Source organism: Cyclopterus lumpus, chromosome 11 (genome assembly GCF_009769545.1).
Source record: "Cyclopterus lumpus isolate fCycLum1 chromosome 11, fCycLum1.pri, whole genome shotgun sequence".
Lineage (NCBI taxonomy): Eukaryota > Metazoa > Chordata > Actinopteri > Perciformes > Cyclopteridae > Cyclopterus > Cyclopterus lumpus.
In genome coordinates, this window is record NC_046976.1 from 11627256 (window position 1) to 11753821 (window position 126566).

The 126566-nt window shown below is 40.9% G+C and overlaps 9 protein-coding genes across 14 annotated transcripts; 4 read left to right on the forward strand and 5 right to left on the reverse strand.

Moving 5' to 3' along the window:
* Positions 1 to 3967: 3967 nt before the first annotated feature.
* On the reverse strand, positions 3968 to 11125 carry sla1a (Src like adaptor 1a). 3 transcript variants are annotated; one of them, XM_034545436.1, is made up of 9 exons: positions 11018 to 11120; positions 9019 to 9203; positions 8483 to 8570; positions 8135 to 8234; positions 7894 to 7980; positions 7531 to 7634; positions 6995 to 7126; positions 5654 to 5783; positions 3968 to 5107 (listed from the first exon to the last, which is right to left on the reverse strand). In XM_034545436.1, exons 3-9 carry the CDS (start codon positions 8544 to 8546, stop codon positions 4906 to 4908), a joined length of 819 nt encoding a protein of 272 aa, XP_034401327.1. In that variant the 5' UTR covers positions 8547 to 8570; positions 9019 to 9203; positions 11018 to 11120; the 3' UTR covers positions 3968 to 4905. The 3 variants fall into 3 exon arrangements, with proteins under 3 accessions (XP_034401327.1, XP_034401329.1, XP_034401328.1); XM_034545438.1 differs by lacking the exon at positions 6995 to 7126 and having other exon boundaries at positions 11018 to 11125; XM_034545437.1 differs by lacking the exons at positions 9019 to 9203; positions 11018 to 11120 and having other exon boundaries at positions 8483 to 9006.
* Positions 11126 to 24893: 13768 nt separating this feature from the next.
* ccn4a (cellular communication network factor 4a) lies at positions 24894 to 30750 on the forward strand. Its single transcript, XM_034544620.1, has 5 exons — positions 24894 to 25128; positions 27118 to 27406; positions 28094 to 28348; positions 29395 to 29588; positions 29699 to 30750. The coding sequence occupies exons 1-5, from the start codon at positions 25081 to 25083 to the stop codon at positions 29996 to 29998; spliced, it is 1086 nt and encodes a 361-aa protein (XP_034400511.1). The 5' UTR covers positions 24894 to 25080; the 3' UTR covers positions 29999 to 30750.
* Positions 30751 to 30858: 108 nt separating this feature from the next.
* ndrg1a (N-myc downstream regulated 1a) lies at positions 30859 to 43614 on the reverse strand. The gene is made up of 16 exons (XM_034544619.1): positions 43450 to 43614; positions 39608 to 39682; positions 38614 to 38649; positions 36319 to 36424; positions 35879 to 35999; positions 35424 to 35486; positions 35267 to 35327; positions 34625 to 34711; positions 34449 to 34505; positions 34249 to 34352; positions 34054 to 34110; positions 33913 to 33964; positions 33440 to 33487; positions 32939 to 32974; positions 32524 to 32575; positions 30859 to 32032 (listed from the first exon to the last, which is right to left on the reverse strand). The coding sequence occupies exons 2-16, from the start codon at positions 39662 to 39664 to the stop codon at positions 31773 to 31775; spliced, it is 1197 nt and encodes a 398-aa protein (XP_034400510.1). The 5' UTR covers positions 39665 to 39682; positions 43450 to 43614; the 3' UTR covers positions 30859 to 31772.
* Positions 43615 to 53720: 10106 nt separating this feature from the next.
* On the reverse strand, positions 53721 to 54822 carry si:rp71-45k5.2 (uncharacterized protein LOC560783 homolog). Its single transcript, XM_034545463.1, has 3 exons — positions 54667 to 54822; positions 54457 to 54552; positions 53721 to 54356 (listed from the first exon to the last, which is right to left on the reverse strand). Exons 1-3 carry the CDS (start codon positions 54820 to 54822, stop codon positions 53721 to 53723), a joined length of 888 nt encoding a protein of 295 aa, XP_034401354.1.
* A 3113-nt stretch (positions 54823 to 57935) lies between these two features.
* On the forward strand, positions 57936 to 59038 carry LOC117739168 (forkhead box protein Q1-like). Its single transcript, XM_034545464.1, has 3 exons — positions 57936 to 58091; positions 58206 to 58301; positions 58403 to 59038. Exons 1-3 carry the CDS (start codon positions 57936 to 57938, stop codon positions 59036 to 59038), a joined length of 888 nt encoding a protein of 295 aa, XP_034401355.1.
* Positions 59039 to 61391: 2353 nt separating this feature from the next.
* On the reverse strand, positions 61392 to 69401 carry LOC117738892 (catenin beta-1-like). 3 transcript variants are annotated; one of them, XM_034545041.1, is made up of 17 exons: positions 69253 to 69401; positions 68249 to 68298; positions 67499 to 67708; positions 67126 to 67376; positions 66736 to 66974; positions 65623 to 65824; positions 65359 to 65503; positions 65146 to 65249; positions 64686 to 64820; positions 64355 to 64558; positions 64061 to 64219; positions 63847 to 63966; positions 63461 to 63611; positions 63247 to 63368; positions 62999 to 63059; positions 62439 to 62633; positions 61392 to 62330 (listed from the first exon to the last, which is right to left on the reverse strand). In XM_034545041.1, the coding sequence occupies exons 2-16, from the start codon at positions 68259 to 68261 to the stop codon at positions 62443 to 62445; spliced, it is 2307 nt and encodes a 768-aa protein (XP_034400932.1). In that variant the 5' UTR covers positions 68262 to 68298; positions 69253 to 69401; the 3' UTR covers positions 61392 to 62330; positions 62439 to 62442. The 3 variants fall into 3 exon arrangements, with proteins under 3 accessions (XP_034400932.1, XP_034400933.1, XP_034400934.1); XM_034545042.1 differs by having other exon boundaries at positions 69244 to 69401; XM_034545043.1 differs by lacking the exon at positions 69253 to 69401 and adding an exon at positions 68454 to 68663.
* Positions 69402 to 71384: 1983 nt separating this feature from the next.
* On the reverse strand, positions 71385 to 79358 carry dync1li1 (dynein, cytoplasmic 1, light intermediate chain 1). Of its 2 annotated transcripts, XM_034545903.1 has the most exons (14): positions 79153 to 79282; positions 78857 to 78930; positions 77335 to 77451; positions 76982 to 77212; positions 76548 to 76702; positions 76254 to 76347; positions 75645 to 75780; positions 75231 to 75342; positions 74929 to 74988; positions 74784 to 74828; positions 74604 to 74691; positions 74399 to 74521; positions 74181 to 74198; positions 71385 to 72751 (listed from the first exon to the last, which is right to left on the reverse strand). In XM_034545903.1, exons 1-14 carry the CDS (start codon positions 79254 to 79256, stop codon positions 72633 to 72635), a joined length of 1476 nt encoding a protein of 491 aa, XP_034401794.1. In that variant the 5' UTR covers positions 79257 to 79282; the 3' UTR covers positions 71385 to 72632. The 2 variants fall into 2 exon arrangements, with proteins under 2 accessions (XP_034401794.1, XP_034401795.1); XM_034545904.1 differs by lacking the exon at positions 74181 to 74198 and having other exon boundaries at positions 79153 to 79358.
* A 5359-nt stretch (positions 79359 to 84717) lies between these two features.
* cpne4b (copine IVb) lies at positions 84718 to 99269 on the forward strand. The gene is made up of 15 exons (XM_034545072.1): positions 84718 to 84891; positions 87276 to 87455; positions 89801 to 89872; positions 90091 to 90165; positions 90776 to 90859; positions 90954 to 91043; positions 92721 to 92819; positions 93229 to 93315; positions 93657 to 93716; positions 93813 to 93946; positions 94114 to 94168; positions 94385 to 94436; positions 94960 to 95093; positions 95483 to 95719; positions 99138 to 99269. The coding sequence occupies exons 1-15, from the start codon at positions 84721 to 84723 to the stop codon at positions 99267 to 99269; spliced, it is 1662 nt and encodes a 553-aa protein (XP_034400963.1). The 5' UTR covers positions 84718 to 84720.
* A 2203-nt stretch (positions 99270 to 101472) lies between these two features.
* Positions 101473 to 108281, forward strand: mrpl3 (mitochondrial ribosomal protein L3). Its single transcript, XM_034545964.1, has 10 exons — positions 101473 to 101700; positions 102697 to 102878; positions 102973 to 103064; positions 103996 to 104094; positions 105646 to 105745; positions 105875 to 105935; positions 106141 to 106252; positions 106391 to 106468; positions 106571 to 106648; positions 108025 to 108281. The coding sequence occupies exons 1-10, from the start codon at positions 101627 to 101629 to the stop codon at positions 108172 to 108174; spliced, it is 1026 nt and encodes a 341-aa protein (XP_034401855.1). The 5' UTR covers positions 101473 to 101626; the 3' UTR covers positions 108175 to 108281.
* Positions 108282 to 126566: the final 18285 nt, after the last annotated feature.

A 126566-nucleotide genomic window follows, 5' to 3' on the forward strand; every position in this document is an offset into this window, starting at 1 on the left:
TAAGAGTCACTGGTTTAACAGATCTGGTTCCATCAATCACATCCATTTCTTTATCCGTGCTGAAATGAAATGCTTTGGATTCATTCCTGATTTGTTCATAGCTGTCATCCTGCTTGGCATTCTCCAGAGACAAATGGGGTTCAACAGGAGCTGAGAGCAATGGAAAGAACATGCACACTGTAAGATGCCAAATCTACATGAACACACAAGGAATAATGTACAAGTATTAAGAGGTTTTCAGCTTTTTTATTGCATGATTTCTGCAGTAAAATTTAACAGGATGTTTTTACGAGACACTGAAAAGGTATATGCATATATAATAAGTCACCAACTGGGTTTATTTGGGTTTACCAACCATTTCTAATTAGAAAGTGCCTACACAGTGCTAGTGTTAATTATTTGTAAGAAGCCACGTGGCAAACATATTGACAATATCCTCATGGAAAGTCCACTTTTCTCCAAGAGGAATTCGCCACGTCTTGTTTCCACTTGTAGCGTAGCAGCAGGCAGGATGCTCCGAGCTTTGACACAGCTGGCAGTTGAATGACAGCGGAGCCATGTTGTCCCTTATATCTAAATATTTACCCTTCAACTGCTTCCGATAAAAACTAATGTATGCCTCCGCTCTGCCTGACTGAAGCTTTCCAGATCTAAATGGGTGTTTTCTTAAAAAATGTTCTTTCAGTTTTTTCCATTTAAATAGGTTTCAAAGCATTTCATTGAGCTGTTACAATTATCCTGTATTGTCAAAATATGTCATGGTCACTCTATAAAACCGCAAGCTAATGGTCACAAACCTGTAACATGTCAATGAAAGCACACAGAAACACAGCACTGTATAGCCTACCCATGTTATTAGTTTGTAGCTATTTGTCACTCAAATATTCCTGGCCTAATCTTTTGTTTATGTTACCGGAACATTAAAAACAGGAGTTCATGAGCTCAATGAACGTCACCGCCTCATTCCACAGTATCTTGCACAAGAAACGGTTTGAGGAATGATAGCATGCACTCTCCATTTCTTGGCAAAGAGGTGGACGTTTGGAGCTTTTTTTGTTGTTTATTTTCCCCTGGCTCTCTGCACAGACATGGTTGTGTGTCCTGGCTGAGGCTCTTGGTTCAACATTAGAGCACATGTTCTCATGTGCGGTTTCTGAAGCAAACACTCAATGTTGTTGACAGCGCTCTTTGGGGGATGCTATTTCACAGGTTTGGTGAAAGTCTGAAGTTAAGGTGTGGATGTTCTCACTGACTTCCACTATTATTTCTCAGAAAAAATTGTCATAATTATCTTTAAATCTGCAGCTGCCATATTTGTGTCCATCTTGGGGCTGTGGTGCTAGACAGGAATCTAGACTGATTTCTATTCTGAACCTGCAGGAAGTGGTAAGAGATAAAGTTTGTTTTGCACCTAAATTAAGCTGAAAGCAACACCAGCGTATAGAGTGAGGTTTTCTGACAGGAAACACTCAAACTATATATATATATATATATATATATATATGATTGCTATAAACAGAATAAAAGAGAAAAACGACTCCTGTTTTATATAACTGCTGGTCCGAAACCCCTGCTAGATGAAGATATCTCCACTTTAGCACATGGTTGTATGTGATGAGGGCAAAGGGAGGAGGGGGAACAGCAGTTTTAATTAACAACAAGGGGAAGTACAGAATGAGTTTTTGATTGACAAAGCAAACATTTATCTGGATAGTTTTTGGCTGCCGCGATTATACAGTGCAGAAGTGGTGAAGTCAGAGGCTTGTACAGCTAGGGCCTCGGGATAGAAGCTAGGGTGTGAAAAGATTAGAAGAGCCTGATTAACAGAAAACAGATTGTCAAAGAACAATATCCCTCCATCTCTTAATTTCCTTCACTTATCCCGTTCTTCTCTCCGTGCCTTGATCCGGTTCCTAGAGACAGAGACGTAGACGGGCCTTAACTCTTCTTCCTCTTCTTGTTTCTGTTCAGAAAAAAAAAATCCAGGGCCAAAGGGCATTGTTCAAGTGTTTTCATTGGCGCTTACATCCAACATCAAACAAAATGCACATAGAGAACAAGGGACTCGACTTGGAATCCCCTTTGTCTCGTCATAAAGTTGTCTTGAACCCAGGGTTTTCTCGTAAGACAGCATGCACTGTGCGGGGGTCTGGTCTTGTTAAGTTTGAGCTGTAATTCTTCCACTCTTTATCTCACTGAGTGCCTTTCTTTTCACCAGATGTGTGATGATGGAGTATTGTCTTTCTAATTTGCATTGGTATTACAGTAAATGCTTACATGATTTCAGGGAAGAGAATGTTTTTGTTGAATGTTTCCTGATGAACAGATCGGTCAAAGGGAGTTTATTTTGAATACACAAGTGACCTTTTTGAAGATAACATATTTCCCACAACTTTGCTTTCATTCTGATTCAAAGATGAACTCTCAAACTGTCAATGAATTACATCAACAGCAAATTCAGGCAACAAGTCTGGTTCCACATGGTCTGGACTCTGGAGAGGCCGCCTGGTGTGAGGAGTGAGTAATGCTGAATGGACAACAGTCTCTGCATGATGCAGCAGTAGGCTACCAGATGTGTGTGTGTCTGCATCACTGGTTGTTCCACTCAACACACACACACACACACACACACACACACACACATTGCTTGACTTCTCTCCCAATCTGTTACAGGTATTTTACGAGACTCTAAAACCAGGAAACACGTATTAAATTATCCTGCTTTGTAACTGAGATGAAAGTGCTGACCTCGTCTTAACTAGTCACACACAGTTGGCAAATGAAGAAAAATAGGATTGCAGAGTTGCCAACTTTGGGAATTTACATCAACTTCCTGAAACTAAGACAACATCTACCTTTTTTTGTGAATTGTAATGGACAAGTGAACAGAGCAGCCATGTTACACACCCACTGGTGGTAACTGGTGTTGATGAAAATGTCAACGGCTGTCTAAACCAGTTCCTCCTAACATATTGTAAAGTGATGCAAGTGAGATTCTTCCATCTTAGACTATATGACTAGTCTCGAAGGCCTGAAGAAAGAAGTTTGAGTCGTGGAACATAAATGTATTTACAGTTTTTCTCGAAACACAAAACCTGGTTCCTGTAGCACAAACACCCAAACCTTTTCGTCATTCCCAGAAGCACACACACATTTCCCATAACCAAAAACACAATTCACCTGTGTCCACATATGCTCTCAATATAATTAACTCAAGTTATCATAACATAAACTCAGAGACCACACCCTTCTCAAGGTGAAAACACTCAGCCTGAAAATTGTTAACACACCAATCAGAATTGGGGGTCAATAAATAGAGCTTAGAGACATGCTCATGTCCTTTGGAACAATGGATCCCAACCATGCAGAGGTTGAGAGACAAGAGAGAGGGAGAGGGAGATGGAGAGGGAGATGGAGAGGGAGAGGGAGAGGGAGAGGGAGAGGGAGAGGGAGAGGGAGAGGAAGAGGAAGAGGAAGAGGCAGAGGACAGCAATTAATTAAGACAAGTAATTTCTGAAAAAATACTATGGCCTGCCCCTGACCTGAGACAAGATCATGCTGATATTGATGCCGATGCTGATGAACCTGTATATGTGCTCAATCTGGAAGTGCTGTGAATAAACCCTATTTGACATTTTGGTGGCAGTGTGTTGAATTAATCCCTCCTGTGTGTAACAAACACTAATGTAGTCTGTGTTTTGACAGCTTGTGTGTATTGTCTGAGGGTAAAGACTGATTGGGACCCAGAAGTTAGATGTTTGGACTGTTGGGTGTGAGTTTTTAAAATTGTGTGTGAAGATTTGAAAAAATTGTGAGTTGTTCCAGGAATTGTGTCTTAGCAATCGAGAAAAACTGTAACATTTCCTCACTGACTAACTGACTCTGCTATGTTTCTGCTGATATTCTATGACTTTTTATCATGCTATGTCTGACTCAGATGCACCAGTAAGGAGCAGACAACTATAGATAACACCAAATGTTGCTTACTTTATTCAGGCCCAAGTTTATGTTAACACATAGTCGGCTCTTTGGGGTTAGTGGTTAAAAATGTTTCGGTCAAGCTCTTAGAAACAGAAGAGGAAGTTGTTTTCTGGCACAAATAAGTATTCTGCAGTGGTGATGAATGTGTGTTTGCATTCCTTTATCAAAGAGTTGCTGTTCTCTTTGAAAATAGCAGATGTTAGTTCATTTGGTGAAAATGTCAAATAGTGAGAATAGACATAGCTGGACAGAAGAAGTTCAACAAACGAACAAAAGTTTGTCTTGTTTCCATAAAACAGTTTTTTACACTTTGGAACAATTTGTGAATCCCTCAGTAAAGTTAATCTTTTTCAAAATGATTATTTATTATGCTTCTTCGACACCAAATCTTTTAGGCTGAAATATTTCCCTCTGGAGTTGTTGGAGACCAAAACATTGCTAATGCTGCTTCGTATCTATACTGCATTTATAAATACTGTTTGCTAACACGTTTTACACGTCAACTTGACCATGTATAAAAATGCATGATTAAGTTGGTGTCACAACCATTTGACCATATCACATTTATTAACAACAAAGGAAAAAAGTTTGAAAGCCACTAATCCACATACACAATAATAATAATACCCAACACTATCCATAGCATTCAGGTTTCCTTGTCATCATAATTCATATGCAGAATACACATCAATTGCCCCATCGTTCAGTTCAACTCCATAAAGATCCGTCTTATTGACTGAGTCAAAGTGTAGGTGGTCATGCAATGTGTATATATCTTTAAAGTAGTTCAGTGCTCACATTAGAAACTGTCTGCAATGTTTAAATGTTGTTTCACAGCCGACATTAGAAAGGCGGTGGATTTGAGAGCAGGATGCCCTGTGCTGCCTTCCACTTGAAGGCCTTCCAGTCTCTTGTGCTCTCTCTCTAGAAGTCCTCTTCATAGTCAATATTTCCGAGGCCATTTTCAGGGAGAGCATAAACAGATTTACTCTTTTTCTTCCTGCTTTCTGCTCTTGTCTGCTCAGAGTTCTGATTCCCAGAAAAGGACAAGTAGGCGGCGATACTGTTTCTGACTCCGTAGCTCACCATGTTGTCACTGCGGCTGTCTGTGCTGACCAGCTGTCTCCTGTTAAGAGAGGAGATTAACAAATACATGACAACATAGCATCTTAATGTTTAAATGTTCTTGTTCACTTGTGAAAAAACTATGAAAATAATGTGTATCGTCTCCTGGGTTTCCAAATCCATCCACCACAGAAGAGACTGCTTGAATATCTGTATTCAATATCTAGTATATATCAAGTATATCAATTGAAAGAACATTTTGATCATTGCTTAATTGTTTCAGACATCTTTCAAGAGAAAATGCCAAACATAGCTGGTTCCGCTTTTCTTTTTCTTTATTGTTGGTTAGACAAAAAAAGCCATGAAAAAAAGTCATGTTGGACTCTAGGAAATTGTAATGGTACATTGTCACAGTTATCCTTCATTTAATACGCAAAACAATTAATTGATTATTATTGAATTAATTATTTGAGAATGTAATCAGCAGATAACTCAATATAGCATCTGATCTTTGCTCTTTGGACTCACCACCTGACAGAATAATGTCATGCTGACAGATGTTGACAGATTAAAGCTGGTGCATATCATCCCAAAGCTTCTAATGTACCTGTCTATCTTCTTCCAGTCAAAGTTGCGTCGCATGACTACAGGTGGAGCTCCAGGGGATGCAGCTGGTGGCGGGGTCATTCCTGACAGACACGGGGAGGTTAATGCACAACACAGGCCATCTGCAAAGTCTGAAAAAGGCAAAGATAGAGGAAGTAAAATACTGCTCACAAGCTTACAAACAAACAGAACATATGTTGCATCATTTGCCTTCACTACCTTCACACTCTACTGCCCAGGTAAAAACACAAACCAAACATCCACATTGGCCAAGAATAGCTTCACTATTACAACAAATAACAATAACAATGTTCTCTAATCATGCAACAGTAGTCATTATAAAGCATTCATATGTGTATTGTTAAGTTCAACTGAAATTCTGAGCTTCCCGCGCTTTGAAAGATGTCCTGAGACCAGTAATTTAAAATATAAAGTATTTAATAAAAGAATAAGGATCATAAGCATATATTTCTGTCCCAGCCGGGCGCGCTCACGTGTCATTGGGTCCACAGGCTATAATAATGATTTATATGAATAAAAATCAGTTAAAATAGTTAACTGTCTACCGCCTTCACGTGAGAGGACAAATGCCACGCCTTACAGAGTTTCGAAATGTTAAGTACAATCCATACACTGAGCATAAAGCTTCTCTATTGGTTAGTATCAGGTATGCATGGTTATACCTCAACTACACAGCATGCTATTTGCCTATCAGTACAAAGAGGCGGACTTCTCTAAGCAATAAACCACAATGCTACTTCCCTTATCTCTTCCCTTTCGGCCCTAAACAGTAAGATGGGCTCCTTCAAAATAAATGCCTCTCTTCCAGTCTCTTAGGGAGACCACTACTTTGACTACGCCTCCTTGGATCAACACATTCCATTCATACCTGAGTCATCTTTATAGTTATGATAACCATAAAACATAAAACAATCAGCATACAGTTACAATAATACTTATTCAGTGATTACACCTTTACAGTAACATACTTATACAGTGACAGTGACTTTTCTCCCATGTTTCTCAAACACATTCCTTCAGAATATTCTTCATAATATCCCTTATTGATTATCATATCTTTCTTATGTATTAATTTAAAACATGGACTTTCCTATTTACATGTGCAAGTATATATAAAAAAAACATTACAACTCTACAGTATCTCATTTCCTGTTTTGTTACCAAAAATCTCCTGTCAGAGCAGGAAATATATCAAATGTCGTTAATAAGAAAGAGTGCTAAATTAAGAACATGATAAATTTGTCAGTGCTCAAGTGCATGCTATTGACTCTTTGTGTCACTCTGTTTAGTTATGTATCTATATGTTAGTGCATCCACCCACCACAGTAGTGGTTGATCATATCTTCAAGGCACTGGAAAGTGAGGCGAGGGGAGATGTAGTACCAGCTGTTTTCCAGTCTGAAGATACGATAGTGCTTTACGATCCTGTGCTTCACTGAGAGCGAATACAGACCTGAGGGTATGACACAAACCATGCACTTAACAACAATATTTCAATCATGACCAAGCTAGTTTGTTTTAGAAAACAAACACAAAATGGTATCAGGTCAATGCAATTTTGCCAGAACCGGGGTTTGAACAAGTGGTGATGACGTGCATCAAAGATCCCGTGGCAGAAATTAGATACATGGGCCTTGAACAATGTGGTTTCCCCAGGTCTGAAATTCTGTACATTTTTGCCATCGTGATAATATCTAAACTGTATTAAATTACGGCAAAAATATTTAAACATTTTCAATTCCAAATCCTCAATTCCCCTTAGAATGTATGTATACAGGTGAAAATTACAGTGAATACCATTTTCTTGACTCGTGAAACCATAGCAACAGGCCTGATTGCGGACTCAGCTGTACCCACCTCTCTCCCTGGCACTCTCCCGCACCAGGAAGGAGCCCACTCTGTTCCCAGGGAGACACAGCAGCTCTTCGGCCTTCTGCCTCTCGACCCCCTCAAACAGCCAACTGACCAAACAAAAACAATTTAAGTTAAAGAGCACATCACATGCACATTTTACACCTTAGCAGTAAAAGGTCATTATTATTAATGACAAAGCCTTAAAATCTACACGCACAACCATCTTGAGTTACTAACATTTGCCGCGAGATCTTAGATTATTATATTGGGAAAAAAATTATTTGGTATTTTGCTATTCAATTCAATCTATTCAAAGAGATCAACGAGGCTGATTTTAGAGAATACTGTCAGTATAATTGTACTTACCCATGGTATACTTTTGCCACATGGCTGTTTGGTATGTAGTTCTCCTTTTGTGTTTGTACAGAGCGTACTCTCCACCAGTAAGCCTCCCTAACCACCATGAAAAGCAAAGAGGAATTAAACAACTGACCTTTTTGTGTGAACACTTCTCTATTCTGCACACTCAGAGCCTCAAGTTACAAATTAGACTTCTTTCCCTTATAGTTGTTTGAGATCTTCCGTGAATGTAAAAACATGATCGTACTGAGCGATGAGTCTGAGCTTCTCCCCCATCCTGTAGATGGGCTCGCTGATTTCAGGCAACGGGTAGTCCTGAAGCACCACCACCATGTCATCCTCTGAAACTGCCAAGCACAATAATTATAACGTACAGACATCATGATTTGATGAAGTCCGAAGATGTCTAAGACCAAACTTCCAAATGGATCACCAATTCATTTCTTTGTAGTTTTTGTTTGAAATTCTTTTTTTAATTAAGACCATGATATCTCACCACTGTTCTCAACATTGCTGAGATATTATATTATATTTCACTATGCACTTTGCAAAATACTATTATGTTAGTTGAATAAGAAACTTCGGGAGATCTTACCTTTTATAGAGCTGTCTGTGTTGACTTTGCCCGTGGAACTCACGCCTCGCATGATATTCCCCATCCTCCGGACGGATCAGACTCCAGCCTGAATTCAGGGCCCAGAGACAGGTGCACTATGAATGTTATAACCATTGTCCAATCTTTATCTTTTATACCACTAAACTTCTCTTTGCTGCTGCACCACCAAGTTGTTAACAAGCTGACCATTTACCAATCTCAATTGACCCACTGTTTGCAAAATGGGGAACTGACTAAATCGGCTATTAATCAATTTTCCATTGCAAGACCGAGCTCTGTGTACCGTCAACTCAGTGACTAATGATACGGAATTCATATATTGCGAAAATACTCCTATCAAGTTGCAAAGCGCAATTCACATTTCATAATTTACACTATGATGCATTTCAACCCATCCTTAAACACTCTTACGTTACATGTGTTCAGTTGGCCGATATGGAAAAATAACATCAATACAGAAACTGTGAGCTCACGCGTAGCAGAAGCCGTTGACGTGAGGAAAGGTAGACACCTACCCGTGGAACCTATTGCTGGCCTGCTGTGGTGGCATCAAGTGTGCTGAGAGAGATGATGGTCCAAACAAGGCATTGTGGCAGCAGTGGAGTCCGGTACTGGAGGAGTACCATGTTCCTAAGAGTTAACAGCAGTGACCTGTCACGGAGTGTGGTGACAGCGTTGCATCTGACTGCAAACTCACTTCCTGTATTGAAATGAGGAAGAGGACCAGCAAAAGTGTTGTTGAGACACACACAACAGATCATGAAACACATAACAGCCCCCTCATGGCGTTTAGAGTAACTGAAAGCAATACGGTAGGCTAATGTTTTTTTTATTTTTTATTAATCTACTAAATGATATGTAAAAATGCTCGTTCAACTTTATTTTATTATTGCCCAATAAGCTGTTGTTTGCAGATCATTTCTGCTCTTATGGAGAGCACAGCAATATTTGAAAATATATTAGAGCTGTCATGATTAATCAGTCCGTTGATTGAGAGAAAAGTACTGATTAATGATTTGAGTTATTTATATCATACCAAGCATTACCTTGTTCCAACTTGTCTGATGTAATGCTTTTAATTGTAAATTAAATATTGTTGGGTTTCGAACTGTCGGTCGGACAGAACACAATATCGTCAATGTCTGAAGACGTCACCTTGGGTTTAAGATTATCTTCTAAAATCAAACAGGTAAAGGAAAACATTGTTGAAATATTTTCTTTGTTGACAGAGTTAGATGAGAAGATTGATACTACTTTCATGTTTCTACATTAAATATTAGGCTCCAGTCAGTAGATGGTTAGTTTATCTTAAAAGTAAAACTTTGGACAGCGAACTCTATCCAACAGTAACCAAGTCGAACACAGCCCCTCTAAAAACCTACTAATTAACACAAAAAACATGCTTCTTTGGATTTACGGTGGATTATGTGTAAGACTATCTTTGCTGGGACCAGTTGTTTGGTAACCAGCAGAGACCACAGGAAGTTACTGGCTCCTGAAAGATAGTGACTTCTTAATGGTGTTTTATTAATAACATAGTTCGGGAATGAAGGTCACGCCCCGAACTCAGCCAATCATCCGAGCCCAACGTCAAACCCGTTCATTCCCTCTTCGACTCAGCTCCGACATCCCTCCCTCCCAACCCCGTTCTTGTCTTCCCATTTCTCTCCCTTTCTCTCCTACAGGACTACAGGAACACCGGGGGACTCTGCACCACCAGAGCCTCAGAAGAGATGGCCCCCACCCACGTGTCTCCACCCCCGCCGTTCCCTCTTACCACCGGACGCCAGCAGTCGCCCATCAGCAGTCGCCCATCGCACCCCTCCAACCCTCTCTTCAAGACCTCCTTTACCCTTCTCGTTCCGGCTGATAATCATCCCTTGATCCCTCCATTCATTTATCTTGCAATAAACCAACTGTAAACTCGCATCGCTATTGGCGTGGTCTTTGTTAGTGAACTGGGAGTTACAACTTAAGTTACTGTTTTACCGTACTTGTCTCCATGCGTTGTGCTAGGCTAATGGTAGCTTCATATTTACAGTACAAACAAAGTGTCATCAGTTTTCTCTTCTAATTCCCAAAATGGCTAACTATTCCTACTATACTCAGTTAATCAAAACGATAATAAGCCGATACATCTGGAATAAAAACAAGTATTATTTGTAGCAACAAAGTGAATTAAAATAAGGATATGTGGATACATGGTTGTGTATTTAAACCATTTGTGTCATTAAAACTGAATTTCTCTTTCTTAAAGGCCAAAAGAAACAAATCAATAATTATATTTATTGTGACATGTTTTAGATACTGTTATTTTTAGTCAGCGAACTAGCTTTTTTGGCCAGAGGAAGTCAGCTTTTACCAGCATGTATGTGACATGCTGCCACTGGTTATCTAGAAATGTGTCCTGCCAAAGGTCAGGGATAGCATATAGTAGTAATTTCATTGTATGAGAAAGTATACGCCATAAATTCTTCTTAGTGATAGCTATGAATACACATGTGTTGGTCTTACCTTCAGCTGTTGTGTTTGGTGTCTGAAAAATATCCCAGAATAATAATGCTGAAGTTCAAATTCGGGAACCTTAAAACATTCAGTTTCAGATGTATGACCTTCTAAGACGAAGAGTGCATCACAGTCTGTATGACATGCACATCTTTAAATGTTCATGTTCTGTGTGTCAAGAGTCTGTGGTATTCGCATGATGTAATATAAATGTAGATTTTTGACACACTGCTGCAGATTTCACAAAAATGTTCACTGGAGATTTTCTTTGCGGTTACACATTTCTCAGGATAAAAAAAGTTCCTTTCCACGTTCACTCATGCTGAATGACCTGCCCTTTCACTCCTGCGTGGCCTATTATCTCATATATCATATTCATTAAGTTAAAAAAATGTAGATCACAGTATTCCACCTCATATCACTGGTTACATAAGAATGTTCCTGCCACACAATTCTCAGGAAAACTTAGGTCATTTATTTTCCATATTAAAACCTGGATCAGTCTGCTCCAGACCATGAGGCCTATATCTCCTGTTACCTTTCCTTTCTGTATGCAAGACAGTGATGGAATAAAATAAAAACTGAGACAGAACAAGCGATCAGTCTCATTATTAAAGTAAACTTATAAACTTATCTTTGGGGATGTAAAGGTAGATAAATAGGGCTATAAATATACACTATTTTCAAATTAGTGTCAGTGTGGAGTTTTTAAAGTGAGACACTGAGCTGTCAGTTCCTTTTGTTGGCTTCCTGCTGTGTGTGTGTTTGTGTGTGTGTGTGTGAGAGAGAGAGAGAGAGAGAGAGAGAGCGCTGCAGAGTCAGTTCTGAGAGATAAATATTCCTCAGTGGAAAAACACAAGAAGTATCCATCTAATCATTTCTAAACTGAACTGCAGCACTTTTTCAATACAGGCTGTACCAAAGAGTTTTTCTCTTAAGCAGCTGCTGTAGCTTGCTGGGTGGTGGCTAGTGTCAGATGCCAGGACACTTGACTGTTGTGGCTGCAAGGGAGGAAGGAAGTCTTCCTCGTCGATGAAAATAAATACAAGGTCAATGTGTAGCTTGTGTGTGGTGATGTGGTGTAAAGAGCGCACAGAAAAGAATTTGCCACATTTCCTGTTGCAAGTTTTATTCATTTTTAGAATGTTTGTTTTTGTAATTATTGGTGCATATGTTCAAGAAAATATCTCCATCTTCTTTTGTAATCTTTTGCGAACCCTTGGTTCAGCCACATTACAAAACAAGTGAAAAACAAAACATACCGTCTCACCCAACTTTGTCTTTTATTTATTGCACATATAATTCACAATTGCACTACACAAAGAGAAGAATAGGTATCATGGGGAAGTGAAGCAAAGTTCAGAATCAATAGACATCTCAATAAGAAATAACTCTTTTACGTACTTAGGTAAAAGAGTAAGAAAAACTAAAGTTGTATTGAAGTTACATGTCATGGTTAAATGAAAAAAAATAACAAGGACTCCAATAGTAAAAAATGTGAAAAAGTACAAATATAACAAAAAAAGATGAATACATTTTAAAATATGCAGTATTTAGGCATACAAGGCTATTACTTCACTCTGGATCCTTTTCCTCCTTAACTACACATATTTTATTTGCAGTTCTCTCATTCAGCTCCTGGCTCAAGACACTGCCAGAGCCAGGAGCATGTGTTTCTTTAACTGAGTCACTGGCAGACACATGAAACTAAACCAGCTCACGCTGACCTGCAGCTCAATGGACTCTTTGTTACACGGGGATAAGAAACGTATTACCCGATTAGTTAAGGTAATTGATTGAGACTCCCTCCCATTTAAATGACCTGTATTAATAATGTTTGCATATAATTGGATTAGACAGGTGTTTATTTGGCAAATTACATGAATAGAGTATTATATCTATAGCATAGAAACTAGAGATTAAATCATAAGTAGGAATTAAGCTGCTACACAATTCAAATATAATTTTTTTAGAGATCCATGATCCTTCTGGAGTGAATACAAAAATACACTTGGAACAAATGTTTCTGTTCATGAAATGTTCATAAAAACTGTGCAGCAGGTGTTTGCAGATGTTCCGCTGGCAGTAAAGCTGTCAGAGACTTTCCTCATGTGGATAATTGTGAAAGAGGGCTGCATGATTGATGTCCTGGTGCCCGTTTATAACACATGTTGGGGAAAGTCTGATCTCCAACTCTGAAGATGATGATTTGTAAGCACTTTTTCTCGGCAATACAGTCTGTCTCTGCCTCTTGTAAAGACAGATGCTCTCCGCCTGTGGCTCACGATGGCCACAGTTGCCATTGGCTGATTTGTGGGAGACTGGATGTGTTTGAACATTTCAAGGAGAAGTGACTTCTACGCCCTCTGTCTAAAATTACAAAATTACTGACTGTAAAGAATTCCCCTCATCATTTTTTTCTTCTAGAAGTCTAAACCAAGGCGTGTTCATATGCCTTTAAGGCTGTTTGGCTGGGAGTGGAAGCAAGAGAGGTGAGTGTTGTTATAGTGAATCTTTCAACAGTTCCTTTTTTTCTAAAAACAATACACATTCCACATGCTCGGACATCGATAGTTAGTCCTTATGAGGTTGTTGTCTCACTGTAATGATAGTATACCCCACTGGACTCCAAACCACAGGATTGACAGGAACTATATGTGTGATGCTATATGTGAACATGTATGCATCTGCTGCTTTTTTAGCCACAGACTTAGAGACAAAATGACATACATAGACCCCCAAATAGTCCTCCACCAGTGAGCCTGTAATCATTAATGTGATGTGGTCACTGCATGTGGGTCATGCAGGCATCTGAAGCATCTTATCCACCAAACCATCTGCACCAGTAATCAGCCGTCCCTGCTTCTCACATCCATTAATGCATTCCTCCCAGCTTTCAAACATATTTCTCGAAAATAATCCTCAGGTGAATTGTGTCAGCGGCATTATGTCTGTTTGCTTATTTAGAGATTTAAAATGACTATAATACCATAACATCTTATCCAAGAGCACATGCACTTCAGCGGAATAATTTTGGTGATTTTTGGATAATTGGATGAAATTGCATTAAGAAATCGGAGCCTGCACTTGCAAACCACATCATTATAGCAGACTTTGTGAGGGAAGAGAGCACAGGGCGGTAAAGTTGTCCTCGGTTTGGTCTTTTTTGGCAGGAAAGCAAGATTAAAGTTTGTCAATCAACAATAACTTTTAGACCTGAAAACTTTTCCAGACCTGCAACATTCATTCCAGTCTGCTGTGATAATGAGACCTGACCTAATGTCTTTTTTTCTACTGTGTATTGGAAAATATTACTCACAATTACATCACTGACATTACTGTGAACCACGACCACCATTAAAAGAACCCAAGACTGGACTATGTGATGGCACTTATCTAAGTAGAGGTCCTTAGGAGAACTGTGGCTGGACCATCATGGCAAACAAACATGTGAAGCCAGTATTCCTTCTCATTCATATACTGGTCTGAAATCAAACAATCAAACCCATTTGTGTTCCTATTTATGGTCAGCCTTTTTTCAGCAATAGTAACATATGTTATGAACTATTGATTTTCATTGTTTGTGGCGGAGATTGTCATTTCAAAACTAGATTTAAATTGGGGATACAGCATGTAATCCACTGTAACTGTTTTTAATGTTCACTCTAACAAAGCCATATCAGTTTGCAAACCCAGCAGTTGCTGCTTCACATTAAAAGCATTCAACTAGCAAAACAGATGTGGCTTTTATTGTGACGCAGTCACAGGAAACCGTATTTGTCACCTCAGTTAGCACTAAAGCTAATATTGCTAGTAATAAAACAATATGAATTTGTTTGGCTGCACTGCAAACAGATACACCAGCTGCTCTTCTCAATTGCTCATGGCAATGGTTGCTTCAGTAATAAACGGCACTTTCTGCCACTACAGTAACTTTGTCTGCTGCGAAATCAACCAGGAATGAAATTATTACAACTTTAATGTATTACAACAGTAAGGGCATACAGCAAACACAGATATGTGTAAAAATACAAGGTGAACATGAATTTACAATATGCATTTTCTGAAAAGGGCTTAAATGGCTACTCCCGAGATTTAGATGTGTGCTTCCATAAGTTGTGGGATTGCAAGTAACACATTTAAAGAAGAATGGACAATATTGATACAGTAGATGCCGAAATATCATTCAGCATTGAGTATGGGCTCCAGCTCAAAAAACACAGCAGATACTGCATTTCCCATAAAGCAACTCAATAGCATATTTTGATAGACTCTCTGTACTTGATGACTTTGTCAGAAGAAAGCTATCCCAGAGCCAGAGGAGACATTATACAACTGTTTTCACTGGCTGAGTAGTACTCCACATGATGAGTAAACTGACTTTGATGTGTCAAATCTCTGGAGAGCCCCTTCAAGGAGGTTACAGTAGGTTACTCCAGGACAGATTTGACATCATGCATCCATTAGTGGAGGAGGTGCAGACTTGCACTAATTGTGCCATTAAACTAACAAGTCTCTTTGCAGTGAAATCCCCAAAGGTGTGCTCTTCAAAGAGGGAAAGTGTTCCCTAATGTCAGAGCATCGTTCAAGCTCTGTTATCATGGACTTCGTGTGGGCCACCTGTGTATTCTGGAAGCTCCGCCCTCCACATGCACGCTTAAACGCATACACATCAAGGATAATGCCAGCCTTCCCATACCGGGCAGGGTAACTATCGGTTACCTTGCCAGCCAGCCCTGCCAAGCCCATAATGAGAGTCTGCATCAGTGTACGCAGTCGATCTCTCTTCAGCAATCCAGATGGGAGTTTACCGTTTATCGCTGTGTCATCATCTATTACCCAGTCATTATATGCAAGCAAGCTATTTTCATGATGTATGTTTTCACTGTGCACCTGTGAAAGTGCATTCGTCCCCATATAGGCACACTGTTGTTTTTAAGATCCAAGAAAAGCCCTAGAGCCAGATCTTAAAAAGACCTTAATGCTGTTATGGTCTTTGGTGTAGCCGTTTGCTCTCTGAAAACATGTAATGTTAAGGAGTGACATTACGTATAACTGGTGGAATGTAATAATTCACAGTCCTGAACAGATAATGCCATGTAGAGTCAGGTTACCTGTTATATTATCAGTTAGTTGACTTGAGAAAATATTATTTTACTCATTGATCTCAGTACAAGTAAAGATGTGAAACCAAAATGAATTCACTAGCTAGGCCCTGACTAGCTGATGCTGATGTATCACTTAAATCCAAGCAACTGTTGCATAATAAAGGAAACATATTTTTCCACTGGTTGGCTCCTGCTGGCACTCCAGGCAGCTCTTTGGCTTTATTACTTTCTGGGAAACAACCCACAACTGAACTGTGAAAATGAATTGCCAGCTGAAGTGTAACCATGATTGTCTAAGGTTGTTGGTTAGAATAATATAGATCCTGTCATGGATGCAGGCGTTCTGTAGAGGAAAGCTCAATGCCACATGTTGTGTTTGATGTGAGACAGAAAAGGTTGAAATAGAGGCCGTGACCTCGGCCTTGCAACTGGCCAAAAGGTCTTTTATATGTAATATAAATGTCCCATTTTAGAGTTTGAAAGCATATTTCCTGTTTTCTTTCCTGTGACGTAACTTTCGAAATATTAATAACAAAGTCAACCTCTTACAAATTAAAAGTTGAATTCATGAGCAATGCAACCCATCCTTGTTCAAGTTTACACCCAAGGGTTTAACTTAGGACTTACCTGGTCTGGCAGGATCAGTCATGGTGGCTAATGTTAGCAAGCTTCAGATTAGCACTTTCTGCTATCCGGTTATTATAGTCTCTTGTGACCAAAGTAGCCAAAACTTTAACTACCCTTTGAGTTGACCTCGTAGTTGGTGTCTGAATATCTGAATATCAAATAATCATCCTTCATAACATAGATACATTTTCTTTTATGCAACTGTAATAAAAACATATTCGTCCAAAATGTGAAATATTCTGTATGGCTCATAATGCAGATTTATTGTGCTGGAAAAAATGGTTTTAAGTTAAAAAGAGGAGTGGCCTTGTGAAATTGCAAAGATGTTATTCTCTGCATGACGTTTGACTTTCAATGCTGAAGCAAACACTTCCCAAAACTTAAAGTGACCAAAAACTGGATAGTTGTACATTCAATCTATTCTCCTAAAACTGAAGTGCAACAAATTTTACAACGTATTCTTTATATTATTAGTAGTAGTAGTAGTCATAGTAGTTTCATTATTATTATTATTTTTAGTATTTAACGAATGATGATACCAATATTCCATTTCTGTACTCCTGTGAGGGAGCTTCCCGGTGTTCATTCCACACTTAGTTAACCGCCTCCGAATATGTGCGACTTGATTCCTGTCATTTCCCTCGTTCCTGACATTCCTGTCTGATGTTTTTAACTTTTAAATTCACCTTGCCATCCGTGTTCAAGCTATCAAGCCTTCCTTCATCAAAGTCAAGGATAGGGTGATTCACTCAAGTACTTCATTTAGTCTCCAAGATGATATACGTATATCAAAAACGTATTCAAACTTTGATTGCATGCATTACCTGTCAGCAGCCACACGCTTTGAGGAGAATCTGATCCCAACAATATACTGACTTTGTGTCAGTATTGAGACATATTCCATGTTCGAGTGCAGACGCTACCAAAGGGCCTTCCACTGTGTGCAGGCTGTTTTTCATCCCACTGCGTAATTGGCCTTCATTCACTCCCATTTCCAACATCACAAAGCAGGAAAGGTTAAAGGATCGAGAATGGAGCGATCTGGAATGATTGCTGGCGGCTTTGTAGTCTTCTTATTTATACAATTCTATGAAGATGAAGCAAGGCATAAAAGGACGCCCAGTTTATACAGTCTCATTTTCAACTGGTCCCTGCAGATTTGGAGTTGTGATTGCATAAACCAGACAGATTTTTAAAATGCTTCTTCTTTTTGCTTTTGCTGTAGCAGGTTCTCCAGGGATGTGCAGAACTCTAAATCTCGTTTATGGCTTGACTTCACTTTGATACAATCCGTTCAGCCACGATGGCTCCAAGATTTCCCTTAACCTTTTGAATTTCTCAACAGATGGAGCAGATAAAGCATCCTAGACTCTCACACGGATTATATATATATATATATATATATATATATATATATATATATATATATATATATATATATATATATATATATATCCTCCGTCCTCTCCGCCTGTCTGCATGTCTCAGCTGCGTTGGGGCCGAATCGTTTTGGCCCAGAAGAGACGGGTCTAAGAAGCAGTTTAGCCTGTTACTGATTAAAGATATAAATGAGTGATATACAATTTAGCCAATCAGCGTCCTTAAATAGATTCAGCTTTGGGCCAAAGTCGTCTGGCCCAAAAGCTGCGCATTCTCGTCAGGCGCTATTTTGAGGACATGAACGACCAGCGCGAGCACGAGCACTTCCAAGAAGACCCGACCTGCTAAAATCTCTCCTCCAAGACCCGTTTGAGAGAAGAACTTGGGGGGAGAAACTACAGGTAGAACAGCTGCGCACAGTTCAACCTCACAAGAAGACAACAGACTGGCTGAAAGGGAAGCAGCAACACCAGCAACACCAGGACACACATAGATAACTCAATCAGGCAGCCATATTGGGCAAAGTGAACGTCGCTACCAGCTGGACGACGGACACAGGATTGAGGTGAAGAAACACAAGGTGAATAAAAACAGGCACACTTTAACCCTAGCAAGGTTCATAGGGGCATCTTAATATATAAACATGTTGGCCCTCTATTGGCCAGCCGCCACTGATATATATTACTTTAATCATCCCCTGGGGTAAATTTCTTGTTGCCGATGTAAGTGATCTGGCATTAAAGCCTAAGAATGCCTCAAAGTCATTTAGACCTGTCAGTCATTTGGATATGCACAGGATCCAGAGGGATGGTAATAAACAGCTGCTAAACAAGCCTCAGCCAAGACCTGATCTCTTTGCTGTGTCCACATCTGCATATCAGATAGCACCGTGTGCTTATTCTTGACTGCAAATGGAAGCTTTTCAAAATCACACATCCTGAGACAAGGCCTTTAGAGATAGCAGGTCAGACAAAGCGTTCCTCCAGTGGGCTGGGCTCTTGCTATCAAAAAATGCCACGACCTCAACAAATCAGCCATTTATAACCAAGACATATTCGAAAACAGTCATATGATTGTGTTTTTAAAAAAGTCAGTGTCCACACAAAGTTTAAAGGAACTGTGTTTGGTTTGAATTACAGCCAAAGCTATACTGAGCTGAAACGTACACGCCTCACTGGGCTGCATATTGTTAACCCACACACAGACACACTAAAAGACAGCTGTGGTTTAAATTCTTCATCTTTAGAGCAGTTGAGATCCCGCAGCATCCCAAGTCCCTCGCTTTGTCTACATGTGACCTCTCGCCTGCCAAAGCTAAACAAAGCAGCACAAAAGCTTGATGCAGGCCCAGCCTGTTAGAGGCTGAACAAGAAGCTCCACTATAGCTGACACTTACATTGTGAGTTGTGAATAAACCTTTGCAGAAGTGTGTATTCAAGGCACATTATGTTCATATCTACACATAGATGCAGTCCCTTCTGAAATTATCACACACACACACACACACACACACACACACACACACACACACACACTGTATTACTGTATAACGCTTGTGGCTGGCACTGTACCAACATGTGCAATACATTCACATGAGGCATGCCTGAGCCTGGACTTAAATCAAAGACAAGGCTGATGTGAGGTGAGGAATTTCAGCTCAAGTTACCTGGACGACACAGATGTTGATGTTTTGATATCATGAAAACCGGCGCACCACTGCCATATGCTATAAACTCCATCCTGTTGGCAAAACATGTATCTAGCGTGTATGAGTGCTCTGTCAGCTGGTGTTAGTTTCTGAATTCTTCGCAAAACAAACGGCCAAAGTTTCATAGCAAATTCTACTGCAGTGACGATGTGTGGACAAATGTGCCTAAAACTGTAAACCACGCCAAACCGGCCAGAACTACAACAATAAAGATTGCAACCTTGAACTTCCTATTTCCTTATCGTCAGATGAGCACTATCCTGATTGATCTGTTATTGGCTAGGTGTGTATAGCTGCAGATATTATATATTAAAGCAGGTCTTTGAAAGGAAAAGGAAATGTCAGACAAAAATGTTTCATCAAAGAAGTTAATCCAGCATCGTTGCCAGTTGAAATTTGCAGCGAGGAGGGAATAATGATAGACGCCTATTAAAAAGAACCAACAGCATTGAAAGAAACAAAATTAAAAGTGTTTTTTGGCAAGGTCGTGACTTACTAAATGTTTGCAGGACGTGCCAGGATTTTCCACTTAACAAAAAACACAGGAATGAGTGGAAACTTGTTTTTTATACAAATATCTTTGTTCTAGACCTGTTAGTTATTAAAGTTGGATAATCATCTACAGTCAGGCAATATGGACTAATACATAAATTATTAATATGTATTTTCACCCAACCTTACTCTTATAAAAGCTGCTGAGTGCCTTTCATGTCAACGGTTTGAATAACTGACTGAGTGGCATAACGTTAAGCTTATCTTTGTTTGAACTGTACCTTTTTTCCTGTGCCAACAATGTAATGGGTATATATATATATATATATCTTTAATTAATACAGTATTAGATGGTAAACTGTGGTAACAAATAGCTACAGCAAGCTGCATGAGGAATTGCTCGCTATTAGACCGCTTTAAGTTCATGTAGGTTTCTCATATCTGTGAAGCCCAGCAGATGTTTTGCTCCGTCCGTGAGTCTCAGACCACAGCTATATAAAGACAGTATAATTACTGGACTGGTCTGAGCACAGCCTGCCATGCCCTTTCTCTGTGACACACACACACACACACACACAGAAACAAACAAGCCACTCATATAGTTTAAGCACGTAGACCATATGGCTCACAAAGTTCAATCAAGTTTGAACATTTGGGAAGGACGCAACTACGCTTGCTTGCTGAGAGTCAGAGAAGAAGGTTGCAATGCTCATGTGTGTACTGTAAATATATCTGAATGTGCTGTTGGGACACGTCGAGTTAACAAAAGGCCCTCTTTTGCCACCCAAGCCACTCTCTTCTAAATGTCAGCAAGAATATAAATTACTGTATTTCCCGTATTTTTGTTTGAGTTATTCTTGCTAATTTGTGAAATATTAAAATTATTTCAACGCGTTGCACTTAATTAACTTTCAAACTTCCATTTAATTGTAAATATAGTCAGTATGTTTTTGCAGCAAGACTGATTGTTCTAATCTTGAACTATTTCAAGCTAAGAAAACTTGCTCTGCTGTTTTAAGAAGTGAACAATCTAATTCATGGCAGCTAGCTGCAGAGGAAAACGGAAATCTGAGAGTTTTCCCACACTAGTGGTGTGCTGTGAAGGAACTTTTTTTTATGTGTCACCTCAGCCGTTTTTGGTCGCCTCAAGGTGTTGTAAATTCATTCTCCCATTCTAAGGAGGATTACCGACCACACTTGACTTTGAAGCTCGAAAGATTTCCAAAACAAGTTTTGACTTCAAGGCTTCTCTGTGAGTTGAGGGGATTTTAATGAGGGGATTTTGACTCCAGTCATAGATGATCGGCTCCCATAATCAGGCCATCCATCACACGTTTGTGCCTATAGTGCTTTACTGGCTCCTTTACCCTCACAGATCTACTGCACAGAGCTCAAGGGGGTTCATTCTGCCTCACGTACAGGAATGTGATGCATCCAAAGGGTCTCGCGGTGCACAGGCCAACAAAAGGTGATCCCATTTGATCATGGAGATTGCATGTTTCTACCCCGACAGTTTATGCAAATCAAGTGGAGACTTGGAGACTTTGAGCTCACCATTGATAAGAAGGAATGAGTGACTAAAACATGTCTATAGTGTTTCCACCTCTCCAACCAATAAATGCAGGGCTATACCTGAAGGCCTGAAGACATAGAGTGCTGCAGGGATGAGTCCTAATACCCGGAAATGAGTTAGCATTTTTGCACGTCCGGTTCCCTCATCTTAAAGTCAATGAGCCTCTTGAATGTGTTTCGGTTCGATGATTTAAATTATGTCTGTGGTTTACACAAGCTTAAGAGATCTACGTTTTGTTCTACAATATAAAATACGTCAGTCAACCACTCTCATATAGGCTCCACTAAATATGAAGCTTCAAGCAGCCTGTTAGCTTAGCTTAGCATAAAAACTGGTTCCTGGGGAAAGCAACTAGCCTGGCTCTGATTGATGCAAACAAAATCCTTCAAGTAAATGAATATGCCTACGAGCGCCTCTAAGTGTTTTATAATTAACACATTAACCAAAATGTCAACATACCAATATGCAATAACTCTTTTTGGGAGGGAGCTACATGGTTGCCTGACAACCTCAGTGATGACAAGACTTCAGGAAATAGTTTGGTTATGGCTTAAACAAACCAGATATACCATGTAAGTTACAGTACTGAATTCAGTTTCATGACCTTTCAACTGTGTGCCAGGCTAGCTATTTCCCCTTTACAGTCGTTATGCTAAGATAAACTAATCTAATCTCCTACCTGGTTTAGCTTTATATTATGCATACAGAGAGTGGTATAAATCTTTTCATTTTATTTTTGGTAAAAAAGCAGATGAAAGTTTTTCCCAAAATGTCCAACTATTGCTGTAAGACAATAAATGAGCTCTTTGTTTCTGCTCTCACTCCCTGTTAAGCCCTTCCCTTAAACAACCTTGACCTTTAAACTTTGACTAAATCATTAAAGACTCGGAATTCAAGTCAGCTGACAAACTGAGCCCTATATCCACTTCATGTGAGAACAAAGCAGTCGTCGCCTCAGCCCTGGATTTCATTACGACATATTTTTGCCAAATGTACCACAACAGAGACGTGAATAACAGAGACAAGTTGGCCCGGCTTTGATTGACGTCACCTTAATGATGCATAAAGGTCCACGTGAAGCCCTGCAGTTAACCCCTACTACCACTATGGTATCAGACAAATGGAGGACAGATGTTGACGTGAGTGTGAATAATACCACCTGCGGTTTGAAACTTTTCTTTCCTGTATTGTTTCAGTGGAGGATGACAATTTCCTGTAGTGTGTGAGAGACCCAGTTTTATCGGATTAGACTGAGAAATGTAGTTATGCACACAGTCTTTTGATTTTGAATGAAGATTTGTTTTTAGTCTCCATTAATTAATGACAGAACTGCTCCACTTTTCAAGTTTTCTTTCTATTTCTGGTTTAAACTTGATTTGTTAGTTGGTTATCTATTTGACCAAGTGTTGCTAGTTTTTCAAGGAAAGAGCAATCACATATAGGGTTAATGTATTCCTAAGACAACACAGAGTAGACTAAAATGTGAACTTCTACATTTAGTTCCAGAAAGTTCAGTTTGCATGAATTTGAAATTATCCAAAAACATTTCAATACTGTAGGGATAATAATAGTCATTTTAAAAAACAAATGTTACTAAAGAAACTAAATAATCAAACATAGAGAATGGTACTAAATCTTAGATGGAATACGTTACATGGGATATTAAACCAGTGAACTGAACTGGCGGATGGAAATGGACTGAAGTGGGAGAAAGATAGCGAGCAATAGAAAGTGACAGAGATGGAAAAGTACAGATGGAGAGAAATTGAGCGTGAGAGAGAGAGTGCACCAGAGACAGAGAGAGTGGGTACATTGTGCTGTGTCGTCGGATCAGGTCGTCTCGGTGAGAGCAGAGAGAGAAGCGCTGCTCAGATCAGCTCAGAGGCTGACAGCTCCCTGACAGGGGTTTAGAAGACTGCCTGTAAATAATAGGGGTTCAGACCTGGGGCACCTTGCTCTTTGACAAAGTGCTCATTTCTCATCTATCACTCTCTCTCTCTGTGTGTGTTTCCAACGATGCCTATCATTCTCACAGAGTTTAGATCATTTTCAGTGATATTTGCGTCAGCAGACCACTGACACGAGACGTTCAGCACTACTGGGTCAAAAGACATTTTCCACATGTTTTAACAGCAGGGTAAAGTGGAATTCTAATGGCAATCATCCGCGTCATCTCCAAGAGAAACATTGACATTTCCAGGGAAAGGAACGGAAAGCAAAGAAGCAGGACTTTGAGATAGATGACATCATTGATTCAAACTGGACATCTGCAGAGCAGACGCAGACCCAGCCTTAAAATAGGTAATGTTGGTAGGAAGTAGGCCACCTGCGGGGTATATTTATCTGCTTTGTATAAATAATATGTGTGCAGTGCACATTATTCATGATAGCGACAGCTGAGTGGCCCTCATACAGATCAGCTCAGATGAGATGAGATGCTAATGAAACGTCAGTGACACTTTGGGGCTTGAGCTGAGTGAAAAAGTTCCAAATAGTCAATATGTAGATTGCAATCCAGGGCAATACATACAATAAAGTACACAAATAGTATCATCTTTGGCTCAGATTTTACAGTTATACGCATTGGGGGGTATCTAAATGTATACAACATGTGCAAGACAATCAAGCCCTCTGTGACAATGTGAGCTAAATAATGTTGACAGTGTACACATTGCACTTATTCTGGTTTCTCTTGAAACATTCCCACGCCCATTTAAAGACTTGTTGTGGAGGGAAGCTGGAATTAGGCACTATAAAGTTTTTTTTAATATTTGTTCTACGAATGAGAACTATGGATTTTGTCATCCACCATTTAGCTTAATCTCACGGCCAGCATGGGAAGAATACATTAAAGCAATGCATAACTCTTTTAGCTGACATGTGACATGTGTAACACGTGGGGACCTCTGCCAAGCCCCGAGTGTCTTCGGGTTTCCAGACACGCCCTTACTTTAACCACCGGGGCTGCCAGTGCCGAGGAGGAGGATCGGGGGAAAGTGGAGCGGAGGGAAGGAGAAGAAGGAGTGTGCGGGGCTCGTCCTCTCAGACCTTACGTCAGACAGAGGAGCACGCAGCTGACAGCGACGGGACGAGGAGGATGTAGCTCACCTGTGGAGAGCGGCGTGTCGTGCGGTTATCACGGGACTTATTCAAGAGTCAATGCATTTGCAGTTCCTCACCAGTGATGAGTTGGCTCCTGGTGTGGATTCTAACTGCAGCCGGGATTCAACAGGTGGGATGGAGGATAGATTGTTTTTTTAAACATTTTTTTTAATGAGAAATCTGCATACTCAGCTCACATGTAGGATGCAGAGGTTAACATTATTCTGAAAATGTGCATCTCTATAATGTCCATTTATAGCCTAGTGTCAGTGTTGCGATTTAGGTTACACCATAATAAGCTTTAAACTAAGTATAATTACATATGGTGTGTTTCACAGTAAGTTGTATTGACTGTTGAGTTTAATTGTAAAGATCTTGCACTAAAGAACATGACATACTTGTTGAATCCATATAGGGACTTGTGTGGTATTATACTCAGTGGCGAGTTTATGTTAACCACGTCGTTCGAGATAACAAATTAATGTGACATCGACAAAAAAGTGTTGGTTGTACAGTAAGGTTGATTGAATGGTCTGACTAAAATTAACCCATCATTCACGTCGTTTTGTCACTTCATCTCGGAGTTAAACTTGAGATGATGCTAGTGGCCGCACTGCCACCTCGTGGTTATATAGGAAACTGTTTTTTGTGGCTTCATTAACGGCTTTATTAATGTTTTCCACAGTCCCCTATTATCTATATGTATCAGTCAGTGGCTCAGCCTTTACATACTGGATGCTGGTAAAATAAATGCCGTTTTCTCTGTTTTAACAGCTTTAAAGCTATTTTTAAGATGTTTTAATTATGTTTGAAAAACGTGGCCATGCTAATACATTATTTCAAATGGGATATTATTTGTTATCCTTTTAGCTGACAATGAAATGTAATGTAATAGCCTAATAATGCATTTTATTTCACATTTATCTTTCCACTATTGTTTAAAGTATGAACTGTTTAAAGCCATGTTTCCTTATTTAAATGTCACAAGCCTTTGTGGGGGGATTTTATGAAAACAATAACCCAGTGACGGTTTGTCTATTTCCCCCTGGCCTTTTTGGAAAAAAGTGTCCTTTTTCAAATGTTTTCCCACTTCCACGAGGAAGGGTTTCCTGATGCCTGCATGGTGCAGAGGTCAATGGTAATCTGGTCTGACTGGAGGAAAAATATCAAACCAGCAGAGGAAGAAGGGTCATCAGTTCTTTGCCCTTTTCAGAAAAGACCATTTACTGGCTATCACCAAAATATGATTATTGTAGGAAAACATTCAAAGAGATGATGGTATTAAAAGGTTGTGTTACAAATATTTAAATCTGAATATTTTGAGATCATCCAATTATTTGAGCGTCTTTCTCTGCTCGGGTTTTATGAAATATCTGTTACTCCACCCTTTCCCCGACAGAAAACACATTCTGAATTAAACAAAAGACAGACGTCTTCTGCTGTGACTCGTGCATCCACGTCCAATACGTCCAGTTGCTAGGATGTTTAATGTGGCTCATGTGGCCTGCTTCACTGAGAACATCTGCTTTTAAGAACCGCAGAGCTGTTTACTGTAAGAGTCAGCTTGTAAGAGCTTGTAAGAGTCAACAATGGGGGGGGGGGGGATTAAGTTTCATTGGCAGGATTTTGTAACAGCTTAGCACAGTTGCAGATATTACATATGATTATGAAACACTTCCAGAGTGTTAAATACAAACACGACTTTTCATCTTTTATGAGATTATCTCCACTGTGATTTTAATTCATATGTATCGGCTAAATGTATTTATTGCACAGCATGATGTTAGCCGGCCGCTGAGTGTTTCCCCCGTGTAGGCCGTGAACCCAAAGTGTTTGTTCGGGCAAGATATTCAGGATTAAGAATATTAAGAATATTGCCTTGCCACATGAACTTAAATATCTTTCTTGTAATAAAAGATGGCATTTTGATTTTTAACTTTGTGTGACCAAAGATAATACTGTATTTGAGGGTTCACTCATGACGGTACAGAGATTAATTGATTGCATAATGAGAAGCCAATGGTCATACTGTGCACAAGAACATGATTTTTTAGTGAAATTGACTTTGATTGAAAAGAAAGTCTTTTTAGGCTTAATTTGCCCACTTTGCTCTCTCCAGGCCTACTCCCAGAATTCCACTGCCATGCCACCTGCGACAGCCGTCACATCCCCAGCTGCGGACGTGTATAATCGCACACAGTACTGCAAGTGGCCCTGCGATTGCCCCAAAGTCACCCCCCCCTGTCCGCCGGGCGTGAGCCTCCTCACGGATGGCTGTGACTGCTGCAAGACCTGCGCCAGCCAGGTGGGCGAGGTGTGCAACGAGGCAGACACATGCGACTACCACAAAGGACTGTACTGTGACTACAGCTCGGACAAGCCTAGGTACGAAAAAGGAGTGTGTGCATGTAAGTGTCACTCACCAAAACCGACAAAACAAACAACAGATCTTACACAGCTGGTTCTAGTTTATTTTCTGATGTATTTTAGGTTCACTGTCCACACCGCAGCACATATTGCAAGTAACAAGATTGTAGACTTTTTGCGTAGAGCAGCTATTTGCTGCCATATCAACGCTGGTTGTCCTAGCAACCACACAGATGTCACTTAACCAGAATACTGATGTGGTTTAAGGTTGTCTGCTCGGCACCACAGGCTGCAGCATACAAGCCAGTTGTTCACCTCCTCTGGTTTTGGTTTTCAGTTTCAGTAGTTCATCGTTGCATGAGGCATTTCGACAGCCTATATTTATGTGCAGAGCTATGTTTGCTGCTGACAGTGGGATATCCTTCTGAATTTAATCACTGAAAATAACAACAGTTGCATATCCACACATGTGAAGTGGTTTAAATTACAAACCACATATAGAAGGGACTTGTTGACATCATAAGGCTGCTTTCAATATGTTTTAGGGATGTTTACACATGGGAAACACAATGACATGGAATGAATTTGACATTTTAACATTTAATTATTTACAGCATTGCTATTGTGTGATATTGTAAAGTCATTTATCTTAAGTCACACATAAATAACCATTTGGACCAAGGCTATGACATTAATATATGTGTCTGCTTGTCATTTCTCTCTGCCAGATATGGTGGGAACAGGCTGCGAACATGATGGCGTGATCTACCGTAACGGGCAGAGCTTCAAGCCCAGCTGTAAATACCAGTGTGTGTGTGTGAACGGCGCCATCGGCTGTGTGCCGCTGTGCGCAGAGTCCCAGCCTCCGCGGGTCTGGTGCCAAACCCCACGCCGGGTCAAAGTCAGGGGACAATGCTGTGAACAGTGGATCTGTGATGAGCCCAAAAGAGGGCGCAAGACTGCGCCACGACACGCAGTAGAGGGTAGGACGCCTCGGACATATATACACGCAAGGGAGGTAGAACTCTGTTACTTGGTGAAGTTGGGCTTTAACTTGCAAACTCCTTTTTTTTAAAATTCACAATAGCTCTGCCCCTAATTTCCTTCCAGCCCACTGAAATGCATCACAGCTCACAGTTGAGTCTGAAAACATTAAGGCAATCTAAATCAAAGGGAATGCTTCAAGTATAGCACAACAACAAGGTAATGCTAGTGGGGAATAAACTAGTGGGTTATATTGTTTTATAATTAGGTTATGTAAACTAATTCATAGATTCAGCAGGCTTTTTAAAGGACTCGGATCTGGAGGATATCATTGTACATGCAGTTCTCTGAATAAATTCATGTACAGTTGAATGAATTGTACAGGTAAAAAAGTTATATATAGCTTCAACGCTTTGGATAGTTCTGATAATATATTTTTTATTTACATTTTGTAGAAGAAATAATGAATATTGCTTTTCATGGATGGATACGATTGGATTGGATTCATAGCAGCAGCTGTGCTTGAAATTGTCCGTTCAAACATCTGTTGTTATGCGAGTAGCGTTTGTAGTCCAGGAGGATCATGAGGTTTGGGTGTGTGTGTGCAGGGACAGACCAATCCTTTCCTGTGGAAGCCCTCACCCAGTTTTTGGATCATGTCAAGTTTAGTGTCTCATTATTGCAGCACTGCTGCGGAGGATCATTGTGAAAGAAGATATCTTTGTGTTGCATAATTATATAGATCAGATCCAGATTACGTGGCAATTTAGATTAACAACAGAGACAAAAGAAGGATTCTATAGTTCTCAAATATAGAAACTATCTGGCCCTCAAATCAGTACATTTCTCAAAACCTTTTAGACCGTGTTCAGGACATTTTGACTTTTCTTTGTTGTCAGTTTAAACATTTATGTTGATATCTTTATCCTTCAACATTATTTTATTCATTAGTTCGTCATCTAAATAGAACTAAGATGTATCAGTGTGTGTGAAAAGTGAAAAAGTAGAGCAGTTTGTAGACATGATCTATTTACCTCACTTCCAGCTTCCCCAGCTGAGACCAGGAGCTGGCATAAGAACTGCATTACCCAGACTACCTCATGGAGCCCCTGCTCAAGGAGCTGTGGTCGCGGCCTGTCCCTGAGGATCTCCAACGCCAACGAGGAGTGTGAGCTGGTCAAAGAGTCTCGCCTGTGCACCCTGCGGCCCTGTGAGGTCAACATCACCAAACACATCAAGGTGATTCCATTTAATATCTTAAGCAGTCAAACGATGATGTACGTGATAAAAAAAATTGATGTTAAAAAGGTTCCCAGACTTTACACCTTTATACCACCTTCCTCCATCAGCCGGGAAAGAAGTGTCTGAACATCTACAGGGAAGAACTGCCTTCAAACCTCACCATCTCTGGCTGCACCAGCAGGAAGCAGTACAGGCCCAAATACTGCGGCGTCTGCACAGACGAGCGCTGCTGCATCCCCTACAAGTCTAAAACCATTGAGGTGGAGTTTGAGTGTCCTAACGGGACAGGGTTCACCTGGAAGATGCTGTGGGTCCAGGCCTGCTTCTGCAACCTCAGCTGCAAAAACCCCAACGACATCTTTGCCGAGCTGGAGAGTTACTATGGTCACCCAGAAGTCATGAACTAACAGGTGGCAATCTCACTCTCTGCCTGTGGGAGGATCTTGCCTTACTCCTGGCCTCTTTTTTTTACTCAATGATTTATATTTGTGATGCATATGAATATGTACAAGGGATTTTCTTAGTCTTTTTTTCCTATTGGAAGAATCTGTATATGTGTCTATATATAAATATATATGTGTCTCCTGATTGGATTCATAAAGCATGATGTGCTTTTGAAGAATATTTGAAGCACTGCTTTGCAAATGAAAAAAATATTCAGCCAGTGAGTGTGTGAAATAGTGAGGGCTTAATTTATTTATGCAGCTTTTTGCATATGAAATAACATGTCATGTTCTTGATGTGCTTTCAAGAACAGTCAACATCACAAGTCAACTTAGATAATAAGGCTTTACTATTTTACTAAAATGTACTTTATAAGAAATGTTAAAAAGACAGAAATTAACTGAGGTGCCAAGAAAAAGAAAAAAATATTTTAAGACCGCATGTCCAAATATTAAAATAATGACAGAATCAGGGAATATCAGTTACACGTTTTTTATTGTCTTTTTTTTTTAATAAATACAAACGTTTATGTCTCTTTAATGCTTTTCTAGAGCATTAGACGGTTGTATGTCACTTCTTTACAAAGCTGTGTATGTGTTCTACAAAGCTAAATGTTGCTGTAGTGCAAGTAAAATACAAGAGAATATGATGTTGGGTAAGTTCTATGGCTATCCGCATGTTAAAATGTGAACCTATCCACAACCACATAGGAGCATCATGTCTAAAAAAAGAGCATTTCCATGGCACATCTTTGTTCCATTGTGCTTGATTGCATAGAAATCATCATAAAAAGAGAAAAAAGACATTAATGTCTGAAGCCATGATCCATTAATAAAGCATACAATGTAAAAGATTTTTTAATTTTGATTCATGACAAAGCATACAGCCGCATTGGAATGTACTAAAAGTGATCGCGTTATTCCTGTAAAGAGGGAACAAATGTATAGTTGTTTAAAAAAAAAGAAGATCTTTGTGAAAAAAACGTAAGGGTAATAGATATTGGCATGGTGAAACTATATATTTTTGCTGTATGAACATGATTTACTTAAAGTCTGTCTTAATTTTCAAAGTTACATAGCAATTTGTGAGAAAAACTGCCAATTTTTATTAATCAAAGTGCCTCTCTCTACATCTACAAATCTGCTCCCAAGTACAAACGACAACACTTCAAAACATGGACAAAAAAGAATACATGATTAAACAATTACAATGAAAACATAATACAGTCATTTACAGTCAGGTAGTTTTGAGAAAGCCATGTCAATGTGGTAAAAATGGGATGCAGGAATGCAGAAATAGAAATTAAAACATGTTTTAATATGCATGACAGATTATGAGAGATACATGTACAAGCTGGTGTACTCTTCGCCACAGCTTTCTCCGACATTCTCTGCTTCGGTGTCCCAAGATGCTGCGGTACCTCTAAGTACACACACACCTCGATCTGCTCCGATATGTGAGAGTCCCTCAGAATTACAAAACAGTCATACAGTTGACCCTGACCTCCCATTCAAAAGCATCAGATTTTCAAATTGGGGCATCTCACCTGCACTAAATAGTCTACAGGTGAGTGTCCATTGCGCGTTTTTACAATACCAGGTATGCCATCTTAGTATCCTCCTCCACATTGGTGTGTATGTGCGGAGGAATGTGTGCGTTTGTGTGTCGGTTAGAGGCATCGCAGCACAAGCCAAAGGGACCATTAGAGGAGTGGGTGCCTGGAGGGTGACGGTCCACTTAACAGGACACCTCAGTGGACTTGGGCACAGCTTGGTCCACCTTGCTGTTGGCGGTGCCGTCCATGGAGCCGCCCGTGTGTGAGCGGCCGCGCTGATTCTCGGCCGTTTGGCTGCGGCTGCGGTTGCCCTCGTTGGTGTGTGAGCGAGAGCGGTTTCCCTCACTGGTGTGGGAGCGGGAGCGATTGCCCTCGAAGGAGGTGACGCTGGAGCCGGAGGCGGTGCGGGAGCGGACCAGGCGGGTCATGCTGGCAGAGGGCACTGAGGGGAGAAAAGGAGAATATTAAAATGTTATTTATATGTTTACGTGTCAGTAATGAATATCCAATTGTATAAATATGATTTTACATTAACAACATAACTGTGGCTGTATTTTATACTTCCATGCCATAATTACATTTGACTGATAATATTCAAATGCTTTCAGAAAGTTCAGTTTTGAATGCAACATTTTTACGCGAGCCCTTCTACTTTTAATACCTTTTCCAGTGCTGTTCATTGCACACTCTGCAGTACAACAAACATCTGGAGTCGACCTTAGGTTGAAGTGATAACGTGAGTACATAGGTCATTTATTAACCCAACGCAGGGGTGAAGAGGAGAATGTGGGTGAACTCTGCACACTCATGGTGCCAGTCATTTTAAGTACAATTCTGTAATGTAATTTTGTACACAAGTTGTGAATTATACCTTAACATTCCTGTAAAATACATGTCAATTAAGTAAAACTACTGCATGTATTGAATACTTACTGTATCCCATGCCCTGAATGAAGTACTTGAAAGCTTCTGTCAGTTTAGCAGGCTGTAGAGAGAGAGAAAAAAAAAAAACCAAGTAAGGAGAAAATTGGTCCTCTATTATCACATTAATTATCACACTTGTTTACATAACAATGAAAAAAATTCAATCTCTCATCCAGCAGCTCACTGCTCAGAGTCTGAGATGTGACAGCTGCTATGAGCAGGTGCTGCGCAGGTTGAGGGATTACAACATGACAACTGTAGTTCATTTCAGCCACTTGCTAATGCTCTTAAGTGCAACGTTCTTATGTCATCCAACTGTCCACCTGACCCTTCTGCGGCGATTATCCAGCCCCGCACAGCCTGCTCTACAACATCAACAGTGTCTCGCAAAGCTTTTCTCTGTCACAAACACAGACATACACACCTGGTCAACCTGAGGCATGCCTCCGCAGTCAGACATCTGGAGAGAGGAGGGAAAACACAACAGATTCCATTAGCATGTTGTCCATTCGCACAGCAGTGGACACACGCCATTACAACCCATTACACTCGACATGTCCCATTTGAACACGTCGAACACCTTGTCGCCGCTACTTCCAATCAGTGATCTTCTAGACCCTGAACAGTTAACCCCGATAAATGGTACCCATTGTAGCTCTAACAGCCATTTGGCTTCATCTGTGGATCATAAAAGGTTGCCGTGGGCCAACACAAGTAGGTCAGTTCAGCAAATTGTGTCCACAGAGGCGATATGTCACGCACGTCGCCTCTGAGGACACATTCAGCTTTCCTACCCTGGTTAATATGTCACCAGGTCAATGCTGAGCCACTGGAATACAATCAGCCGATGCATTTCCATCAAGGCTATTAGAATCTGAATGAGAATATGGACAGGAGGAGGAGGAGGAGAAACGGGTCTGCTTACCTTAAGCAGGGTAGTCTTTGTTGGGTCCAGCTTGGTGTTACACTCAACCTGTGGGTATTCAGTAAAGTATCTGATAAGATTGGTAATCAGATTTTGCAGGTTGAATATTATAAGTTGCTATGGAAAAATAATGTGAGATAAAGTGTTTTTTAACTAAGAAATCTGGTTTTAATGCATCACTTATGGCTCATAAATACTAGAAAATATATTGCTGCTAAAAGCAGTAATAGTCACACAAATCTTTTCCCTTAAACAAATCAAACTACTCTGCGTCACTTGATTTCTGTTCCCAACTTTATTGTTGCCCAGGTTGTGTTACACAGTTGTGCTTAAGCATTTAATCTTACATCTTGGGCCTCAACAGATGACTGAAGGGAATGGAAAAACATGTCCAGCACAAGTTTGCTGGGTTAACGATGGTGGGAAATCGAGTCATTATTGGAGCTTTGTTTTTATCGGCTGTGTCAACTCACCACAGCCTCCACAGCAGGAGAGCTGTCACCAACCACCAGCAGTGAATGGCACCTGAATAAGGGAGACACATACATGACAAATCAGCATCGGTGAAATGTAATATTTAATAAAACATTGTGATTTAAATGATGATAACTTACTTGAGGGTTTTGAAGATGCCTCCTGGGATCGGTCTCTCAATTTCCAGATCCCTCCGACTGCAGAGACAGACATATATTATAGAAAATCTTCCCATTTCTGTTAATTCAAAGTTAAGATTCTGCAACCTGATGCACCTAAGGTTGTAATTCACTTAATGTTGTTATAGTCGACAGACTTTGATGCGTTTTATTTACCTTTCATAGGACTTGACAAAGAGATGCAAGTTAAACTGGTTCATGTCATTTGTGACGTGGTGGCGGTATGTTCCGATCAGGTCGTGGTTGTTGTGGATCTCCTCCTGAGGAAACCAAACACACCATCTGTTGAGACCACTGAGACCTAAAGACTTCATCACACTTCCATGTCACACAAAAAAGAAAATGTGAATCTGTACCTTTCCAAAGAGGTGGCTGATGATCATGTCCGGCATGGCATTTGTCCAGCCGCTGATCTGAAATCAGACATGAACATATTTAGCTTTATTGCAGCGTTTTTAATTTGTGTTGGCTTGGTTTTTAGTTAGCTTCTGGCAAGGTTTTCGTCGAAATTTGAGCTATACATGTGTGTTACCTTGTGTGCAGCCCAGTCCATCCATCCCTCAGCACAAGGGTTGATGTTGATGAGCAACAGTCCCTCCACCATGTCCGGGTAGTCCAGCTATAACACGCACACACACCACATGATATTAGTGATTTATTACTGTATCAAACAATGCTGCATTTATATAAATAAATGTGTTTTGGATTAGTTTTAGTTAATTGAGTGGTTTAAGACAGCTCTTGGGTTGTTTTTATTTAAGCTATTTTTCAATGTTAGACTTTTCTGGCTAAATACATTTTAAATAAAATAACACACATATACATATATACATACATACATACATACATACATATATATATATATATATATATATATATATATATTGTCCTATGTTGGACTTAGCATATTTACAGAGAAGGTTGCAGCAAGAAGTTAAAAGTTGTATCTCTGTCAGCCTTGTATCCACAGACTGAGACTTCCAACTGTGCACAATGTTAGTTTTGAGCTGGAACATTCCTGAGGCTTTTATGGCTCAGCAGGCTCAAGCAATAAGCAGCATTATATTGCCAAAATCAGCATAAAGAAAAAACACATTAGCTGGCTCTGTTAATCCTGAAATTATTAAAACTCATAATTATTTAGTGTGATTGAGAGGGGAAGGGGCAAACTTACAGCGAATCTGGTCAGAATGTATGCCCCGGCCCCAATGCCCATTCCTACAACACTCTTCAGCCTGCGATCAAACATACACGGATACTGTTAGAACAGGTTAGAGAAAATCTTAAATTTGAGTGTGAAGAGTGAGTACGAAAACTGCAACTCAATTTACCCAAATTGCTTCAACACCAGTGGGAGGATCTCAGAGAGTTGGTCCATAGAAGGGTACTCATATCTGGGGGGGGGGGGGGGGGGGGGGGGGGGGGGGGGGGGAAACAGCATATTGTTACAAATGAATGGTTAACAATTTCTTAATACCCACTATCTAATCCCTGGTCTATATTGGTCTGTATTGTTGATATCAGCCCGTGATAGCCATCGGTTTCCATATCACGTTCAGCTAAGGTAGCTTTAACATGAAGCAAAGTCCCACCATCAAAACCGAGATTAGACCGAACGAGATAAACACCTGTCACTGCAACACATTTGTCAAATTAGGTCATCTTAAATTCATCTGCAGTGATCTACCTGTTGAGTCAAGGTTCACAGCCTGCTTGACATACATTAGTGTGTGTATGTCTGTGTGTGTCTGTGTGTGTCTGTGGTGTGGGGGGCGGTATGGCTCACCCAGTGGAAAAGGTGTTCGCTCCCTCTTGCTGCCCGGGGGCGTCAACGTGACACACGGCAAAATGCTGCATGATCTCTGACATGTCCTCGTGGTTGAAGAGCGTGCTCCAGCAGGTTTTTTCTGGAAAACAGCCCAAGGAAAAGGGAGGTGGATAAATGATACTTAAGTAGAATGTAGTAACCAGAGAATAAGTGCAAGACTTGTTTTGTATGACGTGCCGATGCTGTGCCTCATCGTCTTACAATATTGCGACACTATCACTAAATTATATCAGTAAGAGTTTAGACACTGTAATGTAATAAACAATAACAATATTAAGTTATGTTGGTGAACCTAATCTGGTCTCACATGGTACAGTAATTCAAAACACACAAGGCTTTAGGCACAACAACAGATGTTGATTGAGTGTAGATTGAGCTGAATGGGTTGCCAGGCTTACGGTTCAGTCCAATATCATGGAAGGTGAGGATGACTGGTCGGTCACCCTTGGGAAGCCCCTTCATTGTACAGTGGATTCTTCCATAAGGAGTCTCCACATCAGTCTCCTACAGACGCAAAAACAGTTAACAAACTTAGCATGAAATGTGACTAAAAACAATTCAACAACGTTCCAAGTAAACATATCAAGAGATTCAGCTTGAAGCTACAAAGATGAGAAAACTTTTGCACCTCAACATTATGTCGAGCCAGGTTGGATATGTCCAACCTGAATACATTTACCACCACCACATTGCACTTAAAATGTGTTAAACACAAATAAATGACCAATTAACGACACAAGAACTTCATGTTTAATGATGCATTTGCTAAATTCAGTATTGCCTCATTTATTTCGAGTCTCCAAACAAACTACAAAATTGCCAAACCATTTAAAAGATTTTACACGTATTGTTCCTAATAAGCAAAATATCAGAAATATAAAAAAGGTTCTATTCAACGCTGACACCTGCATAATCTGCCAATGCACAGGAAACTACTTTCAATAAAGCCTTTCTCTACTTACACGGACTTCAATCTCAGTAACAATCATTTCCACGTCAGAATCCTCCAGAACCATGTTTGCAGAGTAAAGCTCTGCTCGCTACTGAAATGTAGTTGCAGTGGCTCCCTGAGCTATAGATCCAAACGTTATTAAGCCTCTAAAGGATCCAAACGTTATTAAGCCTCTGAAGGATCCAAACGTTGCTAAACCTCTGAAGTTGTTTAGACCTGCTCTGGGAGCTGCGCTTTATACCCCCCCTACTTACCAGTTGGCCTAAGCTCCGGTCTCCCATGACGCCCTGCAGGCTGGTCAAAACAAGCTAACTCGAGATGGAGAGATCCCTAAATTGGATCAACCAATGTCAGACAGAGGGGCATTGGCTACTGTGTTGACATGATGCGTACACATGAGTGTGTGATCAGTGGGGAAACAAGCTGAATGCGTTGGGGAGGGGAAGACATTTGGGAAACCATTTCCAAAATATTGTCTGTTCTGAGGAACTTTTAATTAAAATCCTAAAGTTCAACACAGCAGCAAAGGCTACAAAGAAGTTTAATGAAAGTCATAAACATTTACTAAATATACTCTATTAACAGTCATTGATTGATTTGAAAAGCTTATATAACCTGCAGCATAATAAAAACTGGTTTGAAATCGATCCAATAGATCATCTTGTAGACCTCAAGGTCAGTTCACAATAGGGAAGACTTTATTTAGGATTTTATACATTCAAAATTCATTATTTTAGTGAAAATATAGAAATGCATGCCTGTTTTTATTTATTTTTATATATATATATGTAAAAAAACAGCCATACATTTAGTCCTAGTATTTTCCAAGGACACATATAACCTATTTAGAGGACATAAAAACATCTAAGGATTCACCACGCCTTGCTCCACCCACCCTCCCCTTCTACAGCCAAACACGTGTGCTACACAGGCAAAATAATCCTGCAACACAACATGTGCGTGTAAGTGCATATGCATCTACTGTGACTGTCAGGAGTAAACCCGTAATATTGTCACCTTTAACTAATCCTGCATGCACAATTGTTGAAAAATTGCCCCCCACAGAGATATCATAACACTTGCCCTGGATGCATTAGATCATCTAACCTGTCAGTGTGACACCAAAGTGAGTCAGATGGCTTTTTAGATAAATTAGCTCTTGGCGAAAGATCTCCGGACAACCAGAAGACCCATAACCTCTGCCACTAGGTTTGAGGTAACGGTCTGAGTATTTTTTAAGAATATTTATTTCATACTGAAACTGTACTTTTAAGATCAGCAACTTCCTCTACATCTTCTCTGACTGTGAGGGTCTGAGCGCTGTCCAAGGTGCTGAGAATCCCCCAGACTCAGCAGCACCCATATACCTTTCAAACGGTGTGTCAATGTGCTGGAGAGGCACGAGAAAGGGTTGACGCACTGTAGATCTGTTATCTGTCCAAAGTGTGCCTCATCACTCTCAGTACATGACTGAATTAGCAAAGGCCCAATAAGATTTCAGTCCTGATAAAATCACAGCAGATGAAAGGTCACCGCCGTGATGGATGAACCACTGCAACAACTATGCTGATTAGTCGCAATGTATCAATTTGTATCCACCACTAGATGGTATCAAACAAGCTAAAATAATAAGATATAGAATAAAAATTGGAGTCGACACAAGCTTCAAACATTATAGCTGGATTTACAACGGGTGAGAATGATAAATGCTGGATCTTATTTCTTGTGTCTGCAAACATACCTTGATAACGAGCTGCAGCACAGCCTCTCTCAAGCCCTGCAAGGAAAGAACAGAGTAATGAAAATATAAAACTAATGCAATTACATTGTAACATGCTATAATCTAATATCCTGAGGGCGCCATCCTGTCACTGAATGTATTTTCACATCCATATGACCTCGGTCATTTGAGGCACAGAGTATAATTTCAGCCCCACAACTTTGTCGTGGCGAACAAAGGTCAGCAAACTACAGTCAAAACTTGTAAAACCTTCACAAACACCTTCTTATGATTAAATATTTTTATTAGAGTGAAGTCTAATCTGGAGAAGAAAATAAGAAATGTGATATTTTTGCATTTTTCAGCTATCAGCAAGCTTCATATCTTCACCCTGAGGCTGGCTGTGATTGGATAACTTTCTTTTTTCACTTTTGACAGTGAGATTATGGTTTGAGTACCATCTATTTATCAGTTGTTTAATTAGTGTGATACTAAATAGTATCACTATTTTTGGTGCAGATCCAAATCCAGGTCCTCAAATATGAATTGCTAATTGTGAGATCATTAATGTATTTACTATTTTCCAATGAACTGCTACATTTACTCGAACAAAAAGTCACCGTTTCAAATGCAGATGAAGATTTAACATTTATATTACTGAGTGCTCCGAGTTCTTCCTCGTGTATTCTCCTTCAAAGAAAACCCTTTTCACAAAAATAATGAATCCACAAAATGTTACTTTGGTGGCTCAGATTTCTTTGACACACATTAAAAAGGATGGATATAGTTAGTAATTTAAAATCACATGTGTGTGTTTGTTTGTGAACAGAACCCGTGGTTTAAAATGTGCACAAATGATTACGTGCTACATCTAATTGAACCACAGATGTTCTAATAAACATAAAAGCAACCTTGTCAGGTACAAATCATGCAAAGCTGAGTGAGTACAAAAGCGTTTTTTTTCTGAGAATTATTCTGACACATTATTTTTCTTGGCTTTGTTCAAAATACATACCGGCAGTTCCCTGTCAACCAGGAGGGGTTTGGACTCAACAACCTGGATGTCATCCATTTCAAAGAGCTGCAGAGCCTGCGTGAGAGATCAGAGTAGTTTGTGAGTGACTGGTCCAACCTGTGTTTGAGCCTTAAGATGCTTCAGGTGATAGTGTGTGGGAAAAAGGTTTCGTAAAATATTGGCCTTTCCCAAAGGCGTGTTCTTTTCAATAATACCATGTCAAAATGTTACTCAGACCTCTTTTGAAAAGGGTGTGGCAAAGGTTGCCGGGCTACAGTGGGCTGACTTACAGACAATCATAGGTTGCTTGAACTCTGGGCGTGTTTTACACAAAGCTCATACAACGCTACACTACTATGAACCTGACTGCACTCACGTACACACAGACCCACACAGGTGAACAGACAAAGGAGCGTGCAGAAACTGGCGCTGTGATCTGCACTGACATGCGGACCACATAACGGGACACACCTGTCAACCGCCCACAACAAAGACACGCAAGCAGACACGCCAAGGAACAAGCAGGCAGGATGGTCTAGTAGAGGGGGTGGGGGAGGGGAATACAAGAAAGGTGACTTCTGGATCATCATCACCCTTCTGAACATAAAATGCTGTGCTGTGGCCCAAACCGTCTATGCTTTTTAAAGACTGAAGCAATTCCTCCCTGATAACAGTTTCAAGATTTGGGATATTTCAAAAAAGAAAGAACACAGTGATAAACAAACAGAAATGGACTGAAAAGGGCAGAGAGAAAAAGAAAGAAAGGAAAAGGGGAGTGTGAAGAAAAGCCAGGCGTCCGATTGTGGGTCATGACTCTGTGTTGGAGGAGAGGCAGGCTGAGGCTCTGCATGCAAATCAAATTAGCTGGTTAAAAGGCCTCTTTGTCCACTGGCTCTGGTGGCTCCTGAGAGCCAGGGGCCTGCCCTCTTCTCTTCTTCACTGGCCCACACACACACACACACACACACACACACACACACAACCAGGAAGCAACAGACACCCTTGTTTCCATCAATACATCCATACTCTTTCATCCCTCTGCTGGCTCTCTAGCTCACTCTCAGTATTCTGTCACTCGTTTGTGTTTGTCTTGGTTTCTGCTTGGTTGCAGTTGCTATGTTTGCTCTTTCCAAACTCATTCCATCTGCTTTGTGCTCTCGGTTTTTGTATACAGCCACATTAGACAACTAATCAACATCGACCAACAGGACTACAATCTAGCCGTCGGAGGGAGGCGATCTTTTCGAGGAAGTTTTTCATTACATTTAAAATGTGGAGATGTCTAACAGAACTCGCTCTGGATACACACACATACACATCTCTGACTGGGAGAACAGAGACCGGAGCCAGCCGGATCTCACAATAGCACAGAGGAAGAGGAGTATCAAACAACAGGTTCATTTTGCTGCTGAGGCCTTCAGAAACATGGCTGCCATTGCACTGCAGGCGCTTTGTTGAAGAGGACAAGAGATCTGCCCCCGTTGAGATTCCACAGCCATGTGAGAGAAGTCATATTAATGAAGTTGAAAAATGAAACTCTTCAGGCCATTTCAGATTAGAAAATATGTGTGTGTGTGGGGGAGAGGGCGGGAGGGGTGTAATCAGCACATGCATCAACATGGGGGAATCCTCTAAGCCTATTTTCAAGCCTATTTGCAAACACCATCACCACCTGTTAGAGATCCTGGCTGAGCAGCAGGCAGAGACATCTAGGTTGTGTGTTGTTTACTCCAATTGTTTACCTTGCTGAGCTAATGTCTTACCTGGCCAAGATGAGGGAAGGAAGGCAAGGGTTTTAGTTCAACCCCACAGGATCCTAATCCCAAGCACTCTTCTTGTGTAATAATTGGTCAAATTAAGAGTTATATCATATCAAATGATTGGCATGAAAGAACATTGTTACATTCAAAATATACATATAAATGATGAAGAGTTGTATGTGGTTTCTCAGATCAGTGAGATGCAAACTACCTAGATACAATATATCAAAATTAATTTTAGTTTTTTTGCAGTGCATCTTTTTCTCACAGGGATGTTATGTTGCTGCTGCAGCAGGGGACTCACTCTTTAAACTGGCTTGGTGTCATTGGAACAGTCGCACATTGTCTTCAACCGAGTCAAACCAGTTCTTACATGCATATTCACTATTGAAACTGTGTGTGTGTGTGTGTGTGTGTGTGTGTGTGTGTGTGTGTGTGTGTGTGTGTGTATAGAGTGTTCGGCTGTGGGGAAGAAAACAAACTATTTACTGACACAGCTTTGGTTTGGCAGAAGTGAGACTGTGTTACGCAATCATGAAACAGTGGGAGGATATAGGCCCAGGACGATCCAATGCATAACCCAAAACCAGCTGCATAAGAATACAAACTTTATACCTTTCTGTGGCTGGTAAAATGTCTAGATTTCTATAACAAGATATGGAAATAAACATGAAGTCCCATGGCAGCATGCACTATAATAAAGCCTTTACTTGACGTCATGCTCTTAGCAGCCAATTGATAATCTATTACTCTACAAAGCATTGATTATAACCATAACTCTCAGGATTAGGTTATATATGTTGATTCCTGAAAAGCAGACTTATTAAAAATCCAATGTTTTCACTTGAAAGTGAGATAAAGTGGCTTGAGCTTTAGAGTAAAACAACAACACTGATGCGGGCCTCTACATCACACATTAGTGCTGGTTTTGCCACAGTTAAGCTTTAAGCCAGAACATCCAAGTTACAAAACCACATGAGCGTAAACTCTTTCTCGGCTCGCTTGGGAGAAAAACACATGTACTGATTAGATTTGGACAGAGAGTCTCAATAGTAGGGAGCCTGAATCAAGGCCAGGCCATCCCTCCTCCATATAGTTTTAAACCCACAAGCTTCTGGCTTCCATCTGCAGAAACAATGATTGCTTCCCTAATCTTTGGGAACTCGCTTAATCTGTCAAATCCCTGGTTCTGAAATATCAGCACGGCGGCAGCAGGCCTGCCGGACTAAGCTGTCACAGACCTACATTTTCAGATTGTAAAAGATAGCAACATGGGGGTGTCTCCATTGCTACAGTAAGTCGATGAGTGGGGGTCAGGCTGGTTTGAGGGCAACACCCAGTCACCAGTTCAAGCAGCTGTTTATGGTGAGATGTATCCTCATGCATCCCTAAAAATCAGGTTCATAATCTCTTAGACAGGACATTACAATTATCTGGGAAACATGTTGTTTTGGTTACAACCAATAGAGGAGATGTGTTCTATTTTTAGCAGGCTGCAATTACGTTGCCTTAAATTAATAAACATAATTGTTCAGATTTTGAACTCAGCACTATCCCCTCCCCCTGCCCACACCCTCGTGCATTTGTTTGATCAAGGAAAACTAAGAGGATTTGCAACATTTGACATTAAAGCACTCTGCTTGTGTGTGTGTGTTTGTGTTTCCAGTGTCACTGTGTGAAAAGCATGTTGATCTTTGATCCAAGTTCCTGCACCTGCTCACATTAAGCGTGCTCTGCCTTACTGTACAACTGCATGACACATGTATTTAAAAACATAATATGCCCTCATAAAGTTTTTCCACAGGCAATAACTTGTCTTTTGCACAACAATCTAAATACATTCTGAAATACACATTTTTCTCTGTGAGTTTTCATTTTCGGCCAATTCTGGACAAATGAAAGTGGCACATATGAACTGAAACAGCGTATTATTTGTTTTACTACATTTCAGTGTAGTCCTGCGAAGGACGAACAACGTGCCCATACATGCTGCGAAACGAACACACTGAGAAGTAAACACCCAGTGCCTCAGAAAATAACAAAAACATTCAAATAAAGTCACCATTTGGAGCAGAAACGTACCTCTGGATTCAATGTGTGATTGTCCTGAAATGAACACTCCGAAGATAACAAAAAAAGTCCCCCAAAACTTTGTTTCCCTCTCTCTCTCTTTTCAAACAGCGCAAATTGTTGCAGAGACAGAAGCGTTGCTTTGTTTATAACGTGCGGCGCAAAGCGGATGTATGAGGGAATTTTATAAAGTCTTGGGGGCGTGCAGCCCCGCCCACTTTTCCCCCTGCTCTCTCTATTGGGAAACAGCAGCTGAGGGGTTGATAGCAGCTTGACTCTTTCCAGCGGTTGCATGATGAGGAAGCGACTCATGGGTGAAAATACTCGGAGGCACAAACCCTCACAGTATTACCAAACTGACTTCAATCCTCCTATAAGGGCTCACTTTTTGTTTTCTATTTTTTTAATGATGTTTTTATATCGTAGTTTATGTAGTCATTGTCTCACATGGCTACTGACAAAACAGTTTAACTGGAAGTAAGATGTGTCAAATTCTATTATTCTCACCTCACTGTGTGCGTCTGATGTGACACATTATACTTTCATGGCTATGTGGTAATTAGTTTGGTATAACGGAACTTCTTCTCTCCATGAACTGAGAGGGTGTGGACAGGAATCTTGGCAAGGCTGTTTGTCTCTTTTGTCTCACTGTCGGGCCTTCTGTAAACTATAATTCACCACACTAACTAGGGCTGACTAGAAGTCTTAATGGTATTTCTACCCTCTGGTAATCCACACAGTTTACATTTTTTAGGATGGGTTTGAGCCATTGTGGGCTGTTGTATGAGGCGGAGGGGTTAGGAATGCAGCTCGGTCTGCAACCTTGATTTAAGGCCAAGAGAAGATAAGTCTGTACAAAGGCAAGCCCTTCCCTCTCCTTAGATCAAGCTGCCTTTCCTTGATAGCACACTGCTATTGTCTCATCAAAGTTAGCTTGTACTACAATAGCAATAATCAAAACCTCAATAGAGATGGTTAGCCATTGTGTGTGTTGATGTACAGATGTTAGTTTGAGGGGAAGATGTTATCTTCAACAATCCTCTCTACAAGTGACCGGCTGTGTGAGTGCGTGTGTGTGTGTGTGTGTGTGTGTGTGTGTATAAATGTTGTTCATGATCCCAGATCCATTAGTTTCACTTATGACACTTGTGCTACAGTGCAGTGGAAATTTCCACACCTGCAAGAGACTGACTGTTACACTGTTGATCTGCCAATACGTGCTTGTATTGGCAAAGAGTGCGTGAAAGGTCCTTGTCGAGATACAATAGCCGCACTGTGGGCTTGTAATGTGAGGCCCACGATAGGAACACATCGGACAATAGGCGCGTTTGAGGGGAAACATATAACCACTCCACTAATTTAACACTCAGTCACTTTGTACTTTGCACAACATGGGGATCAATGCTAATGGTTGGAATCAAAAATAGTCTTAGATATCTGGCCATTACTAAAAACACTACAGAGTGACATCTGTGTCTGCGTGAACAAGTTTATGTGTCTGACCCTACAGCTCCCATCCAGCTATCATTGTGAAACAAAGATAGCATTTGGCTGCCAACTGTGATAGATTTAGTGCAGCATATGTGGGTCACAGAGTGTCTCAATACCTGATAAAACCAGTGGACTTTCACCTGGCTGATTGCAGTGTTTGTGGGAGCAGATGGCAGCCTTTAGAAGGCATATTAAATAAAGCCAGAACTCCTCAGGTCCTCCTTAATCCTGGGAAGACCCTTTGTTGACATCATTTTTTAAAGAACAATGCAAATATAGCTAGTAATATTCTTGGTAATATTATGTAAAGATAAATAAATCAATAGATTTGGATGTGTAAGGTCATGCATGTAAAGCCTGTCGTACCATGTAAACAGAATGACAAAAGAATAACTTTTGAACATTGAAGTCTTCAAGTAACATTACAGCAAATGGGATCCTGTATTTTTTGTCGTTAATTTGTCTTGTTCCTCTTTCTGTCCTCTCCTTCTGCTCCTCCCTCTGATACAGTAGGCCCATACTGTACATCCAGAGATAGCACTAGCTGAAACTGTCTCCTGCCAGTCAGTTGAAGTGAGTTGATTCACTAAGGGCATGACCACAATGTTCACTGCAAACAGAGCAGATAACAAAAAACTGACAGATTACGAAGCACTGAAGTTCAAAGCTCATTCATTCCACGGACTACTGCTGAATCCTGCAATCATGTAATAAAATACTATGTCTGACATTTTCCTAACATCTGCTCGCTCCTTACCTTTATTCAATACACACACCCATCACAGAGTCTTTGTGTGGTAGATTAAACCAGTCATGACACCCACAGTGGCGCAACAGGCCTGTAACAGGAACATATGATTCAGAAACACATGACTTGAAATGTCTCTGTAGTAAATAGTTTGTAAGGTGATGGCAACATGTGATCAATGCAGAAAGCTATTCCCGCATTGTGTTTTCAGTAAAAAGCAAGACGAAGGAACCCTCTGTTGACCGCAGTGGTAAATCTTTATATAGAAGTTGAAAAGCTAAACTTTCCAAAGCTACCTGTGCAGTCCAGATAAATCATTAGCTGCAGTTTGTGTGTTCTGGTTAGACAGCCACCACTCTCATGCCTGTCTGCAAAACATGCCAGTTAGCTTAGCTTAGCATCAATACTGTACACATGGGGAAACAGGTAGCATTGCTGTCTCTGAAAGTAACAAAATCCCCCAACCCGCCCATATCAAGCTCATTAATTAACACATCGTACCTCATTTGTTTTCATATGTAAAAACAACAAACTCCTAAGACTTACAATTATCCGCCAGTACTAAACTTCTAATCCAACCTTCAGCAAGAGAGTAAAGAAGCATGTGTCCCAAATGTCAAACTTTTTCTTTCCAAAAGAAAATTATTCAAATAGTATGGGGTCAGATCAGTCTCAATAATTGCAAATGCACACAGAGACTTACAAATGCAAACACAAGATTTACAAATGCGCACAGAACAATTTACAAATATGTTCGATTTACAAATGCACACAGAAGGATTTACAAATAAATTGAGACTCCCCTGCCATGGCTAGATCCGCAAATGCGTTTTTTCAACATAGATCTAGCTGTAGCCAATCACATGTTGCCCTCATTTTCAACCAATCAAATGAGCGCATCTCCCCCTCCCCTCCCCACGGGGCTGTCATTTGTAAGTCTCTCTGTGTGCATTTGTAAATCGAACATATTTGTAAATTGTTCTGTGCGCATTTGTAAATCTTGTGTTTGCATTTGTAAGTCTCTCTGTGTGCATTTGCAATTATTGAGACTGATCTGACCCCATAAAATAGATATACATCACATTTACTATCACGCCTAATTATTCATGCTTAATTTAGCAGGCGTAACTAACACATAATGATTTCTATCAACCACAGCTGGATGTAATGGTATTTTGTGGTTTTCTATTTTAGAAAGAGATCTTTTTACAGCCAGCACTCAAGCCTTTTATGAATTTATACAGCCTGTAATTATTGCACCTTATATCACACGGCTTGCAGACAAACAAACCATGTGGATTTTTATTTGGCTGTAAAGTGATTGCACTGGTAGTGGTGGGGTCAGCTCCTGCACGGTTCTAATGGGATGTTTTCCCAGCCTGGCCTATATTGAATATTGATTATCTTTATAAGGGGGAGTAACTGCTTTGATAAGACTGTCTAGTTTTCTCTTGATGTTGATAAGGTTGTTACTGAGTGACTAACCAGGCTGTGGTTACCGATGTGTAACGGTTGTCATTAAACAGTAATGCCTTACTAACATTGTTTGTTTGGTGTGTGAGCTCCTGGGGGCAAAGGTGAAACTAACCGGACCCCGACAAAATGTGAACGGGCTCATTAGATCTCTCACTAAATATCTACTCTGATCTAAAGCAAATCATATGAACTTGGAAAACATGTAAACCATGATAAAGAAAATAAATCAGACTTGTTGTTTTGAAGACAGTAGTCACATTACCACAGGGACAGTCAGCTGACACATTCTCAAAGCATTGAGACAAACAAGTCTCTAATTATTACTGTATCCTTCAAAAGACATGACCAAACTTCAAAAAGAAAAAAGCAGAGGCACAAGACTAGTGATTAATTAGTGTGTATTAATTTGTGTATTCACACTGTCTAACTGATTATGTTCAATGCAGTCAAGTGACAATCTAATATTTGCCTTGTACTCCAAAATCCAGGAAATCATGAGTATGAAGGGGAATAGACACCATCCTGCTATGCAGTACAAAGGGGATTGTGGTTGCATGAATGACCAGCATCTGACTGAACGCATTCTGTGTTGTATAAGAAAAGAAGATAAACAAAGAGTGAGCTAACCTAATCCTCCCGTGGCCACCGTCACTGTTCATAGCTCTAATATCTTTATCACCAGCAACAATTGTAGACACAGTAAACATGCCAAGGCACAGTACTGAATCAAACAAAGCCAGAGCAGCACTCAGTTGGTGCCAAGTGTAAATACTGTAGCTGTGCACAGGCATTGGTGCTACCTAGGAATCCCTTATAGATGAATGATGAGGTAGAAATTTAATTTGGTTACACTGGCAACAGATTGATTATATTGTTTCATTGTGCCTGTAATGCTAACAACCTTTCATATTGTTTATTTCCCCATGCACGTAGTAATCCAGACTGATCCTGAAATTATTCTTCTGCATTTCCATTTGGCAGGAGCAACACATTCCAGCCGCAGCGGGTTGGCCTGCGCAGATAAAGCACGTTGGACCATTTACTAAAGTGGAAGCTGCACCTAACCAGCCTCTGTTTTGATTCCTGAAGAAAATATGTGAGGTCAGGGTGACAGGATGTTAGCTGGTGGGTCTACGACTGCACCGTTCTAGATTCAAACTTATCTACAGATATAGGAACTCAGCACAAAATCAGATTCATGTTCAACCCACAGCTCGATTCAGTTCCTATCAAGTTGATTGGAACCATTTGAGCCTCAAAGTGAAAGCAAAAATGTGCGTCCGCCTGCACATATTAAAAGGGTGTACTGTGTCCTGTGACACATGAGGGGAAACGGTGACCCCCTGCTGTGTCGCAGGTCAGACTGTGTTTTCACTCGTCATCCAAACAGGAAAATGAGTTGATGAACTGTGGAACAACAGGGTCTATATATAACAGTGAACACAGCTGTTTGAATTGAAGAGGAAGTGGTGAAGGGGAGTTCGATGTAATAGGTATAGGGGAATGTTGTGGATGAGGGGTCATTGATAGAAATATTAATTGTCCAGGTGGTAGGGGTCAAGGAGTCACACAGTGGAAATATGCGGGGATTAGGGACTTGGGGTATAAGAACACCTTATGTGTGCGTGCGTGCGTGCGTGCGTGCGTGCGTGCATGCGTGTGTGCGTGCATGCGTATGTGTGTCTGTGTGTGTCTGTGTGTGTGCATGCGTGCGTGTGTGTGTGTGTGTGTCTGTGTGTGTACGATGTTTTGACTGATCACGTGTACTCAAAGTTACAGATTCTGTCACGGCTAAGGAAGACTTACAGTTGATTAACTCAGTACAGGGTTAACTATGCTGCACTGCTCAAAGGAGTGAATACTGTTGTGTTATTTCAATGATTGACCGTTTGTTTTGGGGAAAAACATGGCCTACTTCACTGTCTGAGTTGTTGTTAATACTTAATAGATATTTAGTTGGTGACACAGATAGCCCAGCTGTTAATGATTCTTTATTGTTCTTATAGTGAGGATAATCAAACAATACACTCTTCAAAAAAACAATTGCTGTTGTAAATCAAAGGTCACTGCCTCGCCACCTGAGGATAAAACATGTCTCAGTGATGTTGATACAAGTTATACAACTTGCTGTTCTTTATTTTAATAAATCTAAGTAAAATCATGTTATATGAAGATAAAAGTCTGAATGGTTTTAAAGTTTCTCCTTGATAAATCCTTCTGTGTCGATAATAAAATGAATTCAACTGAACTTGAAACTCCCTAGCACTTTACAGAGGATGAAGTAAACACCACAAGGGCCTTTTAATTGTGTGTAATGCTGCCTTCAGGGGCTGTTGTAAATACTATTTATATAAAGATAAATTAGGTAGGAAAAAGACAATGGTGGAGTAATCATTCAAATGTTTTACTAAAGAAAAAGTAACAAAACAACACTGTAAAAATACCCCATTATAAGTCAAAGAAAACAATTCAAAGTATATTTATTTAAAGTATTAAAAGTATGACAATTTAAGAAATGAGCCATGGGAGTGTCATACTATAATATATTATATTATCATTGCAGAGCATAATAAAAGATGTACAAAAGTCAAAGCTGACTACTGCTGAATCCAGTACATCAGAAGTATTTACATTTAATAAAAGACTAATATGTGCTGTTACTGACATCTGCTTACTCATCACCTCACATAATCAGAATCAGAATTCATTGATCCCTGGTGGGAAATTGGTATGGGATGTTACCTACCTTATTCAATGCGTTCAACCAGGCATGACAACCACAGTGATGCAATAGGCCTGTAACAGGAATGTGTGATTCAGAAACACATGACATGCCGTGCCGTTAGCTCATGCAGGACAACATTAATGTGGTCTGTTGAACTCAGTGGTATTTTATTTGTTAAGCAAAAGTTTGCAGGCTACTTTAGATCGTTGGAAAAAAAGGACATTTCTGATGTAAAAATGTGATGTGGATGTTTCAGATATATTGGACAATAAAGGGAATAGAGAGATAATAGGAATATAGCCTTTACTGTCACACAATTCAGTTTTAAAACAAATGCATTTCACCCAAGGAAATGTATATTTTTATATTCACGGAATGGACAAAGTAGGTTCGTGCCACATTCAAAATAATACAACAGACACAACAGCGTCAACCCCAAAAGACTTGTATGTTTGAGGTGTCATTTTATGCACGGTCCTTGAACGCCTCACAGGCTGCATGAACCGGCTGTAAAGGCGATACGGTAGTTTAAGGATGACAGCAGCTGCCGTGGGCGGTGCAGGCCGGGACCGGGACGAGGAAGACGAGCGCGACGTGACCGGTTGTTGTTTGTTGTGAACGGATGTCGACTGGTGCTCGTTTATCCTCTGACGTCCGAGTGCTACAACTCAGGACAGCTCCAGAACTTACTCAGGACATTACGGCATGAGTACACAAGTGCAATGAGCTATAGTATATAGTGGCAGCCACCTCCTGTAGGGTATTGCAGTTATACCTGCTTTTACATTGAACATGGTATATGGTATTGGTATTTCTCATGGCCAAGTAGCTAAATATGTTAGAAGTAGCCTTCAATTGTCAGGTACTTCTTAATATATTCTAATTATGTGTTAATTAATTTATACTTGTATACACATTTGAGAGGGAAATATTAATGTATTAAATATATATAATATTACGTATATCCATCCATCCATCCATCCATTTTCAATACCGCTTATCCTCATTAGGGTCGCAGAGGCGCTGGAGCCTATCCCAGCTGACATAGGGCGAAGGCAGGGGACACCCTGGACAGGCCGCCAGTCCATCGAGGGCACATGTAGGGACATACAACCATTCACTCTCACATTCACACCTATGGGACATTTAGAGATCAATTAACCTGCAGCATGTCTTTGGACTGTGGGAGGAAGTCGGAGAGCCCGGAGAGAACCCACGCTGCCACGGGGAGAACATGTAAACTCCACACAGAAGGACCGCTCCGACCGGGAATCGGCCCTCTTGCTGTGAGGCGACAGTGCTAGCCACTACACCACCGTGGAGCCCAATATTACGTGTGTGTGTGTGTGTGTGTGTGTGTGTGTGTGTGTGTGTGTGTGTTTATATATATATATCATATTTTGCTACAATATTACAAAGCATGAGACTGGGAATGGAAGTTTGAGTGCTAATATTAGTGCATTTTTACTCAGTGAAGCAGGTCCCTATGGTGTCTCCTGGTCTACATGTAAACAAGCTGCAGTAGGACTGTCTGGAGATTAGTCTGAAACCTATACACACGCTCATGCACTAGGTCAGTACACAATTACATTTTTGAAAGGAGAGGAGGGGCATATTTTGGTTTAGGGATGAGGGCTAACATCTAACTGCAGTTAAGGTTTAACTTTGGGTTCAGGATTTGGGAGACCAATTTACAAACAGCGTAACATAAAAACAGACGTACATACAGAGACCCTCATACACAGTGTGAGGTTCAAGCAATCTGATACATGCTGGGTGATACTGGCCTGTACAGCAAATACAGAGAGAATCAACTGCACAATGCAGCATTCAGGGGGATTAATGCTTGAACCAGTTTACTCAATCAGTAAACAAAGCAGCAACTGACATTAATCCTTAACAGTGGTGAGACAGACAAGCTCCAGTTTCTCTGATTGTGCTATTAATGGATAACTTCCATTACTTTCTTAACACTTTCTATGTTAATTCTGTGAATTCTTCATTCAAAACAAAGAAGTTTCGGTGCCTGGCTAAGCTCTTTTCACCCTAGGACTTCCCTGGAGGATGAATGGAAATGGGTAAATCACAACAAAATGCCAAAACAGAATAGATTAGAGGAATATAACAAGCAGCGAAGAAAAGGAAAATGTTTTTTTGTCTCCTGTCCCTCAGTGTGTCACTCAGTCAATCACATGCTCAGCCGCTCTGTCTGACTGCCAGACTCGACTCCCTGAGTGTAATCTCTGTTGACCAGTCAGCAGAGTGAGGGGGTGGGGGGGAATAGAAGGCGTGAGGTTGCGTTGTAATCTAGGTCGTCCACCAGTAATTCCACAGGGTGGAATTATGTTGTGGGCACACAATGCTAAATGCTGAGCTCACAAACTCTTCTTCATTGCCCTCTACCCAGCCCAGTTCACATGCTCTGATGTCATCTGCCAGACATTCTTGACCTTGATACGGGCCATCAAATGAATAAGCATTAACATCTAAACTTGACCTCAGATCTTTTGAGTTATTTGCTTCATAACTCAAACACAGAGAAGAGTTAAAGCCTTTTTACCACCAATGCGCGGTGGTGACACAATTCAAAATGGTGGAGAGTTGGCACTGTTTATCAACTAGATTGTGGGGGCTTCAACTTATAGATTCAAATCTATAGATGTTGAGCCTGAGACTACCAAACTTAAGTAAAGCTAATGTTTGATTTATATTCTTGGAATATAAATACTAGTGAACTTGTGTTTTATTTGCTGGACAACATCATTCTTGAATGTTGGCTGACTCTGGGCATTCTTCAGTCTGAGTTTGATTCTTGCGTTTCTGCCTTTAAACATCTCAGGTAACCCCTCTCTTTACATTCTTCCATACCGCTTGCTCCCAATCCTGTTTGTGAAGTTCCAATGTTGACTGAGTGGGTCATAAATGAATACCCGTCTTCATGACTTCCCAGTGACCTGACAGCAAGGCGTGGTGGTGAAGAATGGCCTCATATTCTTTTGTGTTTGAAAATGGGTCAGTAGAGTATATAAAGAGCCACAGTGTGAAGAAATGAATATAGCTTTCTTAATCTACCCCGACTCTGGGCATTTATATCCTGACTAATCTAATATGGCTTAAAATGGGCTTGCCTTCACAAACTTAAAATTAATCATGCAACTTCTAGTGCAGGATTTCTCAATGTGAATTGTAAGAGAAGTTTAGAAAGACTAAGTAGGTTATGGTTCAGACGTGGTACATCCCAGCGCAGATGCACTGCAAATAGAAAAGCAAACAGCTTTCATCCATTACATATTTGTTCACCGTAACCTTGCCACAGTGGTCAGTCAACTCAATATAATGTCAAGGATTAAATCATGACTGCAGCCCTATGCTGCAGCCTCAGAAAACAGGGTTTGAAGTTCAAATGTAACAACTTCACCGATTTGCATGGTTACTTATGACATGCATTAGATATTGTAGTCTCTTAACACCCTAAACATGGCATAGACTTTCAGGTGAGTTTAGAAGGAATACAGAAACAAGGAAACCTAATAATATTCATGCTCAATGAAAGTACCAGGATGCAGTAGAAAAACTTTAATCTTCCGCTTGATACAAGGGTATGGGTGTCTTGACATTATTGTATTTCAAGATAAACTTTTAAATACTATGCTGCCATCCTTTGGTCAGATGCTGATGACAAAATACGGCCACAAATAAAAAACATTTGACACAAAGAGACACAGATGACACCATTTATTGGCCTTGTGTGATTTAAAAGTGTGTCTGATTTCACTAGAGTGTATGGTCCACTCAAAAACATATAACATATAAAAGTGCAATTCAGAAGTAGGAAGAATACTTTTACATACAGAACCGAAGAGCATCATGGGTAAATGTAGGTACAGAGGAAGTGATGTGGGGGCTGATGTAATAAGGAGCAGCACTGGCTCTTGTGTAGACAGGGAATGAGGACTGAGTGCACACGTTCATCCTGCTGATGGGCTGAGCAGCTCCATGAGCAGCGATTCTGTGGGGTGTGCTGCCTCCTGTTGAGCAGATGGGGGAACTTCCATCTGAAGCTTGGAGGAGCAGAGGCTCCTCAGAGTCCCATCTGAAGCTCCTCTTTGTCCCAACTAGTCTGTGTGTGGGCCGAGTCTGCTGCTCCACTCTGACCGGCACACTGGACAGAGGAGAAGCTCTGGAGGGCCGAGCAGAGGGACTGTCTCTCTTCAGGAGGGATTCAATGGAGAAAGGACTGCTGAACTTCACCTCACATCTGATCTGAACCGCTCTGCAGGCCGCTGGTTCAGGAGAGTGGAGAGCCGAGCAGAGCTCCGAGGGTCTGCTCGTGTTCTCCGTTTCCACTTTGGAGGCCAACTCAGGGAAGAGCTGCAGGAGTCCTTTGAAGTGACGACGCACCATCTTTGCTGTGATCTGACTGGGGTCCAGTTTCCAGTAGTTTCTCTTACTGTCCAGGGAATCAGGAACCACTGGAATCTGAAATATACAGAACAAGGTTATAGAGACAGGTTACGTTGTTTAATCAAATGATGAAAAGGTCATTTGAAATATCAAAAGTTTTTGAATGAAAACTTACCTTGACAAAACATTTGTTGGTTGATAAACAAACTCTGATGTTGTTCTCAACAGATTTTCTTTCTTCATAGATTAAAGGTGCCAGTTTGTCCATCAACTAAAAAACATTAGGTGGAAATTAAATTAAAGGTTTTTGAAATGACAATCCATGTTTCATACGATAGCGCTCTTCAACAGTCATTAATTGTAACATGTCTTGACTCTTTCTCACCTGAATAAAAGTGAGCATCTTTCCTGGAGTGTCTTGGAGGACGACAGCGATCTTAGCCAGGTAGGTGGTGCTCTTCCTGAACACACCTCGCTGAGAGCTGCTGGCTGGAACAGGGAGAGGCAGCTGAGCCCCACACTTCTCCGTCCTTTTCTGCATCTTGTTTGTTGGAGAATCAGAGGAGTCAGGTCCCACACAGAGTGATCACAACCTCACTGAGACCACATGTGGACCTGAAGGGGTCAGCTCTGGTTATAAGTCCTTATGGGACAATAAGACATGAGAGGGTGTGCACTGCAGGTTAATGGGAACCTTTTGATAAGTAGGTGAGTCGTTACTGCTGGAGGTGGGTGGAGCCCGTGAACACAAAAACAGTATATTTCTTAACGTTCATCAGCATGTACTTTGTTCAGAATATCAATTGCACACTAAAAAATATAAAAGTTCATATAAGTTTATCATATAATCTATTTAGAAATAAGTAATACATTGCTTTGCAGTTACTGCAAATCGAAAACATTTCATTAGTGTAAAAAGGTATAATTTACTAATATTCAAACCTGCGTCACATCCACGTGCTGATCTGTTTTTGATTCAGTCCATTACAGTGTCACGGTCAGTCAGTGCCAAACTCATCTTGAGGAGGTTGTTGTCCGTCGACTTGTTAAAAACAGGTCTCACTCCCATTCCCTCATTCTATAACGTATATGTATACATTTTTATGTGGTCTTTTATCTATTTTTGGACCTAGTTTTGGACCAATCAGCTTGCTCAATGACATAACCACCCTCCCACTCAAGTAATTTGTGTAACACAATAAAGGTGTGCAAGCTACTGTTAATACATTTTGCCACATTTTGCCATGTACAATAAAGGCATTTTATCTTTGCACAAAACTTAGTGTGCATTGTAAGGAGACAATATTCCACCCTTGCGTTGTTGAGCCCTTCAGAATATGAATTAAGCCCAGTACCCCTGAAGCATCCAAAGAGCACCAGTATATGATTGCAAGAAAGACCCTCTCATACAGGAGGATTTTTGAAGTGGAATTAATGCACTCCAAGAACTTGTCAAGAAAACACTTGTATATCCCAAAATGTTTTTAACAAGCCGGGGGTCCACTGAGTTGTAGAAGCTAACCAATATCTTTATTAGGATTGTGACAACTTAAAACAGACTCATCGCCGACCCACACCCAACGTGTAGGTTTTTAAAAGTTAAGTAGACTGGTTTTGGTCTTTGATTGGATTCTTACACAGTCCAATATTACTATTTTTAATAAATAAAAACACCCCACTAGAATCCTTAAAAGCTTTTAGTTTATCAAGCAACATTTGGTATTACTCTAACGAACACTCATATAGTGGATTAAACTGTGCCCCTTCACAAAGAAGTGCATTGCTCTCACAGACAAAGGCTGTAATAAGTACTGGAATGTAACAGTTTAAATGGCTGATGGTTGTGAGTGGCGTGTGAGTCTTTGGTCACTTTCCAGTAGTTCACACCTCATCTGTGCTTCATTCACATTCAGTTCATCTGTCTGAACAGAGAACTGGAGAATGTTATGAACACACACAGTAAACATGTTTTAAAGTACACAGTGTGAGTTTTCAGGTTTCAGTTTATGTCCATGGCTATCACACACAAAATGGATTTTAAAGTAATTGTTTACTGACCTTATATTAGATATACATTATATTTGCCAACATAAAATTATTATCTGTATTAATTCAAAATCACTGACTTTATTGCTCTGAAAATAATGTGTCACTGGCTAAAGAAAATACAAATGACTAGACAGATACATTACTCTTGAAACTGAATAATCAGAATCGAGCTGTGAAGTGAATAACATCTCTTCAATGTATACAAGGCCTTTTGTGATTTCTGAGGGGAATAGCTGCACATTGGGTCTTCTTTTGGTAGGACCACGCCTCACTCCTGTCATACATCAATAACGCCTTCCTTTCCTCCACACCAGTTTGTTCTTGTCTCCCCTCATATCAACTCACATTGGGTGGCCACATCACCACTCATATGTTTCATATTCAATAATAAATAAATAAATAAATGTGATGGTGTGGCTGTGAATTGCTTTTGTGGTCTGGCTCAGTCACTGTCTATAATCATTCCTAAAGTAGTGGTTACATTTTCATTCAGCTGACAACTTTTCTGAGTAAAACCTGGATCTGGCCTAAAATCTGAACTGGCCCAGGTTCAGCAATGTAATCCAGACCCCAGAGCAGCTTCAATCAAAGACCAGTGGAATCAGCTGGTTTTGTGTTTGGCCAAAAAATAGAAACCTGCCGACTCAGCCTTCCATCAAAGCCATCCTCTAAACTGGTTTGTAAAGCTTTCTGCATGGGTAATGTGTGGATGCATCTGAATGAGGATCACTAATGCAAATGACCTGCGTCATTATGTGGGACAAAGGGCAATACATTTACTTTAAAGCAGTGATGAGGGATGTGCAAATTGCTGGAATCTGATTAGATTGCTCATTGGAATGTCAGTGTCACTCCTGACACTGTGTATTGTGGATTATCAGCCTTTGAAATGCTGAAAAAACACAATTTTATTTTGTCTCTTATAACAATTTAAGACAACATGTGAGATGGAACCGTGTAGTTTCAAGTTTATGTTTATAATAACTGGTGTTTAAAAAGGCCACAGCATCACAGGTACAGAACAACACACACCTGCAGATATAAGCTAGTTGAGTCAATCGGCTAAAGTGTGTTTGTTGCTCCACTGAAACTTCAATGTGAGTACTGCACATGTTACAAAACACATTAGTGAGTTCACCTTTAGGATTATTCAAAAGTAAACTGCCAAAATATCATCTAAAGCTGATAAATTATCAATGTTTTTAGAATTTGTTGATTTTGAGGGGCTTAGATTGTTCCTCACTTTAGGATATGGTCACCTAATAGATGCATGTTTCAAATATTAGTTTGTATGAAATGTTAGACTTCTATTACTTTATAATAAGTTTAGATATATAGTCGGACAAAGAGGCAGATCAGGCTTTCAGAACATCCATATAGACAAATGGACACTTAGTGTGATCACGGGCTCCACCCACCTCCAGCAGTAACGACTCACCTACTTATCAAAAGGTCCCCATTAACCTGCAGTGCACACCCTCTCATGTCTTATTGTCCCATAAGGACTTATAACCAGAGCTGACCCCTTCAGGTCCACATGTGGTCTCAGTGAGGTTGTGATCACTCTGTGTGGGACCTGACTCCTCTGATTCTCCAACAAACAAGATGCAGAAAAGGACGGAGAAGTGTGGGGCTCAGCTGCCTCTCCCTGTTCCAGCCAGCAGCTCTCAGCGAGGTGTGTTCAGGAAGAGCACCACCTACCTGGCTAAGATCGCTGTCGTCCTCCAAGACACTCCAGGAAAGATGCTCACTTTTATTCAGGTGAGAAAGAGTCAAGACATGTTACAATTAATGACTGTTGAAGAGCGCTATCGTATGAAACATGGATTGTCATTTCAAAAACCTTTAATTTAATTTCCACCTAATGTTTTTTAGTTGATGGACAAACTGGCACCTTTAATCTATGAAGAAAGAAAATCTGTTGAGAAACACATCAGAGTTTGTTTATCAACCAACAAATGTTTTGTCAAGGTAAGTTTTCATTCAAAAAACTTTTGATATTTCAAATGACCTTTTCATCATTTGATTAAACAACGTAACCTGTCTCTATAACCTTGTTCTGTATATTTCAGATTCCAGTGGTTCCTGATTCCCTGGACAGTAAGAGAAACTACTGGAAACTGGACCCCAGTCAGATCACAGCAAAGATGGTGCGTCGTCACTTCAAAGGACTCCTGCAGCTCTTCCCTGAGTTGGCCTCCAAAGTGGAAACGGAGAACACGAGCAGACCCTCGGAGCTCTGCTCGGCTCTCCACTCTCCTGAACCAGCGGCCTGCAGAGCGGTTCAGATCAGATGTGAGGTGAAGTTCAGCAGTCCTTTCTCCATTGAATCCCTCCTGAAGAGAGACAGTCCCTCTGCTCGGCCCTCCAGAGCTTCTCCTCTGTCCAGTGTGCCGGTCAGAGTGGAGCAGCAGACTCGGCCCACACACAGACTAGTTGGGACAAAGAGGAGCTTCAGATGGGACTCTGAGGAGCCTCTGCTCCTCCAAGCTTCAGATGGAAGTTCCCCCATCTGCTCAACAGGAGGCTGCACACCCCACAGAATCGCTGCTCATGGAGCTGCTCAGCCCATCAGCAGGATGAATGTGTGCACTCAGTCCTCATTCCCTGTCTACACAAGAGCCAGTGCTGCTCCTTATTACATCAGCCCCCACATCACTTCCTCTGTACCTACATTTACCCATGATGCTCTCTGTTTCTGGCTGTAAAGTGTTTGGTACCTGACATGCCAGCTTTCTGCAGCACTTGCTAAACTTTTTTTAATAATAAAACATAAAACACAATTGAAGGCGTTGGTTGTTTTCAATAAGATGAGTCAATAATAGTCATCAAGAGGATTCGACCTGGTTAACAACACACAGTTTGACTTGTCATATTGGAACACTGGTGTTATTAATAATGTTCCAGTAAGTTGTGACAGCGTGTCAGCATGTAAACTGAATCATTTTTACTATCCATATTATTTTCACCTGCTTTAGCTACTGACCAATAAGTGTCAATCACGACAGTCCTAAAATGCAAATGGCATTTTATTTTGACAGACTTCAGTTTTGAAATGACACGCATCTCTTTTCTTCACCACAACTGGTGACTCCTCACTTTTTTATTTGGAGAATAAAGAAGCAAGAAGAAAATAAGAATGCGCCATCTATCACACACTGTTTTATGTCAAACTTTCATCTGTAAAGTATCTTGTAGCATTCAGATAACTGTCATGGGATAAACACACAAAGTGTAACTAGAGTAGTTCAAATGTAGCTCACGTACAAATACCTCCAGAATGTTTTCAAGCCCAGTACTTGAGTACATGAATCCACACAACATAATGCCATTCATGTTTACTGTGTGTCTGGTCAGCACTGAATAACACAGTGGAGCTCAGATGAGGTGAAAATCACTCAAATGTTGTCATAATCTGTTCACTTAAAAGCAGCATTGTTCTTGTTTAATCACCCACATTCCAGTGTTTTTCACCTTAGTACAGTTGTTGGCTCTGATGGTAATAGCTTTGTGAAGGGACCAACTGGTTTTGCATCTACTAAATATGTATTATGTTACCTTTAAAACAAAAATAAGTTCAAACATTTACACTTTGACCTTCTAATGCTTTGGCCTTCTGAATGTGTACAGCTAGTGTTTTTTGTGTTGTATTAAATATACAAAATGTTCGGTTTTAACTCATTCAACCTTTAAAATTGAGAGCCAAGTTGTTCTAATAACTCACTTTACATACATCACTGCAATAGTTACAAAGGACATGTCTGGACTGGACTGTCTGGATTTTCCATCTAGAATTTCTAATATTTTTGTTGATAGTGACAATTTTCATCTGTGACTGCATTTTATTGTTGTTTTCAGTAAAAAAATATTGTTTGCATGCTACATTGCACAATTACTGATAACACAAAAATCATTTTTTAAATGTTCTATTACAAAAATATTGGGGCAGGGCCACTGGACCACAGGTCATTTCTACTTTTAAAGGCCAATTTAACTATTATAAATAATAATTTCTGTATAAGTTCCACCTCCTTAACTGATATTACAACTATTCAGTTTCATTGCAATACATTCAAACTAATTTTACTTACACGACTAAAGAGAGAAATATAGTTGAAGAAATATTCTTCCCTGTTCCTATTTCATGCTATGTCATCAGACTATCATCACAGGATAAAAGAAACTTCAAGACCTTGGACTTAAGGCTGTCATGAGTTATTGTATTCTGCTGATGTGAAGGTAGGCCCACAATGTATCATTTAAATCTGTAGATATATGAATCAAATACGGCCCGCCACGTCATTTTGGGATCTTCTTCAAATTAAAGTCTATGCTGCTGGACAGTGTGCTGTCTTATAGTTCTTTTTTGTGTTAAACCTTTTTCAGGGCATGGAATAATTATTCTTAAACAACTTGGACATGTCACTGAAACAGACTGTTTTGGTTTAGAGCAAATATACTGAAGAATTAATGGTTTAAATGTGTTTATCGGGCAAAAATTAAATATCACTTCACTGAAAAGAGAGCTCTCCTTCATGCTTTAAGTGATGCTCTAACTTCCACTCTAGCATGAAGTGAACTTCTTGAGTTGCACTCATAAACCCCTTCAAGCCTTTTCTCGGGCATGTCTCACTCTTATACAAACAGTGAAAATATTGACGAAGCCGTGTAGCCATGACTCCTTACCGACTGGAGTAGCAATCTAGATATTTGATTTTCTTCTCCATCACACTCATCTTCACTTGCATTAGAGTGCAAGTTAAATATCAAACATGCAAGCTCATACGATGTCTGGATACATTATGGTAAATGCACATCTGATATTTTACCGTGAATAAATGTGAAAGCTAGAGTATGGGAAAGCGTTGAGCCTGCCCTTTAGATGATAATTTGAAGTGCTTTAAAGTAATTTTCATTGGTTGAATGCATGTCAAGAGTGCGATGCAACTTTCAAGTAATTTAATAAATTTCTCCTTCAAACTTGTAAAAGCGTTAAAACACAGGCCTCTATCACAGTAAACAATCACATGGAAGGACAGAAGACACAGGGCAGAGACCATATGAAATAAAATGCCATTTTATTTTTCAGCCGTGTCATAACCTTGTCTCCAAAATAAGCACATCAGGACTACAACTGGTTCATCAACCTAGCTACCCTTGATAGCACATAAAACTGGGTTTTATTAGACCACCAATGATAGCGTTAAAGACTTTTCTATCAGACATCCAATGATAGCATACAAAATAGTTGTTAACCTACCAGTGATACTGTATATAAAACACTTGTCTCTAGATTTATCCCGAACCCACCCTAAATCCCCCCCCCCCCCCCCCATCTCCCTCTTTAGAACATTTGTGACACATATTTTATGCTTAAACAAGCACATATTAAGAATGCATATTTCTCCATTTTTGAGATTATATTAAAAAAAAACTACACAATGTTACACTTTAAGTCAGAGTACATTTCAACTGATTATTAGTGTTCTACACATTCGGCCATAAACCAAAGGAACATTGTATAATATCACTATAACTTAACACTACATGTAATATACGTTTAAAAAAAGAAATTACAAATGATTAGCATTAAAGAGAAAATGAAGATGGCTAGTGCGAAGGCAAGCTGGGTCAGTACCATAACAGAGAATGAGTAATACAAAAAGAAATAAAAAAATAGAATAAGAAAAATAGAAACAAAAAAATGATAATACAGGCAAGGCTAAAACATGTGTTTCAAACTTTTTAAGATCCACCTCATGTGCACTCATCCATTTAACCTGCTCCATTGTGTGATTCCATCTGATACTTTAATCGCTTCTTTTCCTCCCGCTTCAACCTGCTTTAACATTCCAATGGCAACCATCTTCTATATTTTCTTGTGTGGCACTTTCCAAGACCTCTTATCCCTCTCTTTACCTTTAACCACTCTACAGGCCAATCACAATGCTGCTTCAGACAATACAGGCCAATCACAATGGAGGTTCTATCCGAATACAACTGTAAAAGAGCACAAGACACTGTATTTAATTAGTGCGTTGCCAGTTATAGCAAATATTGCTTTTTCTGTCAACTTGTAAGTTACATTTCTCTGGAATTCTGTCTTACCAATCTACAGGTCTGTGTCAAACCAGGCCAGCTGGTTGCTGTCCATCAGGTCCTGGCTGTGGCCAAGGTCTGGCAATGGATCAGTGTGGTGGCCCAGGTCAGGCAGAGTGTCAGCATGGTAGTCAGCGCCTTCCATCATGGGGTCCAAAAGAGAGTCCTGGCCGTAGGCGGCTGGGTAGGACCGGTAGGGTCCATCTGGAAAGACAAAAAAATTAAATGAAAACGATAAATTGGAAAATGCAGAGTGATGAGTCGTCATTGCTGGGTGGAAGCAAATAATATATCAGAGGCAAGATACAGTAAAATTAAGTTTCATATTCGATGACATACGTAGGATTTTATGAACTTGGGTTGAAAAGAGACTAAAGCCGCTATGCAGAAATACAACCGCGTTGCAACTCACAACATTCAATACAGTTACTACACATTATTCTATAAATATCAAAAGACTCCAAATCTTAAAAGAAAAAAAAAATCGAATTACATAAACCAAAAGGATGATGAAATAAGAGGCGCGAAACCAAGTGGGGATTTCATTAAAAGATAATACAGACACTTACCATCCTGCCTGTAAGCCAGAGGGTCTCCCTGAGTTCCTATATCCAGTCCCAGGTCTCCAGTCTATAAAGTGTCGTGAGTAACGTCAGCATATGTAGGAGCGAGGAGTTCTTACAAAACGTATGCAGTGTTTACTTTACAAATAAATAAATATATATACATATTTTCAGGATAAAGTTTTTTATCTGACCATCACTTGATTATTCCATTGTGTGCGTGTGTGTGTGTATATATTTGTAGACGAGTGTACCTCGTTCCAGGCCATGGGCTCAGTTCTGAACAAAGAGCTGGTCAGCTCAACTGACAGACGTTTCTTGTAGTCCTGGGGCTTGTCCTCGGACATGCGGAACAGGACAGCTGCAGCATAGGTTGCTACAGGAGACAATACAAGCCAAGTACACTTAGTCTACACAAGTACACAGACAAAATGTGTTCACAGCCTGTATTTGTGCACCTGTACTCACCAACGCCCTCGTTACGGGAGTGCAGCAGCTCAGTGAGGGGTGCAGTGGCTCCTTCAGCTTCAATTGCCTCGGCAGCTTCCTTGTCCTGAGCCAGTTCACACAGCACACCTGCTGCCACACGCTGGATGTTCTCCACTGGAGAATACAGCAACTAGAGACAGTGAATAGCAGAGAGAAAGATTAGACGTTTGATAAAAGCCAAAGAGAGTTGTGTACATGCATGTAATGGAAAAAGAGCAAGAGAAAGGGAGAATTAGAGTTACTAATGAACAGATTTGGTATTTCAAAAACGTAACAATTTAGTTGTTAAAAGTTGTAAACAAAAATGTTCATGGCTGTGCAATAGGTTGTGTTTGTCTGTAGTAAAATTGGGGTTAATGTTTAACCTGGACAAAGAGTGGAATGGTGTTGAGCCCTCTGATGACAATTCGGTTGTGGACGTCCCGGGCCAGGATGTGCAGCGCTCCTGTGCAGCCTTCCACTATTTCCTCCATACGCACACCCTCCTGTTTGTGTCGGAGGGGGAAATACGTAAAGACTCTTAATATTAAAATAAAAGAAAGCGTAAAGGGTTGTTGGCTTGCTTGGTTGGTTACACACCACAAACTGCTGCTGGTTGCCTCCCATACTGGTGCGCCGCTGGGTGTCCTGGTGAGCCCTGACGAGCAGTTGGACCAATCGGGGAATGGCTCCCTGCTCCCGCAGAGCACTGTGGTTGGCTGGGCAAAGAGCCAGGTTGCGGATCAGACCAACCGTAGCCTTGATAAGGGGGAAATTAGTCATTTGTTTTAGTTAATTAATTGTCAATCAATGATGTCAGGATATGAAATGTTTATCCAACAGAATGTTCTAGGTAAAATGTGTAGTTGCAGAGTAATTGAGATGGCTATTGACCTTGATTAGTGGCCAGTGGGACGGAGGGTGCAGTAGTTTAACCACCACAGGCAGGCCGTAATGAAGGCGCACAGCATTCTGGGCCATCTCAGCATCCTGGTGGCGGGAGGTCAGGTGACGCAGGGCACAGACGGCTGGCTCTGTGATGTCTTCTCTGTCGCCGGCCCTAAGCACGGTTCGCACCAGAGCCTCAATGCCACCAACCTAGCATGTCATTGGATCAATCAGTGGAACGCATGTTACTACACAAAAATTAGACAGCTGACAGAATACTCAATATACACCACAGAGAGATGCATAGTTATGGCCAACAGTTGTGTATAATACGCACCTGGCAGACCATGAGTTTGTTACTATAGTTGTTGCAGGTCAGGTTGGAGAGGATGCCAGCAGCACATGTCACTACATTGATGTCATCACTGCCTAGCAGCTGAACCAAGGTGCCCAGAAGACCCTCCATTCCCTCCTGGAGAAAGCAGAGGACGGGTTGGATAGACAAAAGGAAACAAATGAGGGGTGAGGAATGAATACATCCTAAATAATTTAGCATTTTGTTTCATCCAATACTTTATATTAAATAGAATTCCAACTATATGCTCCTGTCATTCTGTACAGTACATACATGCTGAATGTACTCCTGTCTGTTTCTCCAAACTAGGGGCATGCCCACCACTACCTACCGTATGGACTATGGATAAGTACCTCAAATAACGTTCAATGAGATCCGAACTATACCTTTAACATGTAGGCCGCCATAAGAAGTTAGCGTTTGTGACTACAGAGTGTTGTACCTGTTTAGTGGCAGCATCTGAAAGGTTCCTTAGAGTCCAGAGACAGTTCTGAACCAGACGCTGGCTTGGGTCTGTCAGATGAAGCCCCAAGGCCTGCATGCCTCCTACACACACACACAAATTCATTACATCAGGAACAGTTCACCATAGTAGCAAAACACAACTAGAAATTGTATTTGTATTTTTCATTGCGTTTTCAATTTCTGTACATACCAGCCTCTACGATTGCAGGTTTGTTGCTTGAACAAACAGAGAGCACCTTGAGCACTCTGCTTGTGGTCCACAGCAGTTTCTCATATGTGAAGGTCCTCATGATGTTGACCAGGGCCTGAGGACCACCACTGGCGAGAATGATCAGCTAAAATAAATGCAGGTTTAGGTTATTATGTGCTACAAACTGCTGCAAGCCAAGTGGAGTCAGCAGATACGTCAGGGGCATCTGAACATGAATAAATAAGTATGTTCATCTTCCAATACCTTGCTTTCCTGGTTTCCATATGCAAGGATCTGCAGGCAGTCAGTAGTGATTGCCAGAAACTTGACATTGGTATTAGCCAAGAGGGCCACCATCTTCTGGAGTCCTCCAGCCAGGCGCACCGCCATCTTTGCCCCTTCCTGATGCAACAACAGATTGTGGAGTGTGGTGATGGCGTAGAATAACACACTGTCCACTGGCGAGCTGCAAAAAAAACATTTAAAAATAAATTAATAATAATAATAAACACACATACACAATTAAGTAACAGTTCTTTATAAAGTACATGTGTTGGTGACAACGGGTTCAATTCATTGCAGTCATCTGTGGGTGCAGAGGCAGCAGTGTTGTCAGGATGAACTCACATTTTACATTAAGTATTGGACTAAAACTAGCTAGAAGTTAAAATGTTTTTCCCAGTGTGTCGTGTCCAGTGGGAATCTATCTGGCAAAACCAGATATGTGTTACTTTGGAGCACTTGAAGAGTACGTCGCAGTCTGCGCTAAAAAATAAATATTCATGGGAACAACATTTTTGTAGTCTTGTAAAATCGAGTTTTTGCCAACCACTGTCAAGCAACTGTTCCATACTCCATTTGAAGTGTGGAAATATGATTCCAGGTGCAAATTCAAACACACACATGTGAAATCCAACAGGTTGTAACTTGCCAGCAAACGTTGTGTTGTGACTATGATCTGGCTTTTCATGGGATTACAAAGAGAAAAGTTAGAAAGGAGGACTTTTTAACATTTACAAAAGAGTATTTTTTGAAATATAGCTAGTAGGTGAGGATTTTGAGCAGGTTATTCTAGAGAGTAGACACTATTTGACAGTCATTTTCTCACATCTAAGCAAAGTCAGTTTAGATTTCACATTATGTCTAGTTTGCTAGTTAGTTGGTTTATGTGAGCTAATACTTAGTGAATTAGACTAATGCTTAGTGAAAGTTATACTTTTAACAGTTTGTCTTTTCCACTTTACTCATGTGTTTAAGACACTTTAAGACAGCTTCTTTGCATTAAGACATTGTTGCTAGTTATAGACCATTTGGATCTGGGGACACTAATACTGCACATATGCTGTGAAGAGCCCCACAATTCCTCCAGTTTCTTACCCCAGCATCTTGACCAGGGCAGGAATGCCTCCAGACTTGAAGATTGCAAGGAGCCCCTCACGATGGTGGGAAAGATTGTGCAAGGTGCCAGCAGAGCAGCGAGCTGTCTCCACATCACCAGTGTTCTGCATGGCACGAACAACGGCCGAAACCATTTGTGGAGAGCGCATAAGGGCATGACGCGATGCCTCCTTCTTTGACAACTGATGCACCATTACAGCAGCTTTATTCACGACAACCTAAGAGAGGTTTTTTTTTGTTAGTGATGCATGTTTTAGAACGGGATTTAAAATACATTGCCAATAACTTAGATGACACCACATGTTACTCAGCAGGCTACATTTCCCCATTTGAGTGTTTTCATGTGATAATTTACTTTAGTACGCATACCTGGTCCTCATCATTAAGCAGTTTGGTAAGCTCAGGGATGGCACGAGTGGCCAGCTCAGCATCATCTTGATAGTTAATGAGGTTGACCACAGCATGCTTCAGCATCTGAGAGGGCTCTGCCAGGCGCTGCACTGCGGTGGGGTGGGCAGCATCCAGCTGAGTAGGTGTAATCTGGATGCCCTCCTCCAAGGTCTCTGGGAACATGGCAGCACGCACACGCTGGGCCCGGGTCATGGCATAGCCCTCCATGTCTGAAAGTAATGAGAGCTTGCGATTAATATCATGACAATCTCAATCAGAGATGTATACAATTTATGCCGTAGAAGCTATCCTGATGTTGCAAATATCATGATATATGCAGTATCTCGTATACCTGTAGGCTCAGGAGTGAAGGGCTGGTTGAACTCCCAGTCATAGAGACCTGGATCATCCTCCTCAGCATCAGGATTTCCCTTGCCACTCAGAGATGGTGCTGTGGTGGTTACTCCAGACTGAATGCCTGAATCCAGGTAGGACTGTTGCTGCCACTGAGTCACTGCAGCCTTGCTGTCTCCCATTGCCATGTCCAACTCCATCAGATCAGCTACACAAAAGCAAACAATGACGTGAAACACAAGGTATGACAATAGGAGCGTACAGGTAATATATACACACACACCTCACTTTTTCTTAGTTTCCTGTTTTATGAAAATACTTTGAGTAATGTTAAAGGTGTTAGTAATCTTGAATTAATGCAACTGGGAGTTGTAATAATTAAAAGGTTAGTTTATGCAATTTCTGTTTCAATAACAGAAAAGAACAAGAAAAGAAAGAGTGTGAGCTCCTCTATGCCTTCAGGTACTAATTGCAAATTGAACAATATAAACATTAAATTCCTCAAATGTGTGTTTGAAGAAGAAACTCAGATGTAACTAAAGACGATATCCATTTCTTGGGATACTGTAACATGTGCTCGCCTAGCTCCCATTTTTCCAACTTCCACCATGCCACAAGATTTATGGTATTTCATAGAATGATGTAGAGACACGCTTACATAAACTCGTATGCACGTGAACAGTAACATATGACGGGCTGTGTTCAAATCAACATGGAAATACTTGATTTGAAAGTTTTTCATACTTACACTGGGTAGCCATTGTTCTTGCCTGCCCTCAGCCCGCACAGCAGATATGTCTGCGTAAAAGGAAACACACAAGTGCACAGGGGAAAATAAGACAACTCGCACTCAATCTTGAGTTGTTTGCTAGAGCCAAATCTAATCGTAATGTTTACGCGTTTCTCCGACGCTGTCTCATAATAAGCCCGCCTGTCTCCTGCACTAACGTCACCTGTAACCGCTGGCTGTGGTTCAGAAGCTTGTTTGTCTTGCTAGCGTAGCAAGGAGGGGAAATGCCGAGCCTCCACCTCCAGCCGAGAGAGCAAAGTGGTGGGTATTTCCAGGCCAGCACGAACACAATTCACCATTCAGCGGCAAAGAACATCAAAGGGATATTTCTCCCCCTCCCCCCACCACGGCCAAGTTCCGACCTCGCAGCTTGGGTTTCCAATGAGAGAAACTACCCCCTCCGCCCCGCAATCACTTCAATGACTCCTCCTCTCGTGGGGTGTCTGAGTAGGAGTCAAGCAAGCTACCTAATCAAAACTACAATCCTATGTAGCTGCACAGGTTACACCACCGACTAAAACACATTTAAAAAAGGGCATATAATCCAAGACCGCTACCGTTTACCTTGAGAGCTCGCTAAGCTAACCCCTCCGCTGTCTAGCTAACTAGCTAACATAAACAAACACAGTTTAGGGCTTCACTCACAAAGCACGAGATAAATTGTTACGACTTGTCACGAGACGCAACCAATAGTCTAAGTCACCATTGCTACAAATCGATTAATTGTACGAATCATGCCTTTAAAGCGAACCCTCCAATTTGTTTTATTCTGGTTTGATTAGCTTAAGCTAGCCAGGACGTATGAAAAGTAGATCCAAGCGCCACCGTACAAAACCTCCTGTGCTGCCAGCCGCACCAGAAAACCCCACCGGAGCCCCCTCCCGAGCCAAAGATGGTTTTCATTCACATTGACGCGTTGTAAATACGTTAAATGAAAGCTGTAGATGACATACTATCTTTACCAGAGTCCAGCGGATCCTCCCTGGTTCCTGTCGGGGATTTTGTGTCCTTTCTCTTGGCTGGAAATGGGAAAAGGGCTGAGGTGAACCACCCGTAGAAGTCCGAACCACACCCGCTGTTGCTCCGCGGAAGATGTTGCTTCCGCCTGTGCGCTCGCACATCAAGATGGCGAGGAGGAAAAAATACAGTATTCTGCCGCACTCGGAAAACTAGAGCGCCATTTTAAATAAAGTTTTTGCATAGAAACTGTTATTTTACAGCTGTTGGCAGATATTGATTTCGTTTAATGTGAGAGGAAGTCTGTGTTTTCAGGCTTTACATTTTTGAATGACGTAAATAAAAGATGTGTGTTTAGGAGAGGGCAAGGAACATTCATTGGAATGGAATGTGATTCATGAGATGCTGTGATATGATAGAGGGAGGTAACGTTAATTAACATGCAGTTAACTCAGACACACACAAATGTCCCCTAACAGGGTTAATTCATATCTATCTTTCAACCATGTTTCTAATACTTTTACTTTATAGTTAAACTAGGACTTATTTTGCAAATGATAAACTGCAGTTATTATATGGAGAGGAAGAATCATACATAGATCACATAATTAAACTATATAGGAAGTTGTAACATATTGAATCTCATTTTCAAAAGGAAACCATAATCTGATCCCATGAAACATGAGGAGCCCATCTTGACCTATTATTATAGCTAGATGAAAAGATCAACGAACAAAAGAGAAAGTGTCACACAGAGTGCAAGTGTCTGAAATGGAGTAGAAAAGGTCAAAGTCCAAAGTGTCATAGGGAAACATATTGGTGATACCGCATGAAATAGAAAAGGAAATGTATGATCATTTATGTTATGCAACAGTCAGTTGGAATAATTTATATTCATATCATTGTTCAAACAGTGACATACATGTGTAGTAGGCTGAAAAAATATTCAGTCACATGCCTGCAAGGGGTATGAATAATATCAGAGTGAGGAAGAGAAATAACACAGACCACATGCTACCAGAGCGAATGGAAATGTGATGTGATGGCATTTATTTCAACGGCTGCATATGGATTTTCATTAGTTTCTGCTTCATTTATTACTAGGAAGGACTACCATCAAACCCTCAGGATGAAACTAAATGAAGCTCATCCACTGTGTCAGAGAGAGAGAGAGAGAGGAGCAAGTCCATTTAATTTACCCAAGAAATAACAAATGCTGCATAGTAAATACAAAAGACAATAGAAAGCACAACTGCATGTCTGCATCCATCAGACAATTAGACAGCCCATCAGGAACATGTCCTGACAATGATAGTAATGCAAACACTTTCTAACACATGTTTTTAATCTATCTGACAAAATGAGATTTGTCTGCTTAGAGCTCATGGAAATACATAGACACATTGAAGTGTGCTGTACATAAACAGCATTCTTAAAAAGATATCAAGAGGAAATATTCTGATAAAAGACACTGGAGGATTGATAACATACTGTATATAATTAATATAAATCAGCCCCCCCATAGAGTGGATAGAGATCAGAATCGCAAAGACAGCAGCAGCCATATAGAGCCAGGAAGAAATAGGTTGAACCACTTACAATGCAACAAGCCTACAATGAAGTCCTTAGTGGTGTGGCCCATACATTTGAGTCATCATTAGTAAGTCCGCCCGCACCAACACTGATTGAAAAACACGTAATGGCATCAAAAATGTAATTGATCAAAATGTCCAAGACTCAAGAAATAACACAAACAACTTTGTATGCAAAACAACTGTATTTTAAAGGTATTTGTTTGTGTCCTCAACGTCTTGTTGTCCATCACCGTTTTGTTTCTATTTGAGGAAGAATACCACTCCAACCAGTAGAGCCTATGACACTATTTGCTTCTTATATTTCAGCCATTCATGTGCGGATGTTTTCTAAATAACTCCTTAAAAACAAGAAAGTGCAGCGTATTGCACAAGGTCACTCCAGCAGGTGGCTGCTTACCAACACGGTCTTAACCACAATTATCGAACTGAAGGAGCATGAACTGTAATCATTTGTCCTTTCTAACACTTCCCCAACACAAAATATAACATTTCCATCAGTGAGGAAAAGAGGAACGACAAAAAAAAAACAAAGAGAAGCCAAGTGGATGAATCCGAATAAATACACCTTTTATTTGACTGATTAACAGATCTGATTATACAAACGCCAACACAGAGCTCTGAAATAACAGGACCAATCAGCGAGACAATGACTGTACATTCTTGGTGTGACCCTCCGTTGTTCTGACTCCCTTGCCCAGCCACCACCCCGCCCACAGTAACTATGGATCTGAATCACTAGTGCTTTTCTGTACAAGTAAAGCTCAGCTACCCACCTACCCTCTACCACCCTCCCTTTGTGCACTGTCTGTTATCTACAGGTTTGAGCAGTATCTACCACGAGGGGACATTTGGCCAATTGTAGAACTGGGTGCCATGATGGACCTGGGTGCCCTCTACAATGCGTTTGACTGTGATCTGTAGTATATATTTTTTTGTGTCATGTTTGGCTTGAGTAGTCTGTCAGATGGAGCTGCTGTAATAATAATAATAATAATAATAATAGTGTATGCACCGTTTCAAGAGCTTGTAGTGTAAGAGCATAGTAATGTTTTTGCCTTTTGGTTGAAATGCAAACAAGCCAGAAATCTCTCGACATACAGGTCTCGGTTGAAGTAACTTCCTTTCCTTTTCTCCATCTCCCTCTCTCTCTCTCTCTCTCTCTTTCACGCACAGTCACACACACGCACAGTCACACACACACACAAATACTGGTAGGTTTGTCCCTTCATCTTAAAAAAACATGACTGTTTGCAATTTTGTTTCAGGCATTTTTTGTTGTTGTTTTCAGTCTCTTCCTCTAGCCAAGTGTGACTTGCCCCAAATACATTAAACACACAATCATCCCTATAGTTAACCAAAGTGCAGTTTCTTCAACATGCACCCTTCAGTAGTTTCTACAGTAAAAACACCAACTGTACCATCACAAAAAAATGGATGGTTAAACTTCCTCTCATTCATTCCTGGAATCAATCTTTTTCAACCCACCTTTCACTTCCTCTCATCGCGACCCCCACAGCCCAGCTAGTCCCCCATACCCATTTACTCTTGTGTAACAGACAGTCTTGTATGTAACAGTGACAAATGCTCTCCCTCAGGAGGAGCGGAAGGGAAGGGGGATTGTACAGAAGTGAGTGAAAGACGATGAGAGAAGAAGTTGTGTGCCCACATCCCTCTTTCTCCCGCATCTCTGTAATGGAGTGGAGGGAGGAAGAACAACGGAGGTGGAAGGTGACTGAGGTGGAGAAGGGTGGGGTGGGGACAAGGAGAGCAGGGGGGAAGTGTGTTGGTCTTCATGTGTCCTGGCCATCAGTGGCAGGGGCGTCGTTGGCATTGGGCAAGTCTGAGTCAGTCTCCCTGCTGGATATGCGGTCCAGCTCTGCCTGTACATCGCTCAGGCCCAGCTTCGAACCTGCATTAAATATGGGTAGATACATACGAATTGGTGCTATATCACAGCATACATTTTAGCAAGGCAACACATGACAAAGTATCAAGTGGTTAAGGCACAATGCAATGAGAACAAAGGCAATTACACATGTTTAAAATAGGACCTGGGTGAAATATTGATTTGGCATTGTTAATTAGGCTATTTTTTCAATCCAATACTAACATTTCAGAAGATTCGACTGGTTTCAGCAATCTCATCTCATTAGAGAAGGAAAGAAGAGCGCCAAATTTGAAAACCTTAAATCATTTCACAGAGAATAACAGCATATTGGGTATACAGTATAGACTATATGGCTAGTATATTGAAGTATCGAGCTATATATTTTTCCCATATCGCCCAGTCTTAGTTAGAATCATGTGCAATGTCTGTGTTATGTTAGTGATGAGAAATGCAATGCAGCGTGCCAAAAAAAATGTAAAGGAGCAGAATGGTGACAGGGTGCTAGGAGGGAAAACATTAGGGGTGCAGTTGTCATTAAATCATCAGTCAATCAAATAAAGTGATCCTGGCATGACTGGAGTGCAGCTCGTATTTTTTTTTTTTTTTTTTTTTACATAGTTCTGGATCTTGCCACTAATGAAATTAATACACAGATTCTTTCACAAATAAGAACTGAAGCACTTGTATTGTCGGTTTTAAAATGTTGCCAGTGATACAACCATTCCTAACAACAAAATACAGGCATGTGGTGCAAAAGTAATTCAAAATGTCAGTTCTCAGAAGTTTCTGACTTTTACATAATCTAGTAATCTTATAATAATAATAATAATAAGTAATAATATAATATAACTTTATAATAGTTAAAAAAGGGAAATGTTAGCGATTTTCAACCTTCCTTGTATCGTTGCAATGTGGCTGGTATGTCCAAATTAATGATATTCAGAGTCATTTTGCAGACTATTGCCAGTGGGTGAGCGGGGATCGGGCGCCGGTAACACAGAGCATCGTTTATTTGCACATACCACCCACATTGCAACGAAACAAAGAAACAAGACAGTTGAAAATATGCAACGTTTGGCTTTAACATCATTTACAGCCCACAGTACATGGGTGATACAGGAAGCTTGAGCCTGGCAATTCTCCTCCTCGGTTGATGGAGAAAGATGGAGGCTCAGGGGAGCGAAAGGGTCAAAGGACATATAGGGATGCTTCTGAGAATGAACAATGGCATACACAAGCAATATTAATTAATGAGGAATATTTCTTTCACACACACCTTAACGTGGCCAACATCCTCTGACTAGTACACACATACACACATTATGAGTGATGTTAACAGTGAGATTGCGCGGCACAGTTAAGAATGAAAAGACAGTCCCACAGAGCTACAGACAAGCATTAAGGTGATGGGTGTTTGATTGGACTCAGACCCTTTTATGATTTTCTTTACCATGTGTTATGTTCATGTCTGGAGCAGAAGATAGAGGAGTAAACAGGGGTAAACAAAAATCAAGGATGGCAGATGGGAGGTGGGAGATGGAAACCAAAAATAAATGGCATTAAAAGGATAATGCAGAATGATAAACGGTTGAATAAATGAGCACTTTTTCTCTCTCCGACAAAACCAGAGCATTTTAGCAGCCTCTACCACCTAGTGTGTATTCTCACCTGACTTGCGTACTGTTCCTGGAGTGTTGTTACCGCCACCTGGCGTCCCAGGCCCCCCTGTACCAGCTTTCTTTGTCAGTAGACTGTTGAAGAAGTTGGCCAACACACCTTCACTTGTCTGACCTGGAGCATTAAAAAAAACTGAGTTTAAAAGCCACACACACAAACACGCACATACTTCATAGGGATGAAATGCCTGACGTACCCGACTGTGGCATTGCGTTTGCTACGTTGGCCGCTGCGGAGCGATTACTCGTCCTGGGTGAGCCGGTGGGTGCTCTACTGGTGGTGTCCTATGAACAACGACAGTTTGTTTCACACATATCGGAGGGAGCTTTCCTTTATCTTATGAACCAAAACTAGAAGAAAAAAAAGCAGCACTCACCACTGGTCGCCCTGCTGTCACAGCGGGCTGTTTGGCGAGCAGCGACTGCAAATGAGAGCACAATATGCACACTCACTCCAATTAGTATTTAATTAGCATATCGGGACCCTCAAATCAGGTTTAATTTGAGTACAGAGTTTCTGACCTGGAGTTTTACCAAAAACACTTGGTCATCTTCTGCCTGAATCTCCTTTTCATGTACAATCTGGTGACAAGCAAGAACATTTTTTGAGTTTTGTTTAATTCCAGTCCTTCCTTTTATCTCTATAACAACTAATAAATTAGATTAGATCAAACTTTCATGGTTCTCGCTTAGCGCCTTGGCTGTGAAAATTATGCAGGAGGTAATGATACATAATATTACAGCGGTAGTCAATCTGTTGCACTGTAAGCTTGGCTTGACTCAGAGGATCTTTCAAAGTTAGCTGTTTTTCGTAGGAGCTGTACCTTTCTGACTGGCGGTTTAACTATTACTTCCTCAAAGCTGTCATCTGCTTTTACTGTCTGGAAGTTCTCATGAAGTATAGCAATCTTCTTCTCATTGTCCCAACCTGATGGACTGAGAGAGCAGAGGAAGGGTTACAAACCAAATACAGGTGGCCCCACAGTCCTAGTATGTGCATGCACACACACACACACACACACACACACACACACACACACACACACACACACACACACACACACACACACACACACACACACACACACACACACACACACACACACACACACACACACACACACACACACACACACACACACACACACACACACACACACACACACACACACACACACACACACACACACGTACAAAAACACACACACACACACGTACAAAAACACACACACACTTACATAAAGACGGCATCTCTTTCCACCACTTGCGTCGGGCAGTTGAAGGCAAAGCCGTAGAGTCGGTGGACCAGATATTTGTACAGGATGTCCAGGTTTTTCATCTCCTTCACTGATGTGTAAACCAGAGATGCCCCGTCTGACACAGCTGTCAAGGATATTTTGAACACCACCAGTTCTAAATTCAGGAGCAAACTCCTGAACAAAGTGAAAAACAAACTATTTCATGCAATACTGGGTAATCTACAGCATGACTTTCATGGAATTCTCTTTGCGACACAGCTAACAATGGTCAAAATACTGCAACACCAATACTGCTGGGAACTTTGCCTTTGTCCAGAGAACAAAACACCTTGTTGTGGAAGTCACTCAGTTGTATCGCCATCCTTCATCTCTGAGCCATTGGACGTTAGGAGAGTTCACGCCAAAATGTGAATGAATGCCTCGCATTTCAGCATCTGACAGGAAAAGTCAGTGGTATTGATCAACAGCCCTATTAAAGGCCCTGCATGGACTGTTCTAAGACCAATAGTTTCATTTTGTGTTCCCGACATTATAAACTTTTGTTTGTGCACTTATTGGCTCACAACAGAAATGTTCAGTGAAGGATACACTGCAGACAGAAACATCTGATGTGAGACTGAATGAGGTCCAGGTGTTCGTCTCTGTAGTCGTGCTCCTTCTCCAATGTGCTGATGGCGTCACACTGGGGTCAGATAAGTAGGTGACATGTGAATGTAGATGCAATGCAAACAAAATACAAGGGCCATTGTATTTGGAAATGATTAAACATTCCCACGGAGGTTTCATTAGTCCCAGAATAATGTCCAGCACAGAGTACAATTAGGATTTTAAGGTAAAAGTAAAATAGGTTTATAAGGCAGCAGTGATTAAGTGAGTGCGTACCTTAGTGCAGACCACCACCACTGGAATTCCAAGGTTGTGTGTGAGTGTGTTGTCTCCTAACGGCAGCAGCACACTCTCCTCCTCATCACTCCTCCTCTGTGGGGTGCCATCCTCTCCACTGCCTGGCTCTGTGTACTCCTGGAACTGCTTTACAACTACACAGAGAAAAACAACATTAACTTACACAATGAAGCAAATACTCAAAGCAGATGTGGTTCATCATTTTAAACATGTGGCATATCCCTCATAACCGGGCCCCTTAAGATGGAATTGAAGGGTAAGTGGTCCAATGAAAAACATATAACAAAGGCTTGATATAGAGGCTCCTTGTGCAGGTGTTTTATTACTGCTCAGAGCATTTCAGTGAGGAAACACTGATATATACTTTGTTTTTAAATGCATCTGTCAGCCCGACTGCTGTCCGCATGACTCACGTCTGTGCTCCAGCTCCCGCAGTGTTTCTGGGGCGACCCGGAGTTTGTCGATGTGTTCCCTAGCAACGGCCGCCCACTTCTGGAGAGAGTCCAGGGCATTCCATGGCCGCGACATGTCAACCGTTATCAGCAGCAACGTGTTGCCGATCGAGTCCACTGGCACAGCTACTCCCTGCAGACCTTTGTGGTAAAGGTCTCCATCTAACACCCAGGCATTACACCTAGTTTGGTCTAAACACACACGCGCACGCACACGCACACACACACAAACAATAAATACATTACTTCAGACGTACTCTGTGGTGGACTTCAGACATTTATTGGTTAATGAGCTGCAAGCAACTGTCGGTTACCATCAATGTCGTCGTCATGGACACTGAAGTAGAGGTATTCCAGGCCACGCCCTTTCATGAACTCTTCAACCCCCTGCAGCTTTGCAACCAAGGCGGTCTTTCCCGAACCCACCTCACCTAAACACAAACACAAAATCAGTTTAAAAAAACAGAATAATCGGTAGGAGACAAACAATGGGTTGTACCCTCATCCATAGCAGCATCCACTACTATGGTGATAATAACATTGTAGTTTAGCACTTTCAGTTTAAAAGTGGGAGCAAGAAACCAAATTTAGTAAAAGCATGTAAAGTGGCATTTGAGCCAGCACACCACACCACTGCTGAAGGTGTACCATTTGTCTGCACAATTATAGGGCTGCAACTAAAGATTATTTTTATTGATGATTAATCTGCACATTACTTAATGAATAATTCATTGTTACACAAATTCCCATCACACTTTCCTAAACCCCAACCAGCAGTGCAGAAACCCAAATATATTCAGTTTACAATCACAAGGGACAAAAAAAAAAAAGACATCAGATCCTATAATTGTTGGCTGTAAAATGACATAAGCGATTAATTAATTAGCAAAATATTTGCAGGTATATTTTCGGTCAATAACTTAATCAACTCATCACTTGAGCACTAATCACGTGTGTAGCATGCATACAATGTAAACAATCCACTTGGCTAAAGCCACACAGCTTCATTATGGAGAGTTTTCTGTTTTCATGAAAGGATCAAACTGCCCTAATTGTATTCTGTGCATACATATTGACAATGGACTGTAGCTGCAGTCAGCTTGTCATCATTGCTAACCTAAACGCTGGCAGCATGACATTGTTATTGTTACTGTGAACGCTGTAAAGGTCAAGGCTGCATCAACTCCTGCACTGTGCCATATCATGTCGACAGGGGGACTCGATGCATCCTGATGTTGACATGGACAGCGAAACAGACAAATGGCTGGAAAGCCATCCGACGGGAATCAAATCGCTGATTAGCCGGAATGGGGAGCAGGCTGCGGATTATCCCGAGCGGATGTGTAGTGTAGGCAGCGTGTGTTTGTGTGTGGAGAGCAGCGGAACACGAGGACCGAGCGAGACGGGATGCGCCCTCTCGTCCTCCGCGGTCACGTGAAAGCCCCGTGGCCGCGTTCAAAAGGCTGATGATGGTTTGTCTGGTCCCCTCAGCATCATCTCCACCTAGCTGCGACTAGCTCTACTGCCTGCTAGAATGACTTGCAGTGCTTCAAAGCGGCCCGATTCTCTCCCTCTTAAGATGATGGGGGAGTGATTATGTGTGTATGTGTGTGTGCGTGTGCAGGCACTGAGATAAACCTGTCTTTCTCTGCTAACCGACACACCTGTCTCTCTGTCTCTCTCTCTCTATCTCTCTCTCTCTCTCTCTCTCTCTGCCAGGCTTGAACACAAAAGCACTATCAGTCCAGAGCAAGCTAGCTTTGCCATGGAGCAGTATTACAGTATTAAGGGTGAGATGAGCATCAAGCTAACCAGGAGACGTTCACAGATACCCACCCATGACCAGGACATTTTTCCCCGACGGTAACTTAGATCTTGAATGGGTTGATACTTCACTCAGGATGGTGGACCTGCAGACACAACAGCCCCGTTACAACACGGCAAAAACACGGCTTCTCCATTGATTAATAAACAACGACTGACAGCTGAGGTGTCCCCAGTTAGTCTGGTGCTGATGCTAGCTAGCCTCGTTGGCGAGCTAGCTGTCAAACCATCCTCGTCCTCGGCACAAAGGAACCTATGCGCCCACAAACCCCACCACGATAACCCGTCTGAAATAACGTGTCGCCCACCATAAGTCCTGTCCGTCATCGTCCTCCGGGTTGGAGTTATCCAGTGTGTTCTTAGATCCAGTTGAGGTGGAGGATAATAATGCACTCCTCCCTGAAGTCGCCATCTTCGCAGGGGCTTGTTGTATCTCGAGCAGAGCGCCCGGATGTAGCCGTCGTGAGCTAACCTCGCCTGGTGCACCGCTCGCCGGGGCCGGGGCGTGGTCCACCCGCACAAAGCTGGGGGTCCTGGCTCCAGACATAACATGATCTCACCCGCAAAGTGACAGGTCTGGACCGGCCATCCACACAAAGTCATATAGAGAGAGTGTACAACTGAGAATATTATTTATTCATCGAAAATAAATCTGTGATAAATAGGCTAAGGGGAAATGTATTCATGTATTAATTAATGCATTTATTATTGGCTAATGTTTGTGTAAATGGGACTGGAAAATACATATTGATGAACCAAACAGTATGCTGGTATAAAGCCCTATACACGCCTATAATTTAACAATTACATTTTGAAGCCCTATAAACGCATATCATATATGTATATATAGATATAGATATGCTTGTCCCGGCCGATTTATCAGATAAATGGGCTTTCAAAGGAGCCGCACAAATCCGTTTCAGACTAAATATCCTCTTAAAATATTTGCCCTTTTAAATCAATGGCTTGATTTGTGAATACTATATGGCAACGGGCCTAATCCTACAGGATTTAGATAAAGCTGTAAGGAATTGGATGCACTTCAAATTGACTATTATGCATAGACTATATTAAAAGTTGAAATTACCAGTGATTTAACATGTTTAGACAATCTAACACAAGGAAAATACGTTATTAAATCCAAAGTATTGCAGCTCTAAAGTAAATCTAAAGTAGCGTAGTTTTGAGAATATCAGAAGTCAGTGCACATATTGAAAGATCAATCAATGTTTATTTGTATATAACCCTTCATAGGTGGGTGATACTCTGATGATACAACTTTAACGTACAAATCTGAACTGCAAAACAATTGAAACCAGTATACATGAAAATACTAATCATAAAACCAACAACATCCATTTAAAAACATAAAAGTATCACTGAGAGAACCGATATTTCCTAATCACAGCAGCAAAAAATGTTCAGACGATTAAAATTCATCTGAACCAATGAATCTGGTGGGCACAGCGTGGACTTTAATAACTACCAAGTGGTCTCAGGTGTGCGGTCATTGCTTATTATAAAACCGCTGAAGCACATCGCAGCCAATCAAAGCTGAGAACCGGAAAATTAGTTTTATACGTGTCAGTTCACTATGACAACCACGAGATGGCGCTGATACACTGTGCTCCGATCCCGCTGGTCCCTGGGTACGGCGCGCTCTCCACGGCCCCGGATGGAGCCAGCGGATTACAAACTCCAGTTAAGTGGCGTACCGTCCTCCTCCTCCTCTTCAGCTTTCCCCCATAGTGAAACCAGCCGCACGGAGTGCATCCTCAACGTGCTCGCCCTGGGGGAATTAGAAAGCAGCTCTTTGGCTGTTAGCGCCAAACCGGCCGAGCTCTGCAGTGTTCGGGACTGAGAAGAACATAAAGACAAATTGTGAAGAGAAGGAGATGGGTCCGGAGGCGGTGAGGCATCCGTGATTGTCAAGTAGGCTAAACGGCAGTGAAGTTCTTCGTCCCTGCTCGGATCTTTTCTCCAGGTCTTTGAGGTGAGTTTTCTCTCTGCAGGAGATATAGGAGCAGGCAGCCCGGATAGTGCATGTCTTACCCTCTGCATGAGATTTGTGGAGGTTTTTCCAAACATTTTGCCCTAGACATTTTTTTTTCTGGATTGTCTTATAAGTGAAAGACACATATTACATCTGACGTATATTGGGCGATATATCATTGTTATTGTTTAACAGCTTGTGAGACTTTGGATTTTTGTTGGCAAATAATTCTGTAGAATAAAATAAACCTTAAACTATCATGTTTACAAGGTATCAGGCAACAACATATTATTCTCATAGAATCCACAGTGACTTGAGAGATTTCTTTCTTTGGGGAAATACATTAAATACCTCGTAGGCTACACTCTTGGAAAGCCTCTGCTTTAATTTGTCTTGGCCGGAGAGCTACAAAACAAGATAAGCCCTATGGGAGAGGAAGATTTGCTTCATTCTCTGTCTATCTTTTCCTCTCGCCTCTCTGCTTCATTCACTCTCACTTCCCTGCCTTTCTCCAATTTCTTCTCTCACTCCATCCCTCTAATCCCCCCTCACAACCCCTGTCTCCCTTACTCTCATTGCTTCTTGTGTCAGCTCTAATAACGTTGCGAGTTCGCAACCCCAGACTGCTTCACTTCATATACGACTCTGTCTTTCCTCACACCCAGCCACCTTTTTCTACGTGCACTCTTTCTGCTGAGCATGTGTGTGTAGACTGTCATTAATATTCCATATATGCTATGCACAATATGCCACATAGTTCTTTAGCTTTTGCTGCCAGTGTTGTGTCTGGATGACGATGTTACTCCCTCTGTCTGATAATTAATATGTGACAGAGCAATTACAGTAATTGAATGTTATAGACCTTCCTTTGGATGAATCATTAATGTCACTTTTGACACAGTCACTCTAAACACATGCACACATGAAGGTGAATGGACACACACATATACACATTTACACAAACGCACACAGGCCAGGGTCATGGCAATCAAGCTCCAAGGCATGATTGATTGTCACAGAGTGGAGAAGCTGACTGAGGATCCTTCGAATGACTTTTAGTCATCTTACACCGCCCAGCAATCAATCATTACTATTCCGGTTTTTGTTTGGTTATTATTTTAATTTGCACACAAATTTCAGAGCACACGAAAACACGTTGTTTCAAATCGTTCAGCCTCTCAATCTGCAATTTGCATGTTTATGCTGGTGATTGTAGCTTTTATCAAAAGTAACACAGTGACAAATTGCAATTGTCTGCAGTCATATCTATTGTCAAACATTTAAAACATGTTATTCAATAAATTTATATATGTGTACAAATCAGGGAAACACACCGACATTGAGTCTGTAAAGCTGTGAAGACTTAATCCTTCCTCACCAATGCATTTGATTGATATTACAGTCCATATAAAAATATAACAGTTGTCAGCTTTCCAAAACACTTTTTCTCACCAAAAAGCTCATCACTGAGCAAGATCCTGTGACGAAGTGCGATTTGAAAATTAATTGTCACCTCTGACAATGTGCAACACATGTGACAGCTAATCCTTTGCTGTACAGTTCTGGCAGATCCGGCACTCAGCTCTCCCAGAATACAGTAGCTGTATAAATTGTCCGGATCCTCCGTTACTTATCAATGTCATCTGCTGTCACCCGGAACAGACAGGCATCTGCTGCTTCTCGCACACACAAACACACACGCACACGCACACACACGCACACGCACACGCAGACACACAGAAAGAAACTAGCTACATGCCACACACCTGCCCCGTGGCTCTGTTCACGCCCGTTTGTCTGTATACAGTCCATTCAGTGAGCTTCGCTAAAAATAATCACCGCAGCCAACACACATGGAACATGAATTATGGAAGACAGAAGGAGAGAGAGAGAGCGAGAGACATTCAGGTCAGAGTCAGACCCAGTTCCAAGAGCTTTATTCCCTAAGGATCATACTACTAGACCACTGCATTAATATTCAGTTTGTACCATCTAGCACATTAGACCTGCGGTTATCCTTTAATTTGGACCAACTGGACTTGAGGCTTCCCAAGGTTTCAGCCCAGTTCTCATGTACATTATGGGGTTGAGAAAATGGATTCATACATTTTGAGATTAATTATATATGCGATGTATAATGTGTTTTCGATGTAATAGTAATATATGTATAGGTGGTGTCAACTGGATCACATTGTAGGCTTTTGAGTAAAGAGCACATGTTGGAAGGTCATTAAAGTATTATTGATTGTGCTTTGATGCATTTTTAAGTGTACTATCTACTGTCCTGTACAAAGTGTTCTGTACTGTACTGATTGATGCAAGTGTCCTAAAATGAAGCTACAGTCAGGGGATAGTTTAGCTAAACATGAAGACTGAAAGTAGGGAAACAGATAGCCTGGCTTTGTCTAAAGATAACAAAATCCACCTAAAGCTTTCTCAAAGGTTTTCGCACAAAAGATGAATGATGAGGAATGAAGTGTCAATTAATGATGTGTTAAACCCAGACAAAGCTAGGCAAGCTGTTCCTAGTCTTTATGCTAAGCTAAGCTAACCGTCTCCTGGCTGTAGCGTCAGGCATAGCCTATAAGAATGGTATCGATCTTCTCATCTAATTATCAGCAAGAAAACGAATAAGCTCATATCCCAAAATTACAAACTATTCCTCTTCAGGTGTTTTCAGTACTTCTTAATATCTCTCTCCAGGTTACAGATGTGTCAAATTATGCTGGGAATTACATCAACTCACAAGAGTCTATGTATTATTAAGAACTATAAAGGCGTATGCTTCATTCGAACAGGTGCAACAAATCTAAAAGGAGAGTAAGGAAGATGTCAATCAAGCGGAGTCTCCACACATGTCTAATTAAGCAGAATAATTGAAAACACCTGTGTGGGCGGTTGATGGACGTACATGGGCCTTTAAGAAAAAGAGCCTTGTCCTTTGTAACATAGGAAACGTTATTGACATGCATGTGTTGTATTGACCATCACTGCTGTATACAAAAACTCCTTTATGATGTCTTGTATAGTTTAATACCTGGAAGAAGGAGTAGCGATATTTTAGGTCAGAATCGATCTACAACAGCTCTCTCAACAAATAAAAAGCAGCAGATATTTTTAGCCCTCGTTGTGATTATGGGGGTCGTTTTCTTTGCAGCTTTTACTGTAAAATGTGATTTAAACTCATTTCCTATATTCATTTCACATTATCACATGTCTGTTGTGGCGATTAGATGCTGACAGTATTCTATTTGGGGACTGTGAACATTATACACTGTGTGGAAACTTGAGGAGAAACCCTGCCAATTTGTCCTGGTTACTCAGCAGAATGTGTGTGTGTGTGTGTGTGTGTGTGTACCAGCATGTGTGTACAGAATGTCTACATACATCCAAATGCGAGTTTGTATTAACATGCATATGCTTAATTGTGTGCGTTGGTGTGTATCGAGTATAGAGCAGGTGTGTATTTGGGGACCTTGTCTGATATTCAGACAAGGTCCCCAGAGTCCTGACCTTGAACAATTTGAGTGCTGTCTGCTTAGTCAGGGCCACTGAATAGGCTCATGTGAAAGCAAACAACAGTTATTTTCTCTATCTGTCTGTCTGTCTGTCTGTCTGTCTATCTGTCTATCTATCTATCTATCTATCTATCTATCTATCTATCTATCTATCTATCTATCTATCTATCTATCTGTCTATCTGTCTATCTGTCTATCTGTCTGTCTGTCTGTCTGTCTGTCTGTCTGTCTGTCTGTCTGTCTGTCTGTCTGTCTGTCTGTCTATCCTTCTGTCTGTTTGTCTGTCTATAAATCTATCTTTAAGAAAGTAACCCTGTCTTTTATCCTCTCTCTCTCTCCTTTCAGTGTGTGATTGTGTGTTCAGCATGAGTAACATCTATGAGTCTGCAGAGGCCACGCTGGGCTTCATCAGCTCCCCATGCCTGGCCAAAGTGGAGCTGAGAGTGGCCTGCCGAGGGATCTCGGACCGCGACGCTCTCTCCAAACCTGACCCTTGCGTGGTGCTGAAGATGCAGTCGCACGGGCAGTGGTTTGAGGTACAGTAATGGGGTGGGATAAAGTGGGGTTGAGTGTGTCTCCAGTCCATAAGACGTGTTTTTTTATGACACAGTTTCATAAACAGCAAATTAAAGTAAAAGAGTTACATCAGTTAAAGTGTCCTTGCTTGTAACACACATTCAGCCATTTGCTGTGCGGAGTCCATATGGAGCCCATATAATTGATTGGCATAAAAGCTTTCCAACAATCCCCATGTGATTGTATTGCCTTTGAAGCTTTTAATACACCATTTATCTTTAAGTTATGAAGGGTATTTTGCATCCACTACAAACCTCTAGCGTCAGATTCAGTGAAAATAAATGTTTTCAAGACTTTTACCATCTGCGCCATCGTCCATGACCTGATGTACCAGTCATACTGTACGCGTCTTCATCAGCGCTCAATGTTATGCTCCTTATGGATCTCTCTGAAGATAACACTTGAAATTATTCAAGCATATCATAGAATTCATGTTTGACTAAATGATCTTGTGCAAATAAGGACCTACGCTGTCATGCAGAGAGCTGTGTGTTGCTAACCTTCTCACGCTAATGTACGAGGTATGTTTGATTCTAATAAATTATGGGTGCTAATTTTCACAGAACGCAACAGAAGTCACAACTTTTTTGTATCGATACAAATGCTTTTATTGTCACCTTGAAATGAAAATGGTGCTGGTTTAATTTTTCCTCTGATAGTAGCTCTCCAAACAAATTGTCTGATAATAAAAATATATCATATCTCTTTGTATATTGAAAATAATGATTTATATGATAATGTAGCAAACTGCTTTTTCCTTGAATCATAGGCGATTGTATTTGGCTAATTTTACACGTAAAAGGTCTCAGATGGAGACAACGTAGATTGTTTAGCACTTGAAATTGGAAAAGAAATGGAAGACGGTGCTTTTGCAAGTAACTGTTCCCCTTCTCCGCCTTTTATTTCTAAGACCCAACTTTAGATGAAATCTTCTACTTTAAGAAACATCTTATTCTCACTGTAGTCTCATTGCTGGCAGTAGCACCCGTATTAGCTGAACTTTGTAAGAACACAGCACGAAGGAAAAGATAAATCTAGAGGAATTTCAGGAAGAAGTGGGACTTGTAATGTAGCTACATACACCCACGCACCTCATTACACACATCCTCACACATCGACCCACTCTAACACACATACATGGATTTCCACTATAGGGCTCAGAAAGTATAGTGCAGCATTATTCTGTCTTTGGAGACTCCACAAAAAGCTACTTTGTGCAGCATACTGGGGTGTGTGTGAGAGAGAGAGAGTGTGTGTAACACTGTAATAAGTCCTTTAGTGGGAATGGACAAATGTTATCACAGAGTCTGTTACAGTAATTGGATAATTGTTGAGATACCACTGGTGTGTGTGTGTGTTTGTGTGTGTGTGTGTGTGTGTGTGTGTGTGTGTGTGGGGGGGGGGGGGGGGGGGGGGGGGGGCTGGCTGTGTGTTCATGATTATTTTTGCTTTGATAAGATGCCAGCCTGAGAAAAAGGCCAAATGCTTTTTGAGTCTGCTGTGTGTATGTGTGTGTGTGTGTGTCAAAGGGTTATCAACAATAAAAGAGACCCAGTTGTCTTGGATAGGTTTTGTTGCAGCACAGACGGCAGTTAGAGAGAAGAAGAAAATGGGAGATCAATGTTCCAACGATAGTCCCTTTGTGTTTTCAAACAGCGTGTGCGGTGTTAGCCATCAAAAACTAAATCTATATTCCCAGTCCTCAAGTTGATAAGTGTAAACAATGTGGTAATAGCTATTTGTGGTAATTGCTTCAGTGCAGAAACGTCTGCTGAAGTTCACAATCAATGCAAAGTGTCTGTGTGTTGGGTGAAAACTTCATACACCAGTCTACTTTGGAAAAACTCAATTTAAAGTGAAACTACCAACAATGAAGTAGCACAGTTTTATGAAACTCGACAAATACATTTACTCTATGTAATATTAAAAATGGTGTGTAAAATGGTTATAAAGAAGTGCATTGATATTTAATTAGTGATTAAAAATAGAGTTGACATCAAATACATTACATTATAAAACTCTTTACTCATGTAACGTATATTTAACGTATGTTTAATTGGACACAAAACAATAAAAACTGACTGATTCATATGGAATAAATAATAGAAATACATTTGACCATTTAGTATTGTATTAACGGTTTGAACTGACCAAATTGACCAACTCTGCTATCATTTACATGATCATCTTGGGGTTTGGCAGTGAAAGCCCCGGGATTTTGAGAAAAGTTGTCTTTTTTCAGATTCCAATAATTCATTGGACGAACTGGGGTTAACCTGGAATTGTGTGTGTGTGTCCATGCACCCCGGCCTCTGTGCACGTGCATGCACATGTGTGTTTGCAGGTGGACCGCACAGAGGTGATTCGCAGTAGTAGCATGCCAGTCTTCTCAAAGATCTTGCTGGTGGATTACTACTTTGAGGAGGTCCAGAGGCTCCGCTTTGAACTTCATGACATCAGCTCTGGCAACAATGGCCTCCGCGACGCTGACTTCCTGGGAGCCATGGAATGCACCTTAGGACAGGTCAGTCTGTGCATTTGACTGATCAGTGTGTGACGAGATATGTGAAACAGTGCATGAGATGATAGATAAGTGAGTGAAGCTTTAGCTGAGTTCTGGACACTTACTGTAATTTCATAATGTCAACCTGCTGTTACTGTCTCCCTCCACTGCACACTATTCAACAAAAGAAACATCTCCTAGAAGCCAGGCTTATTTATATTATTATGAAACAGCATGTTAGCTTGGTCGCTGCATAAGCTAAGTGGTGCAGCAAGTGTTGAGGTCACATCAGCGTCTCCAGGTGAACACACGACAGGACTGCATCGTTCTGTTTACCAGTGCAGAGAATGGACATCTATGCAGGCATGAATGCAGAGTGTAAGAATTACATATTCATGTTTATAATCCTTTGTAATGTTCACTGAGCTCGTTGGGATTTTAAACACCTGCATCAGGTAATGTGTACTAAGGGTGAGAGAGCAAATTTACGATTAGAAAGGCTTTAGATGTGATGGAATCTTAATGGGATCTTTTCACTTGAGGTCGACACTGAGCTTTTGATGTCATTGAGTCCTGAGTTACATAAAGTTCTGACTGTGCTTTAAACTATTTTATTATAAAATGTATATGTGCATATGCTAATACGCATCGCGGTTATTCTCACATAATGATGTTGTTTCCTCTCTTAATAATGTAGTTGTAATAAATATTTAAAGATGTGTTTTGTTTTCAAACTTCTTTTTAATATCCAGGAGCATTTAAGAAAACAATATTGCAATTCCAGTACTCCTTGTTAAAAAGTGTATTGCAGGATATCACCAGCTCAGTCATGCTGAGGAAAAGGAAATAGAGAGAGAGCAAAAAGGACAAGAGTTCCAACAAGTATTAAAGTGTTTGTATTCGCTTCCCATTGCCAGAGAGGCTGTCAGCAACATAAAGCTGGTGGAATTATAATAATTGGGATAACTGAGATAACTGACATGGACAAAGGGGATTTTGAAGGCTAGCGAGGTTTATTAAAATGGGATAACATGCTGCCAACATTTTGTCTGTGTCTAAACAACAACATTCTGGATGGTCTATCCTGAGTGTTGTTCAAAAAAGTCTGCATTTAATAAGTGTTATAAGAAAGCACCAGAGGCACATATGATAATTTAAGAAGTGATATTAACTGATCTGTTTATAGAAATCTAAGTTGTGAAGAAAAGTGAGTGTTACATAAATGCTGTTTGTTGCCTTACTGTGTTTAACTTGGATCTTTGTTGCATGTTCAGGTGTTAATGGTGTCATCACTGTAGCTAGGGGAAAACGTGTCACAGGTGCATTGTCTCATTGTGTCAGTGATATCGCCACAGACAGCATGTGAGCGACTATACAGACATATGGTCCCTAAAGCATCTCAATCAATATTTAGATATTACCAATAGATCACATGACTATGTGATAAAACAACAGAGAAGTATTGCCCAACTCCGCAGTGTGCCTCTTTATAGAATATTTTTGTTGCTTGTGAACATAATTGAGCATTTAGCATCTTAAAAGCCACACATTGGTAGGGACCAAAAACGTCAAAAGGAAAGTGAATACATTTATTAGTTGGCTGGAAATACTGTTCCAAGTTAATATGAATGATTAAAAGGCGACTATTTGCTAACAAGTTAGACATATGAACTTTAAAAGAATGTCAGCATTGTGTCAAGCTTACTTCTATACTGTCTCCAAGTGGCCAAACATAAATTGCAAAAATTATACAGTTGGAGGCATTTATTTAATTTTAAAATAAAACATATTTAAAGCCTTTTTTATATTTGTATATCAAAACACATAAAGATACACTCGGATATGAGCTTTCAGTCAACATGAAGACATTCCAGTAATTAGCCCTTAAAACAAAACATTTGTGTATCACTTTTACTCTTTGGATTATCACTGACTCAAGTGACTCCATGTAACTCTCTGTAATTTGAAAGCATTAACGATACTGCAGATCCCACTCAGAGTCAAGCTCATTGTTTTCGTTCGCTTATCCAGTTGATAGACCCCCTCACTGACCTTTCATGTACACTTGGAGGTCACGTATAGCTTGTGTAACACCTGGCCCGCCCAAAATAGTCATTGGTGAAAAGATCCCAGGAGCTGGCAGATCAAAGCAGCTATACGACACCTGAGAAAATTACATTTGACAGGTGGCGAGAAAGAGGACTCCACCATGCTGTTTTATGTCCATTGGATGTGTGAAGTAGGCAGTTGAATGCTCGTAAAGGGAGAAGTGTGAGGTAACACCAAGGTGACACTAAAAGGGCGAGCTTGTCCCACTGAGGAGAAACACCGGAATATGTGAGCTGATTTTGTGGATTTTGTTTCAGATCGTCTCTCAGAGGAAACTGACCAAAGCTCTACTCAAACAGGGAAACACTTCTGGGAAGTCCTCCATAACGGTACAACACTGTTTCAGAGTCAGCCCCACCACAGTTACACACACATGCATGCACACATCACACACAAAGATACTTATTTGATGATGTTGCCTGTTTGTCATTTCCATCTCATTACCTCTCACCTCCTTCCTCCACCTCTCTCTCTCTCCCTCTCTCTCTCTCTCTCTCTCTACGCCTTCCCCACTTTATTTTTTCCCTCTCCACTGCCCCCTGTAAAGGTGACAGCGGAGGAGTTGTCTGGTAATGACGATTACGTTGAACTCTCCTTCAGTGCTCGTAAGCTAGATGACAAGGTTTGTGCGATTGGTTGTGATGTTTCAAAAATGATTAAACACCTGTGGTTTTCCCTTAGATATGGGAGAAATTCATATTCAAAGATGTGTTTGTGTGTGTGTGTGTGTGTGTGTGTGTGTGTGTGTGTGTGTGTGTGTGTGTGTGTGTGTGTGTGTGTGTGTGTGTGTGTGATAGAGAGGAAATATGTGGGTGAGGAAGTATGTGGGTGGAGGGTTGTGGGAATTGGCGATGAAGCAACCCACGCACAATACATGAAAGTACAATCTGGCATTAGGGGAGGCCTGCTGAGATAGGTGGGCACCCACCCTCCTCAATAAACCCTTCCTATCTCAACCACACCACCACACACACACAGATAACTATATTAATGTTCAGCCTCCAACACACACACGCATGGCCACGGATGACTAATCCAAACAAGTTGTGCCTTAGGGGAAAGATGGAAGAAAGCAGGGAAGGGGCGGTTAAATTGGAGAAGACGGGAAAGGGATGGCTGGAAGAAAGGAAGAAATAAGGGGTGAAATAATGATTCTGTTAGTGTTTGAATGATTCATGGTGATTAAAGGCAGTTCTGAGGCAATGCCTTACATGCATGTTTTCCATCTAAAGGATTTCTTCAGCAAGTCAGACCCTTTCTTGGAGATTTTTAGAATAAATGATGACGGGACAGAGTCGCTCGTACACAGAACTGAGGTAATTACATGGTCACACAAACACGCATATAGAAGTATTATTTTCTATCTCAGGCCCTTGATTATCAAAAACTGTTATGTTTTGTGCTCTGCAGACGATCATGAACAACCTGAGCCCAGTTTGGAAATCATTCAAAGTTTCCTTGAACACACTCTGCAGTGGTGACCATGATAGGGAGCTAAAGGTGAGTCTGCAACTGTAACGATTTCTTACAGGTCATTAGAATGACAAAATCATTATATTTAACCTTTAATATAATTTGCAACGATCTGACCCTTGGCTAAAGCTCCCTTCATTTTTTAAGTTCCCCCTGAAGGAGACACAATGCACATTTAGTGTGAAAGGCCAAACAGCACCCGAAGGCCTGCAGGTGTTTCTTTGCGCTGTGTTTTCTTTTGTGCTGCATACAAATGATGTTATTTGTGAAACATATACGAAGTGCCACATACCTACATGTTTATAAATGAATCAACCCATTCAAACAAGTCACAAAACAGCCTCAATTATCTCCTTCTAGAATCATGAGTTGTGTTCAGGTCATGTGTTGCCTTACCCTTCGTCCTAATTTGTTATTTTAAGAGCCGGGCGGATGTGAAAGGGCTCAGTGGTCGTCCTAAACTCTCACCTTTACTCGCCAGAATAGATCTGTGTGCGCGTGAGAAAGTGGCGGCCGCACATCAGCTCCAAACTGTTATTCTAACCATGAATAAACATGAACTTGTTCATTAAATATTCAGAGGCATCTTAACTCTGCATGGTTTCTGACAGCAGGAGAAAGGGCTCACACACTCACTCACACACATGCACGCCATTGGCTTTGGTTTCCAGGGCTACCTGTTTGAAACATCAGAGCTAAAGTGAGAAATGGCAGGACAGAAATTTCTATTCAGACCAGGGCTTCCTTTTCACCTCTATAGCTTCTGTCTGTCTCACTTTGTATTTCTCCTTATTCATTTCCTCCACCTCTCTACTTTTCTGTTGGTCCCTCTGTTGGTCCCCTCTCTCTCTCTCTCTCTCTCTCTCTCTCTCTCTCTCTTTCTTTCTTTCTTACTCACTCTCATAGCTCTCAGCGACTTGAAGTGAAGGAAAGGCTGCGCTCGCTCCCTCACACACAAAAAATGATTGCCTAAAACACAGACACGCATACATATATCCACAAATGATCCGACACACACTTCAGGTGCGGGCACTTGTCAGCTCAAGTGGGAGATAGGAAATAAGGGGATTAGTGACAGTGTTTGCTGTTAATCAATCGTTGTTGGATTGTTTCTGAACACTAGTTGTTGGAGTGACCTCAGGCAAGAAGGTCACAAAGCTCAACAGTAAAATGACACAATTCACATCAATTAAATATTTGTGAAGGGCAGAAGCCCCTTTCTCCCCCTTGTATGTTAACAAGTGTCTCTATTGAACAATGTATTGTAATATTATTGATTATAAATCCTCTGTGGAACAGTCCAGATATTGGTGCCATTTTTAAACCTTTTCAAATTATAGGGTTGTTTCTTTATTATGTGTGGAGCCATGGCTCGCTGACCCGCACATTTCTCTGGTGATTGAGGCCATGTATCTTGTCTGGTAGCTCCTTTGAGAGAAACAAACTATTACGATGAAACACACACACATACACACAAAGCGCTCTCTTAAGCCACGTCCCTCTCAGCATCCTCAGATTAATATTTCACCGCTCCATTGCCCCCCCACCAACACCGCCTTATCAATCATTCAGCATGGCATTTCCCTGCATGCCATGAGTGCATGTGTGTGTGTGTGTGTGCATTTAGATGACAGTGTTGCAGCTGCGCTCTAAATGAATGAATGTGTGCGCTTGTGTGTGTGTGTTTCTTTGTGTCTGTTCCAGTGCACAGTCTGGGACTGGGACTCTAATGGAAAACATGACTTTATTGGGGAGTTTCAGACCACCTTTAAGGAGACGAGAGCAGAGCAGGAGGGCAAACAGGTGAGCACACGCAAGGAGACGGAAAGAGTAACAACTGCACACCGACTCACCATTTCAATGAATAATTTGATAATATTGGATCTTTGTCACAACTTTATATATACAATATATACCAATACGCTGATGACGGTTAACCATCCAACCCACCGGAGGATAAACATCTCAGAATTATTCAAAATGTAACAAGTATACAATTAGAACTAAATCAAAACATTGTTTTAAGTTATATGATTTAAGATTATAGTGTATATATTACACATGTCAAAAAACTGTTACATATATTTAGCCTGAAAAGAATATCCACACATGCATCTGTTAACAAACACTAACATTCATACACAATTGTAGAGCAAGCAGCTATACATTTACGTGTGTGTGTGTGTGTGTGTGTGTGTGTGTGTTTGGCCAGCTTCAGTGGGAGTGCATCAACCCTAAATACCAGATGAAGAAGAAGAATTACAGAAACTCTGGTGTTGTCATTCTCAACCACTGCAAGGTGAAGTCTCTCCCAGTATGAGTCTCACAGGTCTAGTAGGAATAATTGTCTTCATTATTGATTAAAGATGCCCTGTGGAGTTATATTTACATTCAGTGTTCATCAAAAAGCATTGCGTGTCTTTTGAATGTATGTATGCTCGCAGTCGTCTTCTTCTTCCCTGCCTTTATTGGCTTCATTTCTACGCTTCATTTATTGATTTTGTGTTATCAATTAATTATTCCAGCCCTAGTGTTAAGTGTCACCACACACCAAGCAAAGCTACATCCACTTCATTCCACTTTTATTATAAGGTACCTTGACTCCCTGACATCCATAAATCTCAACATCCCCCCTGACAGATCATCAAAATGTATTCCTTCCTGGAATACATCATGGGAGGCTGCCAAATTCAGTTCACAGTAAGTTTTGTCACATATAATCTTCTCAATATTTATAGCAGCATGTCATTGTCTGTCCATGCCCACTCATGCGGTGTGTGTGTGTTTCTGTCTCAGGTGGCAATAGACTTCACAGCATCCAATGGGGATCCCAGAAACAGCTGCTCTCTCCACTACATCCATCCCTATCAGCCCAACGAGTACCTCAAAGCGCTGGTGGCTGTAGGAGAGATCTGCCAAGACTATGACAGGTGGAAACCACTTCATCAATCATCATTTATCTATTGATTACACGCACGCACGCACACAAACACACACATACACACTAGCGTTTCCCTCTCAAGGCTTTTGTCCTTTCATGTCCTTGCCTCTGTACCTTTCTGGATGCTTTTCAGTGAGTTACATTCTCTTTCTCTAGTGATAAAATGTTCCCTGCGTTTGGTTTTGGAGCACTGATACCACCTGACTTCAAGGTAGGACATTTGTGTGTATGTGTGTTTGGAGTAACAGGGGGAGTTCTTGTTCCGTTAGATTTAGATTTGAGACCTCTTTCTGAGGCACAGCTTGCTTTTGATCAACATGAAGAGAGAATGCCACTGCCAAACTGTAAATTGGACTGAACATGTGCTGAGTGTTACATTTTACATGGTGGTTAAAGACTCGGTGTTCTCTCTCTGCCCCACGTGAAGGTGTCACATGATTTCGCCGTGAACTTTGATGAGGACAATCCTGAATGTGCTGGTGAGCTATCAAACAAACACACACACACACTTCCCTTTATTTACACAGACTTCTTGGCTCAAAGAAACTTGTATTTATGCACCGCAGAACCAAAGCAGTCCTGCATTACCACTGCTGCAAGCCTCTCATCTCTCCCTCCCATATTAGTTATGGTCCCACTTGGTTTCTCCCCCTTAAAATATATACAAATACACATACTTAAACACACACATGCACAAATGCAGCTGGGAGATGTGTCACTGTGCTGCAGGAAGTATTTTTGTCTCTAAGATACAGACAAAAACAACACTAATCTGTATGTGTGAAATGGGCTTCTGCTCTCTTCTCCCCACATAGCTGTATTCCTGCCGTGAAGGTGTTTGTGTGTGTCAGCGTAGTTTGTGTGGACTATGAGAATGCTTTTAGAAAATTGCCCAGTCACTTTGGAGAGTAATCATACAGACTGATTTATTTTATCAGATACTTTTGAGAAATATATAAGTGGCAAAATAACTTTGTGTGTGTGTGTGTGTGTGTGTTGCAGGGATCCAAGGTGTGGTGGAGGCCTACCAAAATTGCCTCCCTAAGATCCAGCTCTATGGGCCTACCAACATCGCCCCAATCATCCAAAAAGTTGCTTCATCTGCCTCCGAGGAAATGCACACCAAAGAGGCCATGGTGAGCAAGACAATGAGAAACATTTAAAAAAAGAAAGTCTAGGCTCATTTGTTCCTGTTGTTGTGACTGTTGGTGTTTTTCCTGGAGAACAAAGGAGAGACAAATAGCAATAAAAAGACAAAGATGGGAAAGATCAAAGATGCGACTAAGAAGGGCAGAAAGAGATGCATTTAAAGAGGGTGGAAGTGATTGAAATTAATTAAATTCCAGTGACACATTTTAGAGCACAAATTCCTCTCTGCTGTCATGCCTCCCACTTCTTTCTGGCTCTCTAGTGGATTAGAATAAGTTTTAGTCAAATTAGCCCCTGACAAGAAGCCACAAAAAAGTCATTGAACATCTATTCCTCCCCCCCTATATCCACCCACAACTTTCTCCCCTCCCACCAGGAATACTTCATTCTGCTGATCCTGACAGACGGCGTCATCACCGACATGGCGGACACACGGGAGGCCATCGTGCACGCGTCCCACCTGCCCATGTCAGTCATCATCGTCGGCGTGGGCAACGCTGACTTCACAGACATGCAGATATTGGACGGGGACGATGGGATCCTGCGTTCCCCAAAGGGAGAGCCTGTCCTCCGTGATATCGTCCAGTTTGTCCCCTTCAAGGACTTCAAACACGTGGGTGGTGATTGAGGAGGGGCAAAGGGCAAGGGATAGAAGTTCTTTATTTCAGGGAAAAAACATAGACCTTTTGATAAATGCATTCCAGGCAGAACATGTGACTAAGTCTCCAGGGAGGTCAGGCAAAATCAAGACGTATACAAATGGGGCACTACATAATCAAGCAGCAGAATGAGCATGCTTTTGCACAAGATGCTGTATTTCAAGTATATTTTTTTACCCTGTGTGGTTACCTCTTCACAGTCAGCATAACTATAGTGCATAGCAAGCTGCTTACTTTCAAGCTGAATAACAACATTAAAGAGCATAAGAATGTGAGGTCGAAAAAGATGATCTAGTCATGAAACATTAAGGAGCTTCACATCAAGGCCGCATCAATACGGTTGCCAGAACAACACCTGAGGTTCTGTACTGAAAAAACTACGTTTTCACATATCTACCAATGTATGCACAAGCCTAATTCAAAACACAGTTAATATGGTGTCAAAACACATGAAGGCAAGCATACACATTGCTACTATAAGCAATAAAACACCCCTTTTTTTTGTGCAGATACAGCCTCTCTTCAATTAGTAGCTTATGGGGGCTAAGCTTTTTGATATAAATTGATATGTAGTTGACATTATTGACTTTGATCACTTTTGACACTTCTGTACTTATTCTATCGTTACACTATGTTATCCTGTAATAGCCATTTGCTCCTCTTCATCGAAAGTTGATAGCTTTGTGTTTGAATTGAAACATGGTTATAATCCCAAGGCTGTGGCCTATTTGACCATGACAGATGTGTGTCTCACTAACACAAATTGGGGGCACCTGAACTGTAATGGCAGGCCAAAGAGTTTCTTTAAGGCAACAACAACAACGACCACGCTTTTTATTCAATCTTAAATCAATAAGCCCACAGTTTTATCTGGCCAGTACTTCTACAGAGAATATACATATCACATAAATGAGTTTTAATTTGCTTACTAATGGAGAAAATGACATCTGATATTGGATACAATCATGGTAATGCATATCAGTTATGTCAACATGAGAAATTTCACATGAAAGAAACAAGCAACGGTCTGTGACAGCAAATTACATCAAATGAATAACTTAGCAGTGTCGTTCAGTAACAGGTCATGTACTTTCAAGGGTCAAATATAGCACTTAATCCAGTTTTTAAAATCTTCTCTGTTTATAAAATATTGATTTAAAGTAACTCTGTAGCTTACACAAAGATGAAGCTGCAAAAGCTTTAAAAGCATTTTCACCAAGGACAGTTTGTGTTCAAGGAATGACATCACTTGTCAGCATTATCCAAGGTTGCAGCTAATTATAGTTTCAGTTTGCAGTAAAGAAATATTATCGTTTAGAGGAAATATGTGGAAACGTGGGATGAAAGTGTGAGTAAACGTTATTTATTGTTACTCAAAAAGTATCGAGGTTCAATACCGAAGGGGGCTCACCAAGCAACGGCATTTAAAACGTTTTACTCAGCAGCGGCTCAATCTGTGTGTGTGTGTGTGTGTGTGTGTGTGTGTGTGTGCGTGTGTGTGTGTGTGTGTGTGTGATGAAGTGCTGTATTCAGGGGGTAACGAGTGTGAATGTGTGGGCGTAATATGCTTGGCGTGCTCATCAAAACCCATCAGCTATCTTCTCAATGAATGTGTGTGTGTGTGTGTGTGTGTGTGTGTGTGTGTGTGTGTGTGTGTGTGTGTGTGTGTGTGTGTGCGCGCGCATGTGTGCGCATGTGTGTCTCTCTGGTGGCATTAATTTTATCTGACTTTGACAGGTTCTGTTTGGCCCGGTCTGTTACGGTGAGTTTGGTCTGTGACAGGTTGAGACATCAACAAATTACATCCAGCAAAAACAGAGAGAGAAGGGGGAGAATGTACGAAGGAGTACAGACATATCTCTAAAAGTACACAGAGAGACAGTCAGAAAGACAGTACAAGGGGTCAACAGGAGACCGGAGCTAAAGACAAAAGAGAGCGAGGGAGTGTGTGACAGAGGTGGAGAGGTGATTTTCTGCTCTGTCGTTTCTTTTCAGAGGGGATTAGCAGAACGGAGCTGCTGTGAGACAGGCAGAGTGGGGGATAACAGGTAGATAGGAGCAGGGAGGGAGGGTGGAAATGAGAGGAGGAAGCAGAGGGAGTGGGGTTGTGGTGGGTGCACTTTGATGGTGCATTGTCTCTGGGAATTATGTGAGACGGAGTACGACGGACTCTCTGACTTAAAGGATTTGGAGGTGTGTGTGGTGTGAGAGCATGTGAGTGTTCAGGCAGAGGAGTGGCTGACCTGTACGTGTGCAAAGCTATGTGTGTGAATTCATGTATGTTTAGGATTATGTTTCTCTTTTTCAGTCCTGAGTAAATATATTGTACTTTAACTGCATTTAAAGTCTTACATTTAATTCATCATCAATCTCGTCCTTTGATGGAATAAGATATCTAAATTTAGATTAGATATACTTTATTCATCCCCAGGGGGAAATGTATTTGTTGCAGCAGCAAGCATGTTTACAATATATACAATACAATATATTAAAATAAAATAGCAGGGCATATTAAATTTAAGAATTTAAATAATAAAGGAAATTAAAAAAATTAAAAAAATGGATTCTTGACATCATCCTTTGGAAAGGGCTTTTTTTTAAACCAGTTTTTTTATTAGTTATTGATTACTCATGTGTAACAAAATGAGAAGCAAAGAGGAAAATAAAAAATAAAAAAGTAATATGCAGACATAAAGAAGCACATACATAGTTGCCCCAGTGTTGAACCATCCACAAAGGACATAATAGATCAGAATACAATGAATATAAATATACACTTAGCTGAGGTGATTGGGACAATTCTGCAAGTCTATATGTTCTTAATTTTACAACGTGCATCCTCGCTAAAAATAACTCCAATTAATGTCGTCATCAAATGGGTTTTTGTAATTCAGTATGGAGGGTTCAAACATAAACATTTTATTGGCTGCAACTGTTAGGAAAATATACCTTTTGCATGAACCTATGCTGAGCCATCAACATTGGAATTGCCTTTTCTTATTAAATTATTATTATTAATAGCAAAATAGGAACAAACATAATTGGACTACTGTCCAGTATTGTCTGTACCCAGGTTCAATGCAAGATCATTTACTTTTATAATGTGTAAAGAGTGTGCATTCATGCATTGTTAATGGTAATAAATAGACAGGATCTAATGTGCATTTCTCTACAGCCAAACTATGATTCTTGAGGTTGTTAATGAGCTTGTCTGATCACATCAGTCTCACTAGTCCAGACCGTTGACAGCATCAGTCTCATAACAGTAAATCTTAGCATCCTTGAACCATGCATGGCTGATGATGATGTGTGTGTGTGTGTGTGCGCTTGTGATCCCTCTCTTCCTCGCTCTCTTTCTGTCTCTGTCTCCAGGCCTCCCCAGCCGCACTGGCTAAGAGTGTTTTGGCGGAGGTCCCTAACCAAGTGGTGGATTACTACAACGCAAAAGGCATCAAACCCAAGTGTATGTCAGACTATGAGTCCACAAGAACCTTCAGCCCCTGACAATGGACGACATGCAAACACACACTCATATACACACATATCATGTGTATATATATATATATATATACATATATAAATGTATGTATGTATGTACTGTATAATACATATACACATGTAAAAGCACAAGCACCCATACACACACAAACAAACATGGACACATAACCATATCAAATAATACATAAAGTAGTCTGTAGCTCAGAGAAGTAGCTTGTTCTGATGAAACAATTTGAACTACTCCGTGGATGACTCTTGCATGTTTGGCCACAATGGCGTCACCTGGGAAATTATTACTATCTACTGTATATCTAAAAGATGTTTATAGAAATAAGAGCAGTCTTTTGACAGCATGCAGACTCAGAGCATAGCCCACCCAAAGAAATGACATTCTTACCTTATTTAGATAACTAGCAAGTAACCTACGTAAACCAAAAGATCCGTGGGTAGTAAAAAGATATGTGACTGCATAGCCCGAAATGCTTAGAATTAGCATTGCAAATGTTATTTATGGGAACGGTAGTATCCCTGTTAGTGTACTGCATAAATGCATGAATAATTCAGCTCCTGCTAATATCCAATCTCCAGTACCCGCTTGCTAGTTATGAAATAAAGTATCTCTGTCATTCGAGTGACATTCAGGGTTGTCTTGGGTGTTTGGGGTTCTTTTCTACTGATTTGTTTGAGATTTTGCTAAGTGGAAATGAACAACTTAATAATTGTAATAATTTCGTATTAACCTTCTTACATTGTAAAGAGTTTTGGGAGGTTAGCAAAGCGTGTGTGGTAGACACTCATCTGTAAGCTGAAAACTGTTTTTTCTGTATTCTGCATGTTGATTATAATAAAGACACTTTTGTTTTCTCATTTTGGTGTGATCCAATGTTTGTGTGCATGTGCTCTTGTATTCATTATGTTGTGGGTACATAATATTATTGAAATATGTCTATAAATCGCCTTGGGAGCCATTGCATTTTATATTAAGACTTGTTTTGGGGGAAATGGGAGCATAAGGAGTGGGGCTTTACACATGTACTATGTATGGTCATTGTAGGGTTAAGTCTTAAAGGAATTTATGTATAACAATTTATTTAATATAATCTAGAATTTAATCAAAGACAACAAAGAAAGAGCAGATGGCAGTCTGTTAGTTGATTTATCTTTCCCTTTGAGCTTGTATTTTTCAGTTTTATATGCAGACTATTTGTATATGCAGACCTCCACTTAGATACCACCACCCTCTGTCTCCAATGGACAGCCCTGTGTGTGTGGTAGTTTCAAGTATTGTGGAGTGGTGGTTCACGACACCTTCATCCAGAACATCTCCTTTTCACTCTCTGTATGTCTCACAGACAGACATTAAAATACAAGAATAAATTATCTCACAAATCTCCATATAGTTAATTAAGGCAAGCCAAAGTTGTGCTGTCCTGAGAGTACTCTCCATACGTGCCTCGGTCTCTGACAGTCAGATCAGTATTCAGCAGAGGAGCCTCCTGATATCTGTTTCAGAGACCACCCACATCAGAGGATTTACACTGAGTGGATCGGATGTAGAAAGTCTGAGAAAAACCAAAAAGATGAAATACGGTGTCTTCTATAGTATTCTTTTCTGGTCTAATATAACATCTATAAATAATAATCTATAATCTATAATTACCTAAACCAATATGTTTTTATAATTAGTACAATGACCTGGACAATGAGTCAATAATACTAATAATGCATTTTATATTACACAGTTTATAGTTAAAATTCAGGAGACATCAAGAAGCCTCAAATCAATGGGACTTGCTTTACTTGATACCTTTCAAAATAAAATACATTTATAATGCGTATTTGTTTTATTTATTGTTATTCGTTATTATTGTATGCCTTGTATAGAGCTCAACAATGGAAACGTAAACATCAACATTTCTAGGACAAGTTAGCAAAATTAATTTGTAGATGAAGATCACTGTATATGATAGAAAGCTCCAGAACTACTAAATTGACCTTTCAGTGAAATTGTTATGTCATTGTAGTTTCCAAGGTCAATAATTAACTTTAAAATTCAACATTTAGTTTCGTTTCTGTTGGGTTATTTGTATCAAACCTTTAGCAGCATTACATTTTATATAACTGTCGAATCCCGTTTTGGAGATCAGATTAGAAATTAAGAAACAAATGAGTTGTGCGGAACCATTTTCATGACCCTCTTCTGTACAGGGGGACGGTTTTTGTCACGTACCGGAAGTAGCCAGGGTGACATTTAGAACAGGACGAAAACGAAGGCATGGTTGAGCGTATGTTGTAAGAGGTCATGCCTCTCTAGTTTGTGTGTAGTTTTTTTTCACATGTAAGTGTACACATCAAAGAGAACAATGGCGTCGTGGAGCTGTCGGTTTCTTCTTCAGCGAGGAAGTCGAGTCATTTCTCTCCGGGCAGCAGCTGAAAGGTGGCTAATGCTAAGTGGCTAGTTGTGTTAATATAACGATTATTGATGATTAATTATATGATGTTCTTGTTGTTTATATCTTAGCCTTTTATTTGGAAATAAATCGGCTACCGTTATCATTTCCTATTACAATGTATCACCAAAGCTAGTTTAATTGTCTCTTTATATGTAACTAGCTTTAGTGCTCTTATGTTACACGGAATACTCTGATTAATGTGCACTAATGAGTCAAGTGATGGTTGTCTTTTGCAAGCAGTCGTGGGCAGACTTTAATATGACAACATGTCACCATGGCTCATTCAGTCACGTTTTATTCCAGTCTTTGTGCTTTGGAACGAGTATTTGTGTTAATCTCGTGCACATGAAGCATATTGATTGACTCGTCACTAAGCAGTGACATTTATGCACTCTAAATGCACAAACTGGCCTTGTGATTGTGTGAACCTGCTTGTCATTTATCAGTGAGGACGCTGCAGTGACTAAGCTGACTGGTTAAGCTGAAGTGACAGAGTCCTATGAGATCTGAAGCCGGAAGGCATTTTCACTTTAAGTTATACAGGGAATGCATAAATTAACCCTGAATAATGATCACCAGAAAATGAAAGCTCAACAGTTTTGATAATCGGTTATTACATTTGTTTGTGAAAAATGTCAGGTGTGCTTATTGTTTATTTATTTGGTACCATTATTAACTGCATATGTTTGAGTTTGGAGCTGTTTGGCAAATAAATAAACAATCTGAAGTAGTCACTTCGAACTCTTTGAATTGTAATGGGCATATCTAACTATTTTCTGCCATTTTAATTGACTGAAAATCGACAATGCAAAATAATACTTATTTGCAACCCTTAAATAATAAGCCCACGTGTATGCTACCTGTTACTCTTATATTGATTGGACACAGTTGTGAGCATGTAGCTGGTCATTTCTAGTCCAGATCTGGACGTTACTGGGAAATAACTGCACCTGATTCCTGGATTTTTCTTCTTCTTGTAGTCCTGCCCATGTGGTGAGTTGTATTAGGACAGTAAAGACCACAACGTGGTTTGATGAACACCTCACAGAGGACAACCAGGAGTACATGAGAAAGAGCATGGCTCAGGAATACAGGAGACAAACCGTTGATAAACTCAACCCACTCAAAGATGAGCCCTGGCAGCGTCATGATTGGACACAGGGTAGGTGTCATGATCGGTGAGAGCTGTGTACGTTATGAGTCCCCGTTCTGTTCGCTCACACTTAAATCGTCTTTCCATCTGTTCCTCTGCCCAGGTAGTCGAAGAGTTGGGCTCGTAGCCGTGAAGTTGGGGATGGCTCCGGTCTGGACAAAAGCAGGCGAAAGACATGTCGTCACCATGTTACAGGTAGCACACAAATTCACATCTGTTGTGCCTGAGCTTTGCATCAAAACAACCGCAGGTGTTCTTCAGAAATGATAATGTGTGTTTGTGATCCGTATTGAAATGACAAGCAGGTTAGACAAGCAGTCAAATACATTGGATTGTTCTGTCGAGTGTGGTGGAACAATAGCAAATATTGAACACTTTGATGTTTATTCACCTCATGTGTCAATCTCAACGACTAATCCGTCAGTGAAGTGAAATGATTGTAAACTGCAGCCGTGCGTGCTAACTCTCCTCCTTCTTGACAATGACACACTGTAATGGGAAGCACAACAAACTCCTATGGCATTTTGAGTAAAATGTCAATATTAACAGTCAGACGTTTTTATTTTTGCATCACCTCCACTTCATATCAGAATCAAGGACAAATAGAAACTTCTATCCCCATCTTCTGATTCACCTTTCACATTTAGTCATTTGTTTCTTTTCAGCTGACACGGGAACGTTCTCTGCTAGATGAAAAGTAGAGAATTTAAATTGACTTTCTCAGGGTGAAAGTTCTCCCAGCACTTTGGCAGTGTGGTACATGTTTTATGTGAAGCAATATATGTAATAATTCAGTCAACAAGTACAGATTTGACTGTTGCTTTTTAAAATGACATTTTGACATTTATGTGGGTTATATTTTCCTCTTTTCTTTTCTCGTCCTCTGATTTACTTGCAATGTATCATGCACTGCTAAATAGTGGCGTCATCCTATTGTTGTATTTAGCAAAAATGTAGTGATAGGGAGGTTTTATGATTTAGCCAGTTGCCCCATATGTAAATGGTTCATACCAGGAACTTTCTGCTAACCACACATTTGTTTATTTTAGGTCAGAACAAGTTGCACAGTGAAAAACTTAAATCGGACTATGACTATTGTTAATCCAGCCTCTGTTCTTTTTTCCAGGTGCAGGACTGCCATGTAATAAGACACCTGTCCAAGGAGGAATATAATGGACACACCGCTGTCCTCGTGGTAGGAGGGAAAAACGTATCACCATTCCATGTAAGAAATAGTTGTTAATATCATAAAACATGTATGTTTTTAAAAAAAAATCTTAACTGTGAAACTAGATGTGTTGACATATTATAATGTTACTTAGAACACATTATAGCTGTCATTTAATAAAATATTTCCATCTATAATCAATATTTCATAAAAGTAAAGAATCAACAATGTGTGTATGTGAAGGGATTCTCGTAGTGATGAACCTATAGAAAGTTATCACTTGAATCTGCTTCTCTGGCCTTTACAGATCTTTATAGTGAATTTCAGCACGTTGTTTAGCTGTCTCTCACTGTTTTGGTTCACATTCACTGTCGTTTTCTGATGCAGGAGGAAGCTGTTTTCACACACACAATACTGTGGAGACAGATTTTCCCTCAGTAGTTGAAAGGTTTTATAAAAAGTAAAATTTAAGATGACAAAAATATTACTTGGATTTATTTTTTTCTAATAGCTTGAGAAATTGCACCATTACTCAACTTAGAACAATGTAATATTCCTCTTTGTTTTGGTTTCTATATATATATATATATATATATATATATATATATATATATATATATATATATATATATATATATATATATATATATATATACACACATACATATATACATACATACATATAATACCAGCAGAGCAGCCAGTGCCAAATACTTACATCGGTTACAATGTCCTTTTTTTGCTCATCCTAGTTTTGGCTACATTTCAAATCATGAAAAATAAAATCTAATCAGTTTGGCAGCTTTATGCAGCATAACTGAGTTGTCATTTCCCTGTAGTATTGAGCTCATATCAGGCCTCCCAGTTCTAAAACTGTTTATGAATACAGATACATAGTCAGGAATCTAATCTAATCTAATCTCAGACTTTTAAATAAACTGGATCCAACAGATTTATTTGCTGCTATTTCCTAAAAAAATTGACAAGCAAACATTTGTAAATAGTCTTTCATGCTCGTAATAAACTCTAAGGTCCCATCACTGCATCAGACTGCATATCTGACCCTAGAACACAAACACTGCAGCCTAAAGTAACAGACAGCAGCACTATTTACTCTGTGAACCAATACATCTATCTCAAAAAGGGTATAGTATGCATGAGGAGGCATTTTTCTTATTAAATGTTGCATCTGCCTTTTTAAGTTAAAAACACACGTGTGTGCGTGTGTGTGTGTGTGTGTGTGTGTATGCGCGTGCATGTGTGTGTTTAGAATTCCTCTCACACAGCCACATCGCCTTTCAGTCAGCAGCAGAGTTTGTCAGAGTGAGAAGCTTTGGCAGGCTGATTTTCACCCTTCTGTTGAAAGGGAGAGAGAGTTTAGAGTGACTGGAGGGGCTGAGATGAGAGCGAGCCGAGTGAAAGCAAATGTCAGAGATGCTCACTGCCAAGTGTGCATGCTTCTGCCTGCATGTGTGTTTGGCTCCTGAACAGTCATAACGGCCCCACTGTTAATTTTAATAAGCCAAAGTCCAACTGCTGTTCATACTTCTTTTACCACTTATATTCCTTACTCACAATTATCTCTCTTTCCGTCACTCTGACTGACAGAGGTCGGAGGAGCAAATGGAGATGTTCAGGAATGCTGGCGTGCCTCCGAAACATAAAGTCACCACCTTCAAAGTCTCTGACAACGCCGTCATCAAGCCAGGTATACACATGGGAATTAGCATAGAGATAAATAAATACTCATTTACTATACTTTTTGTCACACAATAGAATATTTTTTCTGGCGCAGTTTTGTACAAATGTTTTGTAATCTCGTTTGTGGTGTGTTCAGGCACTCCTCTTTATGCAGCACATTTCCGTCCAGGCCAATATGTGGACGTCACAGCCAAATCGTAAGTTTTTTTTTTCTGCCAGATTTCTAGCCTCGTTGGCGCTTTGCTTCCTCTCCTACTTCTTGCCCTCTTTCAGCTCCAGCATCATGTTTTGAAGATTATTATTTTAAAAAGAAAGTCCAAACCTCTCTTTTTTGATCCCTATCCTCTGACATCAAAGTTCTTGAATGTAAAAATATGAGCAGGAATTTTCTTGTGTTTGTAGCATTGGGAAGGGGTTTCAAGGTGTGATGAAGCGATATGGGTTCAAAGGTCAGCCAGCCACCCACGGCCAAACCAAAACTCATCGAAGGCCAGGAGCTTCTGGACCTGGAGGGGTAACACGCACACACACGCACACACACACACACATACATACACACACTGTGTAAGACGCTCATTCATGCCAGATATGAACAGTTGGCTTCCCATAATCCAGTCATGTGAGCTGTGTGTCTTTTATCATCTGCGTCTAGGATCCAGCCAAAGTCTTCAAAGGGAAAAAGATGCCTGGCATGATGGGCAACATTTTCGTCACAGCTTATGGACTGAAGGTACACACACTCTCAAACACGCACACGCGGTCATGGTTGTTAACTTTTTTGTCCTTGACGGCAATGTCAATTCAATACACTCATCTGCCTCCTCTCTTCCAGATATGGAGGGTCAATACCAAGTATAATGTGCTGTATGTTAACGGCTCTGTCCCCGGCCACAGGAACTGCGTATTGAAGGTAAAAATAATCATATTCAGACACACTTGTGAAGTATGAAATCAGAGGTCAATCCCAGCATGGTTAGAGTTCTGACAGAGACAAGTGACCTTGCACCTGTAAAACACCTTAACACCTGCAAGACAGTGTGATCCATCTTCATGACACTGTGCTGGATCAGCAGTGTGTGTGCGTGTGTGCGTGTGTGTGTGTGTGTGTGTGTGTGTGTGTTCCTCTGAGGGAATGGGAGCACCCATCTTAATGATGTTAATAATATCCACAGAAACCATCTCCATACTCAGCATGTTGTGTTTTGCCTTTTGTGTGCGCAGACACACACTCAGGCAATTTGTTTTGCAGACAAGCGATAATGAATACAAATGTGCATTGCATTTCACCTAGCTCAGCTGCCACACACACACACACACCTAGATTCACTTTATTATATTGCCCTTAAGGGCACACAAGCAGGTTAATGTTTGTTCATTGTTGTTCATTTTTATTGTTCTGTGCGGCTCTAATGTCCCTATGTAAATAGGCTCTAATGTCCCTATGTAAATAGGCTCTAATGTCCCTATGTAAATAGGCTCTAATGTCCCTATGTAAATGAGGAATAGCTGTTTTAGTGACTAAAATGAAGACTATAGGCTGCAATAAATAATAACTTTCATTATTGATTTATTTTATTTTAAGAAAAGCTTTTAGACCGACTGCAGTATGACCACAGGGAATGTGGATGAATATGATTAATTGACTATGAACGAACACTTTCCCCAGTATTGTTAATAATTAATTAAAATGTAAAGTTGAAACAAGATTATCAGTAAGAAATAATTATATTATGAAGATTTCATTCCTTGTTGATTTGACACATGCATGCCTCGTTCCCTTGAGAACTCCTCGTGTGTTTCTGCTTTCAGGGCAGGAATGACAACTCCACTCGCAATAAACAGTTCAATGTAGTGTAATATAATGTAATAAGCTAACCATGAATAAAAAATACATGGGTTTGATTTCTTGAAGGTTTTTTTTTCATGACAGAATACGTTTGAGAACTGCTGATTAGATTTAAAATGTAGAAAATAGAGTTAAATGCCTGTGACACATTATCCAGACCCCACGGTAACATTCCCAAAGTGCCGATTTTCTTTTTCCAACTATCCAAAACTCAAAAAAATTCTATCTTGAATTGAATAAAACATAGATAAGCAAGCAATGCATCTTTACATTTGAGAAGTTGGAGAATGCTGTCATCCATTTTCGCTTGAGTCATGATAATGAATTTTAAAACTGTAGGCAACTATGAAGCACATTTTTCTGTCATTTAATTGTTTCATTAATAAAGAATGTCCTCACAGCTATTACATAGTTTGTTTGTGTGTGTTTGTGTCTTCCAGATAAGAGATACTGTCCTGCCAACCAGGAGCTCCACCCTGCTCAGCCCTCCTTTCCCTACTTATTTCACTGAAGAGGAAGGCGACCTGGATGAAGACCTGTACGACGATAACTTGTTTATTCACACAGACCCATCATTAACACTGACCTGATCTCCCCCTCACCACACACACACACACACACCTACCTACACACCTTGTTTTTCATCTAAACCAACAAACCATGTCTGGATTTTGTAATAAAGAGTAATTGCTTTGAATGTCTTGTGCCCTTTAGTTTTGTTAGTGTGAGATGCAACAGCACAGAGCCTGTCTGTTTGATTTTACAATGTGTTACGTTCCCTTTCCCCCCGAAACCATGGTAACTGTCGGAGTAGCGATGTCACTAGAGGATCCCCAAGCAGAGAGAAGGAAAAAAGACAGTAAAACAAAACAAGAGGCAGATGTGGTGGAGAAATGTGCAATATCTGTGAAGGGTGCAGGATAAGGGGGGAGCGGGTGATACAATGAGTTGCACAAAGCAGAGTGAGAGGAATACTGACCGAGGAAGGAAAGGGTCTGTTGTTAGGGGTGGAGGAATGAATGTGCTCGAAGTTATGGAGGAAAATACAAAGTAGAATCAGGGAAGGGTGTGAGAGGCGGTTGGTGAAGGTGGGGAGGGCAACGAAAAGGAGAGGCAGGGATCGAGGCTGACAAAGGTTGACATTTGTGCATAAGAGGATAAATGAGGACATTAATGTTGCAGCAGGAACTGCTGGGCGCTTAAGTCTGTGTGTTCAGCAGTATTAAAATGAGAATGCCGCAAGCTGGTAGGCTGACAGATTCCCTCCTGCACTGTGGGACCCCTCCCTGCCTTTTTGGTTCAATACATAATAAAAGGAGAACCATGCCCTCAAAATTGTTGAAGTCTTGTTTTGTGTATATGTATCCTCAGAGGCCTGCATGTGATTCAGCCCCTCTGCTTTATATGTAATTTATTTGACAGCAGCAAAAACAAGGCTTTTATTTGAAAAAGGTGGCAGCGAAGCCTCGCAGGTCAACATGCAACAACTGCGGATACATTGATGCCGTTTCCCTAAATGAAACGACACACAACTGGCAAAGTCAGAAATGCGTAACATACAGTAGTTGTAATTTAGATATGTCAGGTGAGATTTCAGTTTGTGGCAAGCAACGTCCCGCTTCATATAACATGCCACAGTGTGTAGGTCCATAAGGCAGCAGCAGGTTCTTTGAAATGGTAATGATATTGTTTGAAAGTCCTGCTCTGTGGAGCCTGCACATCATCAGGCTCCTGTGGGGGTGGACGAGAGGAGAGAGAGAGAGAGAGAGGGGGGGGGGGGGTGTTCACTGCCTGTTAAAGCAGCAGAGTAGAAAGGGTAGAAGATGAACTCCAGCCCGGTGTGCATGTGTACTTGGATGTGGTAGAAGACCAGCAGGTTAGTCAGTTTCATTGACGCCACCAAATAACCAATGACCTGATTTAAAAGAATAAAAACACCTTGGAATTTGGATGGATTCAAGTCCAGTATCTATAGTGTATAATTTAGAGGGAGCAATAAATGTGCCTTGATATCAGTTGCTAGACTGTCATTGCTGGTTTACCCAGAACAATGTTGTCAAACACTAATGTCAAGGTCATAAGGCCAAAACATTTGACCCGACCTTCAGTTAAAACCTGCATGAATCTCACTAAACTGAACAGTACACATGTAGACTTGGGATCACTTTGAAAACCCATTTTTCCTATTAGCCTCTTAATATGACGAATCGAATCCCTACTTGAACATATCATGTTTTGGTAATGAGGGATTTTTAAGTTTTATGAGTTTAGTTTTTTTGAGAGTCGACACGTAAAGACATGATTTGACTTGAAGCTGGAGAACAAACACATTTTAGTGTGAGGTTGTGACCTTTTTAAACCCCAGAACAATATAAAATAAATAATACAGAATTGAGCAGAACTTTGCAGCCATGTTGAATATTTTAAAACCCATGCATTGAATGCTTATTCAATATATATTTGTATTGATTAATTGGTTAATTCATTGATCTTTGCAAACAGGAGAAAATGCCTTTCAGAAGTTTGTAAGAGTCCAAGTTAACGTCTTCAAAATGCTTAGTTTGTTTGACCAACAAGAAAACCATCAATTATTTTTGGTGATCAATTTAACGATTATCAAAATTGCTACATTTTCAGATGATCAACTGATCAACTAATAGCCCTTTGCTCCCTCCTCCCTCTCCAAGGCTTCAATAATGTGACCAGCTGGATGCAAAACCGTGGTAACGCCATTCGCTTAGCTCAGAGGCCGTACTTGTCCTCAAAACGCGACTTAAGGAGCACAGGTATCACAGTTTTGCACTCTGCGGCTCTCGTTACCACAGTTCCCCAAGCGCGTTGCAGAACTACGGTGGCCTTCAGGTAGCAAAAAGCAAAAGGCTCTCGCTAGAGCCAGAGTTTTGTTTGTCCGTTCTGAGCTCCTGGAGAAACATGGCCGTGCAACACGGCGAAACTCTGAAGAGGATGCGCTTCCTATGTAGATGTGAAGGGCTCATTCTACATTGATGACAACATAGCTATAAACATTATATTCCATTTCTGCCTATCGATCCCCGAAAATACTACAAATTGTACCGTTAGCATAAACAAAACAGTTTTGAAAGAAATATCAATTGCCAAATAGTGGGCCCTGTTACTGGTCGGCCTTTAGACACATGAAAGACTTGCAATGTGCTTATGAAGACGTTTGTCTTGCCTGTAGGACAAGATTCCAGACTTGATCCCACCAAACAAATCAAAATCATTAAGTGTAAACCTAGATATTTAAATGCTTTCTTCTCTGTCAAACTGTCTGATATCTGATCCTTGAATGCATTTGCGTTTGTTAATTAAAGAGATGGGCAGGTTTTGGCTCAATGTTAACATTTTGGGGAAAGTACTTGGAGCATATTAGTGAAGGTCGCCGTGTGATTGTGACCCCGTCTGACGTGATGGATCTACTTCTCCACTTCTGCTTGCTCAACACGTGAGAGATCGGATTTCGATTAGTAAAGAGGACATACAGTCAAACACAGCCACCCTCCCTATGGCTGTGCACACATACCCCTTCTGTGTCTATCTCTCTCTCTCACACTCACACACACACACACACACACACAAACATTGTTTTATTTCTTCCTTAGTAAGCAACAATTCTGCACCCAAGTGTGGTCAGCACATATGTTGCTACTTCCTTTGCCGAGTTTACACAAAAAGTTGAAGTGACCTGCATCTCATCGCACACACACATACAGATCAGCATGTGTGTGTTTGTGCAATATGAATTATTGAGTGTGTTATTTGAGGGACAGCTGGCTCTTGAACACATTAACTCCCTCAGTGAGGGAGCCACTCGTAGGTCAGTGGTGACGGCAGCGAGTCACTAAATAGGAGAGAAGAGGTAAATAAGTAAATGTTAATGTAATTTCACACCAACTTCAGCATCAGTAGGCAACGGAATTATAACGTCTTTATATAAGCTCTCAAGTCAATGAATATGTGGATTAATCCTCTCAAAAGAACAGTTATTTTTAATAGTCTGACTACAATCACAGTCTGCAAACAGAGGCGCCCGAGAGACATTTGAAGTTTCTAACAGCGCCACTTGTGAATTTATTTTTCCAACTCGAGCTCTTGCACTACTTCATGTATTGCATAATGTTTTTTTTCTTCTATCACAGCTCAGAAGCTGCATCATCAATTCAAATCCTTACATTTTGGAGACACATTTCTTTAGGCTTCCACAGCTCGATGGAGATGACGTGATTCCCAAGTACAGATATTTGAATTCATGTTTTTTATTATAATCTGATCCAATAAGAGGCTTTTTCAGACGTGGGAAAAGAGAGAAGTACCAGCTTGTATTTTCACGTTCACAACTATCACCACACATCCCTCTAAGCCTGACTGCCGGTGGTCCTGCTGTGGTGAGCCCCTCCCAATTGTGCACACCTGCGTTTCATGAGCATGTGTGTGTGTGTGTGTCTGCGTGGGTGCGTGTGTGTGTGTGTGTGTATATGCGTGTGTGTGCGGTGTTTGTGTGATGCCTCCCACCCTCGTTAGTAAATTTGGGTTCCTTCCTTCCAGCACCACTGGGTGAAAGCAGGGTGCAGCCTTTGGGTCCCCACTTTCCTCTCCACAGGTGTTCCTATCCTGCCCTTAGATATGGTGTGTGTGTGTGTCTGTGTGTGTGTGTGTGTGTGTGTGTGTGTGCGTGTGTGTGCCTCTTCTTATTTGACCTTACAACAAGTACTCATTGCCTTTCATCGTCTTACTCCTTACTCTAAATTAAAGCCTATCTTGGAGCTGAGACATCTCCATGGTAACAAGGGCCAATGGAGGAATGGGAAAGTAGAGTTGGCGTGAAAATGGGGAGCAAGGAAAAGGCAAAGTTTGGGAACAAAGACCTTCATAGTTGTTTACCATAAACATTCAGGCCTTTGACTCACACTTCTCCGATATAGCGAAGTGGTTCATTACACCATTGGATGTTCAGAATGTTTGCAATCGTCCTTTAAACGTTACAGCACCAGCATGAACTGTAACAGCTAGTGCACTGTGTTGTAGGGTTTAAATGAGCCATGTGGTGACTGAGAGGTAAATGTCATCGGTTTTCAGCCGGAAACCTTCACCGCAAGAATGTGACCACGGGATACCAAGTAAATCAATATGGAAGCCAGGGGGGAAGATTGAAGGAGGGGGGTAAAGAGACAGGGATGGTACCGGAGGTGAAAACCTAAATGACAGCCGCAAAAGGAGAAGAGAGAAGACTTTGTGAGGAGTTAACTGCTCTTCCTGTCTGGCATTTGACAGAGATATTAAGTAAACGTCACTCAAACAGAAATTAATAGTGCATTTGTTGGGAACTATTTTCAGCGGCGGATTGACTCAAAATATACTCCAGCCCCATTCATTGTGATAAAAGAACATGTTGTCATTGTGATAAAAGAACATGTTGCGTGGCTCATTGTTGCTGACAATGAGGTTGGTTTTGGTCATTTCATGAGATTTGTTGACAGTAAAAAGGTATAGAATATCACAAGACCTAAATCACACACATATAAACAACACATAGTGGTACCGAGGTACACAGTTAAACACAAAGGAATACAATGGAGATAAATAAAATCTTAAAATAAATTGATTTCAACAAATCCAGATGAATAAAACCCAAACTATTTGCTTGGCAAGATGCCATGATGTGTAAGTGGAACAATGTATTTTCAGTGATTTGGTCAAAGGGACTTTACAATGTTGTGTCTCAAAAAAGTACACACTTTTCCTTTGCACACACCCATGTGCATTTTACAATAACATCACACAAAGTGATGGCATTTCTCACTCCTGAATAGAAAGCCATTTAGCCTGACTCAGAGAGGAGCGGACACAAAAGCAACAACAAAAAGAGAGAGAGAGACTTCATATTGTGGAGAGTAAAATACATTAAAAAGCATTACAAATATACAAACTTGAAAACCATACATACAAATATAGTTCATGTTTCTGTTGAGGATGAACAACAGATAAATAAACTCTCTCAGATTATAAAGATGTATTTGATTTATTTAGTCTGTAGTTTAGATTAGGCAGACAGAGAACGAACAGATGAATCAAAGCTTTGATTACAAATCTGAATGGGCTTTGTATGAAAATACAGTAAATTAACTGCATTGTGTGGGTAGGCAATTGCACTAATTATAAAATCCTTCATCCGCTATAGACATCTCAGGAGACATTTGTGTGTGTGTGTGTGTGTGTGTGTGTGTGTGTGTGTGTGCGTGTGTGTGCGTGTGGGTGTGAGTGTGTGTGATTTATGTGCGTGTGTGAGTGTGTGCGTGTGCGAGGGGGGGGGTAAGACAGAAGGGAGAGCAGAGAGAGTAGGATAAATTACATCTGTTTTGGGTCAGCAAAAAAACTTTGTAGCCTTACTTAAAGCGGCAGTAATGTAGCAGGCAATGCGCTTAAGTAGACCCATATTTTTCACACACACACACACACACACACACACACACACACACACACACACACACACAATCTACACAGTATGCAAAAATATCATCTCATCAACCTAGATCAGCATTAACTGCAGATCATTCATCTGCAGATGCATTCATCGTGCACACACACACACACGCACACACACGCACACACACTTGCGCACTAACTTAGGTCTCATTTCCTCCCCTGCAGAGCTTTAAACTCCCAAGATCATCAGAGATCCCTGATATCTACATGCTAACAATATACATTATTAGAGTATCATGTTGAATCAGCACACAGTGCGTCAGTCGACAGAAGGTGAATGCAAATTACGGTTTCAAAGTGCCAGGGGATCTTATCTGTATCTAAAGCATGCAGTGCATGTTGGACTGCGGGGCAACGCTGCCACTCGGTGGTGTATACTAGAGCTGCACGCACACGCACGCACGCACACCCACACACGCACACGCACACACACACGCACACACACACACACACACCCACACACACACACACACAGGAGGAGTTTGTGCAAGGTGACATCTCAGAGGAGTTGGGCAGCCTCTGGCACGTCTTAACCCAAGCATGAATCGTGTAATGAGCAATACTCTTCAATGTATCCGGTTCCTCATTGAAACAAGAGTTTCACGTTTACTGGAAAAATGTCACGTTACAACAAGATAAATAATAGCACATTATAATCTTATAACGTATAATGTAATGTCCTAAGGTGCACATATCTTGTTATAACAATACGCTCTTCACATTATAATGTGATACTGATGTCACATTACATCAATTACAAATAAGTGGTATATATTTGCATAAAAAAAAAAATTAGGACCCTCTTTTTTCCCCATTCACTATTTTTTTGTGGATGTTTTCACCCCTTCCTCGAATATTCTCTCGGATTTCACGGCAAGACACAGACCAAACCTGAAAGGTTGTTTTAAACTTGTTTGAGGCTGATGTGCTCCCACATCTGGTTGTGATCTGAGACAACAAACCTCTTGACAGGACAAAACTTAGATCGTGAAAAAAGGTCTCTGATCACTCATTTGATCTGCACTCTACTCAGGTCATGCAACCATCACTTGACCCTCAGACGTGCACCTTGCTTAAGATGATAGGGCCTGAGTTTGGAGACAGACACTTTATTTGGTTATTGTTCCACAAGAATCAGCTTTTTAACATTGCTAAATGCATTGTGTTTTTCTTCTATCCTGGCTATACGTGCATTTAAAGGACGGACAGCTCTTCCATAGAAATTTCCTTTATTGCAGCGAATTTAAAATTTAAAATGTTGAACTCCATGTTTATTATTTCATGCACCAAAACGATTCACAGAAAAACATCCTCATATTTTCAAAGAAGTAAGTTTAGTTTCAATGTGTTTTAAGACCACAGAGCTCTTCTAGTCCTTGTAGACATTTCTCAATGCTGCAGCTCAAAACAACTGAGGGCATATGAAGGACACGCTGGAAGCACCTTGCAGGTGGAGCCTGTCAGAAGGGCTCTTCAGAGGCCCTGAGTGTCACTGAGGGAAACGGACACTCCACTTTAAAACCTGTCAATTACTCTTTTCATGTCAACACAGCCTATTTCTGATAAATAGGTACAGCAGGAAGGATACTTCACCTTCACCTAATCCATCTGGAATGAGAAGGTGCTTTTCATCCAGGAAATAGTCAGAGAACAAAAGCTGGCTGAGCCACTGCAGCCTACAGCTGTTAAGCACCCTGGAGGAGGTCACATTGCGTGAAATAGGCCCTAGATATTTAATTGGAATTGCCCGAAGAAACAGAAGGGCCTTCTGCAAGAGGTATAGCACATTCCCGTCCTGGATGCTAAAGAAGAAAGAAGCACTACCCTCCACATTATAAATAATACAGTGACAACATGAGGAAAAAGTGCAGGAGAAACTATAAAAGGATTCAAAGGGAATACAATGATCTGTGTGTGTTTGGACTGCATGGATTCAGATTGAATACATGCAGTCTTGTTTAGTCAGTGTCAGTCGGTGAGTATGTTTCATGTTTCAAGTTTCAGTGTTTTAATGTTTTTTTTTCTGCAGCATCCACGTGTGCTCTATAAATCACGTATTTTCCTTTGAGACAAAATCTTAAAATCATAAAATCATTTTATTTTATTGTATTGTATATATTGTAACCTTGTTTGCTGCTGCTACAAACAAATCCCCCCGTGGGGATGAATAAAGTATCTATCTATCTATCTATCTATCTATCTATCTATCTATCTATCTATCTATCTATCTATCTATAACGTCAAAGGTAGAATATTTAAAAATTAAGAATAACATTCAAAACTAAGTAAGTTTTGTTTAATTACCACATGGGGCGCCCCACCATTGCATCTCTTTTCTCTGATCTGAGGTAAACCACATTTTCAAAAATGTTATTAATGGTTCAATAATAATTAACGGTCTATAATATGTTACATTAAATTGTTCTATATTCACAGACAAATAATGCACTGGCCTACTATTGTTCTCGTGTTACAATAATACACGAGTGACCAAATGGAAGTTCAACGGGGAAAAGTGCACCGATAAAGATAACGAGCGTTAATCGGCTTAATTGAACAACTGCTTTGAACAGAAACTGTGTCTGACCACTAAAATTAACTAATATTGGCTAATTAGTTAGTGAATGAGTGAGTGAGTGAGTTAGTTAGTTAGTTAAGTTTAGGTGACGTTATGTTAAAGCCAGCTCACTGACTTCATAACTCCTTTCTGTATTTACTTGTATTACTGTTACGCTCTGATTTAGTGTGACATTGTCAGTAAATGTCCCTCGTGGCCCCAGTGACCTCTATTCAGCGAAGGTTAACGTCAACTGCATCTTGCTTTTAGCAACATTACGTCGGACATTCCTCCAACTGCAGGAATATGTAGGAGACACGGCCAGTAGCAGTCTAATGCACGGACGGGCGACACAATCAATACACTTCATACTGTAGACAGACACAGGCCGTTAACATGGGATTTCTGTGATTTACTGTTTTTATATATTATTCCACGGATGGCTTTATTAAAGATGAAACGTGCCTGCAGCTCCAGTGCTAGCTGTGGACACCAGGGGGCGGCAGAGGCCGCCATATCCTTTTTAATATACAGCTTTGCAACACTAATGGAGAACCTTCTGTCTCCTTTAGTCTCCTCATTCCTCTTACCTCGCCCCGCCTTTAGAACACAATACTGCATGCTTTGTTGTATTGTCTATTTATTGAGGATTAGAAACATGAAAAACATACAAAAAGCCTGTGAAAACATGAAATAATCTTACACAGTGAATAGCAAAATATTTATATAAACCATTGATAATACTAAGGCTAATGGCGTAAACCTATATGAAACCTTAATTAACAATATCCTCAGCGGTCGCTGACGTTGGCACCATGCTAGGAGAGCATATTCACATGTAGTGGTTCATTTTGTGCTTGTATGAGCAGAAACCTGAGCTTTGAGAGGATATTATTATTTACATGAAGGTGTGAATGTTTGGCTGCAGCAACTACGCGTTGTTGTGCATGTGTATTTTGCTGCATCCATGTCCGAGTTTGAGAGCATGTGGTGTATGCAGAGTTGTCCCAGTTCTAGTTTTCTGGCTCCAAGACCATATAGCATGCTCCTCCTCTAGGTATAAACGTGAGGAGGTAGGCTTCAAAGATAGATGATAGATGGATGGATAATCTATATATCACTAGTAAAAAGGTTAGAGCCGTGATGGACATATTGCTGATTAGATCAAGACAGATGTTTGTGCGTGTGAATGTATGAGGCTGGGTGGAGGCCAAGTCAAGAGAATGGTGGCAGAGATCGAGTGCTGACCGGGCTGTACTTCACCCTGGATGGGGATGGAGGAGGTTGGGTGAGGTGAGGGGAGGAGGGTGATGGACGGATGTGTCCAGTCTGGTACTCGCTCCCAGTCCCAGAGCACTCTGAGCCGGGACGTAGCGACCGACCTCTGGGCCTGCGTAACTGAGGTGGGGTGGAGGAGGTGGGCATGCATTTGTACTGAGAGGGAGAGTGATGGGAGCCACCATGAGTAGAGTGATGACTGGGTGACGGGTGGCGACCGGGTGAGTGGTGCCTCCCAGACAAGGGTTCATGGTTACTAGGTGACTGTTCCTTGGTGTGTTTGGGTGATTTGGGCGACTTAGGCACCTTGGCGGACTTGGGCGTCTTGGGTGTTTTGGGCGATTTAGGTATTGGGTGAGAGGAGTAAGAGTTAGCACTGCGAGTGTGAGGGGCTTGGCTGGGAGAGGCGGAGTCTCCATTGTTGGCAACCTTGTATAGGAAGACGTCATACTGAAGAGGTGAGCTGGTCTCTGAGTGGAGCTTGGCCTCTTTGGGAAGGAGCACTTCCAGGCCAATAGTGACTTCATCCTGATGTGGAAATATGGCAATAGAGAAGGACGGAACAATGTAGGAACAGTCACACAGGCCAAAATGAAGAAATATTAAATATACAAAGAAACACAAGCATGGATGAGACAATAAACCCCATGGCACAGGCACATTATCACATTATCTAGGGCATTATCTAATCTGCAACAACTGATTTCTTAGCCACTTGGGGGCAGTGAAAAAAAGCTAGGAACACAACACTGACATGTTATGCCTTTTGAGTTAAAACGACAATACTTGCCTTTTTACTCCTCCAGCAAATGGAACCACATTAGCATTCAGTTGTATTTGTGGCCATTGCGTGAATGTAAGTCCAATACTCACTTGCCAATTAGCTCAATTTTTTGGTCTCCACTAAATGTCATGTTTTCCTCATTGTTTTCCCAGCAACAACACTGGGGTTCTAACTAAAAGGCCAGCTTAATATATTAACGTTTTGAGCGGGAGAATTTAAAAAAGTGTTATATTTTAAGCTCCTGTTGTAGCTTCCATTAATTTTGGAGAGCTGTCCATGGTGCTGAATAGTCACACGGAAACCATTGTTTTCATTGTGTAATCTGTGAGCAGCCTACTGTAGCACAAAAGCGGGGTCAGCGGTGCAGTCAGTAATTATTGGCAGGGGAGCAGTTTGGGCAGTAGTTAGCTTCATCATGAGCAGACATGCAGAGAAGGAGAGAGCGAGAAGGAAAGTAGAGCTCATAGCAACACACGGGGACAAGCCGGGTAAAATTAAAAAGATTTATTCCAACAACTGTGAACTATAATCCTCCATACCCAAAAAAGTACAAAAGAACCTCAAGTACATTAAAGTATTATAAATCACATTGAAAACCAAGACACAGCGTGTGTAATATATGTATATAGGTTCAAATATCAACTCCAAGCAATTATTTTGACCTCATGTAATCTAGACGAATCCACCTATTAGCAATGTCAAACATGAATATTTCGCAAATACAGATTCACTTCATTTCCACTTACTTTTGCAAATATTACGTTTTCAGACACTTTTCGTCAATAACAACAAAGCATGCGGGCAGAGAGAGACAGTAAGGCGGGGCAGGCAGAGAGGGGGGGAGAGGGGGGGGGGGGAGTTTGGGTAAATAGGAGAGGAGACAATGAAGGAGCTAGCTAGAGTTCATTGGCCAAAGACCAAGGCAGGGCATCAGTAGAGAGGAAAGTAAGTCATTAGTTGGTCCAAGCCAGAGATGTTAGTCCAGTTGAAGAGGCGATAGAGGAAAGAAAGGAGGCGCCGCTATCTGATCTGCATCGGAATGGCAGCCTTGTAAACAGGACTATTGTGCTTCTCAAGTTGTATCCTTAAATTCATGTTGTGCTTACTTTGGACATTAGGCCTGATTGGACTGTTAAAAATACACAGTGTGCACTTTGCAATAATATATAACAATTTGCTGTAGTTTGTGTGCTTGTTAAATATTTTGGTCGGATTCTCCACCAGCACACTTTGACATATGGTGATATATTATACCAGGTTGTTCTGGAGCGAGTTTACCTCGGCATTTTCCTCGGTGTGGTTAGGGGTGTGGCCCTGGTCGTGGACAACGGAGGTTGGACGGTTGTTCTCGTGTTTGGGGGAATGAGAGTTGAGGATATTCATTGACCCCTCTTCCTTGACCTTTGTGGACTTTGACGGGTCTTCCTGCTTGTGAGGATCATCCTGTGGGGAGAGTTTAATACTTTTTATCCATGCCTCGCACTGACATGTACAAACACTTCTTAACACACACGCAGGACACATAGGACATCGGGAAGTAGATGTTCTGCAAAGTGCATCAGCTCCTTGTGTTTGTATGTGTTGGTGTGTGTGCACCTGTGGGAGTCTGTGCAGAGCCTGAAATGCTTTTCGGCATGTGTCTACTAAAGACTTAATAGCGTTTCCACCATAATTTATTTATGTATAATCTCTTGTATTTAAAATTAAAATCATTTGAATGGATGGGGTAACATTTATTGACATGTCCATGTCACTGGACCAAGAAATCATTTGACAGGAAACCACTCTAGTTGTAGTTCTAACAAAACGTGCACACAATAGAATAATTGCATGACATTTTGTGGTGCATTAAGGTGAAAAGAAGAGGCTAGCTGCATCATGTGTATTGAGGGAAGCACATGGGAGTCTGCACTCTGCACCTTCCCCTGATAATACTATAACTATAAATGACAAGGACATTCCAGGCCTATTGTTCATGCTGGGTATTCTGAGCACTTTTGACTGGTTAAAACAATTGAATGAAGTAAAAATTAGAATGTGTAATTCGGCAATATCCAAAGCAAGATATCTCCCATGAAGCTTCTTTATGCTAAAGATGATAATTCTTGAGCTGATACGGTAGACTGCATGGGCTGATTCTGCACCTGTAGCTTAGACTTTTATTTATTTAACCAATCAGGCCTCAGCGTATTAAAAAAATACCAATCGGACCTCTGACATTTAAAAAAACTGCATTGCAGACCAGGTGTCTGCAGGCACTTTTTAACCTCTAGACATGACATTTAGAGCATCCATATGTCACAGACACACATCTATAACCACTGCACTGAAATGCCAGTAGAGCTCTGAGAGCAGTGATTTTATTAAAAAAGCAAGTCACAATTTGTTCAGTTCGTTTAGCCCGTCCAAGTAGGTATGGCTAATGGACTGCAAATTAATAAATGATTTTTAAAACCCATCTGTCTGTGCTTGGGTTAGCATGCAATCATCATTTGAAGAGCTGTGCTTGTATATGACTACCAAACTATTGTGTATGTCTGTATATTTTAGCTTGTAAATTACCAAGCCATCGATTGATTGGCATGTCACAGACATCTGAAGGTCATAGGCACAGCAGGCAGTAAGTAGGGCGCCATCGATCGGTCACACTGGCTACTGCTGGACAACACTTGCTAAACGCCCTTTTAACGCCAGAGACAACAAGTTTAAAAAGCTAAAAGTTCTGGGATCAAAATGGCGTTGTTCTGTTATAACATTATTTGCTGTTTGTGGTTAATCTCTGTTAACAAGATTCGTCATTGCTTATCGAGATTGAAAATGCAAGCATGCATCAGTAACCCCAAATATTGTGTTGGCGTAGTAACCCGGTTATTAAGTGGTTGTTGGGATAGTTGAATACCCCAGCAGGGGCACAAAACCCCACAAACACACAATCACAGCTAACAATCTGTGCATCAATGCATACACATGTATTCATAGACACACACACACATGCTGCTATGCAACTCGCTTTATAGAAGCACTACATGCACAACCTTTGTCAGAGGAAAAGGGGAAACCTGCAACACAGGGACCCTAAAATGGCTGTCTGAACTTAATCGGTACATGAGTGAAGCCAGCAGTTAAAACAAAATGGAGGCCCATCTCTCTCATTCAGTTTCTCAGGAAGCGGTGAGGACACAGGTAAGAGAGGCAGCCAATGTGGGAACTCGCTCTTTAATCACATAGCTTCACAACTATTTGCAGGATTCCTTGCGAGGAAGTGATTCATCCTTTTTAACCCAGTGTACCTGGAATGCAGCTGATACAAGTTCAGATGCAGAAAGAGTTTGTGGAAGTGAGGTTTGTAGTAAACAGGGAAGCCAAATCTGGCATCTAGCAGTTGCACAGTGGGTTCAAAGCAAAGCCAGGAAGGGGAAATTGCTGAAGCACAATGTGAACGTGTCCGCTGTGCTTACCTGGAAGTGATTATAAGAGTGTCTGGGTTTATATTCCCAGTTATTGCTGGTTGTGGACGGCCTCTGATGGGGATAGCATTAAACACACACATACTATACAATTGGAATTGGAGGTGGAAATCCCATTTAACAGGGCACTTTACACAGTTGTGTGCAACTAACTACGAGCTGAAGTTAGTTGGTGCGAGTACTGTGGATAGGAACAGATAGATGGCCATGCATAGAGACAGCAAGGCAGACCCAGACAGATACAAAAAACAAAACACTATGTAAACTGGCAGAGAGAAAACATAGGAGAAACATCATGAACAAAAAGGAAAACAGATGAAGAATACAACAGACAGACAAAGAGAAACAAAATTGTAGATGCAGAGGATGAGAGTGAAAAGTTAGACAAAGATGATAAACATAGACGTTGACTGGAAGGAGAAAGAAAGCAGAATAAACATGAGGAGAGTACCTGACAGATAATGTTGTCATAGTACGCCAGGTTGTGAGTGTGAGCTTGGGGAGCGATCGGAGGGGTGTCACACAGTTTCCTTACGTTTGGCTGCGAGCCGTCGGCTGTTGTGGAAACGGAGAGGCCGTCTGTCTGTGGCTCGCTGTTCTGTGGGCGGTACTTACTGCAGGAGGGCAAAGATATGATGTTTGTCAGAAATATTTATGGTTCATATTTTCCTATGTTGCTCTGCACAGTGTGAAACTGGGGTTAAATCCTCTGGTAGACACACGTCATTCACAAAAACATATCATCTCGTTCTAAGAACTTAAATAATTCAGTGGATAAAAAAGAGGACGAGATCAACTCTAAAGACTACATTGCGGCTGGTGACTATAAAACCCCCAATTGACTTCCTCTCCATTTAACTCCATGCTCACCTCTCTCCCCCTCTACTGTTCCTATGCCCTCTTTATCATTTGACACACACAAACACACACCTGCGTTTGCGAAGGCGCTTGTTCTCATTCTTGAGACGGTGCAGCCTCTTGGCAAAGAACACGATGATCATGAAAAGGAGGATGAGCACCAGGGAGGCCACGCCCACCACCGCACACATCACCTGGAACTCTGTGACCACCCAATCACAGCGCATGCCTTTGTTCCAGATGTAGTCCTGCACATTGCACCTGGATGTAAAGTGACACAAAGGGGGTAATATTGGCCTTTTTGATCAATGAAACAGTCAGAAATAACGTCCCTCTCTGCTTACCTGCTTTCTAAAAAAAAAGCCAAGAGTTTTAATCCCACTGCACTACCGTATTTACCATATTTATAGCCACAGCATGTAAGCCTGAGTAAAGAGTGTAGAATGGTACTCAGAGCTGACATGTGTCCTGAGGTCTGTCCGGCAAAGCAGGGATTTGACCTGCAGCCTAACCTTTAATGAGATCAAAGGATCAGCATATGTGCGTGCATATGTGTGTGTGTGTGTGTGTGTGTGTGTGTGTGTGTCTGTGTGTGTGTCTGTGTGTGTGTATATTTTTTCCATATTACCGTCTTTCTCTCTGCAATTGCATACAAGTGTTTGAACGTGTGTTTGAAGTGTGCCCGCATGAGTGGGTGTGGGTAAACGTGTGTGCGCCGTTACTCAGCGGGTATTTGAAATGAGCAACAGTCCTCCATGCTTACACTGAGTCTACTAGATAGAACAGATGGTGCTATCAAGGCGTTGTGTATGTGCTTGAGTGTGTCTGTGAATGTGTGTGCATGTGCACAAGGAGTGTGTGTGTGTGTCCCTCCCTGACCTTACTGTATTGTCCAAATACTTTATATGTGTGCATACTGTGTGTGTGTGTGTACATCAGCTGTCACCACGCCTTAAAAACGGAGCTAATCCTTTGGCGACCCTGCTGTGATTTTCACGAACCCTCATGACACATTAAGCTAATCTTCTATATCTGTGCGTGTCTGTGTTTACAGTGTCTGTGCCCTTATCTGAAGTGTCCTAAATCTTTTCTTTTGTGTTGGAGAATATTGAAAAGAATCCAGACAATTAAAAAGGGGAATGTTTTTGCGCCTAACAATCCCCCCCCAAACACCCCTACTGCCACTCACATACTGTACAGTACATATGTACGAGCTTTCCTATAAAAAGTGACCTGCTTATTAATAATACTAAAACAACTGACATTTCCCTCATGTATTACTACTACGAAGAAAAGAAGACTGTGTAATCTATCATTTTTGTGTTTTTCTCACCTGCAGAAGGCTCCCATTCCTGCCACCACGGTGCACACTCCTCCGTTGAAGCAGAAATTGGGTTCGACGTCACACTGAGACACACAAACCCCAGGTCCAGAGCGCACAAAGCCCAGTCTGCAGCCGTCGGCCCCCATGGCGCCACCGAAGCCTAACCCATCACCTTTGTCCATCCCAGGCATGGTAGTAGCTGGTAAGGAGGTCACACTCGCCATGTTAGGCCTCACGGTGTCAGGAACAGCAGGAGATCCAGCCAGGAGTGGATTCTCGTCCTCCATTTCAGGCGGGGGTGAAGGTGTGGGCTCAGGTTCTGGAGTCGTGTCTAGCGCCGAGAGGTCGTCATCAGGGGCCAAGTAGTCATAAAAGTCAGAAAGTGTCCATGCAGTTGGGTCTCCCCCTTTTTGCTTCTGGGGTTTGGGGGCTTTGGCCCATTCCAGAGCAACATCAGAGGGCAGAATATCCGGCGCAGGGCTGTGAAACTCCACGGTGATGACGTCATCGGACATGGGGTTTCCGGGCTGGTCTGGACCCGCCCCTCCAGCAGTGAACTCGTCCCCCACAGGTGAGTCCTCCTCTTCAACGTCTAGGTGGGCACGTTTGTGAGACTGGTGATGTTTGGTTGAGCTGAGTGGGAGTTGAGCCCCGATCCCTGCTCCTATCAGGTGGTCCCTCTCAGCCGAGTCATCACTGAGCACCATCCTGGTGTTCAGGGCCTCCTTGTTGAAAGATGATTGGTTGTGGTGGTGATGATGATGCCTGCTCAGTGAATGCCTCCCTGACAGACACAAAAAAGACATTAAAGAAGCAATCCAGTAATTCAATGTTGCACTTCCATAAAGTTGAGGTACTTACAAGAGTCAGATTTAACAAAAAAATGTTCTAACCAGAGACTGAGATATCAACCATGGGTCAAGCTGCAAAAACACTTGATGCTACGCGTCTCATAATTTATCTCAATTGTGTCATTTGTATGACCCGATGTACACCTATCTCTTTGAAGTTATGCTGTGAAATTTGTAATATACATTTAGTTAGATGAGAACATTGATACAACGATGACAGTGGTATTCAACTTCTCATCTAACTCACAAAAGGACAGTTCATTTCCCAAAATTGTTATTCAATTCAATTCAATTCAGTTTATTTTGTATAGCCCAATATCACAAATTTACAATCTGTACACATACGACATCCCTGTCCCAGGACCTCACATTGGATCAGGAAAAACTCCCCAAAAATAACCTTTCACAGGGAAAAAAGGGAAGAAACCTTCAGGATATTCTGTGTCATACAATCTAAATGTGCATGACAAAATTATAGACAAAAGCTTGTATACACACACACACATATCTATAAATATATATATATATTTTTAATTGGAGCTAATCCCAAGGTACTGACTGTGTTTTGTTTGATAAAGATTGTGGCCCAAGGATGAGGATTAATAATGTAAATGGTTCCCTACAGTTATACGAGAGATGCCTTGTGGCTGTAACAGGCTAGTTATAAAAGAGAATACTATTAAGTCACAGTATCCTTAAATTCAGCTGTATTTGACAACACACAATACAATATGCAATATGCACAAGATGTGTTTTCATCAGTGATCTGATTTGTTGAAAAGTGCAGCAAAAAAACTGCTGTGGTTTAAGAGTTAAGTGATTAATTGTCCAGGAAATCAGAACAGAGACTGACGTGTAATCAGACTGTGATGTAGGATTAGGCACAATGAGTGACTGACTAATGTGCTCTGATGGTGACCGAGACTGGATGAGGATTAGATTAGGATTTACAGCAATAGGTTAGAGGCTGATTGGTCAGACACTCCTCCTGCACTTGGCAATCTTGTGGGAAAGATGCACACACAAAGAGGAAGAGACAAAAAAAAGAAAAAGACAGAGGACAGGGAGGTCTTAAATCCTTTTAACATACAGCAGGCCACCGATGGGCCAATAATTACAAACTCATTCTGTGCAACCACGTTGTTCAAACCTACGGGACTCTTTGAAATTACAACAATTACATAAACAATGTACAGAGTGAATTTTGGGAAATATATACAAACATGGAATCTTGGGTTTATGTCTTCAACTCAGCTTGAACATCATTTGACTCCAATCAAGATATAGATGATGTCAGGCAGTAGGGAATACATTGATTTTGAAGGAGTAATTGTGTGTGCTAAATATGAAGAATACGCC

What these genes read in the sequence shown, in the direction of transcription:
- sla1a (XM_034545436.1), bottom strand. Translation starts at nt 8,546, where the DNA reads ATGGGGAATATCATGCGAGGCGTGAGTTCCACGGGCAAAGTCAACACA. An exon ending in GTGGCAAAAGTATACCATGG is followed by an intron (nt 7,635 to 7,893) that starts GTAAGTACAATT and finishes TTGTTTGGTCAG; the next exon opens with TTGGCTGTTTGAGGGGGTCG. An exon ending in GACTGGAAGAAGATAGACAG is followed by an intron (nt 5,108 to 5,653) that starts GTACATTAGAAG and finishes CTCTCTTAACAG; the next exon opens with GAGACAGCTGGTCAGCACAG.
- ccn4a (XM_034544620.1), top strand. Translation starts at nt 25,081, where the DNA reads ATGAGTTGGCTCCTGGTGTGGATTCTAACTGCAGCCGGGATTCAACAG. An exon ending in CGAAAAAGGAGTGTGTGCAT is followed by an intron (nt 27,407 to 28,093) that starts GTAAGTGTCACT and finishes TCTCTCTGCCAG; the next exon opens with ATATGGTGGGAACAGGCTGC. An exon ending in ACATCACCAAACACATCAAG is followed by an intron (nt 29,589 to 29,698) that starts GTGATTCCATTT and finishes TTCCTCCATCAG; the next exon opens with CCGGGAAAGAAGTGTCTGAA.
- ndrg1a (XM_034544619.1), bottom strand. Translation starts at nt 39,664, where the DNA reads ATGGATGACATCCAGGTTGTTGAGTCCAAACCCCTCCTGGTTGACAGG. An exon ending in TGCTGCAGCTCGTTATCAAG is followed by an intron (nt 36,425 to 38,613) that starts GTATGTTTGCAG and finishes TTGCGTCTGTAG; the next exon opens with GAGACTGATGTGGAGACTCC. An exon ending in CTCCTGCTGTGGAGGCTGTG is followed by an intron (nt 33,488 to 33,912) that starts GTGAGTTGACAC and finishes GAATACCCACAG; the next exon opens with GTTGAGTGTAACACCAAGCT.
- si:rp71-45k5.2 (XM_034545463.1), bottom strand. Translation starts at nt 54,822, where the DNA reads ATGCAGAAAAGGACGGAGAAGTGTGGGGCTCAGCTGCCTCTCCCTGTT. An exon ending in AGATGCTCACTTTTATTCAG is followed by an intron (nt 54,553 to 54,666) that starts GTGAGAAAGAGT and finishes AATGTTTTTTAG; the next exon opens with TTGATGGACAAACTGGCACC. An exon ending in CCAACAAATGTTTTGTCAAG is followed by an intron (nt 54,357 to 54,456) that starts GTAAGTTTTCAT and finishes TGTATATTTCAG; the next exon opens with ATTCCAGTGGTTCCTGATTC.
- LOC117739168 (XM_034545464.1), top strand. Translation starts at nt 57,936, where the DNA reads ATGCAGAAAAGGACGGAGAAGTGTGGGGCTCAGCTGCCTCTCCCTGTT. An exon ending in AGATGCTCACTTTTATTCAG is followed by an intron (nt 58,092 to 58,205) that starts GTGAGAAAGAGT and finishes AATGTTTTTTAG; the next exon opens with TTGATGGACAAACTGGCACC. An exon ending in CCAACAAATGTTTTGTCAAG is followed by an intron (nt 58,302 to 58,402) that starts GTAAGTTTTCAT and finishes TGTATATTTCAG; the next exon opens with ATTCCAGTGGTTCCTGATTC.
- LOC117738892 (XM_034545041.1), bottom strand. An exon ending in GCCCTGGTCAAGATGCTGGG is followed by an intron (nt 65,825 to 66,735) that starts GTAAGAAACTGG and finishes TTTTTTTTGCAG; the next exon opens with CTCGCCAGTGGACAGTGTGT. An exon ending in ATGGAAACCAGGAAAGCAAG is followed by an intron (nt 65,504 to 65,622) that starts GTATTGGAAGAT and finishes CATTTATTTTAG; the next exon opens with CTGATCATTCTCGCCAGTGG.
- dync1li1 (XM_034545903.1), bottom strand. Translation starts at nt 79,256, where the DNA reads ATGGCGACTTCAGGGAGGAGTGCATTATTATCCTCCACCTCAACTGGA. An exon ending in GAAAAATGTCCTGGTCATGG is followed by an intron (nt 77,452 to 78,856) that starts GTGGGTATCTGT and finishes GTTTGTGTTTAG; the next exon opens with GTGAGGTGGGTTCGGGAAAG. An exon ending in AAACGCAATGCCACAGTCGG is followed by an intron (nt 74,522 to 74,603) that starts GTACGTCAGGCA and finishes TTAATGCTCCAG; the next exon opens with GTCAGACAAGTGAAGGTGTG.
- cpne4b (XM_034545072.1), top strand. Translation starts at nt 84,721, where the DNA reads ATGAGTAACATCTATGAGTCTGCAGAGGCCACGCTGGGCTTCATCAGC. An exon ending in CGCACGGGCAGTGGTTTGAG is followed by an intron (nt 84,892 to 87,275) that starts GTACAGTAATGG and finishes GTGTGTTTGCAG; the next exon opens with GTGGACCGCACAGAGGTGAT. An exon ending in CAGAGCAGGAGGGCAAACAG is followed by an intron (nt 92,820 to 93,228) that starts GTGAGCACACGC and finishes GTGTTTGGCCAG; the next exon opens with CTTCAGTGGGAGTGCATCAA.
- mrpl3 (XM_034545964.1), top strand. Translation starts at nt 101,627, where the DNA reads ATGGCGTCGTGGAGCTGTCGGTTTCTTCTTCAGCGAGGAAGTCGAGTC. An exon ending in TCACAGCTTATGGACTGAAG is followed by an intron (nt 106,469 to 106,570) that starts GTACACACACTC and finishes CCTCTCTTCCAG; the next exon opens with ATATGGAGGGTCAATACCAA. An exon ending in ACAGGAACTGCGTATTGAAG is followed by an intron (nt 106,649 to 108,024) that starts GTAAAAATAATC and finishes TGTGTCTTCCAG; the next exon opens with ATAAGAGATACTGTCCTGCC.